The sequence below is a fragment of the Lagopus muta genome, chromosome 2 (assembly GCF_023343835.1).
Source record: "Lagopus muta isolate bLagMut1 chromosome 2, bLagMut1 primary, whole genome shotgun sequence".
NCBI classification, from domain to species: domain Eukaryota; kingdom Metazoa; phylum Chordata; class Aves; order Galliformes; family Phasianidae; genus Lagopus; species Lagopus muta.
Window position 1 is genome coordinate 107,579,040 of NC_064434.1, and position 144,179 is coordinate 107,723,218.

A 144,179-nucleotide genomic window follows, 5' to 3' on the forward strand; every position below is an offset into this window, starting at 1 on the left:
GGTGTGTCAGAAGAGCTGCTGTTACTCACTGTCTTGCAGAACCCAAAAGCACGTAGCTGAGAGTGTCAGCTGGTCCCAGTGTTACACGTATTTTTATTTGAAGTGCATGTTAAGCAGGTGAAGTGTGAGGGGAGCTTGGCCTCCATCTCAGGCACGCTGTCAGGTGGCTGGGTTTTCCTCTTGGGCTGTCCCTGGTGTTCTTTTTTGATGAAGCTGCTGTGGCAGAGTGCATTTGATGGAAGTCAGCCTCATGTTATGGGAACTTGAATCTGCCTCTGCCTTTTGGAAGAGTTTTGGACCCCTCCTCTGTAACGCAGTACGGTGGCAAAAAAAAGTCTGTAAATCTGAAATTCTGGCAGCCTTTGGCAGTCTCTCCCTGCTTACAGAAAGGCCAATAGGCAGTTTAGCTAGAAGAGTTTTGTCCCAACATGTTGAAAGAAATAATACCGCTGCGTGAGCTAATTGACTGGGGGCTCATCAGGCTCTCTTTGATTTCCCCCTGCTTTCTCAAGTCTGTGAAGGTCCAACTATTAAGGAATACAGGATGGCAATAGGAATAATAAGTAATATCCAGCTGCCAGGATTGTTTAGCACAGTTTGACTGCAAACTTATAGCAGCTGGTAACATTATCCATGTTTTGCATACTTCGTGTCTATTTGCATACAGATTTGACAGTGTAATTGTGTACTGGCATAAGGCACACTGAAAGCAAAAAGTGAGTAAATTCAGAGAAAAGAGTTCTTACAATCTGCTACCGTATTTCAATCAAAGCTAGCAGCATACCATTTTGCAGCAGGAGTTGACTTTTTCTATTCCTTAGAGTGTACCAGGCCAGCTAGAAGCCATGGAGCAAAATTTAAACTGACACCATGTAGACCCCAAACAAACCCACTAAACTGCATGAAGGGCAACTCTGCGATAGATCAGCACTTAGCAGTGACGTATGCACAAAGAAAATGAATATGATGATGTTGACTGCTGGTGTGATTTTAGGCAGATTGTAACGACTCATTACGTTTTTCAAGCTGCCCCATTAGACATGGGTACGACAACAACCCCTCCGTTAAGAGAGCAGCCCACTTCTGCTGGCAGTGGCAGTGAGGCGTTTCAATGCTGATTGCAGCGGAATCGGGATTTATGGCAATCGTGATTGTGTCTGAAAAATTTCCTCTGCCTGCCTGCCCTACTTTTCTCTTGAATCATAATTTTAAAGCCTCAGCGTCAGGCTGATTTTGGAGAGGTTTAGCAACCCAGGAACTGAGTTTAACAGGAAAATTTGGTGGGGTGAGAAAAAAAAATTGTTTGGGGTTTGACTGTTGACTATTTTAATCAAATTTCTGTCCTAAGTTATGTTTGCTTTTAGAATTATAGTAAGAAACAGTTCAGTAATAATCTGTTGCAAAGATTAGTACATCTGGAAGGAAGCATACAACTTCTTTTCTGTTTCATTTACAGCCACCTGATTTAGAACTAAGCACATACACACGCCCTCCCAAACAGCATCCTTCTGGTATACACCTCAGGGCTCATATTTTGTTATGCAGTTAGGTGGTCAATACTTCTTGTTCATTGGCACAGGCTGCCAAGGGAGGTGGTGGAGTCACTGTCCCTGGAGGTGTTGTACTCAGGGACATGGTTTAGGGGCAAGGATTGGTGATATGTGGATGGTTGGACTGGATGACCGCAGAGGTCTTTTCAACTTTGGAGATTCTATGATTCTATGACTCCTAGTAAAGTTTCTTATGGTTAGTGGTGAGGTGTACCCAGCAAAGAGACTCTGTAGGACTACTGGTATGGTCCTGTCTTTGCTGAGGTCAGCGACTGAGTGGTGGTAAATCAGGGGTCAGAATCTCCTGGTAGCACCACGTTTCTTGGGGAGAACAGAAGGAAAGAGATTTCAGAAACTGTGCCATTAGCAACAGCTTTCCATGGAAAAAGTGCTGAGAACCAAAGTCAGTGATGCTTTGCACCCATCTCTTATGGAAAGCTAATGACTCAGCTGTTCCTTGGCAACACCCTGATGAGTATTCTGACCAACTACAAGATGAACATAGTAATATGAATCAGCAGAATCTCTCAAATCAAACAGAGCACTGGAAATGGTTCTTTTGTGGTGTTCCCTTTTCATTTTAAGTATCACTTCCATTGCACTGGAGACATCAAATAAATGACATGCAGGAGATGAAAAGCAAATATAAAGTCAGACTAGGAGTAAGTGTTAATTAAAACAGGATTTGGAATAAATCAGGAAGTTTTCCTTTTCTATCCATTACATATAAAGCCTCATTTAAGGCCCATTTTGCATTGATTTACATGGCTCTTTGTAATGATTTCTGGTGGCTATTTCACTGTGAGGCACCATCTGAAGCTCAATCTATCTGTGATAAAACTTCAACACATGTCATAAGTCACTGGGTGCTCGGTTGTGCTGTCATTGACAACCTGATCTCACAAACTTGACACTAACATATATCTGATTAAAATCATGGCCTGTAACTTGGAAAAAAAGTCCATGCCGTACAATAGCTATGTATCAGCACTCATGGGAATGAGCATAACTCATGCACCCCAAACCATGTTTGAATTAGCTAGTAGTAGAAATGATTGACTGTATTTACTTTTAGGAAAAAGAATCACATTAATAATTACAGTATTGCGCAGGAGAAAATGTCTGATTGGATGCTGAGTACCACTGGATTTCAAATTGATGTGACTTTTACATAGTCAGCTATATAGAGAAATACAGCTATAGGTATTTTGGAGTGATGCACAGGTGTATGTGTAGGTATCTGTGTGTTTTTGTCGTTGTATACGTATACATCCAACATTCATTCCCCCTTACTCCATCAATATTTAATAGGAGCTTTATGCAATTTCACATCAGCCTTCAGGCTTCCTTTGATGTGAGATAGTTGCTGCTACTTGTTGCAAATTATTTGGGAAGCTTTTTGAGCTACGCATATCAAACTATGGTAACCCTAGTTTTTTCTCCTTTAATATCCTTAATATGTTTAAGTCCTCAAGATCTGCTAAGATGGTGTTTTGCTTTCCACAATTTAAATCCTCCATCCCCCCCCAAATCTAATTTAGCAGCCAAAGTGAATAACCATACAAAGCATTAAGACCACAACCAGTAGTAGCAAACAACAAAGTTAAGATGTATTCCCTCATTTCCCTTGTGACTTATTTTTAGTGCTTCTGCATAACTTCATTTCACCCAAGACAACCCTGCAAAGCGTCATATTTAACTCCTCACTGGCATCCGCTGGGGCAGCAGCCACAACAAAGAAGACAAAGTTGTCTTCTCTTCCATCATCCTCCCTTCAGTGAATGGTGCAGGCTGGAGTCTGCCAGCCAGAAGCAGCCTCTCCCTAGAATCAATTTTTTGGTGTCTTTTTTTAATTCTCTCTAAAATCTTCCCAGGCCTTTCCCAATGTGGGTTTCAAGTGGACATCCAGAACCAAAATACAGTGACAATTTTTTTTCTTGTTCAGCTTCAGTTCTACAACTATTGCTATGGCTTAACAGCAACCTGGGAGCTAGAATATAAATATTGGCTTTTTCTTCCTGGAATATGTGTATCCTGGTATGGTAATTTATTTTTATAGGACTCCAGTTAGACATATTCCTTTACAGAGAAATTAACTGATCAAATGATTCTCTTTCTTTCATAGAATCATAGGATTTGGAGGAGACCTCTGGAGGCCGTGGAGTTCAACCCCCTGCTATGGCAGGTTCCCTACAGTAGGTTCAGCAGGAAAGCATCCAGGTAAGTCTTGAGTATCTCCAGAAAAGGAGACTCCACCACCTCTCTGAACAGCCTGTTCCAGTGCTCCAGTGCTTGAACTCTCACAGTAAAGTTCTTCCTCATGTCAGTAAGGAACTTCCTATGTTCCAGTTGGTGCCTGTTACCCCTTGTCTTGTTGTTGCATGCTGCCGAAAGGAGCCTGGCCCCATCCACTTGACACCTGCACTTCAAATGTCTATAAGCACTGATGAGACCCCCCTCAGCCTTCTCTTCTCTAGGCTGAGCAAGCCCAGGTTTCTCAGCCTGTGCTCATACAGGAGATGCTCCAGGCTTCTCACATCTTTGTGTCCCTCAGGTGGATTCTCTCCAGGAGATCCCTGTCTTTTTTAAACTGGGAAGCCCAGAACTGGGCGCAGTGCTCCAGGTATGGCCTCACCAGGGCAGAGTAGAGTCAGAGGATCACCTCCCTCATCCTTCTGGCCATGCTCTTTGTAATGCACCCCAGAGTACCATTGGCCTTCTTTGCCACCGGGGCACACTGCTGGCTCATGGCCAACCTGTTGCACACAGTTGTTCCTCCCCAGGTGCAGGACACTACATTTGCACTTGATGACCTTCATCAGTTTCCTCTCTGCTCAAGTCTCCATCCTGTCCAGGTCTTGTTAAATGGCAGCGCAGCCTTTTTGTCGTGTCAGGAAGGTCTCACAATACCCAGTCTGGCTCAAACACTGTGCTCCTATGAGCAGCATCCCAGCACAGGCATGTCTGGAGTGAGAATCTTTACCTGGTAGGAATAAAAACAAAATTATCCTTTTAACCTAGGTTGGGAAGGGAAGGGAGACTTCAGTACATAAATCTGAGTTTGCCAGGCATTCAGCCAGGAAAGGAGCTGCAGGAAGCAACCAGACATGAAACACAGGAAACAGCATTTCCTAATCAAAATGTTGAGGATTTGTGGGAAAAACACTACAGAATTTTACCAGAAGACTCTCCAAAGTGTTTGCTGGGAGGAAATAGATTATATTCTTTGGTGATCTTAGTACTGGGAGGACTGAAACAAAGGCGTGTGAGATTCATGGCAGTTAAATTTCCTGAGTTCTTTAAACAAATGCATCTCATTTGTGAGCATTTCTGTTTGAATGCGTTTTTTGGAAAAACGTTGTTGGAAAAACACTGCATTGGCTCTTTACCTGCAGGATGACAATATTGTCAGTCACTTACTTCAGGTACATCAGCCACAGCAAATGGGAAAATTCACAACTTTTGGGATAGGCTAGTGCAGAGCGAGGCACAGTGCTATTATTAAACAGCAGAAGCATTAAGATGCAACCAGTAACCATTTCTGTAATAAAAACTCTGTATGTTGTGCCAGAATGTCAGGAATGGGTGGAATTAATACAGTGGCTCTTCTTTGTTAAAACAGTCACTGAGGATGGTGTGGAATTCCTAACTCAGTTCCCAAACACAGAGAAATAAAAAAAATAAAGCCAATCATATTTTAGATATGTTCTGCCATCAAACACTGTGGTCCATTTCATCCTGGTTTTCTCAGTTGAAGAATTAGAAGAACACTGTCCTTCCAACATATCTGAGATCTCAGTCTTGCTGGAGTTCCATTTTGCCACTGTTCTCAAGGAGAGATTTGGCCCCATGTTTCAGCTGCTCTGCAGCATTGCTTTGGTGTCTGGTGCAAGTGATTTCTGTTGTCAAAGGAGAGGAAATTATACTTGTTTAACAGACTGTGATGGTGCCCTGTGCTGTTCCCTGATTTCTGAAACACAGAGAGCACAGATGTGTCCCTCCTCACTGTCCTGGCCCAGGGATGACTGACAGTAAGGTAAATGCAGGGTAAGTGAAGGCATGTTTAACTGATCCCACATGTCTGTTTTTTTCTGCAGCACTTGGGAAATGCATATTTATCTAGATCTACTTACTCACATGGAAACAAAAACTATGAATTCTGCTTCAACCCAGCACAGCTCTAAAAACACACATTTGGGTTTTGAGAAAGCCCTGCATGTCATTTTGAAATCTTTTCCTGTTTAACATATTCCAGAGTAGTTCTAGAAAGTACCTTTAGAATATTTCCTATATCTTTTTGGAAGCCAACCCTTTTAAAGTAAGGCTCTGAGGTTCAAGTGGAAGAGAACATCAGTTAGTGATGTCTGGAAGATAAATTCTTAGTACAGTGAAGCCAGTGAAAGTTCTATTCACAATTGTCATGGAATTGAAGCATTGCTTCAAATTTATTTTTGTTGCTTTTAATCTTTGTTATTGCACCAAATTTATAACCTCATGTGCAAGCACTCCATCATAACAATTCCTCTTGGAACTAAAATTTTCCTGTTCAAATCCATGTCTGGAATAAATTCAGTGTTAGACTGGATTTTGTCCTGCAAATGCTGATGTAACCATGCTGAAATGCACAGCAGGAGGTGGAGTGGAGCATCTCTCTCACTTTCTCCTCATCAATATTCTGAATAGTGCAGGTTTCTGCAGCCTGTTCCTGGCAGTTTGTTTCTTAATATCCCCAGCCTAATCAGCTTCCTGCTTTCTAAACTCCACTTCCACATTTGAGCTCAAAATAAGCAGTACTCCAGTTTTCAGAGCACAATAGTTTTACACTGCACTTGGACGTGGTTTTTAGGAGGGCAAGAAAAAAGAAAAATCTGCCAGTTCTGGGCTGAAGGAAGGTTCTTTTTACAAAAAATTCCCAAACCAAGGAAACTTCCATCAGCAACCATCCTATTTTATCCTTCCTAGAACCTTGCCTTTCATGAAAGATTTTCATCAGAAAATATCTTTCTTGCTTCAGAAATCAAGTGGCTTTGGGGTATCTCCCAATATATGCTGCTTAAAATACCTAAACCAAAGCAAAACTCAAAGCAGTGACTAAAGGGCTGCTTTTATTGGTTTCCAGGCAATGTTAAAGCCATTATTTCTAAAATCATCAGCTAAACATTTTTTGGGAATAAGTCAAGGAACTCTTTACTATGAAAAAAAGATTGACATCTTGATCCACTTACCAAACTGCAATACACTCCTCTTGCATTCCTCTTTTCTAAGCCAAATTATATCTTTGTGTACAAGTACACTAACACATTTACTAAAATAATAATAACAATAGCAATAATAATAACAATAATAGTAAAGTAGACAACTTTCATGCTTACACCATAAAAGCTCTTTGAAAGCTGTAGGGTGAGGAATATAATTCAAATATGATTTCTACTAAAGGACATAATTAAAAATACATATGCATTAGCAAGACTTGTCTGGTTCTTTTTCATAAAGCAACTCACCTCCCCCAAAATGTTTAATTTAATTGAAAGAAGTGAAAAAAAATGGTGCAACCAACTCCAATAAACACTACACATGGACTGATGGCACAGAGATGAGCTTGGATGTTAAGACAGTAATCAGACAACTAAGTAGGGAAAAGGTAATCTTGGAACAGTGGAAATGTAAAATGTACATTGGTAGTGCTTTCACCTCCAAATGCATACAACAGTGGCAGGTAAGAAGTTGGAGTCGTCATGCAATCCATTACTCTGGAATCATCACTTATTTCCCACTGATGGATTCATTGCACTCCACTCAGGCTCTCTGCAAGAAAGTAGATGGTGTCACAGTTGCATCAAGTCTTGGTGTTTCCTGTTTGTATGAGCCCTAGATGTAACACTAACAATACTAAAAACAGAAGAAAAAGAACCTTCCTGTCTGTAATGTATAGTGGGTAAATCAGAGGATTAAGTGGATGCAAAATGTAACAGCACCTTGAATATATCTATTTTGTAGTATTTATCTTCTGTAGGCCTTTGTTTTGAATGTAAATGTTTATTTTTGATGGGTCTTATTCTGATATTCCAGCCATGCAAACTCACTGATTGCGATAGCCATCTCTCTAACAAAAATAGTGCAATTAGATGAAGGCCTGATAGCCAAAGAAGTGTTAAAATCTTCAGAGAATGAATAAATGATCCATTAAGTTTGGCAACTGCAAACTCATTTCCTACCTGCTGTTCGTTTTGTGGCTGCTATGAACCAATTATTTCAGATAATGTGGGAAACAGTCCACTTATGAGAATCCATCAAGAAATCATTATTCCACCAGAAACAGTGTGCTGTTTTTTAAACAGAATGGGAGGGTAAGGATTGAAAATATTTTCTCAGTTTCTCCAGTTGTTTTTTTTTTTTTTTTTGGCTTGTTTTTGAGGGGAGGACTGGATAGGAAGGGTCTGGTCTGGAGGGCTAGAACCATATTTTCTAGAGTTTTTATAAACCAGTTTTGTTGGCTACAATGCACTAGATATGGGTGTAATGGTGTTCACCATTTTGCACCACCTCCAGGTGTAAGGTACCACAGCAAGGTGTAGCAGCTTGAGCTGTTATTTTTGACACATGTATTTCGTTATCTGGCTGTTTATAAAGTCTATTTAAATTAGATGTTAAGAAAAAAATCTTCACTCAAAGAGGAGAGAGGCCCTGGCAGTGCTGCCAAGATTGCTGTGGGTGCCCCATGCCTGGAGGTGCCCAAGGCCAGGTTGGATGGGGGCTGGGCAGCCTGAGCTGGTGGGGGGCATCAGGCCCTTGTCAGGGGTTGGAGCTTGATGATCTTTGAGGTCCCTTCCAACTTAAGCCATTCTATGATGCTCTGATCCTCCAAATTGGCTGGGCAGAGCAGATTGTCATCTAAATGGCAAGGTGACCAAGAAATGAAAGCTGTTCTTTTACTATATTAGGCTGTACTCATGGTTTGAATTGTTGGTTGATTGTGATGGGTATCTCATGGACTGAATTTTTTGTTGATAGTGACGGATGTCTCATGGTTTAATATCAGTGTGCTATGTGACAGCAATAGCTGGTCACATGTGTGGGAGAGCACATGGTAGAATAGGGCACCCTCTACTGCCTAGCCACATTTCAGCTCTACTTTTGGTTCTATTCATTTATTCTAATAACATGTTGCAAAACATTCCTACTATCTTTTCCTTCTACAAAAGTTCAGCTCTCACTGAACTTTCCCCATCAGTTCTGGTGATTACTTAAAGTCAAAATACCTCCTCAATACTGTGATGGTTATGATGAGACATTGGATCCCATGACATTTGTTAGCAGATCGTCTCCTGGCACTGGTGTGGCCATTAAAACTTGTGGTTATAGAGTTAGGTGATAGTACATAAAAAGAAATGATAGTTACCCTTCCCTCATCTCTTCTACACAGCCAAAGAACAAGCAAAGTAGGGCATTTCTGTCTCCAAAAAAAGAAGAAGAAAAAAAAAAAGCCTGAAAAAAAATTGCATAAAAAGTTACATAACTTAAAGCTCTTGCTCCTGGTAGCTGCCTCCTGAAGAAGCTTGGGACAGTGCTACAAAAGTCACAAAAATGTCCTTATTGCTGCTGTTTATCATTTTGTTGCTGCTGCAGCTGTGAGATTCCTCTGCCAGAGGATGGCTGTGGCCCCTTTGCATTAAGCACTACACGAGCACGGGAAATGAGGGTTCTCCCCAGTATCCTCATCAAGGGGAAAAACAAGCTGGGAAGCAAACAAACCCACATTTTCACATGAGCTTTAATTTACCAATAGCAGACGTCATGTTTAACCTATGCGTTCACCTAAAGTAAAGCCTGCAGCCAGGAGGAGATCCCAAAGCCTGTGTTGGTGCACCCACTTGAGAGCTGGCTGAAGGTAGCACATTGTCCAGCCTTGGATGTGTGCAGGCTGTTGGGCACAGCTGAACAACAGAGTGGCTTTGAGACTTCGGGATTTAGCTGTGTAACTTCATGCTAGTGCAAGCCCTACATAAAAGCAAGTGCAGTGTAATGTCTCTGGATGGTCACACAGGAAACCAAATAATTATAAAATAAGAAATAGGCTGGAATATATGTATGTATATATTTTCTAGAGAATGCAATTGCTTGGCATAAACAGCCTTAATGAGTCTCAGAACAGGGTTATGTTGTTCATCGTCCTAGAAGAAGGGCAATGGCCAGGCTGAGAACAAGAAAAGAAAAATTCAATGATGAATGCACATCATCCTCAATGCCTTTCTCAGAGAAGACAAATGACAGCCAGGTACATACCACAGCAAACAGCCCCCCATGGACAACATGTAGCCCCTCAAAGGGCTCCTCTTGTGCACGGAATTGAGGACTGCGAAACCAAGGCTGTGCCTGTAGCCTTGTGCTAACACAGAAGGTACTAACCCCAGCTCCTGGAATGCAGTGTGTCCTCATGCATTTGTTTCTCCTTCTAGTAAATTGCTTCTTTTGACAGGAGATGAACCTGCACCTTCTTCTGCTTTTGTCTGTCATTTGCTGTCAATTATTTTCAGAAAAAAAAAACAACAACCAAGCAACCCAACTCTAAATTTCTTTATATTGGCTTCTTTGAGCTGCATCATCAAATAGTCTATCCTAGAGATGATCTGCCATTCCAAAGCAAGTGGACAACCCAGCTGTACTTTGGCATGAAGAGAGAGAATCGACTCCAGCACAGCATGGCTCAGGCCAGGACACAGGGGCAGGGGTCTGGACTGCACCCAGGAAGGACACAAGAGCCCTCTGTGCCCCACATCATCCTGTTACACTGAGCTTTCCTCCAAAACCTCACCCAGTTCTTGATAGGGATATCCAGCCAAACCCAGTGCTTTCACATGTCATATACAAATGAGACAAGTTAAACTTTGCTTAGGACATTTCCCTCTTCCATTTTAATAGTTTTAAGTTCCTTACTACCTCAGCTTTCAGCAGGAAAACTTCATTTTCTGTGGGTACAAATGACATCCTTTTGAAAATAAAGCTTCCTTACCAAAGATGGTCGTTTAAAGGACACAGTTATCACTGAAGAAATTCTAAAGAATGTAAATTTATACATATTAAGTATTTCCAAAAGAAAGGGGCTACAGCTCCAAACGGAATGGCTTTGGGTGCTTCTATATTTCAGAACACCAGAACCAATTCTTCTATCTGCAGAAGCAGGTGAGGAAAACAAGAGTGGCAAGGCACATATGCCATCAGCACTCTGTGATACATTCAGTACAAGATTTATAGCACTTGCAAGCTGTGAATGCAACCTGGGCCAGAGACAACAAAAATTTTCCCAAGTCTCTGTGGTTTGAAAACTCTCTACGCTTTTGTGAACAAGTGAGCAGTCCTGGTGTGCAGCCCCTTAGGAAGGAGAGCTCTGCAAGCAGAATATATTACAGAAATGTCATGCAGAGAACAGATGCTAAAAGGGATCACAAGACAGATGGTTCAAGACTTCATTTGGAGTTGGCCAGATCGTACTTAACAAGAAGACATTCTTCTCAAGGCTGAAATGTCACACTCAACATTCCCAGTTTTGGGGGCCAGGCTGCTTTGATGTAGCTAGCAGGATACTGGAGATTTTCCTGATGCTCTCTGCAAAGCAGTTCTAGCTCAAGTCTCTACCAGATTCTGGATAGTGTTTCTCAGCTTGGGTCACTTTCCTATGGCAAGACAGTGACTGCTTGGCACTCTGGTCACTGCAGAAGAAAATCTGGGTCAGTCAGATCCCCACATTAATTGCTCTCATGCTTTCCAACCATTGCTTGATCTGAAGAGCATTTCCCAAATCTGGATTGTGACACTGCTACCTGAGAGCACACATTGGCACATTCTTTGTCAGCCCAATGCAGAACAAAACAAAGGTGTTGGCATCAACAATACCTGCAAAATTAGAAAGGTCCTTTGTGGTTCTACTCTGTAATCTCTGAGCATATAGTGAATGTTTTCCCCTTTTGGTGTTGAAAGCTGAGTATTGTGTCTTCCTGTAGAAGCACTACATTTTCTTGCTAGTGTGGCAAGGGCAGGGTCCTCATTTTCCAGGACATCGTAACCCCAGATTGTTATCTGGAGCACGACAGATGCAATGCAACATCTGGAGCACAAAGGTCTTCAGCCCTGACATGAGAAAGCTTCTACTGAGGCATCTCTGAACATGTGATGGGTGCCCAGCTCACCTAAACACTACTGTTTTGGGAAGAAACACTACTGTGAGCTTGGTTAGGTCTCACAGATGAGCCACCAGCATGCAGAGGTGAACACAATGACTTGTCTAAGCCAGCAGTATAAAGCAATCTCTGATTTTAGCCTATGCTGCAAGGACTTCATATGCCAGTGTCTTTTTATTTCAGGAAGAACATTCCTCATAAATCAGTTCTCTCCTAAAGGACTTGGGGAAAACACAATATTATCTCAATTAAACAAAAGTGTTTTTTCTGCAGATCTATCACTCCAAATGGAACAGAATGACAGCCAGATCAATGTGCGTCCTGTAATTCAGAAAACACATTCAAAAATGTTTCATCTAGATTAAAACCCTATTCCTCCTGCCAGCATCATTTTCAATTTATGGCTGGGGAAAAGCAGGGGGCTACAGCTAGCTGTTGCTGATTAGTCGCCCACATTCACTTCCCTTTGTTTATCTCCCACTAACAATGTTGGGCATCTGATCCAAATGCTCACTGGAATGCTACACAAAACATTGGTGCATTGATAAATGCCTGCTTTTTTTAACTTCTTGGCAAGTTGGTTTAATACAAAGACGGGTGAAGGAAAGGATAGACATATATAGCGCGATTTCAGAGAGCAGGTGGATGGATAATTCACAACACAGATTGTAAACCCTTGTGCCATTTTAATGTGTCATTACAGTAATAGGAGATTTATGCTAGCAATACTTTGCAGGGTTTTTTTTTTTTTTTTTTTTTTTTTTTGCCAAAAACACACATTGCCTAAATTGAGACTACTGATGTAGTGCTCTCATCATTTAAGGTGCATTAGAGACACTACAAGATGAGAAATGTGGAGAGGGACATTGGGATGCTATTAGTGTGTTGCATATAAAATTAAATGGGAAATGAGCAAAACTCCATCTCATCGTGGCACAAAACTTCTGTCTCTGCATGAAAATAAAATCATTCTTATTCCACTTGCACTCTGTATGCTGGTAATTTGCACCGAGTGGTATTATTCATCCAGCGTAGCTAATATTATTTATAGCATTTTGAAAAAGGCAATTTAATTGCCCATGGATAGCATTATCTCTAGTAAATTTCTCCCAAATGGAGACTTGGACAGCATGACCAGAGCAGTACTCTGCTGATGGCCTGCACTATGAATGCCCTGCAGTTTCTCTCAGCAGCCAACTTGGATCTTGAAACGGACAAAAAATCTTAAAGATTTCATGTTTCTTACAAAAAGAAATAAACAAACTGAAGGAAAGAGAGAGAAGAAAAGAGAAGTGAAGCAAAAATACGAGATCAAGTGTCATCCCTGTGCATCCCAGCAACACTAATCTGAGAACACAGGGATGCCTCCAGTTCTCTAAGTGATACTTCCATATGACCTGAGAGGAGCACATGCCCTTAGCTACAGGCAGGCAAGAATACTTTTAAGTGTTATTGTCCTTTTCTGCATTGTATTCACATACAGTACTTTAAACAAATAAACAAAACCACACTGTTATTGGAAGAGGTTGTGCAAAGTGCTTTTCCCTGAGCACTGAGTACTTTCAGTACCATATATGTCAAATGAGAGGCATTTCCTTATGCATGCTGCTGCATACAGAAAGTTTCCCATAAGCCAGGAAAAAAAAAAAAAAGATTGTTGTCAGTATGAAAATCACTACTTCCCCCTTAAAATAAAGTAACTTTGGGAATCGTTTTAACAGGCCAAATCTACCCATGAGAGCTGGTGTTAGAGTAATAAAGGCAAATTTTGAAGAAGAAAATTTGGATCCTGGTCTAAACATGTTGAAGATGAGTTTTAAAGGAACGCTGTAATTCATTTGATGGATGGCCCAGTGAGAGCAGCAAGGAGCTCGCTGCTTCTGCACTGAACTTGGCTCTGGAGAGCTGGGTTTAGTTCACAGCTCAGCCACACTAAAATACTGGATGTGGCATGTGCCCTCTTATCCCCTCTGTAACAAGAGATTATTACTGCAGTACTTCACACTGGTGAGAAAAGACAGAATTCATTACCTTCTGTATGTTCTCAAGTACTCTGATCATGAAGGTCATACAAAAATTACCCTGTAAGAGTAACTAGTTTTTTAGTGGGTCTGTGAAAGTCTTAACACGCCATGAAATATAGATGTTCAAATCAGCACCTGGTATAGAATCTGATATTACTAGTTAGAAGAGATTTTAAAAACCCCCTTTTTCATTTGCAAACTCCTTCATTTAACATGTGCAAGATTTTTCCTGTGCTTTTTTTTTTTTCAAATACCACAGGGACAAAAGGCGAGGAAAGGACTAACATTAAAGAATGCTTTTAAACTGTTTTGTTATTATTATTATTATCAATAATAATAATAATTTTCACATTATTTTTATAATGATACGCAGTGTATTTCTTTTTATTTTTTTTGCTGCCAGTAGTGACCTGCCTCCTAATTCTACCCCTTTTGAGAAAGTAAGAATGAGCCCAACTGCTCCCAAGTAAAACAAGAAGAGAAAAAGATCCACTGGAATGGTCCTTGAGGCTGTTTCTGCTCATTGCTATGGCTCATGACAGAGAGCTGAGACTATTACAGACTTCATTTTTCATGAAGGTTTGCACTGAATCAAACATAAATGGACCCTTCATGTGTACAGATATCAATCTTCAGTAAAGAAAACCATGATAGTGCTTCTCAAACCCCAGAGAAGTTCTAAAGAGTTCTGAGAGTTGCTTGGGAAATTTGAAAAGGCGTATGAGGGAAAATTGTAGTGGAGAGGATAAAAGGATATGTGCTTTTCACATGCATGTGGAAGAGAAAAAGATAATCAGCATGGGATTCACCAAAGTGAAACGATGCTGAGCTGACCTGATCACCTTCTGCGGTGGCACAACTACCTGGATAGATGAGAGAAGAGCAGTGGATGTCTACATGCGTTCCAGCAAGGCCTTTGACATAGGCTCCAAAGATATCCTCATAGGCAATCTCAGGAAATGTGGGCTGAATGAGTGGGTAGTGAGGTGGATTGAGACCTGGCTGACTGGCAGAGCTCAGAGGGCTGTGCCCAGTGGCACAGTCTAGTTGGAGGCCTGTGACTAGCAGTGTCATCCAAGGGTGGCTACTGCTCCAGTCTTGTTTAACTTATTAATCTGTACCTTCAAAGAAGGCACGGAGTACCTCCACAGCAAGTTTGCTGATGATGTAAAACTGGGAGGAGTGGCTGATTCTCTGGAATGCTGTGCTGCCATTCATCTCAGCAGGCTGGAGAGATGGGCAGAGAGGAACCTCTCGAAATTCAACGATGGTAGGTGAGGAGTCTTGCACCTGAGAAGGAATAATGCGATGCACCAGTGCAGGTAAGGGGCTGATCTGCTGGGAAAGAGATCTGTGGAGAAGGACCTGTGGAGAAGGACATCTTGGTGGCCAACAGGTTGACCCTGAGCCAGCAGTGTGCCGTTGTGGCAAAGAAGGTCAATGGTATCCTGGAGTGCACTGGGAAGAGTTAAAGGTTGACAGAGGGTCTTCTTCCTCTCTGCTCAACCAGCCAGTGCTGGGTTCAGTGACGGGTTCCTCGGAGAGACCTGGAGCTCCTGGTCCTCTGAGGAGCTACTGAAATGCTGACAGTACTGGAGCATCTCTCACATGAGGAAAGATTGAGGGAGCTGAGCCAGCTGAGCCTTGTGAAGAGAAAGTTCAGAGGGATCTGACTGATGTGTACAATAATCTGATGGGAAGGTGTCAAGAGGATGGGTCAGATTCTTCTCACTGGTGCCCAGCAATAGATTCGAGAGGCAATGAGCACAAATTGGAACACAGGAAGTTCTGACTGGCCATGAGGAAAAACATCTTTTCTGTGAGGATAGATGAACACTGGCACAGATTGCCCAGAGAGACTATGGAAATACTCAATAGCCAACTGCACACATTATTGTGTGATGTGCTCTAGGGACTCTGCTTGAGCAGAGGGGGTTGGGTGGGTGATCTACAGAGGTCCCTTCTAACCTCAACCAGCCTGTAGTCCTGTAGTTCAATTTTCAGCAGAATTGCAGCTTTCAATTAAAGACCCCCCACTGTCGTCCTGATCTTATTATAACCATCAGCCATTCTCCTCCTGATGCTCCATGTGACATGCAGTATGTTTAGGACATTTGGGTTTTCAAACAGATGATTTGTTAATTAAAGCCAGTGAAGCCTCTAACCTGATTTACTGCTGTCAGTCTTGAGATTTTTAATGCATTGCAATTATTTATTACTTTTTAAAAGGAAATGCAAGACCATTTTTTAATAAAGAAAATCTTTGAAGGTACCGTGGAAATGATGGAAAGATAGAAATAATGAGTGCAAAAGCTGAACATCCCAATAAGTATTATTTCTTAAAACCCCATGAGTTTGTGATGCTTCTGCTATGCAGCTTCTGTGCTTGGAGCTATATCCCACGCACCAATGCTGGTGCTCAGCCATCAGTCCTGCTTTCCTCAGACCAGGAGGAGTTAAAGCATAACACTGAGCTGCAGCTGAAGGCCCAGCAGCAGCACCTTGTGAGCCATTAACATGGCTGTGATTTCCTCTAGGACTCACAAGCAGCAGATTGCACTTAGGTGTACAATACCTACCCCATAGCAGTGAAAAGAATGACATACAAGCATCCAATGCTAAGAACAAAAATATATGTGTAAAAGAGATTTGATGAAAAGTTTCTCACTGGCCTTAATCACAAGTATTTCCATCTCAAGTAAGCACCCACTGTTCACTTGCACACTTAAAATTCTCAGTAAAACACAGACCACACAATACAAGTAGCAAAGGAAACTGGATTCCCTTCTGATGCCATGTGCAGATTATTGCCATCTGCATATTTCTCTCCACCCACCTATGCCTTAAAATTAGTGTTGTCTTTCATGGTCAACTTACTATGATGACGTTGCCATTGGAGACATGAAAATTGATTTGCTGCCTGCATCAAAGACAGACAGAAAGACAAACAGACAGAAAGGCTGAGGTTCAAAGGACCTCTTGAATTCAAATATTCCATCCATCCCTGCTCAAGCAGGGTCACCTAGAGCACATTGCACAGGAGAAGCGTTAGCCACCCTCTTTGGTAAATCAAGAGATGAACAAATCTTCAAAATGACTTTGTCAGTAGGTTACTTCAATTATTTTTTCACACTGATAGCCAAAATATTCAGTGGCAGATCTAGACAAAATGCATAAATTCCTCAGTAGAGCACACTCTGTAAAACCGAGAGTATGCAATGAAACATTTTGAAAGTAATTCCCTTTGCTGTTTTCTTGATTCATGAGTCTTAACATATTGGGCACTGGTTACAAAATCCCAGTCTTTTTAAAATTCATCGGGAGCTTTTATTTTTAACCTCAGTAAAGCTGGGATTTCAATTGCCTTTTATGGAGGTCACCAGTTCCCTATTTAAAGTCAACAGGAGTTGGACTTCACTGTCCCAGGGTAGCAGAACTGCTGAGCTGCCTTCAGTTCACGCTAGCTGAATGACAGCTCATGTTTTCGGATAGGTCTCCAGCTTACAGAAAATACAATTGCTTCATGGTTTGCATATGAGCAGCTTTAGAATCTTGGTTTTTGTCTGCGTTATGGTGCTTCAGATTTGAATCTCATTCCTGATTCCTTATTTTTTTTCTAGTTTGGACACAGCTCTACGCATAATTTGCAGAGAGATTCAAAGTGCTGACCTTCAAATGAAATAGTCAAATGAGCTAACACAGCTGAAACTGATGATTTTTCCTTTCACAATAGCTGTCAGAAGAGTTTTAGTGATCTCTGGGTTTATTTTCATTTCTCCACTTGTTTTCAAAACGATAGGAAAAATGAACCACATGAAAGAATGACGAAGGAAACAGGTAAAAAAACGAAAAGCATGAGGAGACCACCATGCAACTTAGGCATGTGTCTTATGTGGAATTAGAAGTGCATGATTGTGATGGGTTGATCATAGAATTGTATGAATCATAGAATAGCCTGGGTTGAAAAGGACCACAATAGTCATCTAGTTCCAACTCCTCTGCTATGTGCTAGATGGTTGGACTTGTTAATCCTTGAGGTCTTTTCCAACCTTAACAATTCTGTACTTCTATGAAACACTCCCTACTCCCTTCTTTCTTTGGAAAAAAAATCAAATCTATGAAATTTTCAAGATCTGATCTACCTGTAAAAGTTGACATGTGCTCAGATGAATAACTTGGGTATGAGCAAACCTGAACTTTCTGATGGAATTCTACATTCTACCCTGCACCTGAGCTGAACTGTAGCTTGGTTCTTGCAAACTTGGAGAGAGTTTTACACGGCTGAACTTTACAGCAAGTGTGATATGTCTTGGCTGAGATGGACTCACACTGAAAGGCCATGGCAACAGAGGCTGACAGAACTTGATTACATTCGTGGCCTCTCTTTGCATTTTAAGCTGAGAGTAACTGGATATTTACTCCGTCCCTAGAATCTGTATCTGCACCTCATGACAGCCAATGGCAATAATCCTAATGGCTGTACTGGAATGGGACCAAATAGACACAAAAAAAGTAGAGTATTCTTTTCTGACAATTTGGGGAGCAGAGAATCCCACTGCTGCAACTGGGTTGTACATCTGATAATAACGATCATGAGAGCTCTCAAATAAAGGAAGCTTAAGGCTAGTCTCATGCTGGCACAGCATACACCCAACAAAACCAGTCTAGACCTGAGGAGCACAGGCACTGATGAAAATAGCATACACATAAGTACATCTGCAAAGAAAAACTGTATTTTTTTTGGTCTCCAGGTCCTCCCAGGTTCAAAAACAGCTCAACCAAAAGGTAAAATTATACAGAGTAGCTTGAATTCTATGGGAGAGTGAGAGACAAAACTGGAAAGAAATACAAGGATCACTTTCACAACATAACCTATGAAGCTAGCAAACCCTCCTCTACTTTACATGCAGAAATCAATAGTCTGGGCAGAAAAAAAATCAAATGTAACTGAACGTGGTGGTACAGTCTGTCCTGGAGGTTTATTTCCTGCCGTCCCTCTGAGCCTCTGTGGACATATTAAGGAATAATGGCGGAGAGCTGCAGGTTGCTTGGCCTGCTGCATTGATTCCAGCAGCTGGAGAGAAGCGCAAGGATTCAAAGAATGAATTCTGTACCAGTAAGACACAGCTATCTGAACTGGGTAGTTCTGTGGGACTGAGCTTGTTCGTACGAAGTGCTTGAATCACGTCATGTGGTATGGTAACAGGAGATTAATAAATATTATGGGGTAGATCTGTTCCCCGTCCCTGCTACAGTAGCAGAAAGTCAAAATTCATTTAAACCAGAACTGCGGTGCAACGATCGATATTCTGAGGTGTTTTCAAAGCCAAATATTTATTTCAGTGACTTCTCCCTCCTGAATGGTTCCCATGGCTTTCTCAGATATTGGCTAAGTTCCAAACCAAGTAAAGAACTTACCCCCAAATCTTTTTTTTTTTTTTTTTAAATCTCATAGGAAAGTCTTAATGTCTTCCAAAAGCCCTTACGAGCTCGCTCTGTCAACTCTTTCCAGCAGCCTTCCAGAAATATTGGAACACGCATCCACACGTATCCTTCAAAACTCAGTTTGATTAAAAGAAGAGAAAAACGGGGGTTTGCTGAGAAAGAAAGAACATCTGTGTTGACAGCAATAAAATGTAACTTGTCACCAGAGCTGATATGCTGTATTAATGGCCCTTTTGTGAGCTGAATGCTATAAATATTGATGTGAGCATGCTGCTTTTGGATGTGTGTGATGAAACTTTTTAAGGTGAATATAAAATTGTCTTCAGTGTTTCTACAACTTCGATTTCAAATATCCTCTTTAATTGGAAGTGATTACACTCACCACCAGGAACAATTTATGCTGATGATGCTGCAGACGGGGCAGGGAAAAATACTTACATCTGACAACCACGGCTGTCAGCATCTGTAAGGAGTAAAACTGAGAGGCAGATCTCCAAGTGAGCTGCAGTGATAATGTATGTTGTTGGGCTTTTTTACTTTTTGGCACACAACATCCTGGTGCTCACAGTGATGGTGTGGTTGCCACGGTTACTCAGGAGCCAAACTCTGCTCCCATCTGAGGAACCAGGTACATTTTCTCTTCTATATTGGATGTGTCCACATGGACATTCAACGTTCGACATAACAACTCAGCAGGGACTGGGGGGACCAAGTGTCACAAATCAGCATCCAACACCTGATACGTGATTACAGGGATGTAGCTGCATTCCTGATTCTTCTGCAGAAATGAAAAAAAAAAGTACCATCTGACTCTCATCAGGCTTTAAAAATGCTTAAAATTTCCTTCTGCAGGGCAAACGTTCAGTTGTTTTGAGGATGGCAGGAACAGAGAGACTCTCTTTGATGTAAATGCTGAAGTCTCCCTTAACAGCTCCCAAGCCTATGTGCCACTTCATGTGTCCTTTACATGCTCCCGTATTCAAGGAGCTGAAATTGGTTCCATCTCAACACACACTGTGGGGTGACAAGTAAATAGGGCTTGCTGAAGAAATGTATGTGCCAAAAGGAAGACAATTTAAATCTGGGGCAGATAGAGCTAAAAATGTGATGCACGTACATGGATAGCACCAGCTGCTGACATAAAGGGACTAAATTAAAAAAATAAAGAAAATTAATTTTAGATGAGATCTTAAGCAATATGGGATTTTCAACACCCCATTGTGCAGTGACTCCATTAAGAAAGGGTAAGAAAATCCTTTTCCTACAGTCCAGAACAGGCATAAGCCTCTCCCAGGTCAGTGGCACAGTTTGAAGCAAATAAATAAATAAAGAAATAAAAATCCCAGAAAACAAACTGAAGATGCTCACTCAACTGCAAACGTTTTCAGGACTGTCAAACAATAGGAGAGAAGGAGAGAAGCAGCAATTTTCTGCTCATCTTGCAGATGGCACAGATAGATGGTCATGACTTACCTTTCTTTCTAAGAACAATCCATTCTGTTCAACACACCAGAGAATACCCAAACAGCAGAAAGAGACACACAGCATCGTCCAGCAGAGCTTCAGCATGGCAGCTGGGGATGCAAGACTGAGCTCCAAATGCCCTGATGTGATTTGTGTTAGTCTTGTCATTGATGAGAAACAGAAGGAAATAAAAATAATAATAAAGTGATGACAATAAGAATTAATCTTAGAAGAATTTCTACAAAACTAGTGAGTGGTTTTGACCTGTCTCCTTGCATTGTATTTGAAGGTCACAACCAATTTTAGGGGCAATGATTACTGTATTTAAACACATAAGCTCTAGCATATCCAGTAAGGACAATACATTAAAAAGATAAAAGGCATAATGATAATAAGGAGACTTCCATTTGTGTGATGCCGAGACACAATTTCCCAGTGTACAAGTGGGACACTGAAAGTTCATAGAATTATAGAATCATAGAAAGGCTTCTGCTAGAAGGGACTGTAAAGCTCATCCAGCCCCAACCCTTGCCATGGGCTGGCTGCCCCCCACCAGCTCAGGCTGCCCAGGGCCCATCCAACCTGGCATTGGGCACCTCCAGGGATGGGGACCCACAACTCTCTGGGCAGCACTGCCAGGGTCTCACTGCCCCCTGAGTGAAGAATTTCACCTAACATCTAGTCTAAATCTCCCCTATTTTAGTTTAGAGCCATTTCCCCATTTCTTATTACTACATGCATCTGTTGATGGTTGATTTCTCTCCTGTTAATAATCTCCCGTTAAATACTTGAAGACTGCAATGAGGTCTTCTCTTCTCCATACTGAACAAGTCCAACTCCACCAACCCTCCTTCATAGGAGAGGTGCTCCAGCCCTCTGAGCATCTTCATGGACCTCCTCTAGATCTCCTCCAACAGCTCCACATCTTTCCTGATCTGGGGGCCCCAGGCCTGGATGAAGTATTCCAGGTGGAATCTCACAAGGATAGAGTAGAGGGTGACAATCCCCTCCCTCTCTGTGCTGTCACCTCTCTGTTGATGCAGCTTCTTGTCCACCAGAACCCCCTAGTTCTTCTCTGCAGGGCTGCTCTCAGTGAGTCCTTCTCTCAGTCTGTACTCATATCTGGGCTTATCTCAACCCAAGTGCAAGAGATAAGGATGTGGTGTGGAACCATATCAAAGGCATTGCTCAAGTCCAGATAGATGATATCAGTTGCCCTTACTTTGTCCACTGATAACATCACTTCATCATAGAAAGCAATGAGATTGTTTGGGCACAATCTGCCTTGGTGAAGCTGTGCTGACTGACTTGGATCACCGCCTCATCTTCTCTCACATGCCTTAGCATCTCTTCCAGCAGTCCTGGATCTGCTCCATGATCTTCCAAAGAAGGCAAAGGTGTGAGGCTTACCTATCTGTAGATCATAGAGAAGTTTGTAACGGAGGTGGAGACAGACCACAGTGTCTTATTGCTTTGCTACTTGAGCTGCAAGAGCTAAAGCTCCAGCTGAAGTGACTGGTGGAAGAGTGGGGATAGCAGATCTGTAGCATGCATGGAGAACTGATGAAATATGCCCAGTAATATTTATAACATAAGGAATAAATTTCAGGTGTTTTCAGGCATTGGCTTTATATAAAGGAAAAAGAAGTTATCAACAATTTATTTTGTGAAGTAAAGCTAACAAAATTAACAGATTACATTGAGTGAACGTGCTTGCTATGTAAGTGGATTGAACACTGAACAAAAGGAAAGGCAGTGAACTTAATCCTGACGTACCCAACTGACAGGAAAGACTGCATATAAAAAGTTTTGGCTTTCCTACACTTAAAACAGAGGAATAAGGAGTTAAATTTTGGCTACTTCTTTTCATGCTTTAGCTATAGTAATTTACATGATTTGTGTTTAACGCTGATATAATGCTCTAAACACTAGAGATGGAGAATGTCATGGCCTGAAAGAGATATGGAAAATAAACAAATCACAGAAGAAGTTGGAGACCATGACCAAGATTACAAACCATGGTCTAGACTCTTAGTTAGCAACAAGAGTGGCTGTAAAGTGGTGTCAAGTAGGTTTGGAAGAGCCAGTGTCATAATTATTCACATCTAGAGCAGATATGAGATTCTCTCTGTAAGGAAAATATACTTCGAAGACTGTGAGGAAAAAGCCAGCCTCAGTATCACTGGAAAAATACAGTCATTTTGTCCTCTGTGGGTATGACAAAATGTTTGTTGGCTAAGTTGGATGATTTTTTTTCTAGGAAGCTGCTAGTGCTTGTATAAACAAAAAGGTCTTATTTAACTGCACCAAAAAACAAAACAAAACAAAACAAAAAAACAAAAAAAACCAGTGGCATTTACAGCACAGCATCAGTAAGGAAAAAGGTGCTCCAGATGCAGAAAAATACGAGTTTACTGAAGTTTGGCGTCAAGAAGCATTTCTGAAATACATATGCAGGACATAATCCCAAAACGTCATTCTCCAAATGTTCATGTATAGTAAGAACAAAAGACCTGAATTGCTAATAGATGTGCGCTTTAAAGAAGAGCTTGATGGCAAAGATGTAATGGAAAACTACAGAGGGAAAAATCCCAGAATGCAAACTCTTTGACCTACTTCCAAAACAGAGAAAGCAGGCACAATGCAGTATTTCAAAACTTCAGGAATATTCTGACAAGGGCCCAGCAGTTGAGCTCCGTACATTAAATCTTGGCAGCGTTGTATTGTTCAGTTCTACAGTATTTGCATGAAGAAATCAATACGTGTTATTCAGACAAAAGCCACGCCACACATTTATAGGAACGTTGTGGATTTGAGAATCACAGAAGCAAATAAATACAATAGACACTGAGTTCTTTGCACAGCACAGCTCCACGAGCAGACAAACCCACATTTTCAAGCAAGGATGGGAAGCCAGAAATGAATGCATCTTTATTTCATGGATTTTCTCCGCCTTCCAGGCTGAAACCACAACTAGGAGCTCAAGTAAACTGTACAAGGCAATCCCTGCTGCCCCAGGATTTTATGGCTTGGTTTGTCTGACCCTGGGATGTGAATTAATCAGATTCATGATAAGCAAGGACTGCGTGGTAGAGTAAAATGGAACTTCCAGAGCTGGAACCACTAATTCAGCTGTACCCAGTTATTTAAAACTTAAACATTTGCTTCCCGTAGATTCGGCAGTTTGGAAGATAGAATGATACTAGGAAATGCTCACTAGGAGACAGTAAGCTCAGCGCAGCAATGGCTCCCTCCACTGTCCTCCTTTCCACTCTCTGAGTCAAGTACTATTTCTTGTGAATTCCCACAGCTCTTCTCTCAGCCATCGCTTCCTTTGCTCAGCCTGGACCACAGACAGTAGGTTTCTCTAAAAGCATTCTTCCTAGCAGCTGGACATGCCAAGCCATGTTGCACAGGCTCACAAGGAAGAAGATCCTGCCTTCCTGTGGTTTGGCTGCTTGCTCTAACAACCAGTCTCTGCAAAAAATGCTGGGTACCCTCAGCCTCTTCCCAGCCCATCGCATTTTGAAAACAAAACTCAAAAATGTTTCTAAAAAATGAAGCAGAATCCCTTTTGTGCCATGCAGAGGAATTTGGCAGAAGGAAGCAAGCGAGCACGCAAACCAAGCTCAGATTGTTACAGGTTCAACCTCTTCAGCTTTGAAATTTATGGCTATAGACCTCATAAAGATCCTTGTGACCATCATTCTGCAAACTTCTTGTTCAGTTCTGATTTATAGCTTTTGTAAATCCAAGCAAAACAGAGCAGTAAAAGAAATTTGTGGGATAATTTATGGCTTCAGTTTAGGTTAGGCTTTTAGTAGTTATTTACCTTTATACTTCAGATAAAGATTTGTGAGTAGCCAATTACCTGAAGCAGCATGAGAGGCTTTGACAGCTGACTTCAATGCAGGAGCTGCCCTTAGAAAGTACTGCTTTATTTCCTAATAGAAAATGATACAGTTAAATACAGAAGCCAGAGTCTATACCCTAAATGTTAAAATGGTGGGGGGAAGAACATCATGATCATTCACATGGAACAAAGTGTTTGAGGATAAAAGCTCCAGAAAAGGAGATGGAGAGATCATTACTGTATACTTACATAAAGCCAGGGATACTCTTTTAGGTGTTCTTTGAATTTTATTTTTTTTTTAGCTGTACCAATTTACACCAGCTGAAAAAAACATCCCTAAAGAGTTCATTAAACTCTGTCTCATTACTGCTTTGCTTTGGAACTTGAACATTTGTTGATGTGAAAGATTCACTATTTTCTTCATGCAAAATGGTACCTGGGATTTTAAACCCATGTGTGTTGTGTTGGTGTTACCTTCACTGGGTCTCTTCCCCACATCTGACTGCCATGTGTCTGGAGCAGACATGAAGGGAGAAGGCTGCTTGGCCACAGTTCCTACAGCCCTGCTTACAGCCTTGGCTTCTGAGAAGGACTTTGCTACCTCTTGCGATGAAGGTCCTTTTGTTGCCTTTTTTAAGTCACTGTAAAGTCAGATGGATAATCTACATCGAGTTTTGATTGATTTTGTGTCTTTTTTTTTGGTTTGAAGGGGAACGAGGAACCAACTGCAGTTCCCATTAGAATTCATTTCTGCTTAATTCCTGCAACTCTGAAAGCAGTTCAGACTCAGAATGCTAGATCTCAAACACAAGCCTTGTTGATCAGATGCTTCAGTCACATATGTATCCAGCTGGGTGAGCACGGCTTGCTCAGCTCCTTGTGGCTGATGATGCCTGAGCAGCAATGAACTAGGAAGTAGCTTCTAAATAATCTGCTAAATAAACTTCTAAGTAATCTGGAAGTAGCAATCTAAATAATCTGCAGTACTCAAATATTACTTCTAGGTCACTGATGGAAAAGGGTTTGGCATCACAATTTGGCAGACTTCACAAATCAAATAGAAAAGGGACACGAGACCCTACTCCTAGAAAGACATGATTTAGAATCACAGAATCACAGAATGGCCGGTATTGGAAGGGACCTCAAGGATCATGAATCTCCAACCCCCTTGTCACACGCAGGGCCACCAACCTCCACATTTCATAGCAGCCCAGGCTGCCCAGGGCCCCATCCAACATGGCCTTGAACACCTCCAGGGATGGACGGGGCATCCACAGCCTCTCTGGACAGCTGTTGCAGCACCTCACCGCTCTCATAGTAAAGAACTTCCCCCTGACATCCAACCTCAATCTTCCCTCCCTCAACTTCAAACCATTTCCCCTTGTCCTGCTGTTATCTACCCCTTCAAAGAGTTTACTCCCTTCCTGTTTGTAGGCTCCCTTTAGGTACTGAAAGGCTGCAATGAGGTCACCCCACAGCCTTCTCTTCTCCAGGCTGAACAAGCCCAGCTCCCTCAGCCTGTCTTCACAGGGGAGGTGCTCCAGTCCCCTGATCATCTCTGTGGCTCTCCTCTGGACCCTCTCCAACATCTCTCTGCTTTTCTTGTATTGGGTGCTCCAGACCTGGATACAGCACTGCAGATGGGACCTCACAAGAGCAGAGTCATCACCTTCCTCCAGTTCCACTCCCTCCCCCTTTGGACTGATGCCCAACACGTTGCTGCCATGGAGAGCCATCTCAGCCTGCAGTAGTCAAAGAAAATAAAAGGTTCAAAGTCTTTCAGGATCAGGTGTTAGGCATTCAAGATTAGGAATCAAGCATATGTGACTAATGACATGGAAACTTCCAGAAGTTGCACAGAAATGATGTTCAATTCTTTGGCAGCTAATCATCACGACAATATATGTTGGCTGAGTGGTCAGTCACAGTTTCATGGGCTAGCACTCACACTGCACATCTTGCTTGAAGACCCACAGCCACACAAATGCATTATTGGTGGATATTTACAGTCATACCTAAGGATATACTTCCACATCCACAATCTGAGTTTTTATCCACACTACAAAGGAATTTTTCTACTTTTGCTTTCCCCTATGGGCCAAATCCTGAAGTAGTTCTTTGTAAAGTTAGGGAGCTTCTACAGATGCAGAAGATGAGTATTAAATCTGCATTTATTAAAAATGCTTTCTTATCAATCAAAGCAGGTCACTATTCAGACCACACTTCTGCAAGAAAGAGATTATGTGAATTCTCACCTTTCAGGGGTGTGTGTAAGAGTTACTCCTCACATGAGAAGTTTCAGAGATTGCCTTGGTCCTTAACATAAATGTTAACCTGAGATTTGACAGACTTTACTGAGTGTATGAATAGTATCCACAATGCACCACTGAAAAATTGGACTCTTACTTATTTCAAGCCTTCCTACCAAAATCTGAATGCTTATGGCAGTCACCATCATCTTTAACCCAAAATTCCCCAAACTGCTGCTAGGAAACACACAGCTGTACCTTTCTTTCCTACCCATGTGAAGTCCTCTGTAACAACAGTAAGTAGCAACAATTAACTTTCATGATAGAGTTTATTCGAAGTGAAAGATGAATTTTTGTGCTGCCAGTATTCATCTCCACTTCCAATTTCATGCCCCTGTTCTCCTTTCAGAGAAACAAGCTGAACAAATGCATCAAGGAGTATTAGCAGAAATGGGTGCACCTCTAAATGACCGAATATATTGCTGGTATGGTCCTTTCGTGTTGTAGATTTTGGACATCATTTCTGTTGCAGCCAAAGGACTTTTCTGTGCATAGCACAAAATCATAAAATAACCACCAAGTCTGAAAGAGCCCATCCATCCCACTGTCCTGTGAGGGTCTCATCTCAGAGCGTGCAACCTGCAGCATGACAATGCAATTTCTTTCCTTCACCTCTGAGTGTCTCAAAGGGAGACAGGATGTTTCCATCTCCTTTGAGAAGGCATGTGCATATGAACCCAACCAAAATAAAAACAAAACAAGCCAGTTATGCCAGACAAGCAAAAGTTGCTCAGCCTATTTTTAAATCTAAGCAGAGCCTGACAGCCTGACATGGTGTTTCCCATCCACTGAACGTGCAATGAAGACCACTCCATGGTTTACTGCTGTATATGCAATTAACTGCCCATTTGCAATTCTTGTATGACACAACCTACTACACTGTTTAACTTGCTTGGTAGCAAATGATAGTTGAGGACAGACTCAGCTAGATAGAAATTTAGGATTATAAATAGAAAAATCACTCCTTTACCTCCTTTTCCATACCATGGAAATATTTTAAATACAAGCAGCACCAAAAATTGCTAGTTACAGTCCTAAGACCAGTAATGGTCACAAGGCTTGGTGCTCACTGAAAGCGTTTTTAATTGGCCTGAGAGGGAAGATTTTCCACTAGAAGTTGAGAACTGATACTAATACCAATATCATTTAACAGAGCTGAATTCAATTTACCAACCTACTCCACTCAACCCTGTGGAAGGTCCCCAGTTGTTCATCAAGAACTGAGGCGAGGTCTCAAATGGAATAACAAGGTTGAGACACAGATTTGTAATTACTTCCAGAACTTGTTGCCATTTATGTAGGTTAAGAGAAAGGCAGTAAACAAGTGGGAAGGTCTAAGGCAGACGTTACCACTGTCCTGCAGGAGTTTCTCTTAAGTCTGCTGTCATTCAGAGGAGACAGGTTGGACAGTTTGACACTTTGGCCTAAACACATAATGGTTGGGAGACAAGAAAAATAATAGAAGAGGACAGATAGTTAAGAGAAAAAACTGCTGAGGGAAAAAGTGAGTTCTATACAGCAGTGACTGCATTTATCAAGTTCCCTTAAATATTTCTTTACCAGCACTGCCATTTGGAAAAGCTACCAATATTTCTCCTGAGTGATATCGAAATGGCTGCCATTAAAAGTTTCAAAAGACTTCACGGACCACTAAGCTATCAGAGCACGTCTAATATAAAAGACAAATAGCAAGAAAAGGAATTCCTTTTTTTTAAAAAATTATTGTCTGCATCTTCTAATTAGTCACAGCAGGGAAGTCCATAAATCAAGGAGAGCACACCTTAACCTACTGTATTTAAATACAATTTTTCAACCTTAACAGTGAACATCAGATTATTTCTCAAACACACAGAGGAACTGCCAAAATTAATGGAAGCCACAAATTCTTCATGCCAACGTGTTACATATGAAGCAGCAGCATACAAACCTAAGTAGCAAGTAAGGTAGCAATTACAGCTGAGGAAATTAACTGACTTGGAGCAGCAGACCCAAGCTTATTGTGGATGTTTTGTCGTTTGCAGTCTTCTTATCAAGGTGGAAGAATGAGCTCATGGCCTCCACTTTGCACACCTATTCACACTGTGAACATTATCTTCCAACCACTTGCTATAGAGATTAATATCTTGCTGACCAACAGTATTTGCCTGCAGATTCAAAATGGACTTTCAAGTATGTATGACGTATTACATGTCATAATGCCCAGTTCAAAGAAATCTAGAATTTGTACTTTTGTGTTAGTTTACTATTAGATTCCACTTCGAGAAGCTCAGCTATGCTGACAGAGAGAGAGAGAAAAAAAAATGCTTTTTCAAACAAAAAAGAATTTGGTAGACTCCCACCTGGAAGCTTTTAGTCTTTCATGTATATTTTAAGAGTGTTTTGCTTTGCTTTTCTGTCATTATCCACAATATTTTATTCAGACATAGGTTGTTCATTTTGGAATAGTGGAATAGATGGGCACAATGCCCATTAGCTTTCTATCTGAGCACTAAGCATGTGATAAATAACACAGGACTTACTTCCTGTTCATTTTTGGAAAAAAACAAACCACATGCTATAAAACAAAAGCAGGGAAGAGAAATACATTTCTGTAAATAGAACCAACTACTATAAACCCCCTAATCAATAACTTTTGTCATACACTGAGCAGGACAAATGATAGCTAGTGAATTATTTAATAAGTTTTGGCAGTTCTTACTCCAGAAATGATCATGAGTAGTTTAGATTTTCTTCAGCACATTTGTTCCACAAAATTTCTCCTTAATATCTTCTTTAAATAATTACTGGTCATTAGAGCATTTGTGAGCAGCTCATTCATACTATGATTACATTTAAGCTCTTTCAGACAGCTTTAGTTGTGTGCATCAATCAAATAACATTATTTCCTTTACTTGGTATAACACTATGGACCTAGTATCTACTTTTCTAACATGCAACCCTATGAGATGATTGCTAATCTTTATGATTTATATACTCTGATTCAGGAGAACATTTAAGGGTGTGTTAATCTTTATACTGGTTAATTACTTCCAGGGTTGAAAGTAGATATAGTGTTTGCTTTAATGACACAGTGAATTAGGATTTTTAGGCTATTATGAAGTTATACTGTTAATTTTAAAAGTTACTGCCACCATTTCCTTCACTCCAATGTAAAATGAAGGCTCTCGGTGCAACTGGTGTTGATCCCTGTTTTAAGGCGTTTATTATAATTATTATTATTAACCACTTCATTGTGATCATGGAATTGGTGTTTAACTCTCTACAGCTAGCTGGGGGAAAGCCTCTCACACGGGTAGCCCCATGGAAATGTTTAACAGCTCCCCCTTTTATTTCACCGTTACTTTAGTAAGATCTCATTCATCAGGTACAGAAGCTTGTCAAGTGGATGAGAAGTGGCCTCAGATCCCTTAACTCTGTTTTTAGCAAGGTAGCATTCTTTGTGCCTGGATGTAGCTACCAAACCCTGTCCAATCTCCAAATCTCTATCCCAGCTCAGCAACTGGGAAGCCAGCTGAGCATTGCTCAGTGCCACATGGCTTTTTCATCCTGCTGCCTTACATAGGGCTGTCTCAAACCTTCCCAGAGATACTACAATAATCTAGTAAAAAATTTGGCAGCATGAGTGCTTAAAGGTAACACAGAAACTCAACTTTAATCAATAGAAGTAACAAACGATGTAAAAATATTCATGTCCTAATAGAATAGAAATGTAACTTGATAAAGATTAAACAGCGTTAGGTTACTGGTCAAGGAGGATACTTCAGAAAACAAAAGAATAAAGTCTTTATTATGCATGAAATCTGAAATTGTCTCTAGATAAATATTCAGAAACTGTGGCAGTGAATACCTGAAGAGGAGAATGGATATTGTAATGACTACTTTTGAGGAGGAGAAGTATTGTCAGTGTGTATTTCACAGAAATATGCCACGCTACAAACTGGAGAATTCAGAGCAACGTTACATGTCGTTTCTAAAAGCAGGTAGGTTTTGGCCAGCTTTTGCAATATTTTTAATCTTCCTTCCCCTAGATCAGCCATTACTAAATCAAGAATATTTGGAGCACACAGCAAAATAGTCAGAAAGGAAAAGAACATTACGTTTTAGTTGGACTTCAGAAATCTCATGCTTTTTAATTCAATAACTTTGTGAGTCAGCACTAAGCACAGACAACTGTGAACAGAGCTAAATGGTAGGAGGACATTAAGTTTCCTCCTTTAGGTGTGAGCTCTGTTAAGGTCATCAAGGATGAAAAGTTTTTCAAAGCATTTCGTGTGTGTGGTAGGCAGACAGAAATGAGCCAGCTGGTAGATACCCACATCAACTGGAGGTCTGTTGTCATCGAAATCATTCTACAGTTCAAATACTGACTTCCTCATCAGCAGCCTTAGCAATGCAATGACCCTTAGATTGAACTAAGAGAAAATATGTATTTATATAGACACAAATATATACTTTTTCATGACTTTGCAAGTTTCTTGAAGCCAAAGTCAACATCAATTGATGGACCACATAGGTCAGCTTGCAATGCCCCATCAGATCTGTAAGAAAAACTCGTATTTCTTGACCTGTGACTGATGTTTTACTGAATGCATCACTCACATTCAAGACATTTCCATCTTAACAGAATTAAAGATTCTTTCCTCATTTCTACAGATCATGCCAAGTGATGATAATGATGTTAAACAAGGGGAAAATAATACAAACAAAACAGAATTTAAAAAGGAGCAAAGATAGTTTTGATGGTGGTCTCTCTTGAAAAGTTTCATGGTATTTAAATTTTAAAGCCTTAATGACAACAGAAATTCAAAGACTATCGCCCATTATCAACAGCTGAGAAAATCATGCTTAGTCACAGGCACATAAATAGTATCTCATTTTTAGTTGACTTTGTACAAATGTCTCATTATTCCTTTTAGCTTGCATTTTAGCACATTAGAACATCAAGCGCTCTTTATCCACTGTATGTTTATTATTGTTTCCAACAATGTGTGAAATGAGAGCCACTGAAATTTACTGCAGTAAATTTGTGTTGTTGGAGGATCAAAACATAGACTGTCTGATTTTATAATTGCAGCTCAATCTTGTTTCATGCCTTAGAGTCATCATTTGAATTTTACTTCAAGATTATGTTGTGTCATTTATGGCTTTTCTTGACTGTGACTGAAGTGACTGAAGCTGCCTTTGGATCCTTTTCTCTAGAGCATTTTCAGATCAAATGTTTTTGATTTGTTTTTTTTTTGTTTTTTTTTTTCTCCACTGGAAAATGCCCCTATAATCTATTAATCTGAACTTTCCCCAGATTTTTGCCATTTTTGAAGAACTGTTGCAGGAGATGAAAATTACACTCACATGTTTCCTTTACCTCAGAAAACTCCCGTTCTGTGGGAATGAAAATTAAATGGTTGAATTATTCATTTCAAAGCAGCTCTTTCTCCTAAGTCTTCTCAATGAAGTTTCAGTGCAGGAGAGGAAAAACCATCATAACATATTTACTAAACTGAAGAAACTGAAAGAAGTTGGTATCACTGGGAGATGTTTTGTTTGTTTGTTTTATTCCCATTTCAGAGCAGAAACAATTTCTCAGCAATCTTTGCTGTTCACACACCAGATGGATTTATGTTTGCAGTCGTTTATTTTCCTCACACACATTTTCACTGGAAGTGTTTTAAACATGGCAGCAGGATGTATATGCTTTTTATTAGCTTGCAAGATATTCAGCTATACTCTATGTCAGCCTGGCATCCAACCAAAATATGGTTATGCAGATGATTCAGTGTGCATTCCTATTAAGGACTAGGAGGAGCACGCAGATTATTATCCTTACTCAGTAATTATCACATTCAGAAAGACTCTGTTTGACAACTGAATACTTAAAAGATAATTATGTTCAATTAGTAAATTTAATTTAAAAAAAAGGGGGGGTATCTGCATCACATTCAGTTCCTGCAGCATGTACTTCAGGTTTAGTGGGCACTTGATTTTTCGTACTTCAAACCACAAATTTGCAGGTTATCCATCAGTTTGGCTGAACTGCAGAGAACTGAACTTGGCACTGCAGAGAAACTGTTCAGCGTGTCCCATGGATACAGAAACACACTACCAAAAAGTATAACATGCACACACCTTTATGTATTTAGTTAACATTTTGAGAACTTGGAGCTTGCTGGGTTTTGCTGCCATCCAATTCAATTGAGTGAAGAGAGCCAACAGAGTTCTCAAAAATTCCTCTCACTTTGTTCTTGTGTTTTGCTTTCTGAATATATCCAGGGCCAGCAGCAGAAATGCTGTGAGAATTGGTAACCTATGGGATTTCCATCTTTCCATGAAGAAAACATTTGAAAATAGCTCCAATGTTCTTAAGGGCTTAGAATCATAGAATTAGAATGGCTGGGGCTACAAGGAACCTCAAGGATCATCAAGTTCCAACCCCTCTCCAGTGGGGAGGATTGCCAACCACTAGATCAAGCACTAGACCAGGCTTCCCAGGGCTCTGTCCAACCTGACCTTGAACACCTCCAGGGATGGGGCATCCACAACCTCTATGAGCAGCCTGTGCCACCCCCTCACCACCTCCTCAGTGAAAAACTTTCCCCTGACATCTAATCTAAATCTCCCCACTTTTACTTTAAAATCATTCCCCCTTGTCTTTGTCTTGCAGGTATTCTCTGAATTTATAGTGTTTAAAGCTTTGAGAAAGCATCAAATGAATCCCTTCGTGTATATTGTAGTTTAAATGAAACCTATCAAATTTCCTTTTAAATTAAAAGAGAGATATACATGCAACATATTTAACAAAACTCATGGCACTCATGTTGGAAAGGCATTTCAAAGAGGTAGCCAAATAGTTTTTTTAAATAGTAATAACTTGCAGCCTTTATTTAGTTCATCACAGTAAAGGCTTAATGGCTATTGGAAATACTTTTCACTTTAAAGTCAGTGCTCAGCAAAAAAAAATCTAATGAAAGTCAGTGGATTACTGAGCTAATCTGAAGGTGGGATGCCATGTACAGAACTCAGTTCTAGCATGGCTCTTTTTGTGCTCCAGTAAAATAGTCTGGAGTGAGCTACAATACCATCCCAGTTGCCAAAATGGGCTTTTGTCTGTATCACAGTGGGAAGTTCATTTTACTGCACCACCTGATTTTAAGACTTTTTTTCCTTCCAGTTTGCTTTAAAGAGAATGTTTCCTTTCTTTCTCTGCCATCTCTTCTTCTTCCCTTCCTTCTCTTTCTCTCCTGTCCCCTTGAACTAAGATTTCCAAGTCTGCAGACTCCTTTTGTCTGTAGGAGCTGTCAATCTGCCAGATTAAGACTGATATCAGAGACATTGAGAAGCTTTTTCCCAACAGCATCAGCAACAAGTGGATAAAAGCAGACCCAGAAAGAAAGACGAATATGACCCTGTGCAATAGGTGTTAACATCAAAGGGTAGCAGAACTGAGATGCTCACATGCCTGCCTGCTGCCTGGGGTGCTCCTGGGGCCAACTGAGCCTGGCTGCAGCGTGGCAGCTCCTGGGGAGTGCCATGGAGAAGGGCTGGGCTGATGATGCCCATGGCTGCCTCAGCTGCTGGTATTTGGGGATGGATACAGATGTCAGATAGGGCTGGATGCACGTGGCACCTTGTCTTGCCCTGCTCCAGAATTTCAGAAGGAAAAGCTAGGAGACTGGATGCTCAACATCAGAAAGTGCAGAAGTACTACATACATCTTCCTGCAGAGCTCAAGTTCCACTTGGATGTGCTATTTTCTCCACACAGTTTAAAAAAAATTCTAATTTACTCAGTTTGATTTTCAACAGCACTTTGGACAACTCCTAGATCCAAGGTGAGAGCATCACACTTCTCTCCTTCTCCCTGTATACAGAAGCTTTCAGAGATCACATCCCTCTGTTGCTTCTGTTATTTCACCTTGTTCTGAGACTTCAGTAGATGTTATTATTTGATCTCAGCAGCGGTTCTAAAAGATGATTTGTTTTGAAGATTTATTCCTTGAGCCACGGGGGAGGGAAACAAAGGAAATACTTTCTACATTTTTCCAAGCTCTGTTTTTTACAGCCTGACCAATTGTTTTCTGACTTATCTAAAATTATCCAGGCCAAAATACTACCTACTTTACAATTAAATCTGTTTCTACATGCTACTTGCAGGATGTTTTTCCTGATATTCAACCCAGACTTACCCTGGCACAACTTGAGGCCATTTCCCCTCATCCTGACACCTGTCACCAGTGAGGAGAGAACAACCCCGTTCTGCTATTAGCACCTTTCAGGTATTTGAAGAGAGCAATAACGTCTCCCCTCAGCCTCCTTTTCCCCACACCGCCCCAGATCCTTCAGTCTCTCCTCATAGGGCATATTATCCAAGCCCTTCACCAGCTTTGTTGCCCTTCTTTGAGCCTGCACCTTAATGTGCTTTCTGTACTGAGGTGCCCAAAACGGATTATAAGCTAGCGTTCTTCCTTTACACCTGGTATCTTTTTGTTACTATAATCATGGCTTTGTGGAGTCATGGACTGAATGCCCACTGCTTCACACCGAAGAGCAAGATGGGCACAGCCTCACAAAGCTTTCAGCAGAAGGCAACGCTATAATCAATCATGTCACACAAAAATCCACATTTCAGGATTTCTCTCCAGTTTTGCAGAAATGCTACGCACCATTATTGATTTTCTCTGGCATTTTTCTCAACTGACTCTAGCAAAGGATCTCCTTGCATTTTCTTTTGATACACACAGTTTTAACAAAATCCTCAATCCTAAAAGCTCGACCTACGCAAAATCTCACAGAAAGGAGATCAGATAGAATAATCTACTGATAATCCGAATACTGATAACTACTGATAACTGATAATCCGAAAAGCCTCTGGGAGGAACTGGCATCTCTCATCCCATTACTGGAGAAGGGCTGCGTTGCTCAGGTACTCACACAGGGTCTCCAGATCACTTTGACAGAGAGCTGGGCACTGGGGTGGCTCTGAAGCAGGAAACTCAGATCTTGCTGCCTCAGCATTTCTCTTTTTCTTTGCCACAGGCAAGGGGGAAATTGAGTATAATGAGAACACTTAATGTCAAAATTGTCACAAGTGCTAACGTCTAATTATCCAATTACATTATTAAGAATTTACTGCATTTTGGAACCGCAGCTCAACATTCTCGGAAGATGTATCACCTCCATTAAGAGACAAAGAAAGGCAGAAACAAAGCTGGATGTTAAAAACAAAAACAACATAATCTTGTATATAACTATACGCAATCTATACATAACTATGATTGGGAATAAAATGAGCTTCGGGAAAGGCAGAGGGAGATGAAGAAAGCAGAGCTCATTTTATATGCCAGGACATCATCAGCTGGGACTCAGTCCAGTGAAACAATTGATATTGGATGGCTTTGGATGTGTTCTGAGGTTATCTTAGCGTGACCACCTTTAAAGAAAGTGCATGGGGCTCCTCCTTTACTGGGATTTTTTCACTGATATTTTGCCTTTGGTTTGGAGAACTTTGACAAGGAACAATCTCAGATAGCTATCACATTTCCATCATTACAAAAGCAGAATTAGCCTTGCAAATTTTAATGTCGATACTTTACCGAGGGTATTTATGCACTGAGCAGAATAAATGTTACAGTGACCTGAATACTTCTCTGTTTCTTGGATGCCCAGGGAAAAGGGATCACTTTTGCTCCCATTTTAAAAGTCTGGTTTCCAGGCACATCGTATCAAACGGATATTGCACAGGCTTACATCACAGGACAAAAACGTACCTCAAATCTCATTTTAATTTTGTGGTCACTCTTTCACTTTTTTCATGTGCTCACCATCTTACAGAACTCATTTCCCCAGTCTGGTGCTGTAGATTGCCTGCCCATAATGAGGCTCAGCCTTCAAAATGTCAAACATAATGAAAAAGAAAAAAGCCATAATGAAATCAGCCGTAGGGACTTGGAAGGGCCTTCTGGTTAAACTTCAGCAAGTCTGCCAGTTCTGCAGCTACAAAGACAAATAGGCTCTTTGCCTACATCAGAAGGGCAATTCAACACTACCACAGGATGTGAATAACCCGAGCTGACAGCACGTACGTAGCAGAGAGGGTCATATCTCCAGGTTCCTGTCTCTCACACAAAATGAGCAGCAGCCAGCTTGTCAGACTTGGTAACAAAGAGAGTAACAGCCCCAGATCATTGGGGCTAAAAAATGCAAAAATTATGTGGCAGGAGGGCAGGCATTACTGATTTGGGCATTGAAGCCAATCAATAGGAAAAAAAATGGAAAAAAAAACAAACAAACATGGGATCACCTCAAAAATAAATTTGTGGACATTTTGTACATTTATTCATTTTCATAGAAACATAGAATGGTTTGGGTTGAAAGGGACCTTTGAGATAATTTAGTTCCAGCTCTCTGCTATATGCAGGGACACCTCCCTCTCAACCAGGTTGCTCACAGCCCGTCTGGTCTTGAATGTCTCCAGGGAAGGGGCATACACAACATCTCTGGGAAATCCGTTCCAGTGTCTCACCACTCCCACAGTAAATAATTTTATTTTAATATGTAGTCTAAATCTACCCTCTTTCTGTTTAAAACCATTTCCCCTTGTCCTGTAACTACATGCCCTTACAAAAAGTCCCTCCCCAGCTTTCCTGTAGGCCCCTTCAGGAACTGGCAGGTATCTCAAGGTCCCCCTGGAGCCTTGTCTTCTACAGGATGAAGAGCCCCAGCTCTCTCAGCCTGTCCTCATACGGGAGGTGCTCCAGCCCTCTGATCATCTTTGTAGCTCTCCTTTGGACCTGTTCCAACACCTCCATGTCTTTCTTGCACTGGGGGCACCAGAAGTGGATGCAGTGCTCCACGTGGGGTCTCACGAGAGCAGAGTAGAGGGGCAGAATCATCTCCTTCCCCCTGCTGGTCTCATTTCTTTTGAAGCAACCCAGGATGCAGTTGGCCTTCTAGGCTGCAAGCACACATTGCCAGCTCACATTGAGACTTTCATCAACTGACACCCCCAAATCCTTATCCTCAGAGTACCCTCAAGCCATTCTTCACCCAACCTGTATCTCTGCTTGGGATTGCCCTGAGCCAGGTGCAGGGCCTTGCACTTGGCCTTATCCAACTTCATGAGGTTGGCATGAGCCCACCTCTCAAGCCTGTCTAGGTCCCTCCAAATAGCATATCTTTCCTCTAGTGTGTTAATTGCACCTCTCAGCTTGGTGTTGTCTTTTCCCTATCTCTCACTTCTCTGTCTTCACAGAAATGCCAATGGCTCTGTGCTAGGGGGAGGAAATACCCATTGCAAGACTTTGGCCATCCCATGCACCCACTGCATCCAGGAGCACTAACCTCCAGCCCAGGCTCCCCGAAGGATGGTGCTACCATCTGGCTAGGAAGTAGGCTCAATATATAGCTCAATTCACAGCTTTGTAAGAAAAGTTTGGTGACAGAAAATGAATGGTGTGAGAGACGCTAGCAACTTGACATCTAATGGCTGACTGCAGAGCCTCCTGTTTTCTCCACTTTCAGAGATAAAAGACTGAGGTAGTCTCTTCTACCAGGTGAGCAGCAATATGATGAGAGGGAATAGCCTCAAGTTGGGCCAGAGGAGATTCAGGTTGGGTATCAGGAACAACTTCTTCTCAAAAACAGTGGTGAGGTTTTTGCAGCTGGCACGGGCTGCACAGGAAGGTGGGGTTGTCACCATCCCTGGAGGTGTTTAAGAACAGTTGGGATGTGGCATAGAGGGTCAGTGGGTAGGCACGGTGGGGGTGGATGGTTGGACTTGGTGATCTTAGAGGTCTTTTCCAGCCTTAATGATTATGTGATTCTAAGTAGCGATTCTAAGTAGCCCAATAGAGAAATCATCACAGTGGAACAAAAAGACAGTCTTGGTATTTTAAATGATTATCTAAAAAAATGTCCATATTATGAACCGAAATACCAACTGTACCTGACATTTCATCAGGCTCTGCACAACTGCATAGCGAAGATTGCGTGCTGCAAACAGTGTGGTGCCCCCAGCACAAGACAGATAGGCAGGGGCAGGGTCTGCTAGCAGCTGGCAAGACCACTGGGGCTGCAATTGGCCAAAATATTGTGCCAAAAGGATCTGATGGGTTCCCAGAGGCAGAGCTGGGAGGCCCTTTGCAAACCTTCAGTAGCGCCTGCTTGCTTTCTGCCTGCATCCTGTCACATGCAGTCAGTGCAAATGAAGTTCTAGGACATGTTTATATTTTGGGAGGGATTGGGAGGGTGGAAAACACTGAAAACTATCCAGTTATACTTATCAACTCTAAACACCCACAAATATCTTGTCACCTTCAATAAGAATGTCCTTGTGCGAGTGCCATGCTATTTAAAATGTGATGATTAATTTGCTGGGACATAACAGGGTACCAAGTGGAAGAAAAAGCCTTTGGGACAAGAGGAGCAATGTGATTGCAAGACACTTCAGGTGTCAGAATGGCAGGGGCTTTGCTGGTGACTGTGACTTGGGGTGAAAAAACAGTGAACACAGCTGAACAGGGGCTGAGGGAAGAGCAGCCCTATGATTAATTGGGTATGATGTACACTTGACCAATTCCAGTGCATATCTAGCGGAGTTCTCACCAAGGATTTATCTTAATTTTATATTAGTCATCAACGCATTCAGATTGGACAGAAAACTATTATCAATATTACTTATCATGAAGATTTTTTTTTCATAGGAATAATACAGAGATGATCAAAGATGATCAGGGGGCTGGAGCACCTCCACTACAAAGACAGGCTGAGAGAGCTGGGCTTGTTCAGCCTGGAGAAGAGAAGGCTGCGGGGTGACCTCAGTGCAGCCTTCAGTACCTAAAGGGAGCCTACAAACAGGAGGGGAGTCAACTCTTTGAAAGGGTAGATAACTGCAGGACAAGGGTAAATGGTTTGAAGTTGAGGGAGGGGAGACTGAGGTTGGATGTCAGGGGGAAGTTCTGTGCTATGAGAGTGGTGAGGTGCTGGAACAGCTGCCCAGAGAGGTTGTGGATGCCCCGTCCATCCCTGGAGGTGTTCAAGGCCAGGTTGGATGGGGCCCTGGGCAGCCTGGGCTGCTATGAAATGTGGAGGTTGGTGGCCCTGCATGTGGCAGGGGGTTGGAGATTCGTGATCCTTGAGGTCCTTTCTGTGAACCCAGGCCATTCTGTGATTCTGTGTAATGATTTTCCCCATAATCCATCACAATTAGCCCAGAGTCCCCATCTTTGGCAGCCACATTTAGTGGTAAGCCTTGTGGAAAGCCTGTCCTACATCCCTTAACTCCAGCTAGAAGTGCTCAGCTGCACTGACTGCCCAACTCTGTGCTGACCCAAATGCCAATCTCTTGCTTATTGAAAGTTAGTATGTGCATTATGCAAATGAAAACAGTGCCTCAAGCTTACTTTCAAGTACTGCAGGCAGATTTCACTAAAAACTAATTTAGCAGGGAGTTGAGAAAATTATCCATTCCTATAGAAACTCCCTTAGAAGCCTGTAAGTTTTAGCATTCCATAAATATCCTTGATAACCCAGACCAGAAACTACGGGATGCTGAACAGTGGTAAAATTTCCTTCTCTATAAAGAGAAAAAAAAAGGAAAAAATAGGGAACAGATGTGTTGATAGACATCAGTTGGATTAGCACATGTGGCAAATGCTAAAAATGCTCTAAGGAAAGAAAGGGATCTTATTGTTTGTCTAATTTGTGGAAAGAGGAATTATGGGAGCACTGGGAAACTCTTGAAAATGAAAAAAAAATGCTAAAATCATAGAAAGAGGAAAAAAGTGTGTCAACTACAGTGATGTTAAAATTGTCTGTATTTTACCTGGAGTTTTAAAACACAGCTGAGGGGAGATGCAATGGGGAGAGAGACCCACTATTTTTAGCCAAGGTACTCTATAGCCTCACTGTAATATCTCCACACTCCAGATTTCACAGAATCACTGAAATGCCAAGGTTGGAAAAGACCTACAGGATCATCCAGTCCAACCATCCACCTATCACCAATAGTTCTCACTACTGACACAGATTCGGTTCGATGACACCTGTGCAACCCAGCAAGAAGGCTGGGCATAAGGAGTGCTGCCCAGATGGAGCTGTGGCACAGGGAACACCAAGTGTGGCTGTGCTGCCATGTATGGGGTGGGCTCATGGTGGGCAGCAGGGACAGCACACCCCATTGCCAAGCCCTGGGAGCCTGGGGCACTCTGACATGCTCAGTGCTACTCTGAGCAGAGCAGGATACCTGTTATTGACCAATTCTGCAATTTAAATGGAAAGAAAGCAACAACCTAATGCTACTGAGAATGCAAGGGGAGATTTATTTCAGCATTCAGCAGAGCAGAGGTTTCATGGCTTTTTCTCATGATTGGGAATAAACATGCTCAAACTTCCAGCATTTCTAGGTCTGCTGCTCATGTTCTGGGTATGCTGCTATTTTAAACCTCGCTTCTCCACCTGCTTGCAGATGGCAATTTAGACAGTAAGACAACACCTATAGCCAGCTGACAAGCTAGTCCTACAAACTACAGCTCCTTGCAGTAAATTTTCAGTAGTTGTATTTAAAAAAAAAAAAAAAAAGGAAATAAAAAATAATGATTAAAATACATAAGGGATAGTTTTTATTGCCACTTTACTATTTGTTCCTGGAAGCAGCAAACAGTGTCTGCTCTTCCATTAGGGAGCAGAACTAGAATGAGAATGGTTTTCCAGCTGGAGAACAAGCATTCTGACCAGTTTGTAATAAGGAGAGGGATTCTGTTTAATATGCAACCCCCTCCCCCCCCCCCCCAATTAAGCCCACAGGAACAGTTCACTGCTTCTAATGCATATAAGCTTCAGCAACCATACAGAACAAGGTAAGAGGTTATTTAACTCTGTATGAGATACATTGGGGTTTATTAATAATGTCAAAGGTGATCAAGTGTAGGTAGGGTCACACTCTACCAACTGATAAATGCCTTCATGGATCTCAGAAACCTGACTTAAATTAGCCTGCCTGTTGAATGTTTGCAGTCATATCACACATGGTTCATCAAAGCCTTTTCTGAACTTGCTGGTGATAATTACTGTGCAATGGCAGCAGTTACACCTGCAACTGCATTCAACACGAACATTTAACTTCAAACATTGTTTGCACTTTGGGAGAATTAAACGGATACGAAAATGGCTGAGTGAGGGGAAAAATGAATGGAATAAAAGTTGAACTGAAAGATGGCTTTGAAGAGGCTTTGCAGGATCCAAAGTTTTCAGACTGATGTTATTGCTTTTTCTTTTTTTAACTTCTGAGGCAGCCTGGTAGCAGCTCATGCTTAATAAAGGCCTCCCAAAGGGCTTCACTGCTCTGTACATGAGGAAATACATCTTGCTGTACATCCCAAGAGCAGAACTAATTTCTTTCATGTCATATTATTACAGTGAAGAAAGAAAACAGAAATTAATTTATTTCATAGGTAATTGCATGCATGATATACACACTAACATTGACATCAGTGAAATTTCAGATTGGAAAGATCAGCTTTCTTATATCCACTTCACCTATAGAAGGGTAGATTAACCCCTCATCTCTCAGTGGCTGTGCCACTGGAGCACGTGAACACCATGGTATTTCCGTGCCAACTTCTGCAATGGGAACTGCCCTCTAAACACACAACACACAGCTCCATCCTGGGAATAGGTTTGCTGACCAATTTCTGAGCTGCCCATTGGGCTTTGGGCAAAGGAATTCTGAGTATCAGGCATCAGCAGCTCAGGAAGGTAAAACTTACTGTAAATTGCTGTTGAGTTTGTTGCCACTACCGTATCAATGAAACAATAAGAGTGAATGAATAATTTGTTCTGATGTGTTTTGAAAGCACTTTGGAATGAAAGCGTTGAACATTTGGGGTTCATCTACAGCAGCTGGGGGATGTCACACTGACAAATGTAACATTTGATTACATAATAATTGTGGATGAGGATTAAGATGTAGTATTGGCTGTTTAACATTTTCAAAATTTCTGCATTGCATTTCAAGGTATACAAGGATTTTCTGAGCAGTTTCTTTTTTTCTGTCCTCTGATGTGTATATTACTAAGTTCTATTGCCCCACTACTGAATTGCTCAGCCACTGATTTCTCAGACATTCAATTCTAACTTTTTTTTTTTTGTCTCTACCCATTGCACATGAACAGCAACCAAAAAGATTACACGACATTATTTTTCCACAAAATCACAGAACTGGAGGGATTGGAAGGGATCTCTGAAGACCACTGAGTCCAACCCTTTGTTTCCTACAGCAGTTTAAGCAGGTAAGTGCCCAGATGAGTCCTAAATATCTCAAGAGAAGGAGATTCCACCCCCTCTCTTGTTCCTGTATCAGTGAAGATCTTTCTCATGTTTGTCTGGAACTTTCTGTGTTCCAGTTTCTGCCCATTGTCCCTTGTTTTGTAGCTGTACACCACTGAAAAGAGCCTGCACCCACTGACTTGACTTTTGCACTTGAGAAATTTATAAATATTGATGAGATCCCCTCTCAGCCTTCTCTTCTCCAGGCTGAGCAGCCCCAGGTCTCTCAACCTTTCCTATACAGGAGATGCTCCAGGCCCTAACCATCTTTGTTGCCCTCCATGGGACTCTTTCTACATGATCCCTGCCTTTCTTCAGCTGAGAAGCCCAGAACTGGACACAGTGCTCCAGATGCGACCTCACCAAGGCAGAGTAGAGAGGGAGTGGAGAACCTCACTCAACCTGCTGGCCATGCTCTTTGTGATGCATCCTAATATACCTCTAGCCTTGGCCAGAAGCATGCATGCTACTCATGGCTGGCTTATGGCCAATCTGTTATTCATCAGGACCCCCAGGTCCTTTTCCTCAGAGCTCCTCTCCAACAGTTCATACCCTAACCTGTAGTGATGCATGCAGTTATTCCTTCCAAGTGCAGGACTCTACACTGGCTCGTGTTGAACCTCATTAGATTCCTCCCTGTTGAACTTGCCAACCCGTCCAGGTCTTGCTGAATAGCAACACAGTCTCCTGGCATGTCAATCACTCCTCCCAGCTCTGGATCATCAGCAGATTTGCTGAAGGTGCACTCTATTCCTTCATCCAGGCCACTGAAGAAGATACTGAATAAGACCAGACTCAGCACTGACTCTGAGGAACACCACTAGTTACAGCTTCTTAGTGGGCTCTGCACCACTGCTCACAACTCTCTGAGCTCTGCCAGTCATCCAGTTCTCAACCACCTCACTGTTCACTCATCTAACACTTCCTAAGCTTCATTACAAGGATGCTGTGGGAGACAGTGTCAAATGCCTTGCTGCAAACAAGGTACACAACATGCACTGTTCTCACCCCCGTCTACTCAGCCAGTGATGACATCATAGAAGGCTACCAGGTTGGTCAAGCATGATTTCCCCTTGGTGAATCCATATTGGCTGCCCTTGATAACCTGCCATTTGCTGGGAGATGTCATCCTCTTCTGGGGTGGAAGTGAGGCTGACTGACCTGTAGTAACCTGAATCCTCCTTGCCCTTAAGACTGGAGTGATGAGAGGTTAAATAAATCTATAAACAACATTCATCTATAAACTGGTTGATGTCCTTATAATTTTACCTGGAATGCAGAAGGCCTGATTTTATGGACAACACAGTTGTTTTGTCACAGCATTACATTACATTGAGAGACACGTGCTTGGTAAGTATTGGAGACAGGAGGTGATGTTAGATTGACCCTACACTGAAGATACAATTTTGCATTACGTTTTGCAGAACTGAGGCAAAAGAAGATGAAGGAAACATACTTAGAAAATTTGAATGAAGAAAAACCTTTTGAAATAAAGTTCTATGTAGATGCAAGTATTTTAAGCTAAGCGTTTGCCAAACTAAGTTCATCTACTTTTTAAGCTTGTTTCCTAAGCACAGTGTGATTAGGTATTAAATGTGCTGCAAAAGCTGTGCACGACCTTTTTTCAATATTTGAGTAACCTTTCTCAGAAAAAGTAGGAATTGCTCACCCTTTCTAGTCTGGTGTACAGTTTTGCCTTCTTCCCCCCCCATTTTGCTTTTGTTTGTTGTTCTGGAAAAACCAGAAACGTGTCTGACAGCAGCACAAGTGTTTAGACCCTTGTTGCAAGAAGATTTTCAGTATGCATGGCAATTTATGTAAATTGCCCAGTGTAGCATTGTCCTGCCTTGGTGCTTCAGTGCTTGTTTACAGGAAGAATGATGGTTTTAGCATACTGAAGGCCCAGGGAGGGAATTACTACATATGAAATAGACTAGAAGAGAACATAGTTATTGAAGCAATCTTTACCGTTTTTAGATTTCTCTCCCTTTATCTGCATTTATCTGCCCTTCCCAGTTAACTGTAGCAATTAATTCCTGATCCACCCAGCTGAAGTGAAAGAGAAAGACTTTCCCAAAGCTCTGCTCCTAAGTCTGTGTTGATAGCTATGAGAGTATGAATGCAACTTAACAAAATGGAAAGAAGAATGCCATGAGATTTTCAAAAGCAGAACTTACATTAATGAATCTACGTCAGCAATAGAAGCAGTTCAGGAAACCATGCAGTTTAAAGGACAGAACTACTGATTTACTGCAACTAACATTCAAAGCACTCCTCTCCCACTATAGGAAGGGACACAAGGCTTAGCCAGACATCTTCCACAAGTGCTCTCAACAATACAAAAATCCTTCGGTGTTTCAGAGTATCAATTAGACTGCATTCATGTTATCTCATGCAAAGGAATCAATACTAATTTACTTACCTTTATTTTGTAAGTGGCTAACGAGATTAACCTCAAAGCAGGGAGAACAATTCCCGCACATGTTGGGATGCTGGCATGAATTAGCTAGAGGTAACACTCCAGCAGGAACAGTTTCCTAAAGTAAATTAATTATTCATTAGAAGCTTGCTCATTGCAAAATGTAGGGTAGTATTAAAATAAATGAAAATAAGGACCTAAGATCAAGATCAAACCCAGACCCCTCTGAAGATCCGGGCTGAACATCTACTAGTGAACAACCTTTCCTGGAAACTCTTTGTCAACGTTACAGGGACAGATAGAGCCACAGGAGAAGGCAGCATCCCTTACCTCCAGTCCCAGAGTTAAGAACTACCTGATTTCTGAATCTTACCCATTAGAGATGATGGTGCACTTAGCCAGAGATCAGATTCTTTTAGCATAAATATTCTCTGAAAACAATCCCCACCTACCCCCACCACCACTGCAGCCAATGAGACCATAGTTTGGGCTCAAAAGAACTGCAGACAAAATGAAGTCATCCTTTTCTAGCTATTCTGCTTAGCACTAGGCAACACTTTGCTTGCAGTGATGCCTATTCCTTCCATTCCTCCCTGTCCCCATAAAGCTGTTCTACAATGTTCTCTCTCTAAACCCCCCTGCTTACAGCCTCCTCAAGGACCAAGTATTTTATACAGAGATATCAGGTGGCTGAAACTATCAGGATAGGAAATCAATAAACATTTAATATTTAGGCAGCTTACAAGCAACAGTTGAGCTCCAGGGGTGGCAGTGATGTTCCTGCTACAGGCGGTTTTTGAAAATGGAATGCTAGAACTAGTAAGGTATTAGCATACATTATGCTTACCCTATTTGAGGGCCAAGCATCTCACCTACAGGATAGATGCTGTTAGCAATGCCTTCCAACGTTTACTTTTCACCCCCAGTGAATGCATCCTATTTCAGTCTCAATAATGTAAATCTGGTTTGAGAAATATCATTAACAATAAGCACTTAAGAGAAAGGGAACTCTGAAGCCCAGCAAAGCTTAAGTAGCAGTGGTTCAATGCTCTCTTCCAGTAAAGCAGGTGTATTTGATCAATTAATCCCCAGCAGGTGATCCGTATCTCTTTTGTTCTCTCAGGATACATTTTACTGTGGGTCAGCTCCTGAGAATGTTTCTTCTGACTCTGCTGAAACCGAGCACTTAGAGGAGAGGTTACGCGCCAGCTAAGTGCTGCAAAATGTTATGGGCAGGCTGGGAGCTCAGCACTAAGAAACTGCAGAATACATAATGACAGAATCTGGAGATGGAGAGACTATGTAAAGTAGGCATTTGCTCATAGATGTACCCTGTCCTCTTACAGATACTGCTGCTGCACTAGGCAGCCCGAAGTGCAGAGTAAGCAGGAAAAGAGCACAAGCAGACCCTTGCACCAATCCCAACGCAAAGGCCCTCCTCTGTCTCTACATTTATGCATCAACAGGGTCATAAGAACAAATGGTTTCCAAATACCTTTTCCTTCCTAATCAGTAGCCAAGAAGAGACTTGTGTAGGTTAAACATATGTGTATACAATTCCTGTCTGAGAAACATAAGGTCATGGACAAGTTCGGCAGAATGCCTTCTTTCCACACTGATACAGAAGTCCTTAAAAGCCAAGTAATCCCTGCTCCTTTTGAAGTGGGTGAATACTTTAACAGCAAACACAGTTCTTAAGTTTTAATGGAAATCAGTATTTTATTTATTCCAAGCCTTTAAGAAGAAGTAAGCCAACCTGAAACAAGGATTGTCTGGAGATAACAAATGCGAGTCTGTAATCCTCAGCCAGCCTTCTTACACTAACAAAAGGTACTTGTTTACTGCAGGGAGGTGGCTGCCCCAGGCACACTGCTGATCTGCTGTGTAACCCATCTGTGATATCATGAAAGCTTGCAAGCAATGCTGTTTAGCACAGCGCTCCCATTATGAGTGATTTTTGTTGTCTACCCGTGTAATGAAGGTATTGCTGCAACAGAATGTACTAATCAATTAGCACTGCCTTTTGCTGGGTGATAATTTTGTTTATTTCCCTCTTGTTTTCCTCTGATGATTTCTACGCATCTCCTCAATTGGCCTTTTCTGTAATTCCCCTTTACCTACTTGTGATGATTTACGGTCTGCAAGGCAAACTCTGCCTATGAAAAGAAACTTTCCTTCTTATAACCTCTTGATTTTTAAGAATGCTTGATGACTTGGCCAGCTGTGAGCAGCTGATGAACAGATTACACTGCTTATGGTCTGTAGAAGGCTGTGCACTCCTTCCAGCTCTGTGCCAGGATGGCTTTTCATGGCTGTGACGGGCTTTGGTATTGGATGCTTTCCTTCTGGATTTCCCACTCATTTGGAAGAAGAGAAAGGTATACTGCACACAACAATCAAATTCAATCATAGATTTGGAATGCAGTCAGGGCTTTGAGAGCTGGGGAGCAAAATTTGGAGAGTCAAGGGGACCTAACAGCTAAGATGCTTGATTGAAAATCAGATGTCTTCTGGTTGTAGGTGCCCTTTGTGAGATCTTCTTGGGCACCCCAGCACACAGCAGCGGTATTGGTGCTACACACAAGCCAGCAGCAACCTGAGGGAGAAAGTGCTGTGAGCATCTGTTTGGGATCTGGAGCAAAGCACTCTAGTTTCCAGCTACCTACATGGAGAAAATAGACATCCAGACCCAATTTTATCCTTCTCGCAGAGCGGCCAAAGATATAATCAAAACAGATTAGATGAGAAATCAATAAAACTTTGTCTGCTTGGTAATGTTGCCTACTCTTGCTGAGGATGTAACGAGTGTTACTTCTGGGTTCATTTGTATGCTATCATAGAATCATAGAATGGCTTGGGTTGGAAGGAACCCCAAGGATCATCAAGTTCCAACCCCCCTGCTACAGGCAGGACCACCAACCTCCACATTTAATACCAGACCAGGCTGCCCAGGGCCCATCCAATCTGGTCTTGAACACCTCCAGGGATGGAGCATCCACAGCTCTCTGGGCAGCTGTGCCAGCACCTCACCACTCTCTGTGTGAAGAACATCCCCTGACATCTATTCTAAACCTTCCCTCCTTATTATATTACATCTGTGCTGACAAGTAAGGTCATTGTAACAGGAGACATGGCACTGACTGCTGCTTATGCTGAATCTAAGCAGAGATGGGTACTTGAGCTCAAATGCGTAATTTGGAGTGTGCTGTGTACCTGCCTTTGCTGCTGAACTATGGAGGGCTGAACGCCACCAGCCATCAAAACTGCATATAAAGAAAGAGTAAAGATACTGCATGGTTTTTTGTTTGATTTTTTTGTTAAAGGACACCACAGCAGCTGACTGTATTTCTGTGCTCTGGAGAGATATACAAGGCTTCAAGCCTTTAATACCTGAACTCATGCTATTATCAGCAGAAATATTTCCTCTAGGCTGCTGCTTATTCTGGAGGCACAGGTGATAGATATTTGCAAGCAGGATGATCTATGCTACCTCTTTCAAACTTAGAGCCAGACTTGCATAAATAAAGCTTCTCCAGTTGCTGGGGTATTATAAAGATGTCTAAGCACAGCTTAGGGAGTGCATTCCTGAGTTCACACACTCATCTCTGCAACCTGCAACATCAAGACACCAGCACGTGTGGGCCTGCAATTTGTACTTTGTAATGGATGCATTACATGGAGGGCAGCCAGTCTCAAGGGTTACATGTTCAAGATCCTCTCCATGTGGTATTTTCAATCAGAGCTCCTTACTAAAGAGACTTACCAGTGGAGCTTTTGAGAGAAAGTATGTTACTAGGTTCAATAAACAAAGAAAGTATGTTTACCGTTCAATTACAGCTAATGAAAACAACATGCTTACCTAAAGCAATTATAAAACTCATGCTAAGAACCCAAAATTAAGTTAAAAAAAAATACACAACTTGTTTTTTGTTTTTCCATAGTTTCCCCACTGGTAAAATAATTAAGTTATATTTTGCAATTTTGAAGTATCCTTAGCATACTTTATTGCCTTGATTATTAATACTGAAGATAAAATTTTGCATTGCAAGCTTTCACAACTGCAGATTCTCTCTGCACCTGATCAGATTTCAAAGTGTACCAGCACACAAAGATGGTTTTATCTGAAATTTCCTTCGTGTTGCCACTGGCTGCAGAAACATTTTGTTTCCTTTTACACAGATACCTGCCGGCTTTCTCAGGGACAAGATGGCAGTGCAAAACTACCTCATCAGATGGACAGCTATCTTTTCACTCTGACTATGAAGGACATGAAAGAGCAGGTTTTTTATTTTATTTTATTTTGCCAGGTGTTCTTTTCCTGTTAATGTTAAGAGAGAACTTGATGACCCAACCTGGCCTTTGGGGCTCATCTTTAAAGCAGTTTGATCCACGCTTGCACAATGGGTAAATATTACTGATGGGCACCATCTGCAATGGGGGCAACTATATAATCCCAACACAGCTTTACAGTCATGACTTTCAGAGAGTTTTGTTGGATCCCACTGTCCTCTTATTCTTGTTATCTGCAGCTTTAGGGAACCTCATGCTGTGCCTTTGTCCCAGGTTTGTGCAGTTCTATGTACTGTAATTCTTTTTTTGTTGTTGCTGTTCAGATTTTTTGGAAATCTTTCAGTTTTCTTTCCAAGTTATTCTCTTTGATGCCCATCTGAAACTTAGAATACTTTTCATTCTGCAGTGGCTCTCTTCAGAAATCTCAAGGTCTTTAGGAAAGCACAAGCAAAGCAAGGCACGAATGGATTGTATGAACTCCTGTCACCTGAGCTGTGTGCTCTCCAGTAGGTTTGGATTGATGCAGTGCAAAAAGAATGATGTAGCTGTATATGTTCAGCTTGTCTTTTCCTATCTATTTCCTTATCCTCCCCAGAGGATTAAACTGCTGGGTCACCTAAATTATTAACTCCAGCTATCTTCTTGTAATCAAACTTTAAATCAGAGCCTGTGACCATCTGCACTTGGGCTGAATTTACTGCTGTTTGGATTTGTATTGTTGTATTTCGTTTTTCCAAAATGACCATGTTGTTTTATGTTGTTTTGACATAAGACAGACTGAGATGTCTCTTCCCATCCTCTCTCAACTATGTCAACTCATTGGCATTTCTATTTCATGGTTACAGTCTCCTAGCAACAAAACTTTATCTTAAACTGACCCTCATTGTTTTGGAGACCTTGTGCCCAAAGCATGTTACATCTCTTCTGTTTCTTAAACACACTTAATGCTTTTCCTTGTTCTTGCTTTTAATACCTATCAGGTTTGATCTCAACATCTTCCCTGAAATAAAATACCAGCAATATGTTAGCATTTGGACTCACGCTGCTTCTGCTTCTGTTAGTTCTCTTGCAGATGATCCATGAGTCTGTCACTTAGCAAGCCCTTTCTTAAAGAAAAGAGAATGGCTCTGGGTGCTTAATTGCACTTTCCTGGGCACCTATGACAGAGTGCCCACGTGTTCCAGCTGTCCCAACTTCACAGCCCTGAATGAGGAGGCCTACAAACTGCCATAATGATGGGTCCTTCACTCCCACAGAGCCTGCAGCCACACACACCCTGCCCCAGTGAGATCTGAAGAGCAAATTCAGCTGGAAGCCTCTTCTGGTCAAGTTAATGGTCTGTCTGCTACTTCTCAGATGTTCAGCTGTACTGTGATTTCGCAGAGGTGAAAGGACACGGAAATGATTCTCAGTGGGTCTGGCTGCAGCAGATGACAATGAATACAAGCTATACTCTGATACGAGTTTGCTGCTCCTTTTTAATTTCAATGATGTGCATGGAATCTTCTGCAGCATCTTATCAGAGGCCCCTCTGTTGTTCCTGAACAACAAGGGTCCTTCAGTTGTCCCTTTACCTCCTTTTTTCCAGCTGGTCAAAACAGAAAGGCACATCCATCGCATCTGAGGAGATAGTCAGTTGCTGAAGAGTCTGGGGAGTCTTTGCAAACATCCCAATTAGTGCAAAGATGAAGGAGGTAGGAACAAAAATTTGAAACTTGATAAAGAATCAGATTTCCTTGAATGTCTACAGTTTCACAGAGGATGCCTGCAGCTCATGATAAACCCACTTCACTTGATCATTCTTAGTCCTAATTACCAGGACTTCAGACCCTGTCAGTTCAGCCAAGAGCAGAGAATAGCTTCAACCTGCTATTTCTTGGAGTCCAAGGCAGATAACAAACAGGTGTAGTTTGATTTTGTGGTAAGGGAGGAAGCAAAAAGTCTTATCTTCACCTGGAAGCCAAACAAACACATACACCTGACATGCATTTAGGCTTGAGTCTTGTTTCTCCAGACTCTTTCACATACAAAAATGTTGTTTGTGTAAAAAGCTAGACAGATAAAATGAAAGACTTGTTTGGTACCAGGAAAGTGGCTTAGGTAGTCATGACAACCATGTCAGCACTTAGAAAACTTCCCTTCTTCATAATCTTTCTGCAGTTTAGATAATGCACATGAGCTGTAAAAAATAAAATAAAAAATAAAATAAAATAAAATAAAAAAGTAAAAATGTTCAGTGTCCAAAAGAGCAGGAGCTGAGGCTGCCAATTATTTGGTGTCATTAGCAGCAGCTTTTTTCAGTTTCCACAGGGGCTCCTCAATGTATCCAGGCTTAAGATACCGAGAGCCTTACCCCAAATCTAGGGGAGAGAAGGGAAGAGAGGGAGGCTTAGCACTGATCTCAAGGGAAGATCAGGCACAAAATACATAACCATCAGCATATTATTGATGTCCTCACATTCTCAGGTAGTTGTTGTTTCCTGCAGCACCCGATACCAGGAAGGTCCAGCCCCAACACGAAGAACACTTTCTGTGTGATTTGTGGGTTCCCATGCACGGCCCTTCTTTGACCAAGAGCTAACACAGGCACTTTTCATTCATTCTTCTGTGCTCATTACTTTTTCACTTGGTTTTCACTGTGTAAATATGTAATCCTTCTCAGTCTCATTTGCAGTTAGAAACCGGAGCACACCAGAAATAAACACTCCTCTCTACCCCAGAGACAAGTTAATGGATTGGCTTCCAGCACAAATGGAGTGACTGACATCAGTAAGACAAATCCCCATCTTTCTAGTCAAGTGATTAACCCAGGGAAATGACATAGCTTTACACACCTAGATCTGCCAAGGAGTCACATGTTGCTTCTGAGGGGAAAAAGAAAAAAAACTTTAATACCAGGGCTGCTCAGTAACTGCATTTACTTTCACATGCTATTATTACAGTTTTGTCATTTAATGAGGGAAAAAATAAGAATTTAGAAGATTTATTTTGTAATTACATATATGGTTAATATGGTCATGTTCCTTAATCTCAGCTAAGAAAAAGAACTCACTGACATCTGTAAGAATGGCCAAATTTCATATGAAACTGTTTTTGCAAGGTCTCCAACACCAGGCTTGGGGAAAGAGCACCATCTTCTGGAAAACAGCCTTGAGGTGATCAGAGAGGGACAGGTTCTGATAGATCACTCTGTCTCTTCCCCAGGATCACTGTGAATTTCAGCTTTTATCAGAGATGCTTATCGGTGCAGGGCAGTTCATCTCAGACATCAATCTGCTGGCTGGCTTTTGGTGGCAGGGCTGTCAATGCAAAGAAGAGAGCCTGAATAAATTGTTACCAGCTAATCCACTGCAGTGTAAAGTCTCCACAAACAGTGGGAGAATTTAACCCAGAAGCTCAATTATGAAGTATCTGAGTAACCCTAATCTGTGACCGAGATGCTACAAAACACAAAACTCATCCTTAGGATGATCCATAGCTCACATTGTGGAAATCATGGAGCAGGTACTGAAAATAGCTCTGAATGCTCCAAATTCAGTGGTGTCACAAATAATAGAAGCATCTACCAAGTTTAAAATGGCATAGCAAATGCCTGAGAGGGGATGTTCAACATGGAGAGACTGGAAAGTGTCTTCCAGTTCTACATATTGGAAAGTGTGGTTTTGTGATTTGCTGGACTATGTTTAACAGCACCTATAAAAAGCGGTTTTAGGCAGAAACTGCACTTCTTTTTAGCTTGGAAACAGCCACAAACTGAACTTTGTTGTTCCTATCAGTCACAAATATTGTGTTTATGGGTCCTTTCCGACTAAGGATATTCTATGATTCCATGATTCCTAACTCCTATCTGAAATGTTGTTCTTAACTTTTGCTATTTTGTAGAACACACACAAAAAAGCACCAGCTTTTAACAGCTGTAAATTTCAGGCAGATTCTGCTTTTCTATGAGAGCTCTCCAATTTCCCCTTTTACCACAGCAGCCATGCTGCCCGTAAAATTTGATGTAGCCTAGTTTATTTGCTTATAGTTTTTCCCCCAACATTTCTATACCCAGGCACTTCAAAAAGAGGTTAAAGCAGAAGGGAGATCTTTGGTGCCTGCTGGAATATCATCCCCTCCTCATCCCTCCTCATCCCAGTCTTTTGTTAAGCAAAGGGAAATCTCAACCGCAGTTCAAGAAGAACATAGGAGCTGCTGCTCCTACCCAGGGCCAAAGGGCAGAAGAAGGGCATGGAATGTCTGTCAGCCCCCCCAACTGTCTTTTGTTACAGAACACAATCACACAAAGATTTGGGTTTCCACCTTCTATGCACGGCCTGGGAGAGGCTGCAATTGAGTAGTTTGCCATTCAGGAACTGTTTGCTGAGATTTAATTGATGAATTCTAAAAGATTTGCTGATCCAGGGAATAAAAAGGAATTTTAAATCCTCCTCCTTTGTGCCATCAGTTCTGTGTAACACAGACCAGCGGGGAATCCTCCCTCTCCAACATAATGTGTGCAAATTGCAAATCCCACTAACGGGTATTGTATTGGTACTCCATTAAACAGTGAAAGATTTTGCTGCTTTTCTCCAAGTCATATAAATGCATGAGTACACAACAGCTTGCTTTCTCTCTGTGTAGCATCCACGTGGATAAAGCAGATGAAGATGAAAAAGGAAAAATACTCCTGTCATGACAAGAGCAGCTACACTGCTGCATTACAATCTGAGGTGCAGTGTTTTCCTAGACCTTTTTACAATACAGCTTTTTGGACAGTGCAGCTCCTGAGATGATGTGCTAAATTTAACAGCCAGTGTAATGGCTGGGATTGTGCCACATAAATAGCAAAGAGGAGTAGAGCTTTTAAAATGACAAATCACCCTGTTCCTAGAGATTTAAGGCAGAATTCTTTCTCTCTCTCAGAGGCAAGAATCATGCTAACTAACTTTTTCTCCTTATGGTTCATGCCACAGATTGGGTAAGCTTGAGGGGAGTGTAGCCACACTTAAACCAGTAGGTACCAGGAAGCCTTCCCTTCTCCATGGATGTCCCAAAGGAAACTTTCACCTGCTGTGTGAATGCTGGAGCCACATCCACTCTCTTCTGTCAGAAGATTGCTAAGGGTGACCCAGATACCCTCTGCTGTCTGTTTGCCAAATGGTGCCAGTGATGTGCAGCACAGCAAAACCAAGGTCTCTGTTCAGTGGGAACTGAAAAAGACACAAGTGTACCCCATAGCTGGCAGACCTATGCTGCCACCAAGGCACCAAGAAGGTACTGCTGCTGAAGGCCAGGCTGGAGGAAGTCAAGGCACTCCACTGAGCAGCCCCAGCACCCAGGGCAAAGCAGTCAAGCTGTCCCAAGGGTGGCAGTATGTCAGAGGGCTGCCTAAAATAGGAAGGAGACTGAGGTTCTGGTTGAATAAGGAAAGGTTTGGGTTGGATATTAAGAAACATTTATTCTCCCAGAGAGCAGTGATGCACTGGCACAGCTGCCCAGGGAGCGGTGGGGTCACCTGGAGGTGTCCCAGAGCCATGGGGATGTGGCACTGAGGAAGTGGGCTGGGAGCACAGTGGGGTGGGTTGGTGGTTGGACTTGGGGATCTTAGTGGTCTTTTCCAAACTTAATGATTCTATGTGCTATTGGGATTGGTAAAAAATGTTGCTGTTGACTCTGAAGGCTCTGCTGTGGACCCTACAGGGTCAGACCATATACTCAATGTCATGTATGGACGAAACCTGACTTTGCAACAACAGCAAGATTTCTCTTCATGGTAAAGTCCACTCCCCTACTAAATTGATGCTATGGAGAGAAAGTCTTAGAAATGATAATACAGAATCTTCACCATCAGGTAGAAAATGACAACGCAAAAAGGAGGGACGATACCACTCATAAACAGCCTTTTCGTAAGTCTAATCATTTGAAGTTGCTAGAAGGTCTGCACTCATATACTGAGGACTGTTGCAATCCTTTCACATTCATTAAAATTATCTCATTTTGACAATTTCAATGAACCCTGGCCTGAACAATAATATGCTTTCCCATAGCAATTTTGAAGTACTGAAACATCGGCAGATAAGTGAAAAAACTGCTAGCTGCCTCTCAAAGTCCTCCTAGAGAAATAGTGCCGTCTTTCTTCCCATTTCTTTTAGACAAACTATTGATGTACAATAATACAAATCACCTGGTATTACAAAGAGCGAGAGCAAAGATTTCATCCTGAATGACTGCTTTTGGGCTATTGAAGTTCTCCAAGCTGCTTGGGCTCAGTGAAGTTTCAATACTGTTTTCTGCAGTTAAGAAAGGAAGTACTGTGTTCTTGGGGAAAACGCACATGCTCAGAGGCTGTAAGCAAAGCACCAGAGGAAAATTAATTATGCACAGCTGAAAGTGGTTCTCTATAGGAAAAGGATGGCCATTATACAACCTGTGCCTGGCCCAGCTCTGATCCTCCTTTTGTGCTCCACTAAAATGAAGATCAGAACAGTTGATGGCTTTTTGAGGGAAGGTGGAAAGAGAATTTCATTCCCCCCTTGCAGCAGCTCTCAGGACATGGTCCTATATATGATCACCTCAGCATTTTTCTCAGCCTTTTTCCTTTTTGCACCTACAGAATATTTTTGTACATCTTCAAAGGAGTTTCCTGCCAAGCTCCAGTGCTTTCAGATCACTTCCCATAAAGCATGGCTGCAGAGATTAATTAACAATGCATACCAAACCTTTCTTTGAAAAGATACTGGCCAGGAGATCTAAAGTCATGGAAAGAAAAAGAAGGAAAAAGAAACATAGCAGTTTAGTCACTTCTACCCACTTAACAGTTCTATCGGCTAAAGAAGAGAAACATGAACCACACGTTGGAATAAAATGCTATAAATAAAGCACTTTAAAATTAGGGATCTTTCACTACCACTTTACTTAAGTGGAAGGTAAATGGTAGCAGTGCCTTCATTGCCTTCATGTAAACAAATTGCAGAGAGGCATGCTCTACCTGTAACTGGCATGATTGCAATCCTATTCAATGTTTTAAGGGAGGAGAGCCTTTCTCTTGCTTTTTAAAGGTATTACAATTTGAGGGCCATTTACCTCCTTCTGTAACCTTTATGCATATGTTTCTCCAGGGAAGTATATATTAAAATCTTTGTGTGTCAAATAGCTTAGAGTCAAAAGACCAGTGAGTCATATCCTATAAACTATACAGAATCCCTGGAGCTTTGTGGAATTGGAACAGTAACAGCATGTACACAGCGTCGCATAAAAACACCCAGAATGTGCTTTTCCTGCTCAACCCATTCATTCTGACTATTAAAATTCCCTCACTGCAGCTCTCATCTCAGTTTTGTACTCATTTCTTGCATATGTATACACAGGAGCTTTATTGTCAAGCACACAAGGTCAGCAAGTGAATATTGCAATAGATTTAGGAAAATTGCATTTTGGATGGTCATGACATGTACCAGCACCAGCCAGGCAATGCTGGAGACATTTAAGTGGTCTATGGGAAAATCTCACTTAACTTCTATATGGAGGGAAACTGGCTGGACCGTTCAGATTGCACTACATCTTGTGAGCAACGTGCCTCTTCTAGGTCATTTTTGGTCTGTCTTTGGTGAGTAATGCTGAGCAACAAAATATAGCAGTGGTCAGACACTGGCAAACGACTTACAGTAGCGGAGGGCAAATCTGAAAAGTGGAGTTCTCCATGCATATTTATTTACCAAGTCTGACTTAAAATGAAGTGCGTTGGATTTTCAGGGCTGTTTTGGGTAATATGAGGTCGCCGTGACTTGTCATAAGGTGCCTTTAAAAGTGGAAAGAGGACAGCAGGATACACTGCTCTGGCTGCTGCCAGGGCATAATGAGGATTTTGACCAGGAGCATCCACCAGCAGTGCTGCTGCCAATGGAAGGATCCTGCAGGAATATACCACCTGTGTGCACAACAAGCATCCCAACATTCAGGCTGCAGCTATAGCGGGAATTCAGAAGTTTCTCTGAGCTTAAACAGCTCTAAGAGCAAACAGTCGATGTTAGATGTAGTAACTGCTGCTTCTGGGGGAGTGCAAATCACAAGGAAGCTCTTCCAGACTGCAGCAGTTTGTGTTTATTGTGTACAAGAGCACCACAGACAAATCCACCATCAGCAGTGAGGAGGAGATGCTAGGAGGAGATACTCACAGGACTACATGAATCTGCTAAACTGTAATAAAGCACTGCCGTATTCTGAAGCTTTACACAGCTTTCATGGTTTTTTTTTTGCCTTCCAACAATGAGCAGCACTGGAAATGTGTAAAAGCTAAAAATATCCATTTAATAAGTTTCCCCAGGCGGTCTGAAAGGCCTTCAAAGATCTTTTGAGACTCCTTGATTAACAGAAAGCTTTGACAGAAGCAACAAGGAGAAAGTTTGCATGAAAGCAAACAGAAATAAATGAATTCCCATCACGGTGGAAGAGAAGACTTTCTCCCAGAAGCAGATAGTTAAGACATTTCCAATTTTCAAAAAACACCTTTTCCTATCAAATCTCACCCCCTTGCCCCACAAGGAGGTGTTTCAAGATGTTAGCATCCTTCCCTTCCCCACCACGGCTTGTTTTGTACTGAAGGGATGAGGCTGAGTACCTGTGCCACAAACTGCTATGGATGGGTGCAACATGGGAAAATACCTGTGTTCAGGAATACAGGCCCTGGAGACTGCTGGGCACAAGCACAGAAAGTCAGTAACAACACCTTCACCTTCTGTAGGTGAAGGAAAGCACCTCATATGCTTTTAATAACTAGCAAAACATTCTCATCAACACAAATGCAATGTTACTCAGCTACGTGATCTGGGTTAGATCTCAAGGAAAAAAAAAGTTGTCCACCATTCTCACATTAATGACCCCAGAGATACAAAGTACCAAATGCGAGCTCCATGATAATGGCAGATGAAAAAAGCAGATGAGTTAAACTGGAAATTCAAAGTCAAATGCTATTTTGCCTTTAAATAAATCATTATTAAATACTATTAAGTCAATCTGCAAACCAAACTTTAAAGATGCATAATTAACAAGATGCTGCATCGCATTTACCTGCAAGAAAATATTTTTAGCCGTTCTGTGTACCACCTTTCCTCTACCATGACAGATACTCTTTGACATCATCTTGAAGGTCCTCTGCTCTCATCCTATCCCTGAACTTCAGAGCTCCCTGAAGTTGGCCATAGGCAACAACACTAGCCTTGAAGACATGAGAACACTGTATTTTGCCATAAAACCTGTAGTAAAACTGACAGAGCCATGCACTCCCCTTTTGGATGGTAACAAGAAGAGCTACTTCAGATATCCCACTGATGGTTTCCCCAAGAGATGACTATGAAAAATATGAGACTATTATGTATGATAAGAAAGCTCTTGGTTCGTGGCCCAGCCAGGCACTGTTTGCCTGGTGCTTGCAGCATGTTTCTTTGAGACAACGGACCTATTTTTGCAATTCCTTCCTCGGCTGTGCACTGGCATGCTGTGGGTCAGTAACACTGATGTAGAATGAACTGTGAAGACTCGGATGTTTGTGCTATGAGTCAGACTTCACAAAAGGCACATCTCTGGATCACTGTGACCCACTACCAGAAAAGCAGGTAGCAGGTGGGAGTTCAGATTTGTTAGTTGGGAATTCTCTGACTTCAGCAAGCAGCAATGCCCCAGTGGCACTCCATTGCTGGCAAGAAACACAGGCCCCACTCAACAACTCCTGCTGGGCAGGATCTCAGTGGTCCCATGGTCCTACACCATCGTATCAAAGTGTCCCTTCCCCACTTTATAGGTGAGCCATATATTTGGGAACAAGGGAGAAGACTTAGAAATTACATGTGTACAGCCTCTCACTGAGGGCGTAAAACCAGATTCATTTAATTGACTTCAGTGAAACCCCTGCAAAACATCACAGGTGTAAGCAAAACATCTAAGGATGGATGAAACAGTAACAGGCTGCAGCGCTGGAAGGAAAATAAAAAACCTGGTATGGGAAGGACTTCAATGAACAAAGCCTACAAACGCTTCAAGTATGTGATTATGTCTCATGCAAACTGGTGCAACTAAGGACATACTTTATAACAGGCATACTTTAAAGCACAAGAGGAAAGCTTTTTCCTGAGTCTGGCCACAACCCCACTTACCACTCCTCTTATTCCAATTCTCTCAAATTTTCCAGCTGTTGTCATTTCCCCCCTCCCTTCCACAGCCCAGCTGCATGCAGTGTCTGGAACGTTACTTCCTAACAGCATGGTGGACATTTCCTTGTCCAGCATCACTGCAACATCTGCAGAAAGATGAAGGGGAAAAGCTTTGACTGCTGTGTGAGCACTGTGTGATTAAGTGTGCCAGGCTCTCACGTATGTTGCCACAACTGTAGCCCTTGCTCTGCAAGCTTGTTGAAAACTGGAACTTGTGGTTTCATTTGTGGGAAGGATTAAAAGAAAACCGAGGAGAAAAAATGAACTTTGGTTTATGACACGAAGGGTCACTTCCCTCCTCTTTTGAGCTGAGTGTAGCATGTTTGAGCCAAATGCTCTTACCACGGTGATATTACACAGATGGGCAAGTCACCAATTACACACAGTTAATCTTAACTTATCCTAATGGATATTAAAAGTCACCCAGAACCCATGGTTAACTCCCAGAATGAACAGCTCTGGTAATTCCAGCACCCTGTGAGTGCTCTGAGCTGAGGCTTACGTGGGATTCAAGCAGTGTATCATGCTGCCCTGCTGCAGGAGTGGGGAATGGCTCAACAGGTTGTTCACCTGCAAATCAGGAACAGAAGAATCTGCTTAGTAATTCACTCGATCCATAAAGCAAAGGCATATATGACACCTGAGAAGACTGCATTAAGCAAGATGTAGCCCTTTGCCATATGTACATCTGTAATCAAAGGGTATCTTCTGACACGTTTAACAGTTAAATGCAATTTCTACAAACAGGCAAATTTGATTTTAACAGCTTCTTCTTGTCTCAGCCTCAGCCCAGTTACATAACCTCCTGTCTCAGCAAGCAGAATTGTCGGCTTTGTGCACATGTAATTTTTTTCCAGTTCTTAATGGTCTTGGAAGCTCAGTTTGTGAGTTATCAATAAAAGCAGACTTGGAGGCTAATGTATGACCTGTTCACCAACTAAGCATTACAGCCACTCTTTGTTCTCATTCCCCTGAATTCCATTAAAAAAATGAGACCTAAACCCAGCAAATTCCTCTGTGTTCTGTCTTCTTCAGAATAAACAAAAGATATGAAAAGTGCATTTATCAAGTTAAAAAATATTTATACTTGCCAAGAAGTTGTCACCACTACTGCTGTTCTATTCTCAAATGCTACAGAGCGTCCCTAAGGATCAAAATAATGAATTTATCCAGCCCATCATAGTCATCAGGCTCTCAGCCTGTCCTCACAGGGAGATGTTCCATCCCTGGGATCATTTTTGTGGCCCTCCTCTGCACACACTCCAGCAGGTCCATGTCTTTCCTGCACTGAGCGCTCCAAACCTGGACACAGTGCTCCAGGTGAGGTCTCACAGCACAGAGCAGAGGGGCAGATCCCTTCCCTCGCCCTGCTGGCTATACTGCTTTTGATACAGTCCAGGATACAATTGGCTCTCTGGGATGCTGGGGCACATTGCTGGCTCATGTCCAGTTACCATTAATCAGTACCCACAGGTCTTTCTTGGTAGGGTTGTTCTCTATCCTTTTGTTCTTTTTATCCTTTTATCCTTTTTAGTGGAGGTTGCCACAATGTAGGTGATAAACCTTGCACTTGGATTTGCTGAAGCTCATGAGCTTGCCCAGGTCTCTCTGGATGGCACTCTGTCCTTCAGATATGACCCTAACAGCATGATGGCAGCTGCACCTCACAGCTTGATGTCTTTGCAAACCTGCTGAGTTTGCACTCAGTCCCACTGTTTATATCATTGATGAAGATGTTAACTGGTTCCAGTACTGACACCACTCATCACTGTTCTCCATCCAGACATTGAGCCATTGACCACTACTCTCTGGATATGATCCTACTGAATAGCCTACCCATTAAATCCATTTCTTTCCAATTTGAAGGGAAGGATGTTGTGTGGGGGACCACATCAAAGACTTTACTGAAGTCCAGATATCAATAACATCAATGGCTCTTCCCTTGTCCATTGATGCAGTTACACCATCATTAAAAGCAACAGGCAGAACCTGCCCTTGGTGAAGCCATGTTGTTATCCCATATCACCTCTTTTCCATGCACCTTTGCATAGTTTCCAGAAGTACCTGCTCTACAATCTTCCTCAGCACAGGAGTGATTGGTTGTTCCTGGGATCATCCTTTCTACCCTTCTTAAAAATGTGTGTGATTTTGCCTTCTTGCCCTGTCACAAGGGACTTCACCTGACCAGCAGGATTTTTCAAATATCTTTGAGAGTGGCTTGGCCACTGCATCAACGAGTTCCCTCAGGACTTTGCAATGCATCTCAACATGATGCACATACACATGCATGTTCAGTTTCCTCAGGTTATTGCAAACCAGATCTTTGCTGATAGATGTAGGGACATTCTTCCACCAGTCTCCATCTTTAGATCTATCCACTCAAGGGGTGTGTGAAGAATAGTCTGTAGTGAAGACAGAGGCAAAAATGTTGTTGCTTTCTCCTTGTTCATTATTACCAGCCTGCCTGCATTGCTCATTTTGGGAGGTACACCCTTCTGGACTTTCCTTTTCTGGTTGGTGTACATACAGGAGACTTTCTTGTTTTCCTCTTCACCTTTTGCCAAGTCTTGTTCCAGCAAGATTCTGATACTCTTCCAAGGGCACCTGTCCCTGCTTTCACTGCCTGTGCATTTTCTTCTTGTTCTCCAGTCTGACCAGCAGGTCCTGGTTCATTCACACTGGTCTCTTGCCTTCCTTTCCTGACATCCTAAATATATTGGGAGTATCAAAAAGAAAACTCAAGTTTTCCTATCACAGCCCTGTAAGCCTGAACTGGAGCTGTTCAAGGCCCTACGTGATCCTAACTACCCTCAAGTTCCTGGCAGTGCCACAGCCATGGCTATTTCAGGGACTGGATCATCGCTCCTGCTATAGAAGTCCCACATTTCACCTGCTGGTAAATAGCCCCCCTGACACATCCACATGCTTTCACATTCTTCAATTTATTTCTCACCATCTGGTAGTCAGATGCGCCAACAAAATAAAATTTTACTGTTTCAGTTCTGTTTCAGATACGTTTCTCTGACCTGCTGTAGGTTCCTTGAAATGCTTCAGAGCACTTTCTTTGCATGCAAACACCTAAATTATTTGAAGATGATGCACTGAGCTAAGTGAATGCCACAGAAATTCAGACAATCTCTGGATCACCTCTAGAAGCCATTGCAATTCCAGGAAATTGCCCAAAGCTGCAGACTAGAGCTGACTGCAAATAGAGGATGTTTGCACGTGGTCTGCAAATACGTTTCCTTGAAACACAGGGCCAAGTTCTGCTTTTAGATACGCTGTTGTCACCTCAGTGCTGGGAGGACATTTAAGACTTGGATTAATGTAGGTGAGGACCTGTTTTTCCATGGATGGGGTTAGCATGTAGGACAAAGACCCCATGCAGGATAAAGTTAGAGAAGCGAGTTTATCTTTACTTATGCTTAAAGCAATAGAAAAAGAAGTGAGATAATGCAGCAAGAAGGAAACAAAAGATGAAATGAGACAGCAAGAATAAAACAGAGCAAAGTAATGCATCCAGTCATTGCTACATAAGATTAACTATGGCGATTAAGAAAGATACATTACCAATTGCCATAATTCATTACCATGTAGTCAACAATCACTGGGAAGCCCTGGTTACAATGAGGGCTTGGAGAACCCTTCCCAACAACTGAGAGGTGCTACCATAGGTGAGCTCTCCAACTTTGCTGCAAAAAGGTTCTCCTTTTGTATTGTTGACTAAAACAAGCTTACATAACTTCAAGGGTAGAAACATCTGGTTTCATTCTTCTTTTTGGATTCCACCTCAAGCCTGATTAGGGCTCAAAGAAGATCCAAGAGAGTTTGTGTAGTAGGCCTTGATACCACGCTTCTAAACAAGGTCAATACATTCTCATGACATTTTACTTAAGCTACATCTCTTGCTAATGGGGACTTTATCTAGGCTACATATATCGCTCCTAATCATATGTATTCCACAGGTCCATCAAAGTCAAAATCTCTTCTTGCGTTATTGATACTCCAAAGCAGGGATGGGCTAAGTTTAAAGTATTCAAGCAGAGCCCTTTATCACTTGTCCTAGTAAGATTTATTGCTGTTTCCTGATAGCAAGTGCCAGAATCTGACCTGTGAGATGGCAGCTGTAGCCCTCTTGGTTCTGGCCATTAAATCTCACATCTCTAAAGCACAGCTTCCACAGGTATTTTACCTTCTGGGATTTGCTTCTCTGGACTCGAACTCATAAAGACACTCTGAGAAGCTGTGTACACACACAAACATTACCGAGGTCAGCAGGAATCAGGTGGGAGGCAGAAAACTACTAAAATACAAGCAACCATCATAACTTTTCAGCCGAATGTGTGGGCTCCTCATGCAATTAATATTCATGCACTTATTACCATACTATTGGCAAACTGGACATGCAGCTTACTCAGGATTGTTTTTATTTTTCCTTTTTTTGCTTATTATATTCAACTTCAAGTGTTTCAAAACAGTGCTTTCCAAAATGACAGCTTGGGTCGTCACCTAAAAATACACCACAAAGCAATAGAAATTTGGAGCCCCAGAAAATTTTGTAATATGGCTTTGAATGGCATCACCTTATGGATGCCCATCTCTAAGGCCTTATTATGGTCAAACTGCTGCCTTGGTGCAGGCAGGGTGCTCAGCACGGCACTGGCTCCAACCCAGGGAACATAAAGCAAACAGAAACAAGCTGTTAACTTCGCTGGAACCAGGCAAGAAAACATTTCCTAAGCATGAGGATCTCGATGCTTCCTGAAGGGCCCTTGATGTATTTTTCCCAAAGCCTTTTTTTATCACTAGATTCTCCTTCATTTTCCTGCTTGCTGTCCTGAACAGACTTTTCTGGGTGTAATTCAGTTGTAAGAGGCTAAAGCCCAGTCGGTAAATCACTGGAACACGACATTCAGTACAGCAATCTTTCCCTCATAGCCTCATGTATAACAAATATCCTTTGCAAATATTGAAAGAAAAACGCCATTTCTCAGTTGTTTTAATTGCTTCCTCCCCTCCAAGTTGTGGTAAATCTCAGTTGGAAAAAGAACTTCTAAATACCATAATAGTTCTAGGATTTCAGGGAAGTAGCTGCCTTATACAGACCTTGTATTTTGGACTCCAGGTCAGAAGGCTAGATGGAACAGAGGAATTGTGTCAAAAGTGGAGGGTGATGCCCAACTCAGATGTCACACCAACCTGGACATATAAGACTGGAAAATTTTCAAATGCTTCTGTGATTGAAGTTTTTGCAGTACAGTTTGTAATCCCAATCAAATCTGCATAGAGATGAGAGCTGGTACCTCCAGAAGCAGCTCACTACATTCTGCTGAACAGAAAGCAGCATTTTCAAGAGACAGGATTCCCTCTTTTAAAAATGTTCTAATTCCTTGAAAATGAATAACAAGAAAATCTTCACTCAAATTCCACAGGTTCTGAAGGTCTGGTATGAAATCTGGTATAGCACAGACATATCCACATAATGAGTGACCTTTGCCAGGTTTGCAAAACCACTACATTCTTTCAGAAATGAAGCAGTGTTCCCAGCAGGCAGGGGAGAAACAGACAAGTGTTCAGCATCACACTAATTGGCTGCAACCTTACAGAGCCATATCTCTAGGTCACATCATGTGGGTTACATCCCTTCATTTGGAATATCCCATCCGTATCTTTAACATGACTGAAACCACCCAAATCAACTTTGATATCTGGGCAAATTGTTAAGCTCCGTTACTGTAGACGTGTCAAGTTTTCCATTTTAATGCCATCATAAAGTTCACTGCAATAGCATCTTATGTTAGATACTTAAAGCAAAGTTTGTGGGACATAGATGAATTTACATAATTGAGATTAAGTACCCAGCCAGCTGGAAGCCTAAATCTAGAACAACTGTATGAACAACTGTATTCCACTCAGTGAATGGTTAGTGAATAATTCCCCTGCTGTGGGGATCAACACCCTCTCACAGGCAGAGCCCATAAGTACAAAAGTTAATGTAAATATACAGGAATAATTGTGTGCCACTCAGCAACTGAATTAGTAAATATGGAACTGAAGAGGGATTTCTTAGAGATTTAAAGACCTGGCTCAACTGTGTGAATTAGGAGCTGCATGCAATAGGATTCCCAGATTGCTCCCTCTTTCTTTCTTACAATGCCTGTCAAGACGGCAGTTTGGGAATTTGGTCTATCTGCAAGTATATAATTAACTGCTCATTCTTCTCTTGCATTAACCTGATTAGATGGGGAGTGGTTATCTGCTCTGTGAGCCACAGAGCTGACCCTTACGTAGGCCATGGTTGTTGAGAGCTTTGCACGATCACAGTTACTTTAAATGTTAGCAGGATTCTTCCTTGTGCTCGATCACAACATTTATCAGCCTTTTCATTAATAAACTGATGGTGCACGAAGAGAAATGCTGCAGTCTAACTAATTGGTTTGCATGCACAAAGAAGAAAAGGCCATGAGAAATTCAGGAAGGTGTCTGGAAAAGTGAGGAAGCCTCATACAGAATTTCACTCTCAGAAATGGTGCTGTCAGCAAGCTGGCCAGACACACACAGGAAGGCTTCCCGGGGTGACAGATACCAGAAGGCAGGCGTGTGCAGCTTTGTTTAAAGATTTAATTAGTAACTGCAATGCATCCAATTACTCGCTATTAATTTAAAGGTTGTTTGATTCTGGTATTAATTCAACGGCCTTGAGTGATTTTCAGAAGTAGTTGTCAGAACATGTAAGCAACGTGAAAATACTACAAATTAAGCTTCAGAAAGGCACACAGGTCTACCTGAACACTCGCCCTGGTTTCCATGTATTTCCATAGCAATAGGCAGTGGTGGGGAATTCCAGATGGTGTACAGGGGACACTGACCTGTGCACTTCAATGCTTGGGCAGATAGGAGGGAAGTGGTCTGGAGGTTTTATAAGACACTGACAGTAGGGCTCAGTCAATTTATGAAACCTTGAATTACTCACTCAAAGATTCATCAAATTTGCTCTAAAAGTTAATCTAATATTTGCATTACTGTATGGGGAGTAATTACCAGAACACATTTAGAGGAGGTTAATTGGTCATCTAGACTGCACTCAGCACGTTAATTTTCCTGCCTATGTAGAATATAGCAGAAGTATCTAAATAGAAAGGATCCATTTCTTCATGTTAATGCAACACACTTTCCTTTGCCAGGAAGCAAACAGCTGTTATGGAATATCAAGGGCACCATTTACATGCTTAGGCTCGATGAAAGTGGGATACATGGCAATTTTGTTGTATTAATGAAGCTAAATTATGCTTTAAGACCATTACTGCTAAGATATTAATTTGTCATCACACAGAAGTGCGTTCTGCAGACCTCTTAAAAAAAGACATTTCAAACACCAGGAACTGTCTCTGGCCGTAAATATCATCCCCAAAAATCTGATTTGCAAAACTTGCTGTAAAACACCTCTTTCCTAACCCAGGACTTGATTCCTAATTGTGGTTTTGCATACTTAGAAAGCTACAGCTTAGTGAAGGGTTTGTGGATGCAAAGAGGCATTTCTCACCCAAAAGCCTCATTGCAATTAACACAGCTGAGTGTTCGTTGGGAGACTAGTCTAAGTTGTTTGAAATTAATAACCTCTCGTTGTAACTACAGGGCCTAAAGTATACTGGGCTTCATGATCCAAATACATGTGATTTGTGACCAGGTAAGTAATAAGACTTTGTAGGATCATCAGCTGCAAAAAAAAAAGTTAATTACTTCTAATTCCAAAGTAGATGGGTTTTGGAAAACAAAGGGCTTGCTGTTTTCTCTTTCTGCCCAGCACAACAGAAAATTTCCTTATTTTCTTTTAGTTTGTAATACAGCTACATTTGCAATTAAAAAGCACCTGTGTCTATAATAAAGTTCAAGCAGAAAATCTTTAAGACATGTTCTCAGCTATTCTGATAATGACTTGCAGAAGTCAGTGTCTGTTTATACCAGCCCAGAACCTAGAAAGAAATTTCATTCTTCATATTAAATGAGATAGTCTGAAAAGACTTTGCTTGACTTCAAAGTTCTCGTTAGCCCTTCTGCACTCTGTTGGCTCTACAGCACATCTGGAAATTAAATTTGAAGTTATCACCTGCAACATCGTACTGTGCAGAGGACAAAACAGGAGTATATGCTGCTATTTTATGTACAACATGTTTATGTAAGCAGAACCTCAACTGCTGGATGGGAGAACCACAACTTCAGCTCTTCCTATTAAGTTTTTTTTTAGAAAAATGGATGGATGGCTTTATTTCTTCCAGTATTAATTTCATTTGGCTAAAGAATCAAGATCTCAGCAGATATACCACAACGCGTATGCTGCTTTTTTAATGCAAGGATTTTGTTCAATAGCCTGTATCTTTCTGACATGAAATCACACTGGGATGTCATTCAATTAAAACAAACAAACAAACAAACATGGGGGCTTCACTAAAAACAGTGGCATGGTTTTCCAGATGTATGCCACAGTAGAAGGGTCAGAATGAAAATACCCCAAGTTTTTAAGAGTTGGTAAAGTTCCAGACTGAGCATACATATAGAATATAGGGTTATCACTGAAATGCTTCTTAAGAAGATCTGAGGATTTAGCAATGTAGATAATGTCTAATGCCAAATCTTAAACAGTGCTGAAACGTGGAAAACAGTTGGGTTTTATTTTAAGCAAGCCAACAAAACAAACAACGGCACACACAAAACACACCAAAAACCTAGAACCCCAAAAGTCCCAAATCAAACAGAAGCTAAGACACATCACCAATTCTCCCCTCCTTTTCTATTGCAAACTGTAAGCAATCCCGCCCAGAATAACTTCATACTTTGTTTTTTCAGCCTCTTTGAACAAATAGCCCTGAGGAAATTTTTCAAGGTGTAAATAACTGCGTAACTGATAAAAAACCTTATGGGACTTTTCCCTTTTTTAAAGTACAATTGGTTTGCAGGTTGGAAGAAAAAGTGTGATTATTCATAAATCAGCATAGACAGACAGCTATATACTTAACATCCACAAATTCCTTTTCCTGTTCACAGCGGAAAACAGCTAATTTTCTTTATGCAAGCTCAAGTTGTTGATTAATGGTGAAGAAGACCAGGATGGAATAAGATAAAACTCAATGGTACAAGACATGAGCTCAGACTCCATAAGTAGCAAAATTCTCTGATGCAAGCCCCTAAAATGGAGATGGAGCAGAAGAGCAAGCGGGGTAATCTCAGGCTGACTTTAGAGCACTGAGGCAGTGATGAAAAAGGAAAATTTGAGTCCATGAGAGTTATTTTCAACATTCAAGCTGCTGTAACAAGGGCCTAATTACCTCATTTGAAAGACTCAAAGGCTACAAGAGCTGTATAAAAGCTCTTGTATAAAAGAAACTAAAACTCGCTTGAAAAGGACTACCATTGTAATTGGGGAACAGAAGGAAATTGGGAAAAGAGAGATTTCGCCTTGATTAGACAAAATAAAAAGCAAATGGGATCATTGCCATAAGTGTCACTGAGGTAAGCCCCCAAAGGGAGAAAACTGCTCCATAAGCTGAACTGTAATAGCTACACAGCTTCCCAGGAGTGGATGCTCCAAATGCAGTCAGACAGAAGTCGCCTCCCAGGAGGGCTATAATGTGCCACCCAAACCCAGCAACCCACCCAACTCTGAACTCCAGAACTCCCTGCCATGAAATGCTTATAAAAATCAGCCCATTTGCATGGGATGCTAGCTGCATAGGAGAAAATTAAATGTGAAGAACCACTAAGTCCCTCAAATGCAGCATATTGCTAATGGCTTTCAGCTCATTCCCAGGAAGCACAACAGAGCCAAAACACACAAAGTACAGGATAAGAACACCAGACACTTGGCTGTGAGCTGTTAAAATGCCTTTCTTGTCATTAATCACAAGTTGGCATTGCTCATTTTTTCCCCATGACCAAGCATATACTTGCAGAGTATTTAAATCACCTCAGTTTCAATATTTCAGGATGACAAGGGCTGAGCTTGCAATAGGAATCTATTGCATGGTTTATTAAAGCTCTGATAAATGATTCAAAAGTCAGCATCCTCCTACCTGCTGCACAGCACAGCTCTTCATAAACCCATTTTGTGTATCAGCCATCATATCTGGCATGAATTCACTAGCAAGAGCCTCTCTTTTGGGAAGATGAATATAGGAGTTGAAATCATATCATAGAATGGCTTAAGTTGGAGGCTACCATCTATTTCCAACCCCCCTGCCATAGGCAGGGTTGCCACCCAGCATCTCTGTGTGCCCAGGGCCCCATCCAACCTAGCCTTGAATGGTTCCAGGAATGGGGACTCACAGCTCTCCGGGCAACCTGTTCCAGTGCCTCACCACTCTCATCCAAACATTTAACCTAGATCTCCCCTTTTTTAGCATAAAGCCATTCTCCCTTGTTCTGTCACTATTAGAGCAAAAGGTAAATTGCCTTCCTGCTTATAAGCTCCCTCCATGTATGGGAAGGCTGCAGTGAGGTCTCTCCAGAGCCTTCTCTTTTCCAAGCTAAACAAGCCCAATGCTCTCAGTCTTTCTTCATCTTAATTCTTCGACCATCTTCCTTTGGACTCACTCCAAGAGCTCCACATCCTTCCTGTACTCAGGGGCCCCAGGCCTGGATGCAGTACTCCACATGGAATCTCACATGGGCAGAGCAGAGGGGAACATCCCCTCTCTCTTCCTGTTGCCACCCCTTTGCTGATGCAGTGCAGGTAGGTCTTCTGGGTGGCAAGTGCATGCTGATGGCTCACGTCCAGCTTTTCATCCATCAGAACCCCCACGTCCTTCTTTGCAGGGCTGTTCTAAATGAGTTCTTTTCCCAGTCCATATTCATGTTTGGGATTGCCCAAACCAAGTGCCTTGTTTAAGCCCATTAGATTCTCATCTGCCCACTTTTCAAGTATGTTCAGGTCCCTCTGGATGGCGTCCCTCTCTTCTATTGCATCAACTGCACCACTCAACTTAGTGTTATCAGCAAACTTGCTGACAGTACACTCAATCCCACTGTCTATATCATTGATAAATTAGTTTTTCAGTCGCACCATCCTTTTCAATTCCTCTTGCTTATTTCCTATGATGTGTGCATTGGCATTGAGGCACTTCAGCTGTGCTTTCAGCTGTACTGCCTTCTTGGAGGAGCCCTCCCACAAACCTCCAGGACAATCTGAGGTTTTCTCACTCTGTTTCCTGAAGTGACAGTGGTCCCTGGCTCTTCCCTATCACTCAGCTGTACATCCCCTTCCCCCATCAAATCTAGTTTAAAGCCCTGGTGATGAGCCCAGTTAGCATTCTGCCTCATATATTGTTGTCCCTCCTGGTCAGCTGCTTCCCATCCCACCTCAGCCTTCCTGGTTTATCAAAGGTGTGTCCTAGATAATAGGAGTCAAAACCCTTGGCCGTGACACCACCCACATAGCCGTTCATTCAACTGGTCTGTTCTCCTCCAATTACTCCAATTACTAAGAACCTTCACTTTTTTCTCAGTGGTACTGGTTGTGAATCTGCTTCTTGGTTAGGCCTTTTTACTGTGATCATTCCCTTCCAGTCTGAACCACTACTCATATCTTCTCCTTTCATCCCCAGAGCTTCATACATCCCCAAAGCTTTATATTTATTGGCTATGGGGGACTTGCCATGGCCTCAAGTTGCACCAGAGGAAGCTTAGACTGAATATTAGGAAAACCTTCTTTTCAGAGAGGGTTGTTAAGTACTGGAATAGGCTCCCCTGGGAGGTGGTTGAGTCACCATCCCTGGATGTATTTAAAAACTGTTTCGATGTGATGCTCAGGAAGATGATTTTGTGGTGAGCTGTTAACGTAGTATGGGTTGTTTGGGATTGGTTGAGGTTGGACTTGACGATCCTGAAGGTCTTTTCCAACCTGAGCAATTCTATGATTCTATGACGTCAAGGGCAAGGGGAGAGCTTCTCCTTTTGCCCCAAGCAGAGACAAGGCTCCAGTCTCCCTCATCACCTTTGCCCTCAGTCAGGGTGGAAGCCTTCTTATTTTCTTCCCCTGGCTGGGACCTAAGATAGGGCTGTTGGTCTGCCTGTATTGCTGCATAATACCAGGTGTCAACCTTTCTCTCCACTGCTGGATACATCTCTGCCTGACAACATCCTCTGGCAGCTCAAGAAGCTTGCACTTGTACCCATGGCACTCCCCAGCCACATCAGTCCCTTGGGGTGACTTCCACATTCTGGAGCTCCCCACAGATGAAGGTGTGGGCAGATCTTTCACTCTTCAGGAGGTCCATCTGGGTGCATGTGTTGGCCCAGAAAATTTGTTGCCTCTGTGTCTGAGTTGCTGCCTCAGCCTGGCTGTTGGAGTGGGAGGTCACCATGTTAACTTCAATAAGGTGTCATACCCTCATGTGAGTGAAGTTGGTGAAATAATGATTGCAAAAGCTGACCATGCAACATGCAAGCAGTGACTGCATAGGCACTGGCTCGTGAAGCATACAGTCTCAATGCAGGTGAGGTACAAGACACTGAATTTGCAGTTGGTGTTGAGCATGCGTCCATGAGAAAACCCTTGCAGGACATGCCATTTATTTTTAATGACACCAGAAAAGCCACAAGAACAACAGTAAGGTGAGGTTCAAGATGCTGCAATGCATAAGCATTATAAACACAATCACAGGCACTTCTTCATGGCTGATCTTGGAAGTCACTATCCTCAGTGTCCCCACTGTCCATCTCTTTAAGGACACTGAGCACTATTTTCCTCAAAAGCTGTGATTCCCAAGGTCATATCAGGCACGACTCTCTCAAGTCGAAGTAAGCAATGGCTGATTTGGCCATCCTTTGCTTTAGCCTTAGTTAGTTAAACGTGCATTATACCTAATTTTCCAAAGAAGTAGAATGGATTTTTCCCTTTAACCAATTTTCTTCTGTTCAAACATGGTTGCAGGGAGTGGGTGAACCTCCCAGATTCCCAGGCTGGCAGATGCAGCTTTTGGGCATGTGAGTTTCGTTCTGTATGGCAGAGCAGTGACAAACTTCAAGTGAAATGTACCTCAAAGAGTTACTTCCTGCTAACGATGTCAACGGAGTTATACAACTGCAGTTAGTAACAAGGAAAAGAAAAGAGACTGACAATAATGCCAGTTACAAATGACAAATAGGAAGTTTCTGCCCGCCACAGAACTCCTTTCTATAATTCCCTGTCTTCTCTTGAACTGGTTATGAGCAACCTACACCAATGAGTGTTTTTCCTTTGTTGTTTTCTGCCAATACTCCAGTTAACTGAAAGAGTGGGACTTACTGATACAGAACAATACCATTAACTACTATAATAATTACTAAAATATGATGACTAGTGGCAACACTTCTCAGTTCCTCATAATGTAAATTGCTTGCTCACAATCCCACCAGATTATGAGAATGCCAACAGTATTAATATTGTTTTCAGCTATCTAGGGACAATTTCTATAGCTGACTGAGTGCAGTCCTTGAGGGATGCATCTTATTATTCATTACATTTAACATGAATTTGTAATGCTCTGTAATCAGTTTTCCTTACTTTTTCAATGTACTGGGTTCTACCAGGAGCCAATCTACTACTCTATGCTCTCACATGATGCAGCTCATCGTGGCTGCTCATAACACACTGATCTGGTTTGTGCCTGGAGGGAACACCACTGCTTTTCAACCAGAAGTGCTTACAAAAGTGCATTACTCCCAGGTTGCTCACAGCTGACATATTTTTTTTCATCCTCCTGAAGTCCCAGGAATGTATTTCATGCCTAATGTCAAAAGGAGCACATTTGTTTTAGCAGCTGAATGATCAGGGCCTATGGGGACATTGCCATGGAAGACAATTATGAGATTACAGTAGTTTCAGAGTAACATCAGAAAGTCATAATTGATCATCCCCAAACTAATATTGCTTCAAAAGTTAAATGAAAGTAATTTTGAGGAGGAGACAGACTTCTTTGATAGAAAAATAATTGTTTAGTTCAGACAAAGAGCCTGCAGCTACATTTTAAGAACTATAAAATTAAAAAAAAAAAGAGAAAAGAGAAAAAAAATGAAACTAATTGCCATAGATTAAAACACAATGCAGAATTCCTCTCTGAAGCATTGATTCCTAGCATTATCAAGCTGATAGGTTAAGCTGAAGGAAGAAAGTTAAAAAGCGCTATGACCTGTTGTCAGGCAAACCCCATTAATTTTCCATGTCCCATTACAGGGAAGAATTGGCAAGAACCTCTCCTGTTATATTCTGCAGGTGCCCAGTGTGGCTCTTGGGACTCGACCCACATGCAATTAAAGCAGTCTGAAACTGCCCACTGGTGACACCATAGGACTCTCATTCTGAGAACTGGCTTGTAACAAGCTCTGTACAGTAAGAGCACATCATAGAGAGACTTGTGCACAAAACTGAACTCTGGAGTGAGGCAATCAGGACTGGAACTGGAGACAAAACAAGAACAACCTGAGAAGATGTTACCATGTATGATGCCTTTATGAAAAAAGAGTGTTTGTGGCTGCCAAATTAGGTTATATGAACCAAAGAAAGGGATGAAGGGGTGGCCACCCAGCCAGCTCCTCTGCTGTCACCTCACAGTTCCCTTTGCCAAGCTTTAATCTGGAAAGTCTCCACTTAGCCCAAGCTACATTTTGAAGTGAATATTCAATGGGTTCAGTTTTCATAGAATCATAGAATGGCCTGGGAAAAGGACCACAATACTCATCTCATTCAATGCTGTGTGCAGGTCGCCAACCAGCAGCCCAGGCTGCCCAGAGCCACATCCAGCCTGGCCTTGAATGCCTGCAGGGACGGGGTATCCACAGCCTCCTTGGGCAACCTGTTCCAGTGCATCACTACTTCTGTGTGAAAAACTTCCTCTTAATATCTAACCTAAACTTTTCAATCAGATGCAAACAATTCCCTCCTAGGAATCATAAAATACCTAGAAAGAAAAACCAGAGATCCTGTACTCATGACCAGATTTTCAAATGAACAGCATACTCGGCTTTGCAAATCTGAGCTTTAAATTGCCTGTATGCTGACAAGCTCACAGCAGGAGAGTATGCTGTGAGAAGCCCCTGGTAAGCACTTTACAAATTGGTGCAGATACTAAATGTCTGAATAAAACCATGGAGAAAAATAAGATGTAAAAGATCTTCTGGTGTTTCTTGTTTGTTTTTAAATTTGGGAAAAATTACTCGAGAGTTGGATTATGAGGAATGTGCTGAGTAGCTGAATCCTGCTTCCTTCTCATATATTTGTCTGTCTAATCCCATCTATAATATCCCTAATTGTGTGGTGCTATGAAGTGGAACTGCCTGACTGAATCAGGCAGGCAGGATTTGGCTGCACTCATCGCTATGGATTAATACAGATTCAGGAGTACGAAAGATGGTGAAGGTTAACAAAAGGATTTAACACAGCTGCTTTCGAAAGGGCACAAGACAGCAAGAAATTGAGCTGAAGATCAAGCTTGAGACAACAAAACCTTTCAGAAAAATTTTGTTGTTTGTTTCTATAAAGACAAAATAGAGTACCAAACCTATTAATTTGCCACAGTTATTTAACAGCACTTGTCCAGAACAGGCAACATGTTGGATCTGCCAGTAGTTTGCTCTGAGACTGGCATTTAACAGAGCTAAAGCCATGCTCTTTAGCTGTGAATCTTCAAATATAGGTTAGTCAGTACTGCTTTCTCTCTCTGGTTGTGACCAAAGAATATCTAAACATCTGCAGTAGAGTTTGTTTCCATGGATACTTCCACCTCTAACATGCCTTCTGTGAACCTGTGTTCCAGCCAGAGTCCCTTTTGTGAGTATTTGGCAGAAAGCTGAACGTTTTGGTAAAAATAAATCAGTATGGGTAGATATTTATGGACGTGTTCTACAGTGCTTAATCCTGAGTAATACAAAGAGAAGAAGCTGTGGCAACAATCTGAGTTGTTCTGGGTTTTTTTTTTCTCCACTTTGCTTCATTTGTATTTATTTTGCCAAATAATTTGCTGGATGGGGCAAAGAGGAAAGAAGGAGGAGAAGGATGCTCCTGATTTGATGAGAATTTAAGCAGCTGCTTAAAAAAAAAAAAAAATATATATATATATATATACATATACACACACACATATATATAAATTCTAACTTGGAAAAATAGATGCAGCAGTATCCATTCTCATGTTGACTGATGTAATTTCTTTATTAATGAACTGGAAATTAAAGCAAATTGGGCACTGATGAAACATACAGATGAATCCAAATTAAAAAGCATGGAAAAATTGATTAGAAAGTGGATAACTGTTCTGAAACAAGAAAATAAAGATAACTAGAAAATAACTAGGGCTGATACTATTGACAGGAATTAGTGTCTTAAAAGGAATGACTTGCTTATCAGAACTGTTGTAACAATATTGACCAAAATACTGCCCTCAGATAAATTGCACTCACACCTTACGCAGATGCTGGAAATGATGTGAGCAGTGACTGTAGAAGCTGTTGTACTGGATTATGCAAGACAGCTTTTCATGCTGTACTCCCAGATGCTCCTCTAGCTCACTGCATGGCTCCTGGCAACGTGACAGAAGCTAACACTCAAACATTTGCTGACTTTGAGAGTCAGATGATGTCATTTAATAGTGGAGAGAACACAAAGGAAGAAACCAGCCTCCAAGTTGTTGCCAATTTGGTACTCTGCCCAACTGAGGAGCTTCCCTGTGTGCTGTGTAGCAGGAAAACCTGAAGGCTTCCAACTCAGGGGAAGCCCAGAGCAACAGGCAGAGAAAAGCAAGGACGGCGAAGACAAAAAAACAGCCATGAAATGTTATTTTGGGCCATTGTAAAAGCCAGAGAAAGCTTTTGCCAGAAATAATTGCACATTCACACCACCATTATCACTATTCAGCCTTTTTGTATATACCTTGAGCTGCAGAGACTCTCAAGATACCTCCATCCCACTTTTTGTTTCCTCTGTGCATTAGACAGAGTAGCACAGCTTTAATCACCTTTCTGTGTTTTGGAGACACTCCCAAGATTATGCCAACAGTGAATTAAGTAATTAGATTTAAATTTTAGGGCAGTATTTATTGTGAAGATTAAGGAGTAAAGGAAGCAGATTACACACAAAACCTGCCTATAAATATAGGCATTGAAATGCAAGCAAGTGTTCTAAGTGGAAGAGAATGGCATGAAACATGTAGAAATGGCTATTATACATACACACAAAGTCACTTTTACTGACTGTGCCAGCGCCTCACTGCCCTTACGGTAAAAACATCTTCCTTATATTCTTAATCTCCCTTCTTCTAGTTTGAAACCATTTCCCCTTGTCTTATTACAACAGACCCTGGTAAAGAATCTGTCCCCTTTCTTTGTTATACCCATCTTTAGATACTGACAGGTCTCAGGTCTCACTGGAACCTTCTCTTTTCCAAGTTGCACATCCCCAGCTCTCTCAGCCTGTCCTTGCAGGGAGGTGTTCTGTCCCTGAGATCATTTTTGCAGCCCTCCTCTGGATGCACTTCAACAGCTCCACATCTCTCCTGTACTGAGCACTCCCCATCTGGATGCAGTGCTCCAGGTGAGGTCTCACAGCACAGAGCAGAGGGGCAGGATCCCCTCCCTGCCCTGCTGACCGCTCTTTTGATGAAGCCCAAGTTACGGTTTGCTTTCTGGGCTGCAAGGGCACATTGCTGACTCATGCCCAGGTTACCATGTCCAGCATGAACCAGCTGCAGTTAGTTTCACACTGCCATTGAAGTCATTCAAAAAGCCATTCCATTTGATGTTCAACAAAACAAAAACAAACAAATCCCCCAAACCCACGACACAACAAACCACCATTTGCTCAAATATGTTTGAGCAACTCTGAACACAGAACATGCAGTGTTTCATCATTGTTCCTGGCTACTAAAACCCCAGATTGGTATATGATCAAGTCTGAAGTGCAGCTGAATCCCACATCCTTACAGACTTATGCACACACACAGCTGATTTTCTGTGGGAAGTTAAGAACTCTGAATTTATAGACAAGGAGTACAGTGGAAAGCAATTCATCCTAAGCAAAACATTTTCCGGTAGCAAACTCCCCACCACTGCAGAGAGCAGGATAAGTCTTTGAAAGCAAATAGCGTGGGAGCCTTACTGACTACTTAGGAGCACCAGAACAAGGAGAGATACTGGAGGATGCAGCCCATGGCTCTCAGGATTCCTGCCATCACGTGTTGGCTTTAAATACCTGAAAAGACAGATGAGACATCTCATTGTCACCAGCAACCATGTGGTCAGATCCCAATATTTACACTTTGTATGTACTAAAATCTCAGAAACAGACTGTTGGAAGACAAAGAATGTAGGCATGTATAGATATTTACTGAATACAAGCAGTCAGTTCATAACAGTGCATTCGTATTGCTCCTATGCCTGGTCTTGTGTGTGTGCGTGTGTATGAACGTGTGTGTGTGACAAATACACAACCCAAACTGGGCAGCAATGTCTCCAGGTTTGCTCGTGATGGCACGTTATTTTCTTTGCTCACTCACATGGAAACCTTTTCCAGGAAAAGATGAATGAGGAAAATTCCAACCTTGCTTAATGAAAAGCTCTGAAACTGGATTTTTTTTTTGTTTTGACATCTGAAATTAATTTTCTTTAGAAATGTTCCATTAAACACAGGGACCTAGAGATGCAAAATGCAAGCAATCACTGACTTGTTCTTTCTACAATTTTCATTTTTCTTTTCAATTTATGACAATATTGGAGATGCTAGCCTTTTGCTGGATTTCAGGACAGAAGAAAACTGGTTCAAAAGATGGGAACCAGGAAAAAATAAAAAAATCAACAGCCACAACTTCTCACTGGACAGGAAAATTGGTGATGTCCCACTCCATCGGCTTCAGAGCTATTATATTTGAAGCTGTCAAGTGAATCTCTGCATAGGCACAGCCATATGGTCATGGTCACGTTCCTGTACTGAGGATGGAGGGGTCCATGGGTTTTCTCCAGGGATGCAGAGTGAGGTCTTCACATCAGCAGGGAGGATGGAAGCAGCCCCAGGCTCTGTGGATGACATGGGCACTAAAACAGAGTGGTGAGCATTATGGAAATAATTATGTTTTTCTTGGTGAAGGTTCAGCGAGGACTTGGTGAGTTTTCATTTGGTTGGTTTCGAAGTGTATTAAACTTCATCTAAGTCAGCATTCTGTCCATCTTTTCCAAAACTGGCCACAGGAAACAATGGCAACCAAGCCACTGAAATACTATTGGGAAGCTTTTCTTTCTGCTTTGAAGTGCTACTAAAAATCTGGGACGTTTGACACTTGACACGTTGACACTTAGAATAGTTAAGATCAGATAGCAAAATATGCAGAACAGAAAGTTCCTTTAGTAGCTTCAAGGAGATGTGCAAAGGGAGGAGCCTTCCTTGTGCAGAGTTTTCGTCAAGAGGAAGCACAAATTTTGGCACCTAATGAACGCTGATTTTCAAATATCTTAACCTAAGCCACATATAACTCTGAATTGCACAGTTATGCTTTTTCAAGTTAACTTATTAATTTGATTACATCCATCTGGTTGTTTTTTTTTGTTTTTTTGTTTTTTGTTTTTAATCTCATTTAATTGCCTTAAACTTACTTTATTATGCTGTGCATTTCATTGCTGTTTTCAAAAAAAGAAAACACATACCCATTTTGTGCTTTTCAAAGTATTCTTCAAGATGAAAAACATCAACCAGGATCACTTTGAACAAAACTGCCAGTGAAATGATGGGTATCTACTAAAGATGTATAAGCAGACGGCCTTGTTGTCTCTTTCAAGCTCAACAGAAGATAAAGCACAAATTGCAATACTCTGTAACACTAAAGTTATTCTAAAAAAATGTTTTCAGCCTGTAAAAACCAAACTCCTAAAAAAAACAAAGCAGGTTGATCTAGTAAACAGACGACCAGACAAGATGACAGCAATCTGAAATTAAGCCAGTAAAACCAGGAGTTCCAGTACTACACTTGCCATTGGTTGGCCTGACAAAGTCACAGCTTTATGGTCACAGGACCCTTAGAAACATGGCTGCAAAAATTCCTAGAACATGCCACCCAACACTACTAAAGACGGAGACTCTTGTGCTTACAAACACGCTAATTTGAAAGGACTTTGTACAAGAAATGGCATCACACCAAGGAAAATAAGGGGAAAATTACAGAAGTGCTTATTTTGCATATAGAGGTCAACTTCTGTGATGTTTGTGGTCACTATTGGCCCCAAACAAAATAAGAAATTCATGAGGATTTCAAGGGAATGGAATATATTTGCTCATGTCCATCTGGAGTAGCAAAGTGTTACAATATTCTCACTCAATTTTTCCTTTCAGCAACTGTGGAATTAGTGTAGTGCTTCACTGATGGCCCTTGAAGTTCTGTGCAGCTCAGACATAGCAGGAATGCAGTGTTGGTGTCCAGCAATATTAGTAGCATACAAGGAAAGCTGGGAGAAGGGATTCCCCACCACCAGCACAACCAGGAACTCAGTGCTCACAGACTTGTGCAAAGGGAGGGTTGGATTTTTTTTTGCTAACTGAAGAAGTTATCTTACTGAACACTTAGGACTCACCTAGGATGGAAACCATTCCTTAATAGCTTCATTAAAGCTGCAGGTAGAAGTCGTGTCATGAAGAAATCAGAAAGCAGATTGGCTTTTTCCCCTTTCATAGATAATCATGCTTCACCATAAAATAAAAGCAACTACAAGGCAGTTACATTTGTGAGATACTGACGAGGCACATATTCTTTGGTAGATAAAAAAAATGGAAGCTTCAATTTTCAGGCTCATACATAACATATTGCTATTTCAGTGCTTTGAGTGTATAAACATCACTGTACTGTGTGCCTGTATATTTGATTTTACAGAATTTATGCTTTTTTTGTGGTTAGAAAAAAAAACACAAAAACAATTTCTGTGTTTAATCAGGTGAGCATGCAGAGAAGCTGAGTGTTGGGCACTGAACAGTGATGATGTTGAAAGCTCCAGGGCTTGAAACAGAATGAGTAATGAAATTGGAAAGTTAATATGACTGATTCATCCACTACTGCAACTTGATATATCAGAACTTTTCATATTAGAAACCCATGCATCTTAACTACATTGAAATTACAGCACACACTGTAATTATTCTCAACTACATGTTAAATGCTTTAGCTACATAAGTGCTTATCACATATATTTCATAATTAAGGGATAAATGCAGTTATGTCATCCTTGTCACAGAACTGGCTTTCAGAGTAATTATGAACCTTGTTTAAGTGTGGCCACGCGACCTAGATTAACCATTTTACTAACAAATAAACAAACAAACAAACAAAAATAACCCCACTGAATACGTACATGGATGAGACTTATGCAGAACACAGACTGGCCTTTCCAATAGCTCCAGATGCAACAAATGGTTTTGGAAACCTTCCAAATATACAATAATTAGCAAGACCATTTCCGACACAGCTCTGTACAACCTACATTAAGGTTACTGGATTTTTCTGATGAAAGTTCTACACGAAGAAAAGCAACTGCTTTACATCAATTTCCCCAGTCAGCACAAATAAATTACATGGAAGTTCAACTGACCTCTTATAATTAGTGACTGTCAAATCAGAAAATCACCTAGGGTTAGGGAGCAGTTAGGATCATGAGTGTTAAGTTCTTGGCATTAACCACTCACACATCTAGTGTGAATTTATTGACTGTTTTATCATCTGGGCAAAGCACCATTTATTTAGTACAGAAATACACCTCCATATTTACAGAGGACTCATCCAATACTTGGCTAGTTTGAATCCCCCTCAGGAATAACAGTAAGGACTAGAAGAGTCAACCCTGCCCATGGCAGGAGGGTTGGAGCTCGATGTCTTTGAGGTCCCTTCCAACCCAAGCCATTCTGTGCCATTCTATGACACTGATCCTATGATTCTATGCATTAAGGATAACAATAATTATTATCTATAGCTAAAGAACAGATCTATTTTGTCAGGACAGTCAAACAGTTGGCTAACCAGACACGTTACTTGTTAACCAGATGGGATTTTCAGGGTAAAGTAAGGAAAGAGGCTGACTTTTTGAGAGCAGCACTGGGGTGTAAACAAAGGGTGAACCTAGTTTCTTGAACTGTGCTCAGAGGGATTTCCCTTCCTAAATACTTTGTGTGTCACCATCGCAGCAGAAGGACACATATTCTGGCATACCAAAATGAACTGCTGGAGGAAGATCAACCCAGTGGCATCATTCAGCAGAAGATAATAGGAATGCAACATCCCCAAGTGCACTCAGTGAAGCATCAGCCATTTCCTTTCTCTGCTGAGCCCCTCTCTACCCATGGGCACCTTATTGCACCTCTAACAACCCTCTCCGTATCAGGAAGTTATCATAGGCTTGGAAGATATAATTCACAAGACTGTTTCTGTTAGAGGTATTAACTGTATCCTACAGCTTCGATTGGGCAAAGAAAGAAGACAATTATACTTCGAAGCTTTAAAGCACCTGGTCTGGTGTTTTACTCAAAGGTTTATTCCTTCTTTTGAGGTTGAGTTATTGCTGTGGTTTCCGTGACAATCTCTTAATAATTTTCAAAAAAGTTTAAATATTTGGAAGAAGTTACCCTTAATTTAAGTGAGCTGTCCAAATTGCTTCCTTCTTGGAAAAATCCAGCAAATACACATACGCCTAATGTAAATTATCTTCACAGAAATCAGATTATGGCTGTTGGAGAGAAAGCTTGAGATTGGTGTGCCCAGATAACATCACCTCTCCTCTTTGTAAGTGGTGATAAAAAAAACCTCAAACTGTCAGCTTGACTAAATTAATTTACTTCAACCTCAGTATACAAATTATTCCATCTGGAGCTCTATTCAGGGAAGTATAGATACAGCCAAGAATGTCTCCATAAATTCTAGCCAGAAGAGTGACCTTAGTTGTCTAAGTCACTGTCTCACAAAATATCCATATTTTGTAGGCAATGCAAACGTTCCTTTTGGATGGGTTTTCCAGAGCTGTGAGAATCAATATAACTTTAACTCCACCCCTGTTATTCTAGTTTTAGAACAGATCTCTCTAAGCTCATTTATGCCATTGCCAGTTGTTATGAATCTAGAACCTAGGAGAGCTTCCCTCCTGGAAAGTACACTTATCATTGGAATTGGAAGCAAAATTCCTGTCCATGTGTAGCTCTCTAATAAACTTAAGTTGAGCTGCAGGTAAGTATTCTACCTGGAAGAGAGAGGCAAGATTTCATGTCCTCTTTCTGAAGTATTTTCTTTTGTCTAAAGAACAAGATCTGGTTTGCATGTGTAGGAATCCTCACTCCTATATATTTCAAACATGCTTACCAGCATTTTTTTGGCAGTGCTAATGCTGCCAAATCCAACTTTTTCAAGTCAGGGAACAGAGATACCCAGATTGGTATTGTGATCACAATGCTAAGGACTCAGTGGCATTGGGTGGTACAGCAAGAAATGCACAGCAGGGGATTGGAACTGGATCATCAAGGTTCTTACAACTGTAGCCTTTCTTTGATTCTGTGACCTCCCAAGAACCTGCTTGTTTCTGGAACCACACCATCACGTTCCTACCCAGCCCCAGGCCTGTGGACTGTGCTGTCTTCCCTTGCTTACAGGGACATCACTAAGCCTCTGCTGTTCCTGCTGAGAGGAGCTTTGGGAAATGATGGGAAGCAAAGGGGCAGGGGAAAAAGTGAAAGAGTAAATCTTCTTCCCAAGCAGCACAAACATGTTGAAGTCAATGAAACAAAGCTCATTTACAACACCAAAGTCTCTTCTTAACCACTGCTTGCTGTATGAATATTCATAATCTTGTAAGACAGCATGAAGTGCAAAATATTTTTTCATTCCACATATTTTAGAGATAGATAAATCTCACCCAGTATGGGTCAACTGACACCACAAAGCACCCTTCTTGTTATATGCACTTAGGTTGCTATTTGGCAAGGAATGCCAGTACATGCAGTGGATGATATAGTACTTGCTCCGAAGAAGCCAGAGCTCAATTATATTGACTTCTGTGGAGTAATGATTTTGTCCAAGGTTTTTAAGATTAGGCACATGTGTAGATGCTTTGCTAAACCAAAGCATCAGAGATAAAAGTCATCCATCATTTGTGTGTCTCATGCTTTCAGATCAACTAATCTAACTCTGTGGCTCATATCCTGCAAACAGATATGCTAGCTGCCTTGTGCCATTTTCTTCTTATAGAAGTAGCAGCAAGCCCAATGGTTTTGCTTAGTTTCTTTCAATTCAATTACAAAAACAAGTGAGCTATTTTCTGAGATTTTCTTTACCAAATTCCTCATGTTAGAAAATACTTTAAAATAGTGTGATATAAAAGCCAACTCTAATGGCAATCCGAAACAAAACACTGGCAGTTATTGTTTATGAGACATGTTGGAGCTAGATGATCCTGATGGCTCCTTCCTACTCAAGCCATTCTACAATTTACAAAGCTTAAATCCCCTCCCTCACCAGCTCATGTGAGACAGCATAACAGAGGATAGAGGGGAAGGCAGGATAATGGAAGCAGAAGGTTGCCAGGCAAGGAGCAAGATGAGTTCTGCCATCTCTACCCTGCAGATGTGGTACCTAGGTAAAAAGGAGGGAATCACTACTGAGCTTCAATACAGCAATATTCATCCTGTCTCAGTGCAAGAATTAGTGTGAGTACTTCGGTGTTATTTCAGTTCATTTGGAAGGTCTGTGCTCAAGCTCAGGCTGATGGTGGTCTCTCCTCAACAGAAGGATGAAGAATGGGTCTCTGACTTAGCTTCTCTGTTGGTAACTGCATTTTAAATATGAACTATTTGGAAGTACAGTCCTTGAAAACGTGCTCTCCTTATTGCTTGAGAGAAGGCAACAATAAATGCTTCAGTCTCTACCCAAAGTCATTACTTTTGCTACAATTTGCTTAAAAAGATGCTACCTAAGGATTCTGAAAATTGCTTACCAGCTGAGAGACAGTCCAAATTAAACTTTTGTTTAAGACAGCAGAAATATGGCCACATGAATTAGTACAAGGAAGACGTATTTTGAAGTTGAACTGATTTCTTTAGGGGCTGTTTTTGCTCATCCTTATCCTAACATGGAAAACCTGAATACTGCACATTCAGAAGCTGCTATATTTAGGCAGAACCCTGCCTGTATATCTCTGCCAGTTATTAATGCTGTCAGGCATGATAAAGTGCTGTATTAGATTTGTCTATGTTTGTTGCTCTCCTGATTTAAGCTATTTCGGCTGAAAATTCTCATGTGAAGTTTCTACCTCAACTTCCATCAGTTAGAAATATTTAGGTGAGAGGGAAGCAGCTGTTGCCAGTGTGAGAACTCAGTAACTATGAGCTGCTTCCAAACCTTGCTCCAGCTTCTCTCTCAAAATAAGCTTCACAATTGTCTCTGGCTTCTCTTACACCTATTCTGGTGAAAGAACTTCAAAATTTAGCATTGAAGATCAGTGTATAACCAGGATACTACAGCCTTGAAGAAAAAGCATCCCAATTTTGGCTTTTATATTTTTATTTGATTTCGCAAGCAATAGGACAACTTTAACTTCAAAGTGTGAGTTTCATTACCTTGATCTTAATATTACAAATATCAAGGGAAAATTCAATCCATCTACATGGGAGAAGACTCCTGAGTTTCATCAACAGCATCCTCCATTCAAAATAATCTTTCAATAGAAATAGTTTGCTGCAAAGGATTACCATTCCGTACTGAGGACAAGGGAATCTTCTTGCTTTCCTTTCAATGATTTTTTAAAAATATGAGATAATAATAAGAACCAAGCCAGGATTGCCCTATGAGAAATAAGGATTGGAATTTTTAGAAGATTTAGAATAGATAAAAACCTACTGACAGTGCCTTTAATGACAGTTGCTGAAATCGCAATAATCTACCAACATTTACATTGCTGCTTCTCAGGACAGCTTGCTCTTGTGGAAAGGGCTTTGTATTCACAAACCCCAAACTTGTGGTACATTCATTACCTGTGCAAAATTTCTCTCATCTGCTGCAACTCTTTGTTTTAATTACTTTTAGTTTTAGTTTTCTAGTGTTTGCCAGCATGAGCTCAGCCGCACCAGCACAACTCTGTGTTTCTTCCCTGGTAGCTCCAGTAGTTCAGTGGTAGACAAGGTTGAATATTGAACACAATTAGCTGTTCCACATAGAGATTAATACCAACTATCTTTAATTTAGCAGAGATACCTCACATTTCAAAGCAATTTTAAAGCACTTTGAATGAAGGAATTTGCATCTTGGTCTAAAAATTACCCATATCATTGAGGGGACAGATATTCGTTCTGTGTACTAAATCTAGTGCTGTGAACAAACTGGACATTAGGATTATAAAAGCAGTTTACAATACAAATGGAATAAATTTTATCACTAACAAAAAAAAACGCACCAACCCAACAACTTGATTTATCAACAGTTTGGAGAAGGAAGCCACAAGTTCTTTGGGTTTAGAGACAAGCAGATCACTGCTAGAGTCAATTACAGTTCTTACAATCCATTCCCCCCCCCCCCCCTATGATTTAAGCAATATTGTAATTTATTTATTTTTTCTTTTTGCTAGAGAAAGTAAGCAACCAGCCCTTGGAAGCTTTAGCTTCCAAGCAAGAAGCTCAGCTTCCAAGCTTGCTAGCTCAGCAAGAATTTGCTTTGCATTAATCAGGTTTTTACTGAAAGCTATTTTTGAACCTCCCTGCCACCCACCTCATCACTAAATTTTGGCTGTAGACCTTATGCCACTCGAGCAGACTATACAGAATTGTTTGGTTCAATTTTTTTTTCTCTACCAACCTACACAAGGATCTGGGGGCTAATTTCTGGCATTGCTCAGCCATCAGGGTTGGGAGCTGTTGTGAGTTCCTGGCATGTCACTCTGTATCATTTACTGTACATGGCTGATTGATTTTTCTTCCCCTGTGCATTCTTCTCTTAACTTCAGTTAATGGATTTTTATGAATAACACTTGTGTTCCTAAAACATTTCCCTTCTCAAAGCAAAACATTCTTTAACAGTCTTATTTTTATATAGACAAGGTGATAACTGCCTAATAAAAATAGTTATATATATATAGAAAAGCTTCTACCCTTAACTGAGAGCAAATTTACCTGCTTTCCATGAGATGCTGGTGGGATGGGTAGGTGGCCTGCCTGACCAGGTGCCATGTGGTCCTATGGCCTCTGTGGGACACACTGCTGTCCCCGGAGGGGGGAGGCCCACTTGTGCATGTGTGCTCATTTTGCTTTTCAGTTACTGTGTCTGGTGCATTCAGAGGGAACTTTAGGACAGAGTGAGCAATACAGATAACTGATGGTGCTGCTATAACGCAGTGCCAAAGATCTTTTACTTTTACATTCATGAGAGCTGCTCTTCCTAGCATTGGTGCTGAATGGAGCTGTCACATGTTCCCTGCAAAGCCTGATGTTTTTTACAGTGTTGAGGGAAAATAAACCACCACAGCATTTTGATTTAGGATTTAAATGTGACAGCCTGTCAGACAAGCTTGACATGTGATTGAGCGTCTGGTTGGTCTTCATGTGCTTCAAAGTGGTGGCAATAGGGAAAGGACTTATTTTTTCAGATCATGTTCTGCCACACTGTGGCATGCAGTTCTCATCAGAGAAATAGCTCAAAAAGGAAGGCACTACCCAAAAGGAAAATGAGTTTGGCTCTTTAGACATGAAGCCACTTAGGTGCTTCTTTTGGTGCAGCCCAGGACACGGTTGGTTCTCTGGGCTATGAGGGAACATTGCTAGCTAATGTTCAGCTTCCCTTCCACCAGTACCCCAGGTCTTTTTTGGCAGGGCTGCACTCAATCCTTTCATCCCCTAGTTTGTATTGGTAATGGGGGTTGCCTTGACCCAGATGCAAGATATTGCATTTGGATTTGTTGAACGTCATGACGTTTACCCTAGGCAAAATGTTCTAGCTGTGGTGTCCCTGTTCATTGCAGGGGAGTTGGACTGGATGGCCTTCAGAGGCCCCCTCCAACTCTACAGTTTATGATCCTATGATACTGAGCTGAATGTTCAGAGTCTGCATGAGGAAAAATAAGAGAAATATGAGTTTGGGAGAAAAAGAAAAGATAGCATGGTGTGGACAATACTACTTAACATATATATAACATATTACTTGAATATTTTCTCCTGCATTTGCTTTAAGGTTAAGTGGATGAAGAAATGGTCTTTTGAACAACTTTATAGTGATGAGTGTACATTTTCTTCCCAAAAGTGAATCTTTTCCCCCTCCACATCCCAAAGTTACAGGATTGTAGAGTTCCTTCAAGTGAAGTTCTTTAATTGCAGCTTCTTTATTGCCAGAGTTAGGTGTTTCATTCAATCAAAGAGAGGAAAAGGCAAATCCTGTGGCCCCAAGCTTTAAGGGGATTCATTACTGTGCAAAACAGCTGATAAAGCAAGTCTCAAAAATTGCTTTCACTCCCAATATTGCCTCATTAGTAGCACAAACTGTCATGCTAGAAAACTCAAATGAATTCAAGCCAACCAACCCTCTTAATGGTGCCAGGCATACTTTTCCTTTTTAAAGTATATATTTTCCACAGCCACAGCAGCAGAACATCTCACCTACTTTCAAGCTTTTATAGAAGTCACAGTATTTGCATAATCCCCATTATATCAAAGAAGGTTTTTAGTATCAGCTGGAGGAAAGGAGTTGCTCTCATTGCTGATAGTTTCCACTAGCACATTGGATATAGTCTAATTCTACATTAAACAAGCACTGTAACTCTTCTGGTAATACATATTTCCGAATATGACAAATGACATTCAACAAACTCCATGCACACTCATGTATCATTCTGAAGTGAATTATTTGAAACTGCTTGATCTCCATAACCATAATGTAACACACTTTTACCTTGAAAACAATCCTCGGGTTATTGCAAATATCTAGTCTTCCTCAAGCAAGCAGTCCAAGAGCATGAATAGTTCTTTATCTTTTGCCCTAGCTCTGATAATTGCAATTATACATCTTGTCCATTTAGCATTGGTGGATTTCTTTTTCTCCGTGTCATTTTGAAGCCAATGAAATTCTCTGCTATGTTAGCCTATATCAGGTAAAAGCACTTGCTTATCATTATCAATCTTTTACCCTTCATTGAATATCACCTTTTTCCTGTCCAAATTCTCGAAAGAGAAACTTTTCCAGTTTCATATAGCTGTCATGTGCTTCATATTCATCCTGTATCTATAGGAAAATTCAATTTTTTTTCGGTGTCTTTATACAAGGATAGTTTTTTATCATCAAGACCCAAAATTATCCTTAATGAAACTCTCTTGTTTTGTCGTATCCTCTTAGTAGGGGGGGTGAATGGGATGACGTTCTGTATTCATGCCTAGTTCATACCAACACATAGATGACAGCTTGAGCATACTTTCCTTTTCGATCTCTGATAGCTGCAGAAAGCAGCTGGGGACAGTTGAATTCAGATGAGTTCTTTGTTATCGTGGAAATACTTCTAGGAATCTGATAAAGTTACAAACAACATTGAGAGACCCAGATGTAGACTGTGAAGGGAATGTCACCTGGTTCTGAGCGTACAATGACTCCGACTTCACGTAATGTACAGATAATGAGGTTACAAACCCCAGGGACAGGAAGGAGAAACACTCTCTCAAGGGGGGAGAACCAGAGAAGGAAACACAAGAGCATAACAAATAAAATCTAAAATGTTTTTTTGAGAATCAGTTATGATTCCTATCGAACCAAAAGAAATGACTTCAAGCACAGCTTAGAAATGGACTATGTACACACACAGTAACTAATAGAGGAATATTCTGTAAACATACGAAGTCATGCTCTGGTCTTTGGAGAGAGGAGGAATGAAACTGAAAACCAGCTCTCTTGCTATTTGCCACATGCTAAACTTGTTTTTATTTTGGTCATCTTATCCATCTAAGATAATTTGATGGCTCATCAAACACCCTATCCACTTATTACTAAAAACAGAAGACAGAGAATGAAAACAGTTGCAATAAAGTGGAACAGAACACTTACACAGACATGGAACCTTCCGTGTGACGCAATGTCTGGATATTGAGGTACAGAACTGGGCATGGGAACTGGAGGTAGAGTTTTTGCTTTGGTAGAAGTTTTAACCAAGCAACCCAGTTTTGTTTTCTGGGCTGCAAAAGCAAACTGATGGGACAGATTTTCAGAGGTTCTCATTTAAAGCTGGTTTTCAGCAAGTCTTTTGCTCCAACACTGCCCTGGCACTCACAAAGTTTTCTTCGTAGTTAAGATTGTATCTGCTCTTACTTGGTGGGAAACAGGACAAGAGTAAACATCTGTAGCACACAAACACACTGAAAGGCAGGAATGTAAGTTTCAACACAATAGTAATGCTAGTCTATTTAGAAAGCAATCCTTATTCCTTCATGCATTTAATTTAATTCCTTCATGCATTTTATTAAACATGAAGTGTTTAATTCTTAATTTGGAGATTTCAGAAATTAGGCTTTTTTTTTTAAAAAAAATATTTCCTATACTATTATATTTGAACATTTGTATCACAAGCAGTTGAAAAGTGTCAGATGGCTGCTGTCTTGAAACCTTCTGGCTGCAGGCTCAGAGCACAGAGAAAAGAAGCAATCCATACAAAGGACTTGTGATGCCAGTTTTGCCCTGTTGGGTGACAAGAAAGTCCTTAGAAAGCCTCAGACTGCTGTTAATAATGGTGCGATTCTGTGCAAGCCCCAAGACATCTACTTTGTTTTGGTGACATCTATTAAATCCCAAGGATAAACTCAAATTGGCAGAACTCTTTCATTTATAAAGGTAACTTGCACTGCATGCACGATTCTTGCTTCTTGGATAGGAGACAGCGCAGCTGCTGTTAATAGCTTTCAGTCTAGAAGCTAACACCTCAACATGTTCAGATGACCTGAATGACTTCCACACAGGGAAAAATAAAGGCTGGATCAATCAACTGTCCCCGTCATGCACAGTGAGAGGTGTTGGGGTGAAAAGGTGATACCCTGTATTTGCCAGGTGATACCCTGTACCTGTCTTTTTTTTCAGTGCATGTACCATCATTCCAGGAAGAATGGCTTCCAGCCAGAACACCTGCTCTTCCTGCCTCAGAAATGGGAGGTTCTGTTCAGGCAGCCAGTCCCCCATTCCTACCTGTGGGTCTGCATTTACTACTGCATGGATGAGTGCTGAATTCATGTAAATGAACTGCAACTATACCTCTTCATGTTTGTCCTGCCTCTGTCAATCCTGGACAAGGCAGGCCAGTTGCTTTCTCAGTTGTATGCTGTGCCAAGGATGGTTTGATGCTATGCATTTCTGATACTTCTGAGTACTCATGGGATTTTAACATGTTCCTTGCTTCAAACACATGCAACATCTGTCAAGTGATCACTAAAGCACCTTGGTATCAGCAAGACTGAAGCCATGCAACACTTTGTGAATGTATCATTGCACCAAGTACAAGCCCAAAAGAAGATGGGGCATGCAGGTAGCAGGAAATATTGTGAGCATTCCTGTACAGCAGCTTCCAGATTCTAGAAAGACCTTTTAAGACCTGTATTACCCAATTACTTCATTTTTCCACTTAGAACTCTTCAGGTTTAACTGAAAGCTTTGTAGTTATGGATCCAAGAAGAAATACTGCTATTTCAACAACAAGAAGTTGTTACCTCCATTCAGTTATTTGCCTAAAAAGCAGTGAAACACAGATGGTTTTACAGAATGCAAAGGATTTAAGTCTAAATCTAGCTAAAAAAATAAGCCATGAGAATGGGCAACGATGATCCAGATAGGAAAGCCACTAATCACTGTGTAATTTCTCCAAGTTACAGTCCCCATTACATGAAGCAGAGACAAGTTCCAAAGGCCAGGGATTTACAAGCTGCCTGTAGTTCATTAATCCACTAACTGCACATTTGAAATTATATCAGCCAAACAACTGAAAATCTGAGCTAATGATTCTGTAATTGTTCTTCTCTTCAAGCCACCATCATATTAGGATCAAACAGCTTTTTCTATCATGTCACAAAAGTGGAGATTCTCCCAGCTCCACACAACAGCTGGCATTAGCAGCTTTGATGCACAAATTTCTCTTGCGATTTATTCCGTCCATCTGATAATCATTTCCAAAGGAGAGCAGAAATACTGGCCTTCTGTCAAAGAGAACTAACTTGCAAGTTTAGCTTCTAATCTACACAGTCTTTCTGAAATCATTACTGCAAGTTCAAAATCAGCAGTGCAATTGATGCTGAGGTGGCCCTGCTGCCTGCATCTGGGTGTATAACAGGGAAACTGCCATTACAGAGAGCAGAAAGGCTGATCTAAAGGGTGTGGGCTCAAATTTACAGTCCTGTTTTGAGTTGCAAGTAAAGAGCTTCAGTACTACCAACTGAGTGGCTGTGCTCAAAAGTGACTGCCCCACATCAACAATTAGATAACTGGGCTAGTTAAGGTTCACTTAAGCTGGAAGAGAATGGTAGCCAGCTGAAGTCATTAGCCAGGATTTAAATAGAAAAAAAAAAAAAAAAGATAGCAGCCCAGAATTAATTTGAGAGAAAGCCTAGAGAGGGCTAAACTTCAGCTCACAAATCTAGTTAGGACATTCTCCTTCTTGCTTTAACACAGCAGAATGAAGAGCAGATAAAAATACCTTTTGTTTCTCCTTTAAGACAGGCACATTTCTGAGATCAAGTGCCAATTGCTCTTTAATTGACGAAGGGGAGGTTCAAACCCAAGGCTGAGCCAAGCTCCTGCAGAACAGAATATTGGGTGTCAAGTTCTTGAGCATTGGGTGGAGGAAACAGTTGTGAAATGCAGGTGAGCTGAGAACCAAACTCTGATCTGGAAAGTGCTGAGCTTCACTGCCATCATTATCTGGGGGTACTGAAGAAAACTTAATCTCTTTTACATCTTGGACCTCTAAGTAATGAGAAACATCAAACTACATCCTGATCCAGCTCAGACCAAGTATTTGTCTTGATAGTCACTGAAAGTCACTACTTACCACTTGCATAAGTTCTTGAGGAATAAAAAAAGAGTATATCTACATTATCATCACAATATTAAAAAATTATGTCTTCTATATCTGTAAGTATATAGCTGATAGATAGGATTTATTGTGGAAGTAAAGGACACTGAGTTTAGTAAATCATGAAATATTGTGGAAAGGAACTGCAGAGCCCTCTGGCACATTCGACTCAGGAACGGATACGACATTTGCAAGTAAAATCAGTTTAAGGTATTATATAATTTGGATGAATAGTCAAGAAAAGCTCATTAAAGCATCAAGGGGTGCTGATACAGCAAAATGCTTTCCCCTGACCTTCGTTGTTTTGCACTGTCCATTTCCACTAACTGCTTCTTATCTCCTGCCAAACAGAATAAACTCTGTATTTCAAACTTTCCATCAGCAACCACTCCCCATCCTTTCAGCTATTCCCACCATCCAGTTCTGCATTGTTTTACCCTTCTTTAGTGATGCCTACAAACTGATGAGATCTTGCAAGTTAACCCCGTGAGACTCACTGTCATAAGAGGTCATCAAAACAAAGAAGAAACTATTCTTGTTAGCAATTACATAAAAGCAAGGAAGCAACATACCATTAACTGTCTTTCTTACCTATACCATGGACGTCAACTTGACAGTTGCCTGTGATTTTTAGGCCCAAGATAAGTGACCCAGCTCGTCCCTCTTGTGCATCCACAGCCCCTACATGCAGACAAGCTCCCTGCATCAGGTGCCTCCTGGTGCTGCCGTAGGGAGGATTGGCCTGACAGACTGGGGATTCCTAAAGCCTTCACCAGATGTGAACAGAGAGGGCTGGCTGTGTTTACATGCTGCTGTATTACTAATAGCCAACGCAAAGCATTACCACAGATTAACGAGTTTCAGTCAGAAGCTAAAATATTTGGTGCCCTGCTAACAAAATAACTAAACATCTGCTAGCATCTACATGAATTCTGTGTTCCTTTATGTTCTCTAAATCGATGTTCTACCATAGGAATAATTAAAACACAGCCACAGATTTGTCAACTGCCTCTTGTTCCCACTTCCCCAGACACAAAAAGGCATTTACAACCTTACATGTATAGCACAGCAAAAGCACCACTGAAGTAAATTCTAGGCAGAATTTGAGCAGTGATGTTTGGGATAACAGCCCTGGAAATCCCTGATACGAACAGCACTGGCTTTTACCTCTTTCTGTTATATATTGATTTTTCCTTATTGCTTCTATTCTATTTCTCTAGGTGCCAGGAGGAAGAGTTTAGGAATCAATGGTTTGGTATGGGGCACTTACCCATCAAAGGCTGTTGTTACAAATGCTTTCTCAAAGCATCAGAAGACTTGACTGTACACAGTTACCATGGAATCACAAAGTTGGAAAGGACCTACGAGATCATTTAGTCCAACCATCTAGTCCAAAACTGACCACCATCTTCATGGTCAGTTGACCACCAAGAAACTGAATTGCTTCAGCCAGAGTTAAACACATATCTGATACTTGGTTACATGAATTAACAACCTAAATGAGTACACATATCAGCTCTTATTCTGTTATTTGTGATTTCAGTTAGCAGGCATAAAATATCATTAGCTGTGATAGCTTTAGGATTTTTAAATATTTCTTCAACGAAACACAGTTTTAATGGGATACTGAGGCTTATTTGTAATTCTGCATCAGTTTGGCTTTTGGCTTTTCTCTCAGAGAGAAAAAAAATAAAGGTGATATATATTTATGTTGAGAAAAATGACAGAGTGAAGCTCCACAGTAGTTCTGAACAGAAAAGAAATAATAGGAAACAGTCACAGATCTTGAACTAGCATAATGTGCTAGGTGTATATTTGCAAGTCAGACCTTTGTTTATTTTGGCAGATTATTTTTGAAAACAGAGGTAGCTTAGATTTATGATTGCTGTAGCATAGCAGAAGGGGGAAGAGCTCTTGTAATAAAAATATTCCTGATCACATCTTTCTAATAAAGAAACCTCAGTTTATTATGAAAATATTTGATAGTTAACTACTGAAGTTTAAAACTTATGTATTCCCTAGTCATGCACCTTACCATTCCCTTTATGTAATTTTAATAGATATCTTACATAAGCTTAATACAAACCAGTATTAGCATATTAGGTTCTGTACAAAAGCTTTTCAGCTGTTCTTACCCAGACTCTCACAAACCATTAGACATTTATTTTGATCATTCTAACAGCTTCACTACAGACCTTATTAATTTTTGGACCAGTGAAATGATTTTCAGATTGAAAACGATTCAAAACAGAAACTGGTAACAGTCAATTTCATAAACAACGGATACAGGGAAGAAAACGTTAACAAATGTTTGCCTGTAGTTACTCACTACTTATTTACAAGCAGCATATGGTAAACGTTTTAAGAAGATTAATAAATTTGGCAAGGAATGCCATTAACACATTTCAAAACTTGCTTTAGAGATTCACCCACCACCATACCTAGCCCAGCTCCAAAATCTTGAATTGCTACTGGCTGTAGTTTTGTGAAACACAGCACACAAGCAGTGCAGAATGCAAAGTTCATGCCTTCACAGCATGTTAGGCTGCTCTGGATTCCATTAAGGGCTGCTATTCGGGATCAAGAATTTAAAACACATTGCTGAAACTCAAAAATATTAAGACCAACCAATAATTGGGTTTTGAGCTACAGTGCTTCCATACTCACTTATTTAGACAACAGAGACCTTTCCACCCAAAGCACAGCTAGCTTACGTTATCAGCACTTGAGAGAAGAAGAAAGATCTATCCTTCTCCATGGAACTGAGAAAGCAAGCAAGCAAAATTTTCACATAAGCCATTCATTGAGACACTCTGATTTGAATTTAAGACACTGTCATTGCATCTCAGTCAAAACCAGTCTTCCTTCAACTGCTCCAAAAAGATCTTAAATATTTTAACAGAGAAAACAACTGCAATCATGATAGCATAAGCATAACCACTAGCACAGCACATGAAGTAAGGCTGCATAAAGCATCAATATGTAGCAAAGTTAGCACTTCTCAGTGACAGCATCCTCCTGCATCAGCCACAGACACAGCGGCTCCTGCCCTAGCATAGAAGCACTCATGAGTCTGCAGACAGGGCACTGTCTCTCCCTTAGCAGAGGAGAGCCTTTCTGGTCACAGAGGGACAGATGTAACCAGAGGGAGATGAGGCAGAGGTGAGGCAGTCCCAGCAATGGGCAGGAGGGGCTTCATCAACAGGATAGCAAGGCACACCTGTGTGATTCCCTGGGAGACATCTTAGCAAAGCTGTTACTGATTTAGCTGGATCTGAGGCTATTTACTCGATTGGAAAGGCCAGGTGATGATTAGGAAAAACTTTAGTCCTTTGTTCACCTGGTCTCTGCACTCAGTGTTGTGAAGTCTTGATACCACTTTCCATCTGTGAGGTCTAGTCCAGACTGTGTGATGAAGTCTGTAATACTGAATGTTTCACACACATTTGGTGGAGATAATACTCTGTTTTCTACTGTTTAAGCTTTGTACCAAATGTCAGAGGAGGTATGTATTACATATGCTAATAAGCAGGAATGAAGGATTGCTTTATTCCCAATTTCCATTTCATTTTGGTTCGGCCTGGACTAAAACTGGTTCTCACAATGCCAATGCTCTCACTACAACCTCCTTTTTGACGCAATAGAGACTTTTAAAGTGTTATTCAACTTTTCCATCATTTTGCAAATTGACCAACTGACCAGCAAATACAGGATAGCACCCTTTGTCTGCAGATGAAATGCAGGCTGATGCAGGTACCTGCAAGAAGCAAAGAACCCAGAATGCTCCTAATGCTACTCTATCCAGTTACTCATATGTACAAGACTCACCAGAAGTTTAAAGGTTCTTCCAATGGCCAATGGTAAGTAACATTCAATTATCCATATCTAAGCACTGGCACCACATACATTAACAGAATTAAATTATATAAAAATGGAAAAATATGAAAGAGGCATGCCAAGAGTATATAGAGACCTTCATTCCTACATCCAAAATGGACTGGGCAGGACTGTGACAAAATGAGACAGCTAAGCATATATATATATATATATTTAATTCACAAGGAAACACATGCAAAATAGCCATAAAATCGTGCAAAGTAATTTGTTGGATTTTTTTTTTCATGCCTTTTCTGCATTATTATTTCTGATAGAAAGCCTTGCAAAGCAAAATCCACAGGACTCTTCTATTGTTTCAAAAAACTATTTTCTGCATATGCCACTTTTTCCCTTTCATCATTCAGTACCGAGGGCTCATTCATTATACACCTGGTATTAAAAATATTGATTGAAAATATTTCACTGACCAGCTCCACAAATGGCACAGACCTTAGGCCTTGATTTACTCTCATTAAGTTCTCAGGAGGTTTTTCAGTCCTTCCGTACAGTTCAGAAAGATAAACCTGCTTTCTCTGATGGGTTTGTTCTGCCCTTACTCACTAGCAGTGTTATTGTTGGTGCACTCGCAGTGATTTAGGAGGAAACCCTCATGAAAATACTGCTCAGTGAAAATATGAATGGTGTGGGGTTTTGGGGTTGAAATATCAAGCATAGTTGCTGACTTCTATACTGTATTTTCTTAAATTCTGTCTAAGGGGAGAAAAGTCCATTCAGAACCACACCTATAAGTAAGGATCCTAATCTAAACATGAGAAACTTCTGAGCAAAGATTTGAACTCGTGATTTGGCAAGGAACAAAAGGAAAACAAGAAACATGCCATAAAACCAATCGAGTTAAAAAGATGTTCCCTGGGCCAACATTTATTACAAATAGGTCTTTTCAACCATAATCAGTGCAAAGAAGGCAGATGACCCACGGAACCCAGCTTTCAGGCATAAAGGCGCACTTGTGTTTGTTCTTTGGAATGACCTCTTACTGGTTTCTATCCATAACGCCCCTTTCTTTCTAGATTCAGAGAAGTCAATATAAGGTGAGTATTAAGGTGAGTATAAGGTGAGTATTATGAGCTCAATTTCTACCATTCTAAGCAATTTGTTCACCTGAACAAGAGACTGAGAGAAACACTGGAAACATTAAAAAAAAATAATGCAATCTTTGTGATATAATCTTCCAGATTGAAAAAGGTATGAAAACTGCCTGTCTCACTAACATCCTTACCCCATTTAAACCTGTGTTAAACAAAAAATCCTTTTGTCTCATAACAAATAATGATTACCTTATGAAATGTATTCATCTTTTTCCTATATCTGAAACAGATTTTCCTCTCCAGTGTTATGCTGAAGTCATGTAAGATATGAATTTGACTTGAATCATATCAAAAAGTTGAGGACAGTTTCAGTGCTTGCTTTACTAACTAAATTTATCTGGAATCAGCAATTCTTGATCTGAGAACAGTTTTGCTGCTCTCATGCTTGCAGGCTAGAAAAGCCACCCAGCAAATTGATGTAATAAGAATAATAAAAACAAATGAAAAGAAGTTAGTGCTCACCTAAAAAAACATTATAGGATCACTTTCATCGGGATATGCAAGGCTGACCTGGAGAGGTCTGCTCTGATTTCCATCTCCATTGATTGTGGTGGGATGTTTCACTTACGCTTATCTAGCTGTAGGCTCAGTGTAAGTTACATAAACTACTAATTGCTGTGTTGTTTCTTATTAACGGAGACCAGTTTTTGTCAAGACACTACTAATCAATGTTTCAGAAGTTGTCTGTGTGCAGGGGCAACAATCCGAAACATTTCTAAATACCATCAACAGAAAGGTTGGACATAAAAGCAGGAAACTCATCCAAAATACCAGCAGGCTCCTAGATTTTATCCAGTTTAATTTTGTATGTACAAGCATTACTGCAGAACTAAGGATTTATACACCAGCTACTTGCTTTGAATGAATTACTGAAAAAAGTTCAATTCTGCTTAGAAAGTCAATGAAATTCACAGCCGTGATACTGATGCCCTGCAATCAAAAAAATGAAAGCATTGCACTTGTGCATCAAGCCTTATTGACAAAAATTCTATGCTCAAAATCCAAGGCTGAATTCATTGGTTTAGAGAGTCTATGAAGGTTCCTCTGTTTAGAAGTGCAATCACACGATGCATATTAGAATGTCCTTAGAACCCCTTGGAGGGCCAGAAGCTGTGGTGGGCCATGGGGTTGGCTGCATTTCATGGAGAGGAGAATCATGGCTGCTTCCACTGAGTTCATTTTGATATTCTCCACATTTCTCCTGGCATAAAAGCAGCAAACTAGCATGTCAGGTACTTACTGGACAACCAAAGTAGGAGAAGAACTGCATGTGAATATGTTTGAGCCTGGAAGCAGGAAGGCCCTACAGAGGGATCTGGACAGGCTGAATCACTGGGCTGAGGCCAATGGGATGAAATTCAACAAGACCAAGTGCCAGGTCCTGCACTTTGGTCACAACAACCCCAGGAAACGCTCCATTGGGGAAATGGATCTGGGTGTGTTGGTGGACAGCTGGCTGAGCAAGAGCCAGCAGTGTCCCACGTGGCCAAGAAGGCCAACAGCATCCTGGCTTGCATCAGAAAGACTGGAACACAGATATGATGAGGAGCAGCCGAGGAAACTGAGATTGTTTAGCCTGGAGAAAAGGAGGCTCAGGGAAGGGGAGACCTTAGTACACTCTGCAATGACCTAAAGGAAGGCTGTGGTGAGGCAGGAGTTGGCCTCTTCTCCTGGACAGCTAGTGATAGGACTAGAGGGAATGGCATGAAGTTGAGCCAGGGGAGGTTCAGATCAGATACTGTGTGAACCTTCTCTGAAAGAGTGATCAGGCACTGGAATGGACTGCCTAGGGAGGTGGTAGAGCCACCGTCCCTGGAGGATTTCAAGAAACATGTAAATGTGGTAGTAAAGAGCACGGTTCAGTAGGCACTGTTTGTGGACAGTTGAACTAGATGACCTTAGAGGTTTCTTCCAACCTTGGTGATTCTATGATTCTATTTTTCACCGCACCAAATCATAGTGTTTCTAGCCTCCACAAATACACCATTTCAGTACACAATCTATTTCAGTGTGCTTCCATTTGGAATCCACTGGCAGGATTTCTGCACCTTAACTGCTAATATTTCACTCTGGAGACAGAACTAGCTTGAGAAATTCTTAGATGCGGGACAATTATCCCTCAGCTTCATTGATGTATTTACATGCCCCGCTTTATTAAAAATACATCTTCTTCTTAAAGTACTTCACAGTGCTGCAGTCCTTTCATTTTTCTGGCACAACACACCAAAAGACACAGAAACACCGTATTTTTTTAGTGTAATGTTTAAGCTGCTGTATAATGAGAGAAGAGAGCTGGGAGCAGTGATGCATCCCACAAATTAAAAAAAAAACAACAAATTGTTCACAACCAAGTAAAAGATACTGTTTTTACTGGTCACTGACAAAGTGCTGGATCCTGAGAATAAATAAATATGATCATACTGTACCTTATCTTGCTAGCTGCAAAATCACATGAAATCAAGGAGACTGCAGTCCTAGCTACTCATTAAGGCAGCTACCTTGGTTACTTTTTCAGCTGTGCTCCATTTCTAACAGCAAACCTTCCTCCTGTTCACAGCTACCAAAGCCACGAAGCCAATAGATGAAATCTGAAATTTTTCCTTCTTATTTCTGTGCGTCAGAAGTATTAAAACCAGAGTGCTGACCATGTATTAAGCATAAGTATTTGCATAATTTATATGAAGGAAGATACACCTTGTACTAAACTGAACTGTGAATTGAAAACAAAATAAAAATGTAGGTCCAGCTGCCAAGTGGAATGCATATTTCAGTGAAAGAAAAGAAAAACATACAAGGAGCTTTTAAGTTGAGAAATGCAATGTCGTGTGCAATTAACCCTTCATCTGCTATCATTTCTAATTATATGCTGAATTTTATAAGATTTGATTGAACATAGAATTTGACAGATATATACAACTTCATTCAGAAAACAGTTGAGTCATTACTTTGTGGGTTATTAATTTACTTTTTTTTCATCACACTTATCTAAAATGGACATTTGAAGGCAAACTCAACTCACTTGAATGCACTGATTTAGATGCCTTAAATTCAAGTGACCTGTCAATTTTTTTCCGTGTCTAACTCTTCCTGTATTGTTTTCAATCTGCTCCAAGTTTCATCCTAACTTGAAGACCATATCTACTATTGGAATTAAAGCATTTATTGTTATTGTTCTTTATTTTAAGAAGGACATAGTGTCCACTTTGTTGTGTATCAGCAAGGAAAGCTGACAACCACCTAACCACTGCAGAAAATGGTCAGTATTCCATGGCAGTATTCCAGCTGCCATTTACAGCTGTGGAGATTTTCTTGGAAGAAAGGGTAATTGAGCTGAGCAGTGGGAAGGGATGAAAGGACTCTTCAAGCAGGAGAGGCAATTGTAATTTTGATGCAAACTACCAGAAACTGTACCACTGCTTAAAAAAAATAACCTTTGTTTGGAATGATAAAAAGTCATTAAAAGAGGCTGGACAGATTGAACAGGAAGAGATGGATTAATGGATCTCCACATGAGCATAATTGATTTTGGGCATGTACTCCATGAACTCTTCAGTAATGATTTATCTTAATTTGGTGGGTACAATACTGAGTTCAATCAGATCGTAAGAGAACCATCCATCAAATTCATCATCAGCAAAGAGAAGTTCTGCCTTCTCTTTCTATCTTTCCTTTTTCTTTTATATCTGACTAAAGAACAAAGCAAGAGACCATTTTTCTTGTAGAAATAATCAAATCACTGCAGGTGACTGAAGTATTTCCAGGCCAGGTAACCCACCAGTATACATAAGAATTGACTTTTTTCCTGAGTCATGAATTCTCCCTTACTTCATGACAACATACCAGCCAAGAAAAGCATGAGGAAAGGAATGGTTCAGGAGCAGAATTATTAACAACTTCACTCCTTGTGCCCGTACACACAGCTCACCAACCTGCATGCTGCATACAGAAAACCATCAGGTGTTTCCAGCATTTCCTTCCTGCTGGTCAGTGATGAGACCCAGCACACACACACACTCAGCTCTTCAGGTCTAAGCCAACTGCAAAGCTGACAGTGCATCTCCCACCCGCTGCAATTCTGGCTCTGCTCAGCTTTGCACGCTGTGAAGGGAGAGCTAATGCTGTATTTAAACTGCTGATGATAAAGCTTAAACAATCTTTTCTGCTGTAGCTGTTTTTGCACGAGGAACGCTTTCTTTAAGGATTTATCCTTGGTGCTTTAACAGGGCTCATCATTCTTGTAATGAACAAAATAGCACCAACATGCTTAGCTGCCTATTGCAAGTGCGGGCCTACATCCTCCATCTGGGAGCACCTTGCTTCTTGCCTAGGACTGATTTGCTCAGGTAGAGGGAAGTTACACTGCTTTCTCTCAGGCTGCATTGTAAGACTTCAATAGGGTATGGAAAAGATGGGGGGAATGAATGCATGGAATGCAAAGATTTAGAATGGAAACGTTACTGAGATGCAGCCAGGGCTGCACTGACATCAAACGTTAAATGATAACAAAGAAGGATGGAGTAAAACCATAACAGTCAGGAATGAATTTGAAAGATAAATGTCAAGCTACATCCCAGTCACCTTCTTTTTTGAATGTCCATTTCTTCAGTACTTACTTCATTGCAGAGTCTGAGGAACAGCAATTCAGTTCTTAGAAATCTTATTTAAAAACAGAATGGACAGTAGTATTTTCTTTCACGTGCGTAAGTTCCAAGAAATAGGCAACTCTTATATTTATGGTATTCTTAAATTTTCTGGTGACATTTAAGTAATATTGAACTCCACCAGGGCAGAAAGCATACAAGAATATTGGGAGCATTTTCTTAATTTTTTCCCATGTTTTTCACTATTTTTAACTAATCAAGCCAGGATACAGGTAATACATATGTTAAACACAGATGGGACAATCACAGTCCCCACACTTTCTTCCTGATGGTGTTTTCATAGGCTCATGACAGGCCAAAATGGGAGGATGATCCAAACTGCCTGCTCAGTGCAAGGTTAATCAAAGCAGGCTGCTCAGGATCATGTCCAGTTGGGTTCAGAATATCTCCAGCTCCACATCTCTGGGCAGCCTGTTCCAGTGTTTGCTCATCCCTTAATTAGAATACCCTGAAAATCCGTTTATGTTCATTATCACTCTACTTGTCAAGATTTTCAATCAGATCAACAAAGGAGAGCAGGAAAGGAAAATCTCCTCTTTTTCTTCTCTCGGGGCAATTTTATTTTAGCAACTCTTAGCTGCAGGTATATCTGTCAGTGAAGTTAGAAGTCATACTGCCTGTCCCTGTGCTTAATCTACAAAACTGTAATGCAGTGTGATCAGTTAAAATGAAATACAGTCCCCAAGCAATTGAGACGGATTCAGATTTAATTCATCTTTCACAAAAGAGCTGGAAAAGTTGATAGAAAAAAAATGTAATTTTTCACATGCAAAACAGCTCCCAGCAACAAATTCTCCCCTCTTTTTTTTTTTTTTTTCCTGGGGAAAAAAAACCAAAACAAAACTATATATATATATATACATATATATATAAACTGAAAGGAAATACCTCACTGCAATGAGATGCAATGAGATAGCTGTTCCTTCATGAATACGTGAGCAGTCTAGGAATTAAATCTGTGCATTATTTTCAACTTCTTTAAGACTAAGAATTAGGAATCTTCCTGTGATATTCTCACTGAAAATTTAAACAGTCTAGTGAAGGACAAGGTTTTCAGGAAGTTTAATCAAGGCATCCTAGGTGGGACAGTATAATGCAGGTAACTAACCAACTCACATGCTTTTTTTCTTAGATTCAACCAGTTACCTGAGATGTGTTGGGAGTAACAATATGAACAACATGACTTTAGTGTCACTGATATCACAAAAACATCTGTGGAGGAGAATTTCCTGTCATAGAGTGGGTATCTCCCTTTACCAATTCTCTTAGAGGAACAAGATTGATGGCCCAAATTCTGTGACTGTTATATACACAGGCATAGATTTTGGTGCTATGGTGGGATTGTATTACTTTTTATTCATCTTTTAGGCTAAAAAGCAAAGGTGATTTTAGTGTTTAACACAAATTGTTCTGGAAGAAAGTAGGCACCAGTCTGATTTCTAAACTCGATGTACTTTGTTTATTTGTGATCATCCAAAGAGATCTTTGCAGAAACTATGCTGTGTGAAATGCTACATGACTGAGACAACCAATCTCCTTTAGTGGAGATAATCCATAGAAAATAACTGCCTTAATCTGCAGTTTAGTACAGATCAATTCATTTACCAATTTCAAAAGGCCAGATACCACTATCAAAAACTGCAATCTATTAAAATTCAAAAGCCATGTAGTCAACCATTTCCTCAGCACAGTAACCACGAGCTGCTCACCTAACTCTCTCCCATACATGTGGTGGCTCCCAGCTGCAAGTGCCCTGAGAGTGTGCTGTGCAGAAGCAGTAAAACATCAGTTTTATTCACCATGTAAAATTTTCTATTAAAAATAATGGCTCCTGCCTTCTATTTTATGAATATTTAAAAACTTTAAGCGTATTTTTTATGTTCCTCATTGTTAGATATTACAGCCCTTTTAGTGTTCAATGTGCTGATTTATCCTTACTGAAATAAATAGTAGATAATAGAAGAGATCCCACGGCATTTTTAATTACCACAGATGTTAATTAGGTGTTACACGTGGGAATAAGACAGATGGCAAGGCAAAGAGTGGTAAGGCAGACAGGTACAGCAGAGAACGTCACAGTGCACTAGAAACGTAGGTGATGCATGGGTATTCATGTGAACTGATAAGGAATGACCTTTGTCATAGAACACACTCTGCAGTAAGAAAACTTAATTCAGAGACAAGTGTCTGAAGCTGAAAGTACAGTAAAATGCAAAAGCAAAGAAACAAGCAAATATTTCTGCAGCTAAATGGTGACGGTTAATTGAAATAAATGAAACATCCCAACTAAAGAAAGGAATGGCATCTGCAGAGTGTGACAATGATTGCCACTTTGAAAGACAGCCAGCTGGCTTCCCACAGCTCTTGTTCAATTTTACTAATTGTCTCCCAGCAGTAAAGAACGATAACATGTCAAAGGTTTCTCATGCCCCCCACCTTTTAATTGCTGTTTTACTTTAAAATATTTGTTAGATGCAGAGCCTTGCTATGCATTTAACATCAACCAGTCAACAAAGAAAACCCCAAATACCTTTGGGCACACCTTTCCACCCCAGCTGCTGTCCAACCAGGTAGGCTGTAGGACCAGCCTTCAGCCCATTCAGCTGCCAGCCCCATGCTCATGGCTGGACGGCATCACTTGGCAGTCTTCTTGCACAGTGTGCTCCTCCCAATAAGGTGCACATGTCTGCATCCAAAGGATCCAAATTCTCCTCTCAGAAATTCTTCTTAGGATTTGACCTAGTCCAAAAGAAACCAAGGAAGGAAACTATAAGCATAAAAAGAAATTACTTTTTCTGAAGGTGTGTGGAGAGAAAACATGTTAGGTCATGCTGTATTTTAGAAGTTCATCGCCCACATCCATCTCACCTCTCACCAAATTGCTCTTTGAAAAGAGATTCCTCTTCTAATTTCTTTTCATTGTAAGACAGTAAAATTTCATTAAAATTTGTCTTTGCTGTAAGTACTCATGTCCTCTGGTTCATTACTCATTCTGGCTACACCTATATTATCTGAGGTTTCCTGCATCCCTAAATTTAAGTGGTGGAAAGGAAGTTATCAAGGAAACTATGCTCAAGTGAAAAATTCTTCACTGGGAAATTAGTTTGAGTTCATATTTGATCAATGTTCTGTTTTTTATCAGATGTCATCATGACAACATTAATGGGGACACTTAATCATCTTCAGTTGATTGCAAGAATCATTATCAGTCTGCACAGTCTTATTTTGCAACGTGAAAACAAAGAAGTTCAGAGCACTTCTGTTATAGCCAGGCTCACCCTGAACTGATCACAGTGTTATCACATCTGAGATTTCATCAATGCAGAGGAGCAATTTAACTGCTGTTTTTTTTTAATAAGAATTGTTTTAAACTCCAGACATCAATAGCAAATATCAACATGAAAAAGAAACAAGTTACATCCATTTCAACATCAGATATCTTGAATGTTGGCGATGAGGCTGTCAAGTTGGTGAGATGGAGAAAAAGTGTTAAAATTTTCCACTTAAACAAAGAGATTAACAAATAGAATGAAAGTGTGAGTATTAAATAGCATTATTTAATAGAATATGAATCCAGATTATTTTTTACAACTGTTGATGGTATTTAGTGGAGAGATATATATTAGTGATAAAAAAAAAACCTTGGTCTTTAAAACATCTTTTCAACGGTTTTCATTGCTCAGTTAAGCAGGCAGCTGTAACTCATAAAAAGGGCAATTTAGGACAATTTCCCTCGACGGAGATTTTAAAAATCTTGCTGATTATGGAAATCATTATAAAATCCTCATGAACATTTACGCTGAATCTGAAATTTTACACTTAATCTGAGTTTGTAACTGAGGGAGACACTGTAAGTTTCAACTAAAGTGCAAGGAGGCAATTCAACAGGGTCACCAGGAGGAATTTGCAAAGGAGATGACGACATGCTACCTGGAAAAGCTGTGTCAAACTTGCATGAGATTACAGGAAGATGAACATGCTGTGATGTGAGTTAGGTGAAAAGTATTTTGAATGAGAAAGGCAGTATTTTGCTTCTCTGTGGGTTTGCACACCTGGGTTTGCAGAAATAAAATGAAACAATTTAATGGAGTTCCACAATGTCATAAAAAATATTCAACAGCTATTCGTAAATAATAATAAAAAACCTTTAATCATGGAATCATAGAATCATAGAATCACCAAGGTTGGAAAAGACCTAAAAGCTCATGCAGTTCACCTATTCCCAATAGCTCCCACTAAACCATGTCCCTCAACACAACATCCAGTCTTTCCTTGAACACCCCCAGGCTTGGTGACTCCACCACCTCCCTGGGCATCCATTGCAGTGCCTGACCACCCTTTCTGAAAAGTAATACTTCCTCATGTCCTATAATCTGGTGTGATTAGATTGTATGGCCATGTGAATATGCAGACATCCCAGGTTTTGCTCTTATCTACCCTCTAATCTCTTCTGCAGTCACGTGACATTTTATAAGAAAGTATATTGATACAGGAGAGCTGCTCTAACCCAAATTCAATTAATCTGCACTAATCAGCCAAGTACTGTGCTTCAGCTTCTTCTGATCTTCCATTTTTGCAAGACTTTGCCCTGATTGCATGCATTGAGGTATTTCTTGTGCTTTTACTTAGAGACCACCATAGAGTAACATGGCTTATGACACAAGGTGTAAATTGAAACAGATCTAACCAACGCTTCATGGGACAGCATAAATCCCCAAAGCAACTCTTGAATGATAGCACTGCAGTATACAGCAGGAAAACCTTTGTCATTTTCCCCTGCTGTTTTCGTTCTGGCACACCTACTTGCAGTCCTCTCACTAATAAATAGAGAGAAAAGTGGTTTGCACTGCCAAGCCGTTACAGGAGCATTCTTATTTCCTATGGAGATAAGTTGAAGGCTTTGAGAGTGCTCCTCCCTCCTGGCCATCCAATTACCACATCCTCAGTCCCCGCTACTAAATAGAAAGAAAACAGGAAGAGCAAAAATTCCTTTGGACTCGTTGCAACAAAATACATCTCCTAACCATAAAAACAGGAGTTTCTTTATCTTACATTCACACGGTACAGGAGACAAAACTCAATTGATAATTACACCCCAAAAAAACCATTTCCCCTTTCTAACATGAAGGGAAGTGGATTAATGTGTTGGATGGTCACAGCAGCACCGTGCAGTGTGCATGCTATAAGACGTGCTGTGCAAGAGGTGGGGACAGACTAGCTCCCATTGTGCCCCAACTTCCATCCATGCTCTTTTACTGCTCAAATAAGTGTGATTTAGCTTGCTGGGCTTGGTGATTGTATGTTTACAAGAAACGTGCATCCTTCCCTCATTTATCACCTGAACTTGAAATCCTAAATTTAAAATTGTTACAAACCATTTGTGTCAGAGAGTAAGTTACAGACAGAGCTTGTGTTTTTGCCTCTGCATTCTACAATGAAGGAAAGGCCCGTGCACCCCTTGCACCGGCTTCAGTTCCTACCTGCAGCACTGCATCCACAGAGGGGTTACTTCATGCTTGCAGAGGTGCTGCTTTATACCTCATTATGGCAATCAGTTTTTAGATTGCTACTACAGGACAAAGAAATCTTGTGGTGGACTGTCCTACCTTCCAGCAAGGCCAACAACAGCCTATCTTAGACATGTCCCCATCCCTCAGCCAGCATGCAGCCTGGCACAGTGAACAAAGAAAAACATGCAGCTATGCTTTCCATTTTGATAAGGGAATTTGGGAATAGGTGTCAAGGTTGCCAAATAATGATCAATTTCTTTATTTGTTACCCCATTTTCAGTCTATATAAATACATTACTTGTGAATTTTCAAAGGGAATGTATTGAGTTGCAATCAAAAATTTGATCATGTCTCTTTACCAGGCTTTTACAAAGACTTCTCTTAGCAGAGAGAAATATCCTTCGCTGCACAGTCTGCCTCATTCATGTCATCACTTTTTGCCAGTAATTACATTAGTGAACAACTGTTTTCAAGGATGAAGTAAGTACAGGGAGAGCAAAAATTAGAAATCGCCAACGAACACCAGAGAGATCTGGGAATTGCAACCACTTCCAACGAACCTGATGGATGCATTAGTTTCACAAAAGCAAGGTCACATATCCCACTGATTTTATGGTTTTGTTGCACATTTTTATGTTATTGGCCCACAGTGTCAGAAGTGGGTGTTAGTGGTAGGGCAGTAAGTTTGAATTTTCCCACCAATATCCATTTACATTTTTGTTGTTGTGACAGATGGCAGCAGAGGGGCAGTCTGACAGAATGACATCTGACAAAGAACTGCATAGGAGGCAAAGAAAGGTGTGGAATCAAATTCCTCTGTGTGGCAAAAAATGGCACTGCTGGCATTCATCAGTGCTTGCTGAACATTTATGGAGACCAAACAGTGGATGTGAGCACGGTGAGGAGTAGGTGGTGCATTTCAGCAGCGGTGATTGCTTCAGTGGGTCAGATTCAGATGAGAATTTCCTCTATTAAATAGTGTTATTGAGCTCTTTTATTGGCTGCAGGTTCCATGGAAATAACTAGGAGGCATTACTTTCAGAGAAACCTTAGTGGATTTGGCCCTAAACAGTTTCTCTTCAGTCACTGCTGCTCAGGCAAGCCGAAAGGTTGGACACCCATGGCTTATTTCTATTTGTGTGTCCATTTGTGCTCTGCTTGTGGTTGCTGGAGCACATCTCAATTGCCTAATTTTGGCCTCAGCTGAAAAAATACCATGTCAACTGGGTGTTAAAGCAAGCAGCTTACTCACTGCAGGGATTTTATTGTTTCAGTGACATTCTGTTTTATGGGTTTCTGTACATTCATTGTGATCAGACTATTTCTATGAAAACAATACCAACAAATACTTTTTGAACAGTGTTTCTGTACAATGCATTCATCCTTGATAAAACTATTATGCTGATTCCCACCTATTACTTTTTGGAATGAAAACTTACTCATCATGATGCTTCACTAGGAAGAGGGACATGCACTGACAAGGGTAAAAATAAATAATATATGGGATTTCTGAGTACAGAAACAAGTGCTTCAGATCATGGTGATGTTAGTGTTTTTCTCTCTTTCCCCCTTTTGAGTGACAGACAGCTTTGGTGACGAGTGTGGGTCCTAAATGGGTCATTCTGAGAAGTTTGATGGTCGCAGTGAGAACATGGATCTGGGGCACAGTCCTCCCTGGCCTTCTGGATAAGCCCAGCTACGTCAGCCAAGAGATGAGCTGGAGCACAAGCAACTGAGATTCAGAAGAACCCATTCTCTGGATGTTTCTCGGTGCATTTGAGCTACTAATAAACTAACAAACACTACAACAAGCAACTTTCATTCAGATATTCCGGCACAATACTGATCCCATGCTTGGGGTTGTTACAGCTTAACATTGTTAAAATGATCAGTTCTGCAGGAGTGCAACTAATCAGAGCTTATCGAAATGTTTTCCTGCATCTGTTTCATCTCCTGTAGAAAATTATTTGGCATTGTCAGTCTGGGGCTAAGATATGTAGCTCTAGGAAGCCCAGGCTGCATCTGAAGCTTCCATCATAGAAGTCTTACCAAGGTTGACTTAGGGACTAGAAGTCTTATGCTATCTGGGCTACACAAACAACCACATAATTTAATGAGGGCTAATACTGCTGAAAGTTTCAATGGAGAAGTTGAAGGATGTAAGTAGCACTCATAATGCCTGCATTATTCCCTGCCAATAATAGGTACAGTTTTCTATTTGCTGGCATTGTCAAATAGGCTACGAAATAGGACTAAATGTGTCACAAGATGCATTAACCTCTGTTTGTTCATAGAGTGTGAATGGGAAGAGAATACACAAATGTCTGCCACCAGAAGAGAGGCACAAGTAGGTGTGAGACCTCCAAGCGTTTCTGATTTCATATTTGTCCACTTATTTACGATCAGCAAGAACAGTGCCATTGGATAGCTATTATATTTTTCTTTCATGAGTCTGAAAGCTCTTTGGAGGTGTCAGTCTGTACTTACACTATCACTTTGAAATACATTTTAAATATTCATGCTAGAATAAGGAGGGAACTGGAAGGAATCCCGGAGGAGTGGCTGCAATAAAGTCTGAAGGCTCTCAGCATTAACCTGTGCACGATGCAGGTTGCACACCACTGAGTGATGTGCCCTGTGAGCTGCAGCCATGCCCATGGCAGCTGGACTGTGGGGAAGCTGGAGTGGAGCAAAAATTGGGCTGAGCTGTCATTTGTAACTCTCTGCCAAATGGGGCATTTAAGTCAGATTTCTAGAGCTCCAGTGCAATGCTCTAACTACAAGAGCATTCTCTAACAAGATTAGCACTTTGTTTTAAAATGCCCTCTTCTGCTTGGTACTTAACTCACACAAAAATTAAGAAAGAGTACTGGCAGACTTCTGCCTCTCGCAGGCACCAGTCGGTCCTGTGCCCCCCTCAATCCCTCTGTCATGTCATAGTGACAGCCACTGGCACTGCCAAAAGATGGGGGCAAAACCCTTTATACAAATCATCCCACAAAAGCCTCTTTTTTTTTTTTCTTTTTTTTTTTTTTCTGAAACAGGAATGAGTTTAAAGCAGCCTCCCCTGTTTGCAGCAATGCCTGTTTCCATGGCACCCAGAGCAGCAGCCGACGGCCTTGTTATCACAAGAACTCTAATAAATTTCAGTAGATTGCTGGGAATTGCTTTTTCTTTTCCTGTTTATTTTTATTTTTTACCCAGGTGCCCTTGCAGTCCTGGAACCTACATGATGGGCAAAAGCCTATAACAAAGTTCAATTTTTCATAGTGTGGATAAACTGGATGGGAAATTTTTTAATCAATCAATGAAACACAATGTATATCCCTGCAAGAGAGAAGGGGGGAAAACAGAGAAACTACCCACTTTTCCTATGTATCATGGATCTGATAGAGCTCTACATGTGACCCTGTGATTAATCGTACCTGAGCAGCATCAGCCTCGCACCCACCAAAGAGCAATGTGGTGCAAGAACATCATCTCCCTGTAGCTGTGCTCCCAACAAGGTGATACGCTGATATGCTGCCCTGGGAATTTTTGAGAAGAGATGAATGACAACGGGCATTTTGTACTGAAGTATCCTTTTCATCACTCTGATACTCATTTCTGTAAGAAACTCAAGAATACGTAGAAGTGTCTTCTCCTTCTATTTCAGATCTTCCATGCTCAGTGCATTTTAGACAGCTTTTGTTTCTTAAGTACTGATTCTGTGATTAACACTTTGATTTTACATACACTTGCATCTGACTGAATACTGCTTATGTAACTGTGAAAAGCAAATCGTTTGCTTCTAGGAAGAAAACTTTCTTCTCACAAATTCCAAGGTAACCTAAAAAATCTGTGCATTATCCTTGTATTGTATCAGTAATTCCAGTGTCGGCCTGTATTATAGTGGCATGTGCATTAATGCCTGTGGCAACAATCAGATTTCCAAAAGAAGGAGAAAACAGAAAGTAATATTCAAATGCCTGTAAGAAAAACCCATGGGAAACAGTTCTAACTGCTGCACTTGAGAATTTGGTACTACTGTGAGATTCTGCATTAAGATTTAAGTACATTTTCGTCAGAGGTGTCCTTAATCTCGAGCATTACCAAGTTACTGCACTGAAGGGAATCAATAAACACTGGATCCAAACTGGTATATATATTCAGATCGCTACTGAATGTGCAGCATTACAGGGAGGAAGTGTACAACAAAGCTGCTGTCAAATTTACTTCCCTTGCTGTGGCAGAGGAAAAGGTTTCCCCACAGCCTGTTATCAGATGAATACCTGTTGCAGCATCTGCTCTGCTCTCTGTGCCCCCAGCACCTTACAGATGTGACTTGGGACTCAAACTTGGCAAGTAACTGCTTCTCGGGTCCCATTTAGTTGGTGTTTCCTGGAACTGACTTGACTCTCTAAGTCATCATTTCCCTGTAATGAACAGTTTACTTACTTTCCAGTAGTCTCCGTGTACAAACCTTTCATTCCATCAACCTCCATCCCTTCCCTATCTGGCCTAAACGTGCTACAGGTGATAACCAAAGTTAAGTTTATTGCAAGGACACCCCAGATCTTCCTTCATGGGCATGGGATGCTGTGCAATCACAGGACAAAACACAGGTCTTACCTAAAGAGGATACGATTCCAGCTCTTCCCCACGTTTAGATATTAACATTTCTGTATGGAAAATAATTGATGGAAGTGACTGATGTTAATCAAAGAGAAAATATAAAGAAGCAAATACATGAGCTTACCCAAAGCATCAAACTTCACCTCAAAGGAAGCTGCCCTTTCTTCAGGAAGGAACCAGATGTCATGCAAGAAAATATATGTTGATAGGGAATAAACATTGCAAAATGAGACCACTATTCTTTGACAACAATAACTGAATCGTTAGAGGCACTGACAGATCGTTTTAATAAGAAAAAAATAAAATAAAATAAATTCTATGGAAGGTCTTCCCAGTGTTTTGGGAGAGACTGCTGTAAGATATCTGTTCATTGCTAGAAGGTTCAAAATATGCTGGCATCCCAGCATATACCGTACGGTTTGCATCCCCACTCCTTGAGGAGCTGCACACACATTCTGAAGAGGAACAAGTGTACATTCACAGAAAAAACAGCACCAGCAGCCTCCATTGCATTCCCAAAGCGCTGAAGAAAATGACTGAGATTATTCCTGCTTAAGCACATCACTGTAATTCATTTCACAGCCATAGTATTCTCATGTTCAGACATTAAAAGGACAAAAAAGATGCTTAGGAGTTATTCTCTCCAGTTGGTAAGCACAATGCAATGCACCAAACATACTTCAACTTCTGTGGAACCACCAGGAATGTTCATCAACTAAAGTGGATGAGGAATCTATTAATTTTGGAAGCCACAGTTCACATTCAGAGGCTCTGTAGAAACAGTTGCCTAGACAGACATGCTGCACTTCATCCAGCACTCCAGTAGTTCTCCTTCCACACCCTGCCCTAGAATGAAGTTTTCCTCCTCAGATGCAGAGCCCTGTGCCACAATGGCATCACATCCTGCAAGCATCCACTGGGGAGTTCCAAAGAAACACACCCATTGTAAAGTATCTGGCTCTGTACATAGGGAAGGGATGTGCAAGCAGCTTCCTCCAGGACCTTTTTTTTTTCTTTCTAGAACATCCTAGACAGACCCATGCAGGGGTAAAGATCCCACTTTTGAGCCATGTAAAAGTTGCCCTCTGCTTACTGAGCTGCAGCTCTGCATCAGCTGGGACATGCTGCCATTTTTGTCATGATGCCTTCACTACTACCTGAGCAGGAGTACTTCTAACACATTATTCCCCATGCAGCACAGCTTTTACTCACCCAACTGAAACAGTCACAGCCATCCTATTCATCTGTGCTTAGCTGAAAAATACAGAGCAGTGTTGGCTGTCCCACTCCATCACACTGCTCACTATTCTCTGGTGCCTAGATGGCTTTAGGTGAAGCCTACTCAGTACAGTTTGCCTGCAAATGTATACACTGAATCTTTCAAAACAAGTTACAGTAGTGAAGTGTATTAAATACTGCTGAGGGAGTATTAAGCTGTTTGAGAAAAAAATGGCATTCTACACAACTGCATTGTGACTCAGGCAGGAAAATTATTAGGAATTTGGTATCAAAGAGCAAAACATTTCAAATTTCCACAGGATAATAGCAACAAGATCTGACAGCAATCATAATTTGTGCATCAGAATACATCAAAAGAGCTCTGCTAAAGGTGTGGTGGTGGCTCATTTGCAGTGGCAGATGTGACATTTTGCAACCTGTCTGTGACATGGCTCTGATTGTTCTGCACTGCAGTTGCTATGGCTAGGGCTCCTTTGGCTGCAAAGGCACTCGATCACTGACTTTAGGAATGTATTTATTGAACAGGAGCTAAAATTTAAGGGCCTGAAATGATTCTAAAAGGGTCTGTGGGATGTGGGGCAGAGAGAGAACACAGGTGAAATGGCACTACTATGAGAGTTCCCCCAACAAGCAGAGCTTGGTACGGTGGGTAGCTATTCCACCACCAGCAGAGCCTCAAACTTGGCTTTAACCACAGGGTTGACTCAGGGTATGGTTAGGGATGAAGAGAAAAAGGCTGAAAATAAATTGTAGGTAAAATGAACATGTGAAGCAGGTGGCATCACTTGTTTGTGTTTGACATGTTCTGCTCCTCACCACCACATCATTTAATTCCAATCCTACGTATACGACTGTATACTACTGCTGCAATTTATCATGATGCTCTAGCAGCTGATGTTTTCATTTTGAAATTGTATTTTATGGATCAGACTATTCATATGCTTCATGTTTATTCACCTGCATCTCTTTCAAAATCTTTTTCCACGCTTTAATTCATTTTCTTCTTAGTGCAGATCTACTTACATGTATATTATAAAGCATAATTGCCTATAATCATAATATACAACATACAAGGAATGCAAGGTTCATGGTCAATTTGAAAGATCAAAAGCAAGCCTTAAATTCTCCTGACTAAAAGTGACTTCTGATAGAGTTAATTATTCTTCTTTATCTCTGGTTTACCTCTTACAGCTCTCTGCCAAGTTACAAGAGATCTGAAAGAATTTTGCTTTTCAGTGCTGGCCACAGAATGGCACAGCAGAATATTAAAAGCTCAAATAGTGTGTGAAACACTTGGAATTATTGCTGCTATTTACAAAGTACTAGGAACAAGTCCTGCTTTCAATTTTATCTGAAGTTACTCCACTGAGTCTGATCCCTGATTGCCCTGCATAATACATACATTTGAACCTATACAAAGTGGGTTAGAAAGCACTCCTGGTCTGCTCAGCATACATTTCAGCTTGACATGATGCTGACAGAGAGCCTCAGAAGAGCCACTTGTTTCTGAAAACGATGCTTTAGACTAATGGAAAATATTATATGCAAACCTTATGTGTATTTGGGGAGGGCTGGAGGGGAAGAAGTTCTGTTTCTAACACATCCTGTCATGCTGGCCAGTTACAATTTTCATTGAGTTTAATGGGACATATTTGTTTTCTGCTAAAAAGAGAGCAGAGAGGAGGAAAAAGTTCCTGCTGAGGTGTGAGCTTTCCAGGAGAGATTTGGGATAGGCAAATCCAGATGCTCTTCTCTCTCCTCCTGCTCCCAGCCACCCAGTTCACACAGCCTTCACCCTCACACCCCTTCTGCCACAGGGCTGACCTGTTGGCATGGATAATGGGAACACACCAGCTCTGCAGCAGTACCCAAAGGAAGGAGGCTCTCTGTGCCCTAACACACAGCCAGGGCAGCAGCAGGACAGGGATGATGGGACGCAGGCAAGTGGCAGGGCCAAACTCAGCTAAGCTGCTTTACATCCAGGTGACATGAGAACATTTCCACTGGGATGAAATGTTTTCATGTTATCTGATTAGGCATGCCTTAATAAAGAAGACAGAGCAGTGCAGCATTCTATAATGCAATCATGTTGCATTAATATACCATAACTAATGATTTTTATCAACCCTATAGGAAAAATGTTGAAAGCATGCTGTGTCCCCAGCGCTGCCTATCTTACTCATCTCTTAGAAGAAAGACAGAAGTCCCTCTTCTACTGAGAAATGTGGTCAAATAAGTTCAGACATCCATGTGCCTGGCAGTGCAGATTAGTTTCCCAGCAGTAAGATGATGGATTTCACAAAAAGTATTACGATTTTTACTCTGAAAGGTTACCAACAACACAGCACTGAAATCATAAATACTAGAGTAGGGAGAACTGCTTGCAATGGCCAGTTTAATTGATTCATTTACCCTCTTTGTTTTTCTTTGTTAATTCTTCATGAGCTGATTTGAACAAATCCTGCTTATTTGACCACTAATTCATGCAAAGTCATTTCTACCTATGGATTGCTTTCAAATTATGCACTGCTACTGCTGTTTCACAGTGTAAACAGTCATATAAATTATATACTAAGAGCTCTATTTTCCAATTGAAGACATCCACAAAAAAAAAAGAAAAAGAAAAAGAAAAAGAAAAACAAATCAACAAAAAACCTCACAAAGGCCACAAGAAGTGTCACATCACTTTGGCAAAACCAATGACCATCCTTCTCTCACTGCATGTTTGCTTATGTATTCACATGCTCATGCTGCAAGTGGCGCAGTGTGGAGCTCTGAGGCATGACGTAGCTTCAGCTCTACTTAAGTAACAACTGAAACTTTACATAATAACTGCATATTCTCTCAGGGTAAATAAAAAGTGACACTGAAAGATTTTTAAATGCATAACTCCACTTCTCTCTACTTAGATTAGTTGCTTAACTGGTCTGTTTTCAAGTTAACACGATGTGACCTGTAGTAACTGGCTGGTTGGCAGATACATTGCCCTGTTTCACAAAGCAGATGGTTTAGATGGATGAGCAAGACCAAGGACCCTGCTGGAAGTGGGAGGTATGAGTATGTAACAGAAGCTTTTCCTTTTTGCCAAGGGGCAGTGGGAGCAACTTATGGTAGCTTCCCAAAAGGCAAGTTTTAGGAGCATCACTTTCAAATAATATTAAAATTGCAGATATCATGTGGCGTTCGTGGCTACAGAATAAGTTTTAGGCCATTAAAATAATAAACAAAACTGAGGGGACACTAAATTGAGTTTCCATGAAGACAGTTCCCTGTAGCATCCCATGCAGGTTCCTCTTCTGAGCTTGATTTATCCACTGCTTTTGGAAGTGCTCCACAGCTAAGAGCTCTTCCAGGGAGCACAGCTTGCAGTCCAATCCTATTTTACCCTGAAATGCTTTTACTGGTTTTGTTTGGGTTGTTATTTCTTAACACTGCCAAACTCACATGGCTTCAACACAAAACTACCAGGCATGTTTTAATGTCAGGCAGTAGTTGATTTATGAGAAAGAAGTTGGGAAGATTAAGAGTAAAAAGCCTCAAAATCAGATACTATAGGTCAAGTACAACTCAAACAGCACTGAAACAGTCAACCAGTCAACCCTGTGTACACGATAAATTACTTTTAGCTCATCTACAGTGATTTAAAACCCCACCTCCTTGTGACCATGTGTAAGCTTGCAGCCATTGGCTGTAATGAATACTTGCTGGAGCAAACATCCCTTCCCATTCTCAATCCCCATTCTTGGACCCACTGTTTACAAATCCCGTGGCTTGGCTGTTAAGGCATTTCCACATTCATTCACTGTATCTAGCATTGACTTCTGCCCCATCCTTGAAAGGATGATTCATACTACAGGGTCAGCCAAATGATAAAGGACCTTATACAGAACTGGGTGCAGTCTTGTAACTGTGGGCCTCTTCCAGGTGATCAGAAAATGTTCAGTAAATGAGAAATAAGAAGTACTAACCCAGTTATGTTGTGAAGTTTAGGCAGTGCTTGCATTAGTGAAGCTACTTTTCAAGAGCTGGAATAGCTATTCTGATTTCTCCAATATTCTAGGCAGGTAAATGTATCCCACACATCTCATGATGAATGTTGTCCCTCTTACACAGTCATTCATCACAGTTTTGTTCCTCAGAGCTCTTGTTGTCAGTAGGAATACTTTCTGAAATACGAGACTTGCTCTGAAAGTAATGCCTCCTATTTTATGATGTTGGCCCGTGACATCAGAGACGGATCTTGGCATTATGGAAATAGAGGCTGAAACCTCCCACCAAAATTCTGTTACATTTTGATGGTGGTGATTATGTTGGAAAATAATGCCTTGTAGCTGAGAATTTGCTCTACCAAACAGTGCTATTGCACTCTCTGTACCTGTTGTAGTTTGCATGAAATAAATAGAAGGCATTTCTTTCTGAGAACACTACGTAAAACTATGTAAATTCCCCATGTACATTCAGGTTTGCCTCTGTGTGCCAGTGCTGTGCTTTTGTCTCTCACCATATGAGAATAAATACTAGTGTAGAAAAGAAGTCAGAGCACTTCATGAAAGGATGATGGATGACTATGCATTACACTGGCACTTATTGTTCAGATCTATTATTAAATTGGCTTTAAGAATATGTGTGGATGTAACACAATGTGAAACTCCAACTGTAAATGTACAGTCTCTATAAACTTTAAGCCTACCATTTGAAGATAAGACTGAATCTGGAAAAATGGGAGGCATGTAATTGTACTGCTGGGTGTAATTTATCCATCCTAATACCACAGTTACATTCGTACTAGTCCCTGAGCAATAATCTATGTTGAACCAGCAGATACCATACTCTCATATGCATAATTCAAGCAAATGATTAAGAATGTAGGTTTCCTATGGGTAATATTTAGATTCAGGTTTAGCACTAAGCTCTACAACACATAGCATTGGTTCTATAGATATAAGAGTGACTGTATATCTGGTATTTACCATTCTTATGGGGATATACACAGCAGAGCACAGACTTGCTCTTTTAGGCAACAGAGGGTAGAAACAGTGATAGAAAATTTCACCAAAATTCCATACTAATAATTATTAGCGAGGGAAGCACAAAATCACTAATGTCTACTTTGCAAGACTAAACACATGGAAATACATACTCTGTCACTGTTGCCTTTTACTAACCATCAAGGTGACACCATATGAATTTCCCTCCTGTAGAGCAGGAGCCATGGAAAGTGCAATTTCACTACAATAAGAGCTTTTAAAGCATCCCAGATACAGACTAGAGGAGAACACTTATTTAAGTATTCACTTATGAAAGTCAAAATAATTTATTTTTAGGACTGCAAGCGTCTGCTCAGATATTCTTTTGGCAAACAGCTTCTGACATAATCCTGAGGCAATTTTCTTTGATCCCTTTTACATCTCCAGGAAAAGAGAGAACAGGACTGTAGCATTACATAAGATCTGGACTGCACTCCTCTAGGTTGGGGATGCCATATATACATCACCACTCCCTGCAGAAGCCATTTGGATGTGCCTGTGCTTATTAGAGCTAAAAATCATACCTACAGCTTACAGACTCTGGTTGACCCTCTATGTATGCAGAAATCTTGGTTTGGCTATTTTTGGTTGATTGGTTGGTTTTACTTGCACATAAAACTGAATTACCACAGCACAGTGAAACAAAGTTCTCCCTCGGATCCAGATCACATTTCAAAACATTGCTAAGTCAGTGGAAGGCTCTTACTGTGTCATTTACTTTTCAATAACATTTCCAGCTCACCTGAAAAATTCAGAAGTGTAGCACTGATCCAAAATAATCCCTTCAAACAACTTTAAGAGTTTAGTTTGCAGGATCCTGATTTGCCAGCATTTTTCAGTTGCTAAATTGGGAAAGAGCTGCCAGTAGATGCTTGGAGCATTAAGCTTTATTTTGTTAATAAGAAATGACTGCAGCATCTCAGAAAACAGTCAAAGTCATTCTATATATAGTGAAGGTTTCTGTTACAAAATGCATTTGCATATATTAAATCAAGATGCCACAATTAAGGTACCAAATTCAGAATGTACAAATAAAGAAAAAGTGATGAATAAACTCGACTGCACACAATGCTGAGGGAAGTACAGAATTGAGACAGGATAGTATTTTCTTGTATTTGGGGAGGTATTGTAATACTCTCACTGGTTTGATACAGATTGCTAATAGTGAATATTATAATGAAAACATGCAAGTCTATTAATAAAATACACTGTCACAGGTCTTCTAAGCCTTTCCTAAGTACATCACGGCATTTTCATAATTATAATCAGCTAAATAGCTGGTTGAGCGAGTGTTGCAATTTAAATCACAAAATTAAAATGTTTGAACTATTTTCCTGCAAATTTGGAATGGCTTCTTAAAAGATCTAAAGTGCCAGTGGAGTGGCAGGATTCTCCATAGTCAGTGATTGTCTGCTGTTTGCAATCAGTCTCCAATTTGTTATGCTGCTTCCAATAAAATATTAATGTAATCAGATGAAATTATTTCCCTGCCAGGCTTGAATTTGGTTTGGAGTCAATGTCATGTTTGCTATTGTTCTAAATGAGTACATGGTACTCCAAGGACATAAGAGGTGGTAAGGGAGCAAAAAGTGACAATTTAAAATTATACTTGAAGTAGCATTACAAAGTATTATACAGCATTATAAAGCACTGTGGTTTAGGCCACCGTAGCCCAGAAACACCACCCCAGAGATCTTAGAAACTTCCTAGCACAGGAAAGGAGGAGTAGAGACTGTCACTCCGTTGCTATTGTCCAATTAGCATCAATTAACAACAGCAGAGCTAAAAACTGTGAGCACTGAAAATCTGTTAAAAAACAGTTACTTGAACATGACAGAGCCACAAATAGTCAAAATTAGTGGAGCTATAGATCTTAAGTGAAAGTCTAGATAGAGAAAGTGAATTTGACTATGTTTTTCCATTAGAAAGATCTGAGCTTCTTACCCATTAAACCTGGTCATTCATCTGGAGATGTAAATCAAGTTACAATTGAACAGAAACAATTACATTTTGGCTTTGGTTGACAGTAAGCTCAGGTTTCAAATCTAATAGAGTTATTTTGTGACCTCGAGCACCTCATCTAAAGTTCTTTCCATCCCTAAATGAAGATAATATTTTCCTGTCTTTCTAAAGAGCTTCAAAACCTTTGCTAGGTTGTTATTATTTATGTCTACACCTCTGGAAGCATAATTCAACAAGATGGCTGTTTGCACATCTGAGCCTGGATGGTGTTGTGAACAAAATATTTACTTTATCTGTATCAAAATAAATTGTGCTAGAAGTATTGCACCAGTTGATTTAATGATAGTTTGTCACTTGCTTGTTTGTTTTTCAAATTGAATTCTAAATAAGGCTCTGATTCTATCAAAATATATGTGCCCAACTTTCCTCACAGAAATCTATCCACTGAAATCAATGAGACTGGTCACAAACTTCACTTCAGGCTTAAGTACACATCCATACAAAAAGAACAGGGCAGAGCATAAAATACAAAGGCAACCTTCATCCATGTAAAGTCACATAGAATGGCCTGAGTTGAAAAGGACCACAATGCTCATCCAGTTCCAACCCCCCTCCTATGTGCAGGGTCACCAGACCAGGCTGCCCAAAGCCACATCCAGCTTGGCCTTGAATGCCTCCAGGATTGAGGCATCTACAATCTCCTTGGGCAACCCAAAGTCAACGTGTCTTACATCTATTTTAATGCCTCTTCCTCACTTATCCTGTCTGATCACACTCCCTCTGAACATGAATCCATGTCCTGTTATCTTCAATGACATGTGAACTATACTCTGTTTCACTCAGTGAAGATCATGGCTATCACCTGAAGAGTTTCTTGGTGTTCTCTTGTCTCATTCCTTGTGCATTTTAGATGTCAACTTAATAGATAAGACAAAAAACTGAAGTGTTGGTTGTTTGATAGATTCAAATTGACAACAGCAAATATACTCTCTCATCAGAAACAAAAAGCAAAGATGGGAAGTGTATAACCATTAATAAAGCAGTTCTCATTACCCTAACAAGTGATCAAATTATCTCCCCCAGCCACCCTGCCCCCCTTAAACTCAGTAGGTATTGCTCTGTTTCTGAGGGACAGATGTATCTGTATAATTCCTGCATGTGAGTGAAGAAAGAAGATGGCATTTAATGGCAAAGTGCAGGGCAAGGGAACATGTCTGGATTTTGCTAAGAGGTACGACAGCACGGCTGCCATTATCAGGTGTTTTTGTGCTGCTGCACAGTTTCCCTTAGAAACCTCTCAGTCACTTCAATGGAAAAAGAAAGAGAAAGCTCTCCTTCAATTTCTATCATGCGGGACATGATATGAGTGAGCTCCAATACTCTTGGGGATGACCTGTGCCAGCAGTGCCAAGCAGCTAACTGCTGCTGCAGGCAAAAGGGTGCACTTGCATGTCAGGCTGTACCTGCCTGAGGCTGTTGCAGTCTGACCTCCATCTTGCAAGTCTCTGAGGGGGATGTAGTCTCAGGCATTATCAAATTTCTTATTTGGGAATTATTTTTCTCTCCTAAACTGCTTTCACAATTCTGAAAACAAAGAGAGGGTGAGGGGTCAAAATGCTTACAATATACCCTGCATCCTGCTTGCTTAATGTGACAGAAAGCAGGGTTGGCAGGTAGCAATGGTCTGCAGGAAAAACATATTTTTCTCACGACTAACTCCTGAGAATGGGATGGACTTTCCTCATCCCCAAAGAAAGCGACTGCTCATACTTATTCTTAAGCCTTCTTGTATTTCTCAGATAGCAGCCAAAAAGTTCAGAATGCTTTGGAAGTTTAATGATAGCTGGTGAATGTACACAAAGGTCATGCACAGTCACCACGTCTGCACTGCAGCTGAAATCAGCAACCCACAAAATCATGTTCTAGGTTTCCTCTGCAGGTCCCCAGGGAGAACACCGCCCACAGAGATGCAAAACTAAAGCTATGTGTAACGGACTGTTTTCATCTAGTGTGAAGGTCACAAACAACATGCCTGCATTTGAATAAAATAAAGAGAAATTGATTTAACTGAGAGTCTGAGCTGTTGACAGGAATGCCTTCAAAACTTTGCAAGATCTCCTCTTTTTTCTGTGCTGTGAGCAAAAAGCAACGTGGAGATATTTGGTATCTGGCAGTGCCTCAGAATGAGAGTGCTAAGCATCTTCTCCACCAGGACTTTGGATCATTTTGAAGGAGTGAATGACATGTAGCAAAATGGAAAGTATTGTCTAGAGGAAAAAGTCCTATGAAGAGTCCAAGGCCTTTAAATAAACCTATAGCTGTGAAAACAATTATCCTGAAATAAAATCCACCTCCTAAAAAAAGGAAGAAAGAGATTACAAAACATACACAGACTCTTCGGGACATGTTTTCTTATTTGGTGTTTTTTGTTTGGTTTGTTTCTTTGCTCACCAATATCAACTTTTTGTAGGAAAGTAAGAGACTGATCTGTCTTCATGATCCCTGATACAGCCATTGCACTGAAATGTGCCACACAAGTCCAGGCAAAGCTTGGAAATCATCTCAAAAGAAAGGTGAAGGAGAAAGATTCAGAAAGGACTGGAGTTTTTCCTTTGTTTTGACTTCTAACAAAGGAATATAATATACAAGAGAATATAGGAATAATATAGGAGGAATAATATACAAGAGAAGCCTAACTCTAAAACTTCTTTTTTTCCCACTTTTTCAGTTTCGTAGAGCAGAAGGATGCTGATAGCAAGATAGTGACTTGGTGCACTTCCATCTTGCAATCAGAACTGCTTGCTGAATTCTCAATGATTATCTAAAATTGCAATTCTAAACTGATGACAAAAAATGTTTGAATGATAATCATTCAAACATGGAAAATCATCAAGCATGTTTCTGAGGGAAGATATACAAAGATATAGAAAAAATGTGTATACATATTTAGGCCAGTAGTTGTAATGTATGTATGTATGTTAATGTGTGAGGAAACAACCGGTCTTACTGCAGAGTTAGCCCATTTCTTTCAGAGCCATGGCAGAAACTCCTACACTGCAGTTGTTCAGCTTCTAACTTTGCTTATCCTGAGTTTATAGCCAACTATAAAATACAGTATTGCAAATTCAGTAACTTGGGACATACTCCAAGTTTTCTTACGCACATGCATTGGAGATTATAAATTTCAGAAGCACCCTTTGATGCTTTGATTTACTGCTTGGAAGCGAATTCAAGTCTGCAGGTTAATCATGATTAACACATCCATTACTACTAAACATCTCCTGTGATGTTAACATGTTCTGATTTAACCCAGCAGCACCACGCAGCCATTCTTTCACTCCTTCCTAATGGGGTGAGAGAGAAAAGGAAGCAAAAAAGAATTTGTGAACTGAGATAAAAACCATTCGCTAAGATAGAGCAGGTAAAAAGAAAAGTGTGATGATAACTATATATATATATATATGTATATATATTTATCTGCAATGCAATTACATGCTACCTGCGAACCAACACCTGTCTAACAGCACAGCTTTCTAAGCTGAAGCCAGGACACAAAGATAAAGTGGACTTAAGTTGAAGCAATGGATATAAGCAGTTAAAGGAGGTCACACAAGTGTCTTTTTTCTGGTATTGTCTGTTCAACAAGAACTATGATGGTAGATCGTGCTTTTGTTTTCACAGGAAATACGTTGAGTAACAAATATATGACTTGAATTGCACAGTGAAAACCAACTGGTACTTAAGACTCTTCAATTTCCTTTTGTAGAGTCAGTTAATTGAAGAACAACTCACGTGAGCAAAATAATGGGCAGTCCAAAGGTCTCTTTGGCTGCTCAAGAGAGCACTTTAGCAGGCAAAGTGACAATTATGTGGATTATGGTCAGATAAAGCGTCCAAGTGTCTCATTTTCCCATCTTATTAAAATGCTCATATCTAAAGTTAAAGCTGGGGTATTAAGTACTTTCAAAACTAAGGGAAGCAATACTTTTGAGTAGTGATGACCTGATGCTTTCCTCTATGAATTTAAAGCATGGCTCCTGCTCTGCTAAGTCTGCCAGGAACTTCAGGGATATGGGGAGCATGCAAGTGACAAAAGTAGTAAGAAGAAAATCAAAACAAAACCATTACATGTACATGCATTATTAAAAAAAATTGTTTGGGTTGTTTGCAGACTAGACTTCAGATAAATCCCAGAGTACTAACAACTCAATATTAAGCATCTCTAAATCTACAGAAATTAGCAAGGACTTCTTTTAGAGCCCACTTGCATATATTTAATTGAGCAAATTAAAAAAATTAAAAATCTCTTTGCAAGTAACTTCTGGGAACTGTTACCTCTCAGCACTCTGCTCTCAAAACCATGGAAAGAAGCCTCGTATCTAAGGGTCTGGAACATTGAGCTTGAAGGCACTGCTGTCTTCAAGAAATCTCCATACTTTGCCCTGAATCCTGATTTCCCTGATAGGATCATCATCCAGTTGGTTTGGTTCAGCTACTTTGCATGTGGCCATTACTGCTGTAGCATTTACTAGCTTAAAATCTCCAAAGAGTCTTTGATGAAATCTGTATGTTACTGAAGCCTGGGAAAGAGAACAGGTTGAAAGAAGGAAAAGAAATAAGTACAAAGTGAGAGAGTGAAAGAAAATGGGGATATACATCTGCAGATTTAAATTAGTTTTCTGCTATGAAGAAAAAATACACTGCATTACACACACACAATTTAAATCTGAAAATTTGGTAATGTCTGAGAAAGTTTCTTGCCTACAGCTTTGCAAAGCACAGAATCACAGAACGGGAGGGGTTGGAAGGGACATCAGGAGATCATTGAGTCCAACTGCCCTGCTAAAGCAGGTACCTTACAGTAAGTCACACAGGGAGGTGTCCAGATGAGTCTTGAGTACCTGCATTGAAGGACACTCCACCACCTCTCTGGGCAGCCCGTTCCAGCTCCATCACCCTTACCGTAAAGAAGTTCTTCTGCATGTTAGCGCAGAACTTCCAGTGTTCAAGTTTTAGGCCATTACTCCTTGTCCTATCACTACACATTACTGAGAAGAGATTCATCCATTTGTCTCCTACCTTCTTTTAGATATTTATAAATATTAATCAGATTCCCAAGTTGAACAGATCCAGGTTACTTAGCCTTTCCTTGCACGGGAGATGCTCCAGACTCTTTATCATCTTTGTGGTCCTCTGCTGGACTCCTAGGAGATTCCTGTCTTTTTTGAACTGGGGAGCCCAGAACTGGACACAGGAGTCTAAATGTGGCCTTATCAGGACAGTGTAGAGTGGGAGGATCACCTCCCTTGACCTGCTGCCCAATGCTCTTTGTAATGCACCCCAGGATATCATTAGCTTTCTTGGCCACAAGGACACATTGCTGGCTCACGGACAACCTGTTGTCCACCAGGATTCCCAGGTCTTTCTGCACAGAACACCTCTCCATCATCCCCTAACCTGTCAACTCCTAACCTGTATTGATGTATGCAGTGATTCCTCCTCAGATGCAAGACTCCACATTTGCTCTTGTTAAACCTCATCAGGTTCCTCCCTGCCCAACTCACCAGCCTGTCCAGGTCTCACTGAATGGAAGCACAGCCTTCTGGTGTGTCAGACAATCCTCCCAGTTGTATCATCAGCAAACTTGCTGAGACTCCATTCCTTCATCTATGTTGAGGAAGATGTTGAACAAGACTGCACCCGGAGACTGGATCAGAAAGAGCAAAGGGAAGCGAAACCATAAATGATAATGAATCAAATATGTAACAAAAAAGAGAGAAATTGAAAGATAGGAAGCTGGAACCAAATTTTATAGTAATTATATGTAATTTAACCAGGAAATTAGTCTTCTCAACAGCAAGCTGAAACCCAGCATTAGCCAGATATGAAACAAAAGGATAGGTAAACTGCAATTCTGAAGAATATCTGACCATTTGCACTGCTGGGCAGGGGCCAGCCAGCTCCAGCTCTTAGATGAGAGGATTAAAACCAGAGTTGAAGGCAGGTAATAAAGCATCCCTATTCATTAATGCACTCATCTACTCTTCTCTAACTAAACAAAACCACACAAAAAGCCAGACCCAAAAGTAAACATTCTCAATAAAGGAAAATCACACTTATTTAATAAGTAAATGACAATTTTAATTAGCAATATTTTTGGAAAGCATTTATTCTTTCATTCAGGGAAGCAAATTTACTTCCACTACTTCTAAAATGTAACTGATCTCAGAATGGGAGTTTTTAACTGATGCAACTGGACTTTGAAACTTGTCTTTAATTGATTTATGAACCTTTTTTTTTTTTTTTCCAATTTTTTTCTTTTTCCTTGCACTGCTGATCTTTGAATTCTGCTGTCTCAGAGAAAGAAAAGAAAGATGAGGATGAAGCAGCATGTCTGCATGTGAGCCACTGCAGGCTCACTAGCAGAGCGGTGCTCAACTGCGGACTACTCTAATTTTTGCAGAAGGGAAGAAAACCAAACTGCACGCTCTCCCCACTCCCCCATACTCACTGTGGTGCTTCTGACATCCCATGCCAGTCATAGAATCATAGAATCATAGAATCACAAGGTTGGAAATGACCTATAAGATCATCTGGTCCAACCGTCTCCTCATCACCATTGCCACCAATGTCATCCTATGCTATCAATATTCAGTGAGATCTCATTTTGGACAGGGAGTCAGTATACACTCCAGGGCATGAGAAGCAGAAACATTTTACTTCTGGGTATTTCACAGTGAGCTGGATGTAATATTTTCCCTCTTGTAAGGCTGATCTGACATTGCAGCTGCTGCTTACTTTACTGCATTTCCCACTCATGTGGCACGTGAAAAATAGTTCAGACAAAGTCATATATCTATGCAAGTAATATGCAGACGTTTTCCTCTTCATTTTTCTCTGCCAAAACACCCATCGCCCCTCTACACTGTTCTTCATTTCAGGCACAGTATTGGAAATTTATTTATTTCAATGCCTTTTATTTTCTCAACCCCATTGCTCCTGCCTCTGCCCTTATTCTGCACAGGTCATTTTGAAAATGTGTTTCTATTTTTGAGAGGATAACAGTTATCCAAGGTGCGTGTTACCTGAGTATTTCTCATGTCCTGGCTGCTAATAGATTCCAACTACTCTCATAAGACAAAGAAAATATCCCCCACCCCTAACAACAAGGAACTCTTGGGACTTTTTTTCAGTGATTGATCTTGGGATCTTGGTGCTAGCCTTTATATTTGACCAATCTAAGGTAATCTGATATATGACCAGAGAGATTTTTTTAATGAGCGTTATACAAAATGTCCCGTTTATCCCTAAAAGGCAAGAAGTTGGGAATGTTAAGGGATCAAAAAGATGAAAGAAAAATATAGATATCTACAAATTGTCAAAAAAATAAATAAATCTAAGGCTGCCTTTCCAAGGCTTCTTGAGAAATTTCTGGAATTCTTCAAGAAGGAGCCACATTACTTAAGAAGGATGAAAATGAAGTAGCGTTACTTTCTCCGAAATCACACTGTTTGTCAAAGTGGCAGTGTATTTGGTCTTCAAAGAGCTCTGTAATCCCCCACATCTTTGGCTGATCCTGTGAATGCTGTCTGAGGGATGGTGGTTTGTGCTGTTGCTGGTCTGTTGTCAAGCTCCTAGCAGAAATCTAAGACCAGAGGTAAGAAAGAAATGAAGCTGAGCAGAGTCGTCCCTGTCCTTTAAAAGCTCTTGACGTCAATGCTCAGTTTCAAAGCAAACTTTGCTGCTGGGCCAGGCACTCCTCCATGAAGCTGGCAAGGAAAAGGTAAACCAAGACTTGACAAACCACTTCTGTATAAGGCTGCTTTATGCTTCACAAGCACTAGGACTCACATGGGTTATCAGAATGGGGCCAAACGTTTCAACAATATGAGATAAGATGGATAGTTTATCGTTATAGTGGAAGTCAGAATCCCTCAACCATGCATCACAAGAAGGGTTGTAATGGTCCAAGAAATATATCCTGAAGTGCATTAAAGTTATTCGTTTATCATGTCTGTGGTATCAAAATAATTCAGAAGGGTGAATAAAAGGGTGAATGAAAGTATTAGTGAGAACTGATTTAATACATTAGCTCATAGTCCATGCTATTTACGAGATGCTGTGTTAAGGTTGTGGAAGTAATTTCAACAAGGATTTCAAAAAGTGATAACAGAGAAGTAGAAGGACAAACAGATGATTCGGTCTCTAATTCAGTGTGGCCAAAAAGAAAATGAAATGAAACAAAGCAGAGCATTAAAATAAATGAGGCAACTCCTCCTGGACACTACAATTTCAGTGTTTTACCACTACGGTGAATCTGAACCTCAGGTTTCCTAGCCCTGCAGTCCACAGCTTTCTGTTACAATCGAACAGCAGATAACAATCAACCCAGGGTGCTTAAAATGACTGCACGCAGCTGGTAGAGCACTCTTTTTCTAGCATATTCTTTGTCAGTTTTTGCCCTTAATACATACTCGACCTGATGGGCAGACTACCCACTGACTCATCCTCATCATGATGAGAGCACACAGACCACTGTCAATCAAGGGCCCAGCTGGTTTACTCCCTGCAAGGGGTTCTGAAGGAATAGCTAAATCTGTCTATGGGGATCTTTTCCCAAGAAATAACTACGTGTCTGTTGTCCTCAGATAGATACCTTTTATCATCTATGTGATGTGATGGAGAGAAAAAAATAATTAAATCGTGCCTGGCATACATCTTGAGAAAATTCAGTCTCCCAAAATAAAGACAAATGTCATGGGCTTCATTCTTTGCTCTCTTCTGCTTGCTCTCACATTGCTTCAAGGGGCCAAACTGTGCTAAGGACTTTATAGTTCCTGTTCTAGAGATTGCAAACAGTCAGCTCAGCTGTTAGCTCGCTGTTTATGGCCAAAGCATGAGGAATGGAAACGCCATAGAAACAGGGTAGCTGAAGAGATTTCTAGTCTAGATTTGCGAGCCCAAGAGGATTAGATAAAGTAAGGAAAGCACCAGCATTCAACATTGCATAGAACTAAGGATGAAAAATTAAATGCCTTCATTCCATGTTGAGTTAAATAGGAGATAAATTACAAAAGAAATCTTCTATACCAATTTCTACCTGTGTATAAACAAATCCAGTTTTTTTGTGTTTGATTTAATTGAAGAAGGTCATAATATAGTTCTTCATAACCTGGCTGTTTGGAATGGCAATAAAAGACCTTTAAACTCTGCTCTGTGGATAGCTAAATGAGTTCTGTCATTAAGTCCAGTGTGAGCATAATTCCAAATTTGAGTCATTTTACACCCTTAAAAAATTTAGAGCTTACCAACAGAAGCTGGTTCTCTGCTCTCCACCATTTCAACCATTCAACCATTTTACCTCCACAGCAGACTGATCAAAGTCAGCTCATTAATTGCTTTTTTACAAAGCAGTGCAAGACCTATTAATTTTGAAACTAAGCCTAGAGTATGAATGCTGTTGTGGTTTACACTAAGGATTGATCTAGTATCTATTTACTAGTGCAGTTTATGTACTCTAACTAATGGCTCTGTAAGCCTTCAGAATAATGGTTTCTTCATCTGTTCTCATGAAGGAAGTATTTGCCACTAACTTCACAGAAAAATAGGTTCATGTAATAAGTGTATAAAATAGTGAGAGAAAAGTGAAAAAAATCAGTGAGGATAAAACAGCTGCATAATTTAAAGGTCTCCGCTGCTATGGAAATTCATGCTTTATATGGATAGGTAAATGAATATGATGTGAGCAAAAGAGATGGATTTCTAGCATTTTCTGATTGCTTTACAAATGAGAAATGTATTAGATATTTTGATTCACACAGCATTTTTCTTATTTTATTTCTAGACACTCTGGCATCACACAGACTCACACAATCCCTCCCTGGCTGCTCCAGTGGGCAGAAACACAACCGGTATTACTTGCAACACAAACACGTGCCCCTCAGTGTATAAGCTAGAAAGCACTGGTTGATTTAAACCTCTGTCATAGCAGAATGATGGCATTTCATTCTTTGTTTACAGAGATCAAGATGACCATATCCAAGTGATGATGATGACAGATCACTCTGAAGGTTGTGTACGATCTCAGAGTTGCCAGTTAGCAATGGTGCTTACTAATACATAGATTAAAGCACAGATTATGCTCAGGCATTTTAACTCAAATACAGTCAATAATATAAACTTTAAATGCAGACACACCTAAGGTATCAGCACCTACTTGTTTTTAACTCAGTGTGCACAACAACTTAATAATATCATTACACATTATAAATACATCTCAGTAGGTGATAAACATGCTGTGGTATATAAGAAAATTGGATTGCACACTTACCCTAATTATTTGATGAGACATCATCATACTAATTAACTATATAGGTGTTGACTGGCTATATTTTATTACATATCTTTCCACTCAACTGTGCTTGCAATTGCACTAGCTTATATCCAAGCTGAACTTTCGAACAAGAGAACAAGGACAACTCCAGTATCATTTAGAAAAAGTGCACTTGACTAGGAGCGACACAGAGAAAGGGATGAGGAGCACTTGCAATGTTTGAATATCAGTGCAAATCAGTCATGAAAATCATTTAAATGCTGAACCCCATGCCTTGCTTTGATGACACTCATATGTCACTGCATCATCTTTTCATTAATTCAGTGAGGGAGAAAATACAGAAAGGGAGAAGTGGATGGGGGATGATATGCAACTGCATAGTCCTACTTTTATGGCCAGCAGACATTCCTACTCATTCTTCACCGTGGTGAAGTTCTAAACATCCCCACCATAACATTGTTCTTACCCACTTGGTATGAAAGTAAGTTGCTCAGAAGCCCATCAGAGCCCCAGTGCAAGCCCAACTCAGCAAAAAATGGCAGTGACAAACGCAGTCCTGAAATCCAGAACACATGGACTGGCATTCGTAGAATCTTCATAGAATCACAGAGTTGCCTGGGTTGAAAAGGACCACAATGCTCATCCAGTTCCAACCCCTGCTATGTGCAGGTCACCAACCAGCAGCCCAGGCTGCCCAGAGCCACGTCCAGCCTGGCCTTGAATGCCTGCATGGATGGGGCATCCACAGCCTCCTTGGGCAGCCTGTTCCAGTGCCTCACCACCATCTGGGTGAAAAACTTCCTCCTCATATCTAACCTAAATTCACTCATCTTTTGGCCACGGCCCTGATCAGGGCTGTAGTGAGATTGGTAAGAAAGCAGTAGGATTTCCTCAAGTATCTCAAAATATGTGAAGCCCAAACCCAAAGGCAGTTCTCTACCTGCCTTTCTACACATGCTATTATACAAGAGCAATATTAATATTCATTGACAGGGAGAAATAATGGGATTAGAATAATTTATTTTGAAAAATATCTTCCATCAGAGCAGAATCAACTGTGAGCACTGCTCATCAAGGCTACTTACCTGATAGGTCATTTCCTATAAATAAGAAATGCATGTAAATTGACAGTTAATAGGAATTCTTGCAATGCTATTTGGGAGCTGCTTTTGCCTCCAGTTTTTTTGTTTTGTTTTGTTTTTTTGCACTTAGAAACATACTGCTGTCAAATCTTCCATTTTGATAGTCACTGACGGAATAAATATTTTGAAATTCCCTTTTTTTCCTCTGGTTAGATGGAAGTAGAAGTGAGATGATGGCTGTGCACAGCTCAGCTGCGACTGCAGTCTTTTGATCTTGCACTTTAGTTCAGATTTCTGATCTTTGATTCTCACATCTGTTTTCTTGCCTCATTGCTTGTTAACAGCAGTGCTTGGGACAGTTGTTCTCGCTAGAGGAATTCACCAAGACCTAACAATGCCTCTCCCTTTGTGCTTTCTGTCCCTTTATCCTTGCCCTCCTCATCTCATGCTACACAAAGCATGGTGCCAAAGCCAGCCTTCCAAAACCTGAAATGATTTGGAGTAATGTACAAAACGTCATCCCTACAATTATATGTGAAATGAAAAAAATACACACAAAGAAATATCCTTGGAAGAACACCTCGGAAAGCTTTTTCATACAAAGTTGTTGCAGGGAAAGTATTGCAGGGGAAGCAGGGGAGTTTCTGCTTCCAATTTCCTTATTCTTATGAGGCAAGAGCTCTTACACAGGGCCTCTGCAAGGCACTCCTTCCAGCAGCTGGCCTGCTGACAGAAAAAGAAAGGCTTGAGGCATCTGGCATGGATTTTGTGCCAGAGACCATTGTAAGAGTGGCTTTTTGCCTCCCCGTTTTACTGCATGCCTGCAGCTCGATATGGACTTTAGCATCACAGATGCAGCCTGAATACAAAAAAAAAGTTTCAACTAGGAGAAAAAAACAACAATAACACAGACAAGACAGCTATAATTAAAGTCATATACATAAAAATACATGCACATATGTATATGATGCCTATATATATATTTAAGCAAAATTTATTATTAGTTTTAATAGTATCTGTAATGCCTTGAGGAACCAGGGCTTGCTTAGGAGAAATTGGATAAACTAGATATTCATGTAACTGGGAAAAGAGAAATGCAGCATAGCTAGTTGCTCTTTCCTTCAAAGCCATTTTCTACTTTGTGATTTGCTCAGTCCTAGGGGAAAATAAAGTGAAACAATATTGCCCTGAAAACTTTTCAAAGCATCTGCTGATCCTCTTCTTTGCCTTACGTTGTCAGATTGACTATGAATTGGACTGACATCATGAAGCTGACTGCCTCCAGGGAAATAAGAAGATGAAGGACCAGCCATTTCTGTTGATCTCTGAAGGGCTCAGGCCACAAGCAGCCCCAAAAGAACAACTGGGGACCAGGCTCAATTCAGCCTACTAAGATCTCCAACCGCTGCTGTGAAAGGGAAAGTAAGCTATTTGCCAAACAGATAAGAGAAGGAAGACAGTGAAATAGATATCATAACACTTAGAAAAGCCTTTTGTTCATGTAACACTGCTTTTCTTCAGAGAAAAGCATGAGTGAGAGTGCTAGGGACATTTGTGCACCACTAAGAGTCTTAATACAGCAGAGAATTAATGCAAGTCTAAACAAATGAGCCAACATCTTAAAAAGAATCCAAACACACTTAGAATCATAGGATCATTAGGGTTGGAAAAGACCACGAAGATCCCCGAGTCCAACCACCAATCCATCTTACTGAGCCCACTAAGCCATGCCAGACACTCTGCCCTATGTCTGTTTTGGCATGTGGGGTTGTTGTGGCCAAAGTGCCGGACTCAGCACTTGATCTTGTTGAACTCCATCCCACTGGCTTCAGCCCAGCTATCCAACCTGTCCAGATCCCTCTGTAGGGCTTTCCTACCCTCAGGCCGATCAACACTTCCTCACAGCTTGGCATCATCTGCAAACTTACTGAGGTTACATTTGTGAGTCATTAAGAAGATAAATTCTCAAGTTTTTCTTTTTTTTTTTTAATGCCTCTTGTGGAAAACTCATCCTTTTCTGTCTTAGTCACACAAAGAAAAGACATGCTGGCTTTTCTCTGTTGAGCCTTCAGCTTTTAGTGGCTGAAGGAGCAGGCAAAATAAAACAAGACCAGGAAGGATCACAGAAAAGAGGAATGCTGGACTCGACATGTCAGCCTTTGCCACCAACACAGATCCATGCGTCAGCCCATCCTCTGCATCCTGTTCGCCCTTGACAAGAATCCACACCGCCTTGTGGCCATCTGCTAACTGGGCAAGCAGGAGCTCCCTGTTCTCCCATCAAAGCCTCCACCTGGGGATTTAAGGCCAAACAAAAATTAAGACACGTTTTGAAAGACATGCTCAAAAGAGGATAAGGTATGAAAAGGGCGAGGCATTCTGAGGTCAGTTCCCATAAACAGCACTAATGATATTCTGAACAATGAATTATGGGAGAGCAGCATCTGGTGCAGGAAAGCCAGGACTTAGTGTGAATACCATTAGTCTGGCTGCCAAATTAAAAACAATAAAAAGAAATTAGCCAGTACCTTAAAAGGGCAAGTTCTGCTTAAATGGCAATGCTGATAGATTTCCATCTCAAAAGCTCTTTCAGATATCTCTAATAATTGCCCTGTGTAAAATAAATCTCTCCTTTCACTTTCGAATGGCTGAAATATTATCACAGCGGTCCTGAAAGTATGAAAAAAGCAATTAGTTCTGGCTTTTGCTAGGTTCTTGTCACCTTGGGTAAACTGATGGTATCACACAGAGATCAATGGAGCACCCAGTCCTGATTCTCACAGATAGTGTAGCATGGATGAGACAAAACCAGACTTGAGTAAATCCACGAGGATAAACTCAGATTCCATCAGTTTCTAATGAATGTGGGCAGTTGCTGTTGCTGAGAAGACCTCCCTGAAATGAACCAGGAGCACTTTCACTATTTCTTTTCCCAGGGAAGCTCTCTTGGAGGGGATGTCCATGCATCAAGAAGATAAAAGAGCTCAAAGTGAGCCACATTGGTAGAGCCAGGTGACACAGTAAAGTGCAATTTACATCTTAGGGAAAAAAAAGTATACCCAAAGACCTGCTTCTGCCTTTGCAAACTGAACACTGTTTATCAACATAAGTGATAGAAGTGCAATTTGTGATTACAGACAAAGAAAAAAAGGAAAAGATAAAGCCATATATATAAAAAAAGGTATCATTTTCCTTGTTCCTCACTTTCATATTGCACTAGGAAATGAGAGGAAGATAGCCTATAGCAAGACCTTATCTCCTCTCCTTTCTCAAAACTTTGAAAAGCTCAGAATTTCAAATTTGCATTTTCTATTTCCAATCACAATGCACAACCCCACCCCTGTGAGCTGATTAAGAAGTTTCTTTAAATAAGGCAGAGTAAGCAAAGTCTGCATCCACTCATTTATTCAGCTACTTTTCCCTGAGGCTATACTGTGCCATGATTCTGCTTCTCATTTTAGCAATTTGCTCATCTTCAGGCAGTGAATATTGAGCTTACGGCTGGAAATCTGGAATTTCAGAACTCAAGATACAATGATTCTTTATCCTTGATAGCTATCATCCACTAATCCGCATCATATCTTTCATCTTGGGTTAGTCTAACACTGCTCCATCACATCTTATCTATTCAAGTCTTATTCCTACCCTCACTTTTGTCGAAAGAACTGTACCTGTACTGCAGATAATGCTTTTTTTTTTTTTTTTTCATTAACAACAAAAATAAGATGAGGTGTGGGAGCAGAGACTCAAATTTGGGAGAATGACTTTAAAGAGTTTACAGACTCCCTTATTGTACAACGGGTGAGGTTTGCAGCTTTGGGGAATGTAAGAGGAAGCACCAAACGTTTGACACTCTCTACCCTTTTGGAAGCAAGACACAAAGCACATTTGTCACATCCCGTTATGAAAAGCACCTGATGCAACCAAAGTGCTAGAACGCAAATTGCTGAAGTGGCCGCGGTGTCCCTGGAAGCAGAGCAGCAGGGAGCTGACGATGGAGGCTTCTTGCACACACTGCGCAGCGCTGGGGTGAGCTCTGCTCCCTGGCAGGTGCTGGACCAAGCCTTGAGTTAACATAAATTATTCATGCTCATTTTATCAGGCGTTACCCTTACCGTGTCCTCTGCTTGATTTTGGTTCCAGCTGCCAAATCCCCATGTGTCTTTCAAGTACAGATGATTAAGAGATATTTGAAGCACATTTACAGTTATTTGACTTCTGCTAACAACTTCATCCTTTTAAGCACTTTAATATTAACATTTCCCAGTGTTAAATTACAGGAATCATTATGGTTGTTTAATCATCATAAAGAATATTCTGAATTCTTTCTGTTCCATTGGAGATCTCAAATTATTTCAACAATTTTAAATCCCAGGAGTTATTTCTAAGATGCGAGATACAGTGGTATTGTTCAGTGGCTTCCTTGTGTCTTTTCTTCAGCTTTTCATTTTGTAATTATATATTATGCTAAGTAATGCCCATTAGCTACATGTTTATCCTATTGTCAGACTTCTAAGAGAAAGTAAAATCCACTACTATAATCCTACCAGAGCAAAAATGTTTGGGGTTTTCTTTTGCAAAATACCTTATAAACACTGTGCATAAGAATTTTCTAACAACAGCTCAGAGGCATTATGTAAAAAAAAAACCAAAAAAACCCAACCCAACAATGTAAACTTCCAAGCCCTAATTAAAATATAAACTCATGCAAATGCATTGCAGTGCACAAAATGTAAGCACAGAGAAAACATTATTTCAGGCAATTAGAGAGAGATTAGAATTGATTCATCCTTGGACTTTTCCTGCCATGAACATAAAGGAATTAATCCCAACACTGGCAGAGCTGTGGCACATGTACTACCCAAGGACCCATCCTCACAACTCTTTGAGTGAATCTTGACCCATAGTGTTGTGTATCAACTGTGGTTAAATACCCCACACTGTTGCTTCTACAGATTTAATACACCCAGAGGAAATACTCATGGTATCCATTCATCCTTGCTGCTTTCTCATCCCATTCCAATTGTTTGGAAATGCTGGAGTGGTGAATTGAGCAGTTATGGAGCATGAAGTACAGTAGAATGAATACAGAGCCCAGGAGTGCCACCAAAGAAAAAAGATGGAAAAAGGCACTGTAAGCTTTTGTGGATTATTAAGTTCCACAAATATTTTGAATTTGTTATGTGACTTCAGTTCTGAGGACAAGACAGACCCACGATTGGGGATTTCAAATCCTGTGTGGGAACTCTGCACCCTGAGAGCTAGAAATTGGAGTTCCCAGTGAGGCTGTATTGCAGAGCTGTCTGCATGCTGCCTCCAGTGACAAGGCAGTGTTGGGAAAACTTGGCAAGGCCAAACAGCTGACAGGCACAGATTTCAAAGCAGAAAGTGGCAACTGGAGGTGTTGGGACAAATGAACAGAAAAGAGAAGACTGCACCTAACTCAGCAAAGTGCTCTGTAGAACAAAGACTTTGGAGAATTCAGCCAATTTTTGGCAATGAATGCAAATAACAGAGCTGATAAACAAAATAAAGCTGGAAACTGCTCCTTTTTAAGGGGCATTTGAGCCATTCAGTTTGCTCGAGCTTTGCAAGGCTGAGCAGCAGCAATGAACTGGCCAGATCCCATCAGCTCTCCTGATGGGGAAGTGGATCTGCAGAGGAGCAGAAAGGTTGGGGAAAAAGCCAATAAAGCCTGGGAACTAAAAAGTTTCCTGGCATCGTAGCCACAATGAAGATCTTCAGCCAAGCACTCAAATAAAATCAAAATGAAAATCAAATTACCCTGTTTCTTACTTCAATCTGCTGTAAACATTTCTCATACAGCAGTTGACACTTGAGCTGTAGTAAATATAGCAATGAGATTTCTCTGTTTATAGCAATATCAGTCCAGTCTGGATATGTAAATGATACATCATAATCCAGAAATGATTACAGCATTTAATACAACAACATCATAAAATGCAGTGCAATTCTCTTCCGTGCGATTATTCAAGTGCAGATGGGTAGGTGTTCAACAGCTACTTGAAATGAGAATATGTAACCACAGGCAGCACTGCCCACTAAAATCACAAAAATGAGACAGTTGGAAGTCTTACGCTGCCTGGTGCTTCCTTCTGAGAGTTTCTTGTCAAGAACTTTCTTGTTCTTGATAAGAACAAGAACAAGTTCTCAAGAACTTTTCTCCTGCTTTTGCTGGTGTTCATGTTGTTCACTTTGGTGAACAGTTATGTTTTTCTTCTATGGGCATCATGGTGGGATCCAGGAATGGGGTGTTCCTTTGCCTTGGGCTCCCAGTGAGCCTGATGGTAGAGACACGTCACTTACACATATAGGGACCTGCACAAAACCCAGCATTTTCTTTTCAAAATGAAAATGTCAGGGCAAGGCTTTGGTAAAATGTGTACTTTAGAGATTTAGACATCGTACATCTGCTGCTCAAGAGACAGGCAAGGTCTGCTCCATAGGTTAAAGAGCGTTCTGCCTCCCATGATTAAGCTGGGCTGATGTGAAAGAAGGAATATGAAATTTATGGCTGCACAAGGAGTTTGCACAAAACACAATACATCTCTGCAGCCTATTGTAAGCCTGTAACTCTTTGGGGCACAAGTACTCAATTGCGAGCACGGGGACGCAATGTCCTGACCTGTGCTCCACAGAGCAAAGGCTCTAGGACTCTATCACAAGCATTCAATTGCAGTCTGTCAAACTTTTTCTCTGTTCCAAAGTGAATAAATCTCACTGCTTTCTAAAGGATGGAGAGTTTTAACAGGCTAGGAGAAATTCCACTTGGGGAGGGGAGGGGAGTGGAAGGGAAGGGGGAAGGGAAGGGAAGGGAAGGGAAGGGAAGGGAAGGGAAGGGAAGGGAAGGGAAGGGAAGGGAAGGGAAGGGAAGGGAAGGGAAGGGAAGGGAAGGGAAGGGAAGGGAAGGGAAGGGAAGGGAAGGGAAGGGAAGGGAAGGGAAGGGAAGGGAAGGGAAGGGAAGGGAAGGGAAGGGAAGGGAAGGGAAGGGAAGGGAAGGGAAGGGAAGGGAAGGGAAGGGAAGGGAAGGGAAGGGAAGGGAAGGGAAGGGAAGGGAAGGGAAGGGAAGGGAAGGGAAAGGAAGGGAGTAATCCAATTAGCCCCTACAGCAGGTTCAAAATTCTAACCCTCAAGACAAGGTCTGAAAATACTTGAAAGAACAAACAAATACTTGCAGCAATAGCATTTGTTATTAATCCATTGCACAAAATACTGCCTTTGCCAGAAAGTCAAGGAGTGAAAGCTAAGTGGAAAAAATGTCTCCTGAGTATATTGAAGTGTTTCTATCTGAACAGATGTCCTCTCGTTTCTGTTATAAAGCAAACACGCTCTTGCGTGACTCAGTTAAAACGCAAACATGATAAACCATCTGAAAAGAAAATAATTGTGTTATTCCTTTCTTAAATTATTATGTATGCCAGTTGGATGATCACTTTGAAGGCAATGCTTTGTTAATCAATGATGAGGTAGTTCCCTTTCTCAAAGTCATTAAAATTTCATGCATCCAGCTTCCAGTCACTTAGCATTGCATCTTTCATGTTTTGCATGTTTCCTTATATTTGACAATTCATGAGCCATCTGCTTATGCTATTTCCCCAAGAAAGTTATCCATTAAGTTTTAAAGTTATAAAGATATGTAAGTATATACATGAAAAGTTTCCTGCTTATAAACGATCTTGCTTTGATGGATGTAATACATTAAGCCACCTTTACTTCTTCAGAGCTGTGTAGTCCAGAATTTCTCATATCACTGCTGTACTCGTATCACTCTGGTAAACATGACCTGCATAATACAGCATGTACTTCAAACTCAACACAACACAGACACTAGGAATGGTCACTAGCATCCTCTTTTTAATTGACTGAACAAAACATTCAAAATTGTGATCTGACTAATAAAACAGATTTTTTCCTAGTGGATAAATACTCATATTTCTTTCATGAGATAACAAAGTATATTCAAAAATCGGGTTTTAAGAGCATCTCAGGAATCTGAGTCCAAGGACTCCAGTACCAAATACAGCTCTTAACTCCAGTGTTGCATAATTCTACTCAGATGCTCTTCAGTAAGAATACCTACCAGTCCCACAGCAGATATATCCTAAAGCTTTCTCACAAAACTAACCAGAATTTTAACAATAAAACAAAGGGATATTTTTTTTTTTTTAACTTTTACAACTTATTCTAAGTGGTTTTGAAGGGAAAGGGTGTAACACAACTTTTTGTAAACCTGTGACATGTAAATAATGACCTCTGAAATAGCATTTACAACAACCTGAACAAGCAGAGGTGATTAGAATATATGAAAGATTTTTTTTCAAACCCGCCTCTGGATTCAGATAATCAGTGGCATAGTATTAGCACAGATTCACTGTGCAACACCTGCAGTACCAAAAGGACTAAGAGCAGCAATTACCTCCACAACATAATCAGGCAGAGCTCCTTCTGCTCACGCTCAAGAGGCAGATGCATTCAGCTACAACATAGCTATTATAACATCTGCAAAGGAGTGTAGCAATTAAAATTCTGATAAATGCTCCATTTTTGAACAGTCAATGATTTTCCAGCACTGTTAAAGGCACCCCTGCCCCTCTGTGGCATATTTATGGGGTTTATTTAACTTGGAAAAGAGAAGGCTCTGGGGAGAGCTCATTGTGGCCTTCCAGTACTTGAAGGAAATCATAGAATCATAGAATAGCTTGAGTTGGAAGGGACCTCAAGGATTATCAGGTTCCAACTGCCCTGCTACAGGCAAGGGGGAACAACTTTTTACATGGTTAGATAGTGATACAATTAGGGGGAATGGCTTTAAACTAAAAGGGGAAATTCAGGGTAGCTGTTTGGAAGTTTTTGACTCAGTGAGGCACTGGCAGAGGCTGACCAGAGAGCTGTGGGTGCCCCATCTCTGGAAGTGTTCAAGCTCAGGCTTGATGTGGCCCTGTGCATCCTGATCTGGTGGGAGGCAACCCTGCCCATGGCAAGGGGGTTGGAGCTTGATGATCAGAAATCAGAAATCACAGAAACACTAAGGTTGGAAAAGACCTACAAGATCATCCAGTCCAACCATCCACCTATCACCAATAGTTCTCACTAATCCATGTCCCTCAACACAACATCCAAACGATCCTCGAACACCTCCAGGGTCAGAGAACCCACCACCTCCCCAGGCAGCTCATTCCAGTGCCTGACCACTCTTTCAGAGAAGAGGTCCCTTCCAATCTAAGCTATTCTATGATTCTATGAGCTCCCTCTCTCTTATTCTCTTCCTAGTATTCTCCTGAGGAAACTGGCAGCTATAGCTTGGACAGGTAGACTCTTCTGGCTAAAGAACTGGCTGTGTGATCAGTCTCACACAGTGGTGGCAAACAGTTAAATCCAGCTGGTGTCCAGCACAAGTGGTGTTCTCCAGGGGTCAATACTGGGGCCCATCCTGTTTAATATCTTTATTGATGATCTGGATGAGGGGATTGAGTGCACCCTCAGTAAGTTTGCAGATGACACCCACTTGGGGGGAAGTGTTGATCTGCCTAAGGGTAGGAAGGCCCTGTAGAGGGATCTGGACAGACTGGATTGCTGGGCTGAGGTGAATCGAATGAAGTTCAGCAAAACCAAGTGCTGGTTCCAACTTTGGTCACAATAACCGCTGCAGGCTTGGGGTAGAGTGGCTGGAAGACTGTGTGGAAGAAATGGACCTGGAGAATATCTCCAGGTTGTTGCTCAGCTGTACCTGAGTCAGCAGTGTGCCCAGCTGGCCAAGAAGGCCAATGGCATCCTGACTTATATCAGAAACAGTGCCGTCAGCATGAACAGCAGGTAACCGTCCCTCTGTACTGGCCTCATCTTGAATGCTGTATTCATCAATGAGCCTCTCACTACAAGAAACTGAGGTGCTAGAGCTTGTCCAGAGAAGGGCAACAAAGTTGGTGAAGGGTCTGGAGCACAGATCTTACAGGGAACAGCTGGGGGACCTGGGTTTATTCAGCCTGGAGAAGAGAAGGTTCAGGGGAGACCTTACTGTACTCTACAATGACCTGAAATGAGGTTGTAGTGAGGTGAGAGTCAGCCTCTTCTCCTGGGTAACTAGCAATAGGATGAGAGATAATGGCCTCAAGTCATCCAGGGGAGGTTTAGGTTGGATATGAGGAAAAGATTATTCTCTAAATAATGGTCAGGAACTGGCACAGGTTGCCTAGGGAGCTGGGAGAGTCACTGTCCCTGGAGGCTTTCAAGAAACATGTAGATGTGGTACTCAGGAACATGGTTTAGTGGCAATATTGGTAGTAGGTGGATCGTTGGACTGGATGATCTCCACAAACCTTAATGGTCTACCAACCTTAATGGTTCCATGATTCAATGACAATATTCAAGCTGCACACACAGATGTGCAAGAGACCAGCAATGCTTCAGATACTGTGAATAAAAGTAATTTTTCTGTATCAGTTGCTGATGCAGAAATGCAACTCTCAACAAAAAACATTGTGATTCTAATCCCATCTATGTAGCTGAGATCATTTTTCTTCTAAAAATGAATCTGAGAGGATAGATCATCTTCTCCAAAAAGACACTGTTTAGTTTAGCCTCTGCCTTAAAACTTACCAGTTGTACATGCATGCACAGACTGGATTGACTCAAGGAGTTAGAGCACCTACACTCTACTCAGACCTCTAATAATTACTACTGTCCAAGAAGCAACTAAAATTGATTCAGTATTGGTTCATCAAGCATAATCAATGAGCCCTGGAGGAAGGCACCAGTACAGAAAACTAGTTAAAACAGTCAAATATAAACCAGATGACAGGTCTTGTTTCTTCTTCTGCCCTTCAATATATATGACAAAACAACTGTTACTCCTTCTGAAAGCTTGCTGAAAATTGAGTTAGTAGACAACAAAAGCTATTCTCAAATGCCGTTTAAGAATAATCATGTTTACCTCTAGTACTTGAATGTGCATATACCTGAAATTAATTTGCTGTCCATACAGTTGGGAGTTTCAGCCCGCAGGTTTCAAGAGGCACGTGTCTCTCAACCACCTAACTAGGATACCATGTCCCATTCAACAGTGAGAACCATCTACCAGGCATTATGTAGAAGCTGTACATAATATCTTTCTTTCTTATTAATTTAGAGTTTCTTCTGGGGTCAAACACTGTAATGAAAATTTGAAAGGAATCATTTGGGCTCACGGGTTCAGTGTGCTGCTATCACAGTCTTAGCACATCATTCTTCTCCTAAGGCTAACCTAAAAATTTAAACAAACATCTGCAAATGCTAGAACACTTTCTGAATATTGAATAATTTTACTATAAGTTAAATTGTTTCTGAGATTACTATAAATATATATATATATAATAATCAACTTGTTAGTAACTCAGTGTTAAAGGGCAAGAATTCACAAGTGATTTAAGCTCTTAAATAACTTGAAAGGTTCCCCTATTAAATATTGAAAATATTGGAAAACCCTTCCAAAGTATAAAATTTCAGACCTTGTTAATTAGGATGGTAAAAGTAACATCCTCTGTTTCCAAATTATTCTACTTCCCCTGTTCAGACTGTGTAATTTATTATGAATCAAATGAATAATTCATAGCTACTGTGAGACCCTGGCCAACTCCGCACACAATCATCTGTGAGCAATGCGCTGTTCAAACTTCAGGGCACTTTGCTG